At 45.6% G+C, this 135,671-nt stretch overlaps 1 protein-coding gene and 1 long non-coding RNA gene across 8 annotated transcripts; both read right to left on the reverse strand.

Moving 5' to 3' along the window:
- Positions 1-19,455: 19,455 nt before the first annotated feature.
- On the reverse strand, positions 19,456-101,497 carry sec31a (SEC31 homolog A, COPII coat complex component). 6 transcript variants are annotated; one of them, XM_073065014.1, is made up of 29 exons: positions 101,087-101,495; positions 88,170-88,259; positions 85,693-85,816; positions 83,748-83,946; positions 79,900-79,995; positions 73,271-73,411; positions 71,287-71,429; positions 70,333-70,432; positions 69,079-69,240; positions 68,145-68,297; positions 66,137-66,361; positions 62,058-62,132; positions 61,803-61,856; positions 57,912-57,986; positions 57,084-57,180; positions 55,381-55,559; positions 55,163-55,289; positions 53,245-53,390; positions 51,486-51,659; positions 51,068-51,250; positions 39,811-39,900; positions 37,409-37,544; positions 34,909-35,190; positions 30,801-30,839; positions 28,984-29,045; positions 27,057-27,308; positions 24,129-24,248; positions 22,809-22,880; positions 19,456-20,282 (listed from the first exon to the last, which is right to left on the reverse strand). In XM_073065014.1, exons 2-29 carry the CDS (start codon positions 88,246-88,248, stop codon positions 20,103-20,105), a joined length of 3,765 nt encoding a protein of 1,254 aa, XP_072921115.1. In that variant the 5' UTR covers positions 88,249-88,259; positions 101,087-101,495; the 3' UTR covers positions 19,456-20,102. The 6 variants fall into 6 exon arrangements, with proteins under 6 accessions (XP_072921115.1, XP_072921114.1, XP_072921116.1 ...); XM_073065013.1 differs by lacking the exon at positions 30,801-30,839 and having other exon boundaries at positions 34,864-35,190; positions 101,087-101,496; XM_073065015.1 differs by lacking the exon at positions 30,801-30,839 and having other exon boundaries at positions 101,087-101,494.
- A 23,813-nt stretch (positions 101,498-125,310) lies between these two features.
- LOC140738036 (uncharacterized) lies at positions 125,311-128,905 on the reverse strand. Of its 2 annotated transcripts, XR_012101287.1 has the most exons (7): positions 128,737-128,905; positions 128,326-128,432; positions 128,009-128,066; positions 127,392-127,489; positions 127,042-127,136; positions 126,487-126,590; positions 125,311-126,159 (listed from the first exon to the last, which is right to left on the reverse strand). It is a non-coding gene; the product is annotated as an uncharacterized lncRNA (long non-coding RNA). The 2 variants fall into 2 exon arrangements; XR_012101286.1 differs by lacking the exon at positions 127,392-127,489 and having other exon boundaries at positions 128,737-128,893.
- Positions 128,906-135,671: the final 6,766 nt, after the last annotated feature.

The following is a 135,671-nucleotide window of genomic DNA, read 5'->3' on the forward strand; positions in this document are numbered from 1 at the left end:
CAGACATACAGACACTGGAGCATGGGGGGGGCGTGCACCCAGACATACAGACACTGGAGCATGGGGGGGGCGTGCACCCAGACATACAGACACCGGAGCCCGGGGGGGGGGGGCGTGCACCCAGACATACAGACACCGGAGCCCGCTGGGGCGTGCACCCAGACATACAGACACCGGAGCATGGGGGGGGGGGGCGTGCACCCAGACATACAGACACTGGAGCATGGGGGGGGGGCGTGCACCCAGACATACAGACACTGGAGCATGGGGGGGGGCGTGCACCCAGACATACAGACACCGGAGCCCGGGGGGGGGGCGTGCACCCAGACATACAGACACCGGAGCCCGGGGGGGGGGCGTGCACCCAGACATACAGGACACCGGAGCCCGCTGGGGCGTGCACCCAGACATACAGACACCGGAGCATGGGGGGGGCGTGCACCCAGACATACAGACACTGGAGCATGGGGGGGGCGTGCACCCAGACATACAGACACTGTAGCCCGGGGGGGGGGCGTGCACCCTGACATACAGACACCGGAGCATGCGGGGGAGGGGCGTGCACCTAGACATACAGACACCGGAGCATGGGGGGGGCGTGCACCCAGACATACAGACACTGGAGCCCGGGGGGGGGGCGTGCACCCAGACATACAGACACCGGAGCATGGGGGGGGGGCGTGCACCCAGACATACAGACACTGGAGCCCGGGGGGGGGGCGTGCACCTAGACATCCAGACCCCGGAGCATTGGGGGGGGGCGTGCACCCAGACATACAGACACCGGAGCATGGGGGGGGGGGGCGTGCACCCAGACATACAGACACTGGAGCATGGGGGGGGCGTGCACCCAGACATACAGACACCGGAGCATGGGGGGGGGCGTGCACCCAGACATACAGACACTGGAGCATGGGGGGGGCGTGCACCCAGACATACAGACACTGGAGCATTGGGGGGGGGGCGTGCACCCAGACATACAGACACTGGAGCATTGGGGGGGGGGCGTGCACCCAGACATACAGACACTGGAGCATGGGGGGGGCGTGCACCCAGACATACAGACACTGGAGCATTGGGGGGGGGCGTGCACCCAGACATACAGACACCGGAGCATGGGGGGGGGGGGCGTGCACCCAGACATACAGACCCCGGAGCATTGGGGGGGGGGCGTGCACCCAGACATACAGACACCGGAGCATGGGGGGGGCGTGCACCCAGACATACAGACACTGGAGCCCGGGGGGGGGGGCGTGCACCCAGACATACAGACACCGGAGCCTGGGGGGGGGCGTGCACCCAGACATACAGACACTGGAGCCCGGGGGGGGGGGCGTGCACCTAGACATACAGACACCGAGCCCGGGGGGGGGGAGCGTGCACCCAGACATACAGACACCAGAGCATGGGGGGGGGGGTGCGTGCACCCAGACATACAGACACCGGAGCATGGGGGGGGGCGTGCACCCAGACATACAGACACCAGAGCATGGGGGGGGGGGGTGCGTGCACCCAGACATACAGACACCGGAGTATGGGGGGGGGGGGCGTGCACCCAGACATACAGACACCGGAGTATGGGGGGGGGGGGGCGTGCACCCAGACATACAGACACCGGAGCATGGGGGGGGGGGCGTGCACCCAGACATACAGACACCAGAGCATGGGGGGGGGGTGCGTGCACCCAGACATACAGACACCGGAGCATGGGGGGGGGGGCGTGCACCCAGACATACAGACACCAGAGCATGGGGGGGGGGGGTGCGTGCACCCAGACATACAGACACCGGAGCATGGGGGGGGGGGCGTGCACCCAGACATACAGACACCGGAGCATGGGGGGGGGGGGGAGCGTGCACCCAGACATACAGTCACCGGAGCCCGGGGGGGGGGGGGGCGTGCACCCAGACATACAGACCCCGAAGCATGGGGGGGGGGGCGTGCACCCAGACATACAGACACCGGAGGATGGGGGGGGGCGTGCACCCAGACATACAGACACCGGAGCCCGGGGGGGGGGGGCGTGCACCCAGACATACAGACCCCGAAGCATGGGGGGGGGGCGTGCACCCAGACATACAGACACCGGAGCCTGGGGGGGGGGCGTGCACCCCAGACATACAGACACCCGGAGCCTGGGGGGGGGGGCGTGTACCCAGACGTACAGACACCGGAGCATGGGGGGGGGGGCGTGCACCCAGACATACAGACACCGGAGCCTGGGGGGGGGGCGTGCACCCAGACATACAGACCCCGGAGCCCGGGGGGGGGCGTGCACCCAGTCATACAGACCCCGGAGCATGGGGGGGCGTGCATCCAGCCATACAGACACCCGGAGCCGGGTGGCGTGCACCCGGACCGCCCCGTGGGGGCGTTCACCCGGACCGACAATCACCGGAGCCTAGGGACGTGCACCCGGACATACAGACACCAGAACCGGGGGGGTGGGGGCGTGCACCCGGACTGACTGATAACGGAGCATGGGGTGGGGTGTTTACCCAGGGCGGCAGACACCGGAGCAACCGGAATTAACGATCAGACTGACAGAATGTGTGGTGAACTACATATACCTGTCTGGACACGCCCCCTGCTGACTGCTCCTGTGGCTCCTCCGACAGACCCCGGTATAAAGGCAATTGAGGCCTGAGCCCGGCCCTCATTCTCCAGGATGTAGTATGGTGGTCAATTACTGCTTGTTCTTTCTTCCAGTCAATAAAAGCCGATATCTCGACTTCTCGAGATATCTCGAGAGTTATTGATGGTGCATCAGAATGGAGACTGGAGCGTGCACCCAAAGTGACCGAAGTTGGAGGCCGGGGATGCGCATCAGGAGTAACGGAGGCAGAGCTCAAGCCAGAGAGCCCGGGACTATAGGGCTCCCCGGCCGGTGCCTGGGGATACTTGAGCCATCAAACTACTACCGAAACGATCAAAAGCACTGGTCCCGCTGAACTGTGCGGTGTCGCTGTAATTCTCCCCGCACCCCCCCCCCCCCCCATGCCATGCAGCCATTAATTCTAAATATTTATACAATGCCTGTCACAAACAAAACATTTGAAGTTCCCGCAATTTTCAGTCTGTGTAACAAATTCAATGATTGGTCCGCACAGCTGGTTAAAAAATATTAGAGCGAACGATGAAGCCATTAAAATATATTGCCCAGAACACACGAATTTGGAGACCCTTCTCTTTGGAGACCCTTTACATTGTCCTACCTCAATATACTGCATAATGATTTGATCTACATGAACAGCATGCAAGACAAGCATTTCACTGTACCCTGGTACTTGCAACAATAATAACCCCACTCCCAATTCCATCATGGAAGGCCGATCATCAGTGACACAACTGGAGACAGAAGAAATTCCATATGCTGGAATCCAGAGCAAATCAGCAGGCCGGGCAGCATTTGTAGGCGGAGAAATAGTCCAGGTGCTTCTTGATCTGAAACATCAACCGTTTAATTCTTTCTACAGATGCTGCCTGACACATGACTGGACTTGAGACACCACTGTGAGGAACTACTCTAGAATCATCTTGGGCCATGTATGGTTGATGTCAAGCAACCACTGTCATCTTCCTCCATATGAAGTAGGAGTCCAACCATTGGAGGGATTTCCTCTTAATATCCTTTACCTTCAGTTTTACCAGAGCTGCTGGATACAACACATAATCATCTGATGTCCATGACTCCTCTGTCAGTTCAAGAATTCGAAGTGGAGTTCCTCCATTCTTCCAAAAGAGAGGTCTGCTGCCAGGCACGGAATCATAGGTATGATTCCCTTTCTCCAATACTCTGTCACAACTAGTGTTCCCCTGATACCCCTGTCCAAATTAGAATTTACCACTTGGATGACCCTAACTGATTTTAAACTGAGTATATAATCCATAAGTGGTTGATCCTGATTCCCCCCCCCCCCCCCCCGCCCACCATAGCGTAGATTTTCCATTTGGATTACCGGTAGTTAGATTTTTTTGGCATAATTTGTTTGTAATGTGTAAAAGATTTCAGAATTTCAAGCAGGAACTAAAAGTCTGCAATTTTTTGTAGAAAAAAAACAATAACCATATAAAAAGGATGGACTGGGCCACAAAATTATATTCGTCTTTCATATTGAATGAATCATCGTTGGGAGTCTGTGTTCATGGCATTTGTTTGCTGATTTGGAGGAGGGACTAAACGTTAGGCTGCCCTTTTGAGTGGAATAACATGATTAGGTCTGACTCTAAATCTTTGCAATGTAATATTTAAATTTAAAATAGTACTCCAAAAATGGTTACTGTATCATAATACCATTAAGAATCATTTGCTAAAGTAATTTTAAGTTAAATTTATGCTTAATTTCTTCACATAAATGACTGATACCACATTTAAAAAGAGGTGTTGAAAATAAAATATCTTGTCAGGAATATAATCAAGTAGCACTATTATCATTCTTAAATCTAACAGGGAATGCTTTTGAAAGCAGTATGTTTTAACCTTTGATAACAGCAAGGGAAGCTACTAAATATCAAAAGAAAAACTAAAAACAGCATTTTCAACTTCCTTGAAGATAAATTTCTGAAAAAAGTTCAGATCACAACATTCAGGAGGGAGCTTACAGAACAATTTAAGTGAAGCTTTATAATGCCATATTTCAAAGGGATACTATTATTTTGCTAATGTATTCTAAATGCCTACAATAGCAGGTTTTAAACTTATGCTTTAATGAGCATAGAAAAGTAATTGTTTGTATAAACAAGGCTCAAGTTCTGGTGGTATAATGCCTTTGTGCAAGTTTAGACATTTCTCAGGGTTGCCCTTCCTAATGACACAGAATAACCGAATTCAGGAAATGCTGCCTGAGTCTCCAGAGTAAGCACAGCTAGACTAATGTCGCAACAGAACACATTATCCCAGTAACCCAACATCTTAGTTTGATAACCTGGATAATTTTTTTCCCTATATATCATCTGGAACAAATGACATTTATAAGTTGAGAAGCCCATAGATCTTCATCAAGAAGTTTCCTCAGTAAGTGGAAATGAGATTTTTTTTCCCTCAAAGCTCTTCCGCAACACAGCGGGTCAGAAGCATACTCAACTGGAGCCTCAATGATGAGGTTGGATTTTACTGCCGAATAAACCTTCCTCACCCAAACTCTGCAGTTAGGCTTGGCCCATGAACTATGAGTTTTGCCTATCTTGGCTGCTACCCTGTTCATCCTCAATGTTTGCCGAGCTTTTCCTGCATATTTCAGAGACCACCATGTAACCATGGAGGCATGGAGAGTGGAGCAGGAGGTTTGTGAGAATAAGGAGTGAAAAAAGTAAGTTGAAGTATGAGACACCAGAGAGACAAAAGCAACAATGAAGAGAAAGGGAAAAGAGTGGAGAGAGAAACAGAAATGTATCAGGAAAATGGAAAGTTCTGATTGGAGGAGAGAGAGAAAGATAATGTGCTGAAGTTGTTTCAATATCACAAGCTTTTTACAAGGGTGAGAGAGATGAAAATCAGAGAGATATTACTCTTCACTGATGAATCAGATGACACCGATAAAAAAACTATTGTCAAGGAGGAACGTGTTGTTGAGGTTGCGAATGAAGGTCATCATGTATGATCAGAACAAGATATCTTGTTTTCAGTGTTAGCTCCCCCACTCCTGGCTGATTTCATTAAACGTTCAGTCTACATTGGAACAATGCCTCTCTTCTTCCTTCAGCTCTGAATCAACCTTTAAAGTGGGACTTCTGCTTTCGTCCACACCATTATCAACAGGAAAACTCAGATGGTTCCTTCTGGGGAGAAAAGCTGCTTTCCTGGTGTCATGGGCATGACTCTAGTTCTGCGTAGTTGTGGTTGATTCTCAATTGCCCCAAACAGGGCCCACAAGATGATATCGAAGAGAAACAAAGCATGGGCAATAACTGACCATTTTGACCTCAGATAATATCCACTGACGTCTTTCACTAGCAACACATCTGTCTCAAGGGCTGTCTCAACCTTGTAACCAATCTGTATTGAGGATTATCTAGAATATGACCTTAGCCAGACTCCACAATCTCAAAGATCATTTCCATTTGGACTCAGGGCCCTCAAGGATCTGTGCCTATCCTGTCCCGAGTACTCTCTCTGGCCTGTTCCGACTGTTTCCGATTTCCTAAGAGGGTTTCAGGTATGCCTCCAGTCTATTCCCAAAGTATTTCAAAGCTGGTCTCCATTCTATTCAGTCTGATGAAGAATCTTTGGTTTGAAACATGGAATTGGTCTTTACTTTCTTCTCACAACTGGATCTAGTTGCACAAATCGTGCAACTGGATCTTCAACTTCCTCACTTGCTGACCCTGGTCAGTACAGTTTGGCACATCTCCTCCACGATCACCATCAGCGCAGGTGCACCACAAGTCCAGGTTTAATTATCATCCAACCATACATGGATACAGCCAAGCGAAACGGCGTTACTACAGGGCCAAGGTGCAAATCACAGTCCACGCAATTATCCAGAACACAAAGCACATACAAGTCAGCAGGATCTAACAAAAAATATATATTGCCTGTAGGGTTGCTCGCTGAGCCTGGGGGTTAGGTTGCAAAAGTTTTGTTGCCATTCAAGGTGACATCACCAGTGCCAAACTGAGTGTTGTTTCTACCGGGTGCTCATGTTTATGTACATGGGTCCAACTCAGTGCTCTGGTTGATTGGCTGTCACACTGGCCACCAGTCTCCACTGGGTCCTGGCCAACCGGATAGCTGAATGATCTCCGCTGGCCCACGTCCCTGGTCATTGGTGAATATGAGCATTGGTTCCTCAGGTGTCCCTTGGCCCCGATCCCACAGATACATAGGTTCAGAAATGGCGTCCAGTTCAATATGCTTGTTAATAGAGTCTTCCGTTGAGAACCAAGCCTCTAAGAATTCTCTTGATTTCTTGTCAGGAGTCTGGGAAGCTACAAAATTCCTGGTAGAAGCACAAAACTAGTAACCACCTGGACTGCTGCAACAGGCAAGCCCACAGCTTGAGGTCTAGTTCTCACAGCTCCTCTGCCTTCTGTCACACCAATGAACAAGGAGACGGACTCGCTGTTATCTATTCAAGATTCGTTAAACATTATCTATGTCCAACAGAGTCCTCTGATCATGGGAGAATTGTCCAAGTCAACCACTTGCTGTTAGACTGCACACCGACTCCGATACCCTTCTGTAGCAAGCAGTAACATGGTCCACGCCAAGGCCAGCTCCTCCACCAACGAGTAGCTCACGGCTGGGGTAGACCTGCAGTACTTGAAGTTCTTAATGTCCAGCATTGTCTTGCAATTGTAATAAAGATGTTTGAAAAAGACCTAGCACAAGGTTGTTTGCTTAGCCCTCTGCTCTACTTGTGAGGCTATGTTCAATGCCATAATTTATCTATTTATATTTGTTTGTATTTGCATTTTGTCTTCTTTTGCACCTTGGTTGTTAGCCCTTGTGTGTAGCTTTCCATTGATTTTATTGTATTTCTTTGTTCTGTTGTGAATGCCATCAAGAAAATAAATCTCAGCTGTCATATATGTACAGTACATGCGTAATAAATTTACTTTGAACAGAATCTACGTGACTTACTGTTTCCAGTATTTTGAAAGATGTCTGTCTACAATCCGACTCCAGTGCTTCCTCAATATATTCCAGTTTCTGAGGTGTGTCTCAACCCTTCTGGATTGGAAATATTCATAGCATCACAGAACACTACAGCACAGAAATAGGCCCTTTGGCCCACCTCACCTGTGCCAAACCATTAATCTGATTCATCCCATTGACATGGACCCAGACCACACCCCTCCCATCCATGTACCTATCCAAATTTTCTGTTGATATCGAACCTGCATCCACCACTTGCAGGTTCCACACCACTCTAAACGAAGTTCCCTCTCTCGTACCCCTTAAAAATTTCACCCTTCACCCTTAACCTGCGATCTCTAGCTGTGTCATCTATCTTGGTTGGAAGAACCTGCTTGCATTTACCTTGTCTAACCCCTCATAATTCTGTATACCTCTATCAAATCTCTTCTCAATCTTCTACATTCCAGGGAATAAAGTCCTAACCTATTCAACATTTCCCTATAACTCAGGCCCTCAAGTCCTGGCAACATCCTTGTGGATCTTCTCTGCACTCTTTCGATCTTCTATCCAAGCTGGTATCTTGCCTGTAATACCACTAGCTCTTATTAAACAGCCTCATGTGCGGCACCTTCTCAAAGGCCTTCTGAAATTCTAAATAAACATCCGCATGTTTCTTGGACTTATTTCCTCAAAGAGTTCCAACAGATTCATCAGGCAAGACTTTAGCCTATTTTATTGTGTTCCACAAAGTTGCCCAAAACATCATCCTTGGTAATGGACTCCAACATCTGTCCAACCACTGAAGCCAGGTTAACTGACCTATAATTTCCTTTCTTCTGCCTTCCTCCTTGCTTAAAGAGTGCAGTGACATTTGCAATTTTCCAGACCTCAGGAACTATTCTAGAACCTAGTGATTCTTGAACGACCATTTCTTATGCCTCCATGGTCTCTTCAGCCACCTCTTTCAGCTTCCTGGATGTAGTCCATATACCCACCTTCAGACCTTTCAGATTCTCAAGCACCTTCTCCCTAGTAAATGCACTCACTTCTGCCCCCTGGCACTCCCAAATTTCTGACATTCTGCTGGTGTCTTCCACAATGAAGACTGTTAGTGTGACTGAGTTGAATAGAAACATAGGAAACCTACAGCACAATACAGGCCCTTCGGCCCACAATGTTGTGCCGAACATGTCCCTTCCTTAGAAATTACTAGGCTTACCCTTAGGCCTCTATTTTTCTAAGCTCCATGTAGGTTTGTACCTATCTAAAAGCCTCTTAAAAGACCCTAATGTATTCGCCTCCACCACCATTTCCAGCAGCCCATTCCACGCACTCACCACTCTCTGAGTGAGAAACTTACCCCGACATCTCCTCTGTACCTACTCCCCAACATCTTAAACCTGTGTCCTCTTGTGGCAACCATTTCAGCCCTGGGAAAAAGCCTCTGACTATCCACACAATCAATGCCTCCCATCAACTTATACACATCTATCAGGTCACCCCTCATCCTCCATCGCTCCAAGGAGAAAAGGCCGAGTTCACTCAACCTATTCTCATAAGGCATGCTCCCCAATCCAGCAACATCTTTGTAAATCTCCTCTGCACCCTTTCTATGGTTTCCACATCCTTCCTGTAGTGAGGCGACCAGAACTGAGCACAGTACTCCAAGTGGGGTCTGACCAGGGTCCTATATAGCTGCAACATTACCTCTCGGCTCCTAAACTCAATTCCATGATTCATGAAAGCCAATACACCGTCTGCCTTCTTAATCACAGAGTCAACCTGCGCAGCTGCTTTGAGTGTCCTATGGACTCAGACCCCAAGATCCCTCTGATCCTCCACACTGCCGAGTGTCTTCCCATTAATACTATATTCTGCCATCATATTTGACCTACCAAAATGAACCACTTCACACTTATCTGGGTTGAACTCCATCTGCCACTTCTCAGCCCAGTTAATCATGCACAGTTGCTGATTTGTCCCTAGGCATGTGACGGTTGTTATATTAACACCAGTTTAACGGGCTCCTAGCTGGGCTCAAGTCCTTCCATGTTACATAGGAGGAACAACTCAAACTCCGATTTTCTGCCCCAGTTTGTAAAGGAAGAGATTTCTTCTGATCATGTTTTCATTCTGGTTTAGTGGCAGCATGCTCTGACACAACTGCTTCTGTGGAGGTCAACCAAAGGAGGTATTGCCTTTTTTTTAATGTATCTTTTACAATCACAAGACCCTGCTGGACATTAATTTAAACTACTGCAGATCTACCCCATCTGTGAGTTACTCGTTCGCGGATAAACTGAAGGAGCTGAACTTGGTGTGGACCATGATGCTGCCATAACAGAGGGGCAAAGGAGGTGTGCAGACCAACAGCCAGTGAATGCCTCAGACGCTTCTCTTGTGATCGCAAGACCCTTTTGGACATTAGTGATGTGGAGTGCTGCAAGTCCAATTCTTTGGCTTATTGTCGAGCCAAGGGGGGGGGGGTAGTGGATCATAGGGGGCTGCAGGGCTTTGACCAGAGCAAGAGCTGGGCGTCAAGCTGCAGCGTTGCCTGTTGGCAGGTGCCCACCCAGGGGGAGGCATCAGAGTTGGGCGTTGCACCAGAGTGCCAGAGGCAGTGTGGCACTGTGTCCATGCTGGAGTTGGTGCTGCCCCCTGGTATTCACTCGGCAGAAGACAAGCTGCATTGTGTTCGACTGCAGACTGCTACAATAGTCATGGACCCAGGGATCTGGACTGTATGTATTGTTTGTGTCACTGTAGTTTACTGCTGTCTTATGTGTGCTTTGTGCTGTGAATGACTTTTGATACTGCATTTTGCACCCTGGTCCTGGAGTAACATTGTTTCACTTGGCTGTATTCGTGGGTATTCATGTTTGGTTGAATGACAAATAAACTTCAAAACTTAAACCAGAAAAATGGCATAAGTGGTCAAAGGAAACCCTGTAGGAATATACCTCAGGGTGAGTCAACACTCAGAAAATGTTTCAGCAACATTTCCTCATCTTTGACTCTGAGTCAAACCAGAATTTCAGACATGTCTCTGAGGCGCTGCTGACTTGCAGAAATTATCTTGCCCCCAAAGACTTGGTTGGGAACTCCAAGGCTGGGTCATTTAGGCAGGAAGCTTCAATCACTGCCTGAGGCTCCACCTGCACCAAACAGAGCCGAGAGGCCTTAGGCTCAGAACATTTCAAAAGCTTGCCGGCATGCTCACCTGGATGCAGGTTCGATCCCAAGTCAAAAGGTTATGGGTTCACAACCCTCTCTCATGAAGCAAGCACAACTCTAGACCACTGTTCCAACGTAGGAATGAGGAAGTGTACACCTGTCCGTCCAATGGGAAGTTTAAACAACAGTGGGTGCAAGAGATCTCATGACTCTGCTTAGAGTAAGAGGAATTATCTCGGGGGGGGGGGTTGATTCCCCATATTTATCCCTCAATATTGTTAGAACAGTTTATAGCATTATTGCATTTGTGAATTAGATATTGACAAACTGTCTGCCACTGTGACTCATTCTCCCATACTACCAAGTGTACGGGGGTCTCATCACTCTTTCTACATTGCACCTGGAACACACGACCCAGCAATATGGTGACAGAAGGTTCACCAGAGGAATCACTCAACATTACCACCTTCCTCAGGATGGTTAAAATCAACAATTGCAGACTATAGTAGCAATGGCTGCATCCCATAACTGAAAGTTTAACCATGGTGGACAACTTTTGGTGAACAGAACAATAAAAAAAAAGAGAATGAAAGATTAGTAGAGAGGATAATTAAAGGAAATGAAACCTCGTGTTTACTTTGAATGGGGTTAAATATTATTGTTATAAACACAAGAGATTCCGCAGATGCTGCAAGTCCAGAGGAACAAACACGAAGTGCTGGAGGAACTCAGCAGGTCAGGCAACGTCTATGGAAATGAATGAACAGACAACGACTGGGGCAAAGACCCTTCATCAGGTCTGCAGAAGGGGAAGAAGCCAGAGTAAGGAAGTGGAAGCATGGGGTGGGGGGTTACAACCAGCTGAGGGGAGAGATAGGTGAGTGAGGAAGGGGATGAAGTGAGAAACTGGGAGGTGAGAGGTGGAAGAGGTAAAGGGCTGAAGGAGGAGGTATGTGACAGGAGAGCAGGGAGGAACATGGAAGATAGGGAAGGAGGGAGGTGATGGGCAAGTGAATAAGAGAGGAGCCAGAATGGGAAATGGAAAAAGAGAGAGGGGGAAGGGGAGGAATCACTGTAGGTTAGAGAAATTGATGTTCATACCATCACGTTGTAGACTAGCCAGACAGAATACGGGGTAAATATTATGCCATTAGGAAATGCAGTGTGTTATGATATTAAGGTCTTCTCATCTGTCATGTATGTTGAATTTTATAGAAATTCCACTATATATCATTTATAGAGTTATGACATTAATGAAGATTTATCTATGTCAAGAAACGATATTACAGTACAGTAGGCTAACACAAACCATGCGTTTGTATTTGGTAAAATCTATAATGTCTGCTTTTCTATTTTCTAGCTTCCTAATCATTCACCAGATTTTCATGAGCTATTTTGTGGCAGATCAGAATCAGTAAAACGAAAGAGTTGATTGTGGTCTTCAGGAAGGGTAAGATGAAGGAGCACATACCAATCCTCATAGAGGGATCAGAAGTGGAGAGAGTGAGCAGTTTCAAGTTTCTGGGTGTCAAGATCTCTGAGGATCTAATCCAGTCCCATCATATCGATGTAGTTATAAAGAAGGCAAGACAGCAGATATCCTTTATTAGGAGTTTGAAGAGATTTGCCATGTCAACAAATATACTCAAAAACTTCTGAAGTTGTACCGTAGAGAGCATTCTGACAGGCTGCATCAATGTCTGGTATGGAGGGGCTACTGCACAGGACTGAAAGAAGCTGCAGAAGGTTGTAAATCTAGTCAGCTCCACCTTGGGCACGAGCCTACGAAGTATCCAGGACATCTTTAGGGAGCTGTGTCTCAGAAAGGCAGCATCTATTATTATCCAGCACCCTGCGCATGTCCTTTTCTCATTGTTACCATCAGGTAGGAGGTACAGAAGCCTGAAGGCACACACTCAGTGATTCAGGAACAGCTTCTTCCCTTCTGCCATCCGATTCCTAAATGGACATTGAACCCATGAACACTACCTCACTTTTTTTTTAATACACAGTATTTCTGTTTTTGTACTTTTTAAAATCTATTCAATATACATAATTGATTCACTTGTTCATTTATTTATTTTAAAAAACCTTTTATTATGTATGGGCTTGAACTGCTGCTGCTGCTAAGTTAACAAATTTCATGTTACGTGCTGGTGATAATAAACCTGATTCCAATTCCCTAAATTATGTTAAACACAAATGAAATATTCAATTACATAATATATTCACAGGATAGTCTGTATTAAAATAATCTGATAAATCTTTTCACCATGCCTCCACGATGTTCTTGCTGCTGCATGTTTTTGAATCACGATGAATATTCACTCGCTGATTTATCTCATTTTCAGATATATTATTAGTGCACTTCAACAAAATAATTTACACACATTAAATTCCAACCCATTATATAAATTATCTCACTGAGTATCTATTAACACCAGATACTGTCTAAGAGGAAAGTTGAAATCCCAGCCACGCATAACAGAAATTTTTTAAAAATCAGTAAGGTAGATTAACATCACAACAAAAGGAAAATCTATGAAATGACTCCACAAAGAACCTCCACAAAATTTATGCAAATACAAAATGCAACAGTTGTACAGTTGTTGTAAAAAATTACAGCTCAGTCATATATATTAAATACGAGACATAACTAAAGTTATTAGATTAGATTAGATTCAACTTTATTGTCGTGCCGAGTACAGATACAAAGCTAAATGAAACGTAGTTAACATCTAACCAGAAGTGCAAAGAATAGTGTTATTTACAAAATAACTGCGAATAAAAAGTAAGTGCTACAGCACACAAATATAAAAGTACTGAGACAGTACAATATGGGTGCAATACTGTTTAGTACTGTGATGTGAGGTTCAACAGGGTCACAGCCTCAGGGAAGAAGCTCTTCCTGTGCCTGCTGGTGCAGGAGCAGAGGCTCCTGTAGCGCCTACCGGATGGGAGGAGAGTAGAAAGTCCATGGTTAGAGTGAGATGCATCCTTGATAATGCTATTCGCCCTGCCCAGGCAGCGTTTATGATAGATGTTCTCAATGGTTGGCAATTGGGTGCCGATAATCCGCTGGGCATTTTTTACCACACGCTGAAGGGCTTTGCGGTCCGATACGGGACAATTGCCATGAGATGCAGTTGGTGAGTATGCTCTCAATAGCACAGCTGTAAAAGTCCATCAGTATCCTGGGACAGAGGTGAGCTTTCTTGATGCTCCGCAGGAAATAAAGGTGCTGTTGCGCCTTTTAGATCAGGATGAAGGAGTTCAGGGACCAGGTGAGACCATCAGAAATGCAGACACCAAGGAATTTGAAGCTTGACACATGCTCCACTACAGTTCTATTGATGTAGATGGGGAAGTGAGTGTGGCTCCTAGCATGCCTGAAGTCCACAATGATCACCTTGGTCTTCTGGGTGTTAAGGGCCACGTTGTTGACGGCACACCACGTGGCCAGGTGCTGGACCTCGTCCCTGTAGGCCATCTCGTCATCCCCTCTGATCAGGCCAACCACCGTGGTGTCATCTGTGAGCCTGATTATGGAGTTAGAACCATGTACAGGAACACAGTCATAGGTGAAAAGGGAATACAGAAGAGGGCTCAGCACACAGCCTTGAGGCACGCCGGTGTTCAGGGTGAGAATGGAGGAGGAGAGGTTGTCTAACTTAACAGATTGGGGTCTGTTAGTCAGAAAGTCCAAGGTCCAATTGCAGAGGGATGAGCTGATACCAAACTGGCAAAGTTTGGTGATCAGCTTGGAGGGGATCACAGTATTGAATGCCGAACTAAAGTCAATGAACAGCATTCTGACGTAAGAGTTGGGGCTGTCCAGGTGGGTCAGGGCAGAGTGAAGTGCCATGGAGATGGCGTCCTCTGTTGACCTGTTGGTGCGATAGGCAAATTGATGGGGGTCCAGGGTAGTGGGCAGACAGGATTTCAGCTGTGATGGAACCAGTCTCTATGATGGGGGTGAGTGCAACTGGGCAGAAGTCATTCAGGCCTGTGGCAATGGAATGCTTCGGCACTGGCATGATGGTGGTGATCTTGAAGCTTGTGGGGACAACTGCCTGGGCCAGGGACAGATTGAAAATGTCCACAAAGACTCCGCTAACTGCCCTGCACAGACTCTGAGCATACAGCCAACTATTCCATCCTGACCAGCTGCCTTCCGTACATTCACCCTGCTCAAGGTGGCGCTAACATCGGAGGTGGGAAGTGAGAGAGGCAGTTCACCAGGTGGGAGATCCGCTTTGAGGGTGACCTCCTTGTTCCCTCGGTCAAAGTGAGTGTAGAACTAATTGAGCTCATCAGGGAGGGAAGCAGAGCTGGTAGGGGGCACAGTACTAGGTGGTTTGAAGTCTGTAATAAGCTGTATGCATGCCAGATGCGTCAGGGGTCTGAGGAGTTGAAATGCTCCTCGATCCTATGTTTGTATGTATGTTTAGCCTGAGAGATTCCCCTCCTCAGGTTGGCCCTGGCTGAGCTGTAAGCCTCCCGGTCTCCAGACCTGAAGGCTGAATCTCTGGCTTTGAGCAGGAGGCGAACCTCTCTGTTCATCCATGGTTTCTGATTGGGGAAAACTTTTATTTGTGTTTGTGATGTCACTCTATCTACACACTTGTTGATGCACTCAAGGACAGAGTTGGTATCTAAGTCAATGTTAATCTGAGAGTCTGTGGTGCCATGGGCAGCAAACGTGCTCCAGTCTGAGCTGGAATTGGTGCTGAAGAACAGAGCCAGCACCCGCCAGCCAGATCTAATAGTCTTCATTGTGGTTTCACATGTTTAATGACCGGGCTATACTTTATCACTTTACACTTGCATTTTTACAGTTCCATTAGAAGTTTGCTTGAGATCCTAGAGAAAGGAAAATCAGATGTTTATAAAAATTCATGGGATGTTATGTCAAGTCAAGTCGTCACTTTTGTCATTTCAACCATAACTGCTGGCACAGTACGTAGTAAAAATGAGACAACGTTTTTCAGGACCATGGTGTTACATGACACAGTACAAAAAACTAGACCGAACTACGTAAAAAACACAGAAAAAAAAACTAGACTACAGACCTACCCAGGACTGCATAAAGTGCACAAAACAGTGCAGGCATTACAATAAATAATAAACAGGACAGTAGGGCAAGGTGTCAGTCCAGGCTCCAGGTATTGAGGAGTCTGATGGCTTGGGGGAAGAAACTGTTACATAGTCTGGTCGTGAGAGCCCGAATGCTTCGGTGCCTTTTCCCAGATGGCAGGAGGGAGCAGAGATTGTATGAGGGGTGCATGGGGTCCTTCATAATGCTGTTTCCTTTGTGGGTACAGCGTGTGCTGTAAGTGTCTGTAATAGTGGGAAGAGAGACCCTGATGATCTTCTCAACTGACCTCACTATCCACTGCAGGGTCTTGCGATCCGAGATGGTGCAATTTCTGAACCAGGCAGTGATGCAGCTGCTCAGGATGCTCTCAATACAACCCCTGTAGAATGTGATGAGGATGGGGGGTGGGAGATGGACTCTCCTCAGCCTTCACAGAAAGTAGACGATGCCTGCATTTATCTCCGTAATAGCCCCGTCTCCCCCAAATTGATGTGGCAGCTGGGAGCCAACCCCACTGGAGGCACAGCTTTGAATTTGTCTGTGTAGAGCTCTGCCAATGTATTTCTGAATATGACTGGCCTCTGTTTTTCATCTGAAACTAAATGATCTATCTCTTTTCGTGTGTGATGTGTCATGAAACATGCCTCTCAAATGCTTTCTCTGGAGATGAAAGTGCCTCATGGCTTAAGTGCTGGAATCTCTCGTGAAGCACTCAACGAGGCATCGGTGACGTTTTATAAGAGTGAAACCTTTGGCTTTCCATATACTGGGGCGAGGACTCCAGTTATTGCAGTATTGGTATTTGAATTTCAGAAACAGAGGCTTGGGCTAGTTATCAATGAGCCCAGATAGCTACCAAGAATTTGATAACAATGCCTTGAGCCTTCTCTGCAGAGTAAATGGGTGATGCTGTAGTATAAGCATCCAAAGGTTGAAGAATGGTTATAAAAGAGTTCAAATTATTTCCTAAATGAAATGACCTAGTAGTTTTAGGATTAATTGTTCCATTAATACCCCTCATTTTGGCTTTCAAAATTTCCAATACACTCCAATGTGCATATGACTGTTTGGAGATGTGACCTGACCATCCTGTTGGACAACTCCATATTGACCGAGTCTCCCGTCTAAACTTAGACCCACATAAACTTAGATCACTTTCAACCTGGTCTTCAGAATTTACAAAACCAGTAATCAGTACATTAATCAACTTTTTTTTCCATCAATACATTCATGCAACATTTTACCTATAGTTCTCAGAATCAAAATCAAGTTTATTATCACTGGGAATAATCTAGCAGAGAGAGAAAATAATAATAATAATGATAAATAAAATAAAACATAATAATGAATAAAGAAGTAAACAAATTATCATCAATATCTTCAATATTTTTGTTCTGTTTTTTTTCCAGTTGACAGCAGGTACCAGTTTTTGTTATTTACAATGTATGGATACCCTTTTTCTCTTAAGTATTTTTGACTTGTGATCCTTTTTGTGAAGTTATTCCATTTGTGCAAAATCCCTTTTATTATATTAATGTTGGGTTTCAGTCAAATACCCGTGACACACTCAAGACACATGAAACATCGAAATCAGTATACTGATCAAAGGGACTCCCTTGATGTTGATTTTTTAAAATACAATTACAGCATTTTCATTAGTTCAGTCTGTGGCGTGATCTGTGTTAAAAGAGTTTGATATCACTGAACTAAAGGTATTCAAGAGTGCTGGGGTGGGGGAGGGGGACACACAAACCCATTCTAAACAAAATGATACATACTTTGACCAACAGATGAGGCATGGCATTACAATATAAAGTGTTGGAAGTAGGTGGCAGACAGTGGAGAAATAAACAGAATTCACTGTTTGAATGAAGGAAGTTGGAATGCTGCTCTCTGTGAAACATGACCCCGGTCATATCTGTGAAATCTCTCATCCCATCAGTGTTTAATTTCATTTGTTTTGAGATATGGCAGTGTAACAGGCCCCACCACCCAATCACCCTCATGTGACTAACCCTTTGGTAGGTAGGAGGAAACTGGATCACCCGGACGAAACCTACGTGGTCATGGGGACAATGTATAAACTGGTTATAAACAGCGGCAGAATTATACCCGGGTTACTGGTGCAGTAATTGTGCTAACCGCTACCATGGCATCCTTAATGTGGCATCTTAACTACATAAACCATGTCTGGTTACACTGGAGTACCAGACACTTTGTCTAATACATGTCGCAGCGAAGTACACCATCTAAAGTTTCTATTTCTTGTCAGTGATGATTGTTTTTGCTCTTAAATACAAGTCAAAATTTGGTTGCTATGATATGGTCTGAAGGTCCCCATTTCTGAGTGTTTGAAGTCTCCAGGTTACACCGAGGGAACCTAGTTTGGAGAAGCGATCACGTTCATTAGCTAAAGATACACAATCCTGCAGGTTCATTGGAACTTGGATTTGTTGACATATTAATAAATTTATATCTACTCTCAGGATACTGAAATCAAAATTTTAAAAAGCATTTTCACAAAACCCGATCTACATTATCGGTGGATTGTTGGAATAACCTCAGATTTCATGATTGTTACGTGCCAGAAAGGAGTACCGGTAAGTGTTCATGAGCATTTGCTTTAACTGAAGCCAGAGCGATTATCTCCAATCGTTCCATTTATTGCGAGGGCGAGTAGAAATACACATTTTCCATTTCATGGGAACTGTGATTTTTAATTACAGGAAAAACACCTGACTTTGTTTGATGTAACAACAATCAGAATATCACTTTCCCACAGATATTTTAAGTGTATTGAATATCAGCATTACTCTACAGCACTGCTCCAGTAAGTTAGTAACAGTGAAATTCTCAACTGTTCAAGAGCTTCAATCCATGTTTAAACTATTTGCTTTAGACTTTTCCCACTCAGCAAAAAGTTCTGGTAAGTAACAAAAAGGAGGATTATACTGAATTGAACAGATACTTTATAATACCATCTGCCAAAAATACAGTGGCCACATTATTAGGTACAGGAGTGGGACCCGGTGTGGTCTTCTGATGCTGTAGCCCATCTGCTTTAAGGTTTGATGTGTTGTGCGTTCAAAGATGCTCTTCTGCACAGCACTGTTCTAACACATGATTATTTGACTTACTGTCACCTTCCTGACAGTCTGAATCAGTCTGGCCATTCTCCTCTGACACTCTCATTAAAAAGCCATTTTTACCAACAGAACTGCTGCTCACTGGATTTTTTTTGTTTTTTTGCACCATTCTCTATAAAATCTAGAGACTGCTGTGCGTTAAAATCCCAGAAGGTCAGCAGTTTCTGAGGTACTCAAACCACCCTGTCTGGCACCAGCAATCATTTCACAGTCAAAGTTACTTAGATCATAGTTCTTCCCTATTTAAATGTTTGGTTTGAACAATATCTGAGCCTCATGACCATGTCTGCATGCTTTTATGCATTGAGCTGCTGCCACATGATTGATGGATAAGATATTTGCATTAACAAGCAGGTGTACAGGTGTACCTAATAAAGTGGACACTGAAATGTACTTCTCTGATAATCAGCTATCTTAACAGCTATGAAGGATTAAAAGAATACTAAAAGGCAATATACTTAAATAAATTAATGTTTATTTAAAATAAGATGAATTTTTAGGTGTGTTTCCAATTCATAAAATTGAGCACAGAGCAGACAAGCTTGTTGGAGTTCTTGTACAGGTTACACTGCATTGCAAGCAGCTATTTCAACTTTTCCCAGAGCCTTGGTTGTTAACTGAGTATCATCAAGTCCTCATAATATACTCTTCCACTCTATGTAAATGCACTGTGCTAATCACAGACTTGTGATCTAAAAGTACACTCTGCCACCAAAGTCAGTGGGATAAACCTGTATTATCTCATATTTTGATCAGTCATGCATGTAGTTCGATTAAAACAATACTGTGTGGATTCCATTTGTCCTATGTAGGTCATATCATTTCATTGGTTCGTTTAAAAAAAAATATACAGGCAACATAGATTTAAAAGATCAAGGTGCATTCCCATTGACATAATTTTATCAGATTATATATTGGAATGTTTTGCCTTGTTACAGAAGGCGCTATGGTAAAATGCAACGTGGATTGAAGCAATTGTCCAATCTACATTTAACCACGAGTATTCAAATGGTCTTTGCTTAGATTTTCCCACCTAAGTCAGCATAGGTTTGGTCATCATTGATTTCGTAAAGTATATAGCTGTCTTTTCAAATACATTTTGATATCAAACACCTAGTTTATTAGCTTGGGTGAGGACCACCTTCAGAATCGGCATAAATGCTGAGATCTCACTGAAGTTGCTGGTGCTCACTATGTGTGTGTGTATGCTTAACCCTTCGGTGTAGTTCTGGCTTTCAATGCTCCTCGCTATGCTGTGCAAACCACCAATTATGACTGGCGAGAGCTGTAAGAAATGGAATAAATTATTAAAATTAACATCACATTTTCTCGACTACAAAACTTCTCTTGCAGCTAATACAATATTAATAACACCACTTTAAATAATGGTCTTCCAGCCCCTTCTAACAGAATTTATAGCAAGGTCAGCCTGATAAGACATGGATTCCTGATCAGAAACCGAGAATACTCCCAAACACAAGTCAACTTGTAGATTTAACTACTTATTTTCAAGAGTGAAATAAGTCACAGTTTTAAAGTGAGATTTATTAAAGTTCTGGCATCTTGGTATTAAAATGCACTACACACTTTGCCAGAAAGAATTAAAGATACACTCCAGCACTTGCATTGGACAGTGCAAACTCCCCTAGCAAAGAAAAGCCGGGATGGTGGACAGAGAGGTAGTGTGCACTGGGAAGAGGGTAAATAGAGAAAATATTTGATGGATTCCTGCAGTGGAAGGTAATATATGACTAAGCTTCCACCAGTTACAAGTCTTAACACAGCAGCTGTGGCTTTCTAGTACGGCTGTGGTGAATCAGCAAAACAAATTTCGCATCCAGCTGAAATGTTGCGCGCAGCTTTCCTACGCATCGTTAATATGGGCTGTATTTGCCACACAAATGCTAATGGTCCTTTGAAACAGGTCAGCTGGAATGAGCACATCAGGACTTGGTAACAAGCAGGAGACTTTGTTTCTGACTGGGAGCCACAACTGTTCTGGGCAGAAACGAGGACAGGTGAAGCAGTCTGAACATGCTGTTTATTTGACACTATTTTCATTCACATCATACAGTGAAAGGGCTGAAATACTTTTCCTAATGAACTTTAAAAAATATTTTTGGGAATACATTTTTTTCTTCCACTCACACAGCACTGGGAAGCAAATAGCAGAACAGTCTAATATCAGTGTCTGCCAGAACCACTACTTAAAGAGAGGACCAAGTTAAAGAAAAAATACTTCAAGAAGAATAAACTTGCAAACAGTATCAGCAAAACCTCTGCATATACTTATTCTGAGGAAGAAGAGATACCCCATATCCTCCACTCACTGATCACCCTGACCACACCAGGACTAGTTTTCAAGTCCAGTGCTTATAGGAATTGTACTTGTGTTTTGCCGAGCTGGGGGTGGCTGGACTCCAGTTCAGCATTCAACTTTGCCTTTTACCCAACACCAAGGAAATGCCTAATTTCTTCTAAGGTGTGGCCCTACTCACTACCCAGGGTGGGGCCACCGGGCACATTTGCAAGATGTCCCTGTTGATCAAATGGCTCGACAATACTCACCTCCAGGGCTTGTATGGAGGGAACAAGGGTGCTCTCAGCCGACAGCCTGTCCCACAGGAGTGGCACATGAGCAATTTAGAGCGGACTGCACACTCTCTTATGACTATTAATTTCTGAAATGGAGGTAGGAATCACTGTCCAGGGCCGGGGGCCTTTTTGCCCAGCTCAGCTTTCCAACACAGCAACTGAGTCTTCAGTGGTCAAAGAGATGCTTTCGAGAAAGTTAAACTTCCAACCGTTACTCTTGGCACAATCTCTTATTGTAAACAAGTGAACAATAGGATCCTCATCAGCCCATTATTTAATCAACAGAAAACAATGGGGTCCACGCCAGCTTAATTAAACAATACATTCACCTGGCCTGATGAATGTATTTGAAAAACATCACATGCAGGTGAAGTCACCAAGTAGCAAAAAAACAGTATAAATGTTACAGAGCAGTAAGGCTCGTTAGGAATGGTCAAGGAATGACAAGAGGAATGACGGAAAGACCAAGTGACTAGAATCCATTTCTCCTTCGTTTTCTGCAACACACAACTCGTTGGCATGGTTTTTTTAGCTTATAGGAATTGTACCTGTGTTTTGGAAAGCCCGTTTTAGAAATGGTTTGTAATTTAGAAATCTTTTCTGAGATAGAACTGCTCCGAGTTTTAAATGTGTCTTAAGAATCTTATCTAAATTCAAATGTAATGTTTAGTGTTTAAACTACTTCATCAGCTGGCAGTCTCTCCTCCGTGGTAGGGAGGAAGGACCCACTGCTCAAGTAGTGGGCACTGGCAGCTAAGCACGCTGTGGAGGATAAACAGGGAGGTGATCTTGCCTCTAAAGAGTAGGTGGCTACAGTATAACCTCCCTTTAGTGAAGGTACCCGTAGCTATCTATATTGAATGGGGCTTAAGATAATTGAGTTAAGAATTTTGCAAACAACAAACCTAACACTGTCACAGGAAAGCATTCCTGGAAGTTATATCTGCACAGAGTGGATTTTAAGCAAATTCCACATGGTGAGAGGGTTTATTGATATTTTTTGCAAAGTATCACTCTGCAGGATTTGGGGAAATATAAAAAATGAAGGTGGTTTTCAATATAGTAAAAATACAGAAAACATTAAAATATATATTTATTTCTTTAAATAGATGTTCATTGTCAAATCAGGATGATTAATGGTTACACAAAACCCGTAACAAGATGCAGCATGCCATAGAGTAGAACACAGAAAGGAAACTTGGTTTAAGTCACTCACCATTTGGTCCCGTAGCTTATCATACAGGGATTCTAGTCGCTTGTTAGCATCGTCCAGCTTTCTTTTGGTTTGCTGTACAAAAGTTTTTTTTAGAATAATCTAGTTAGCAAAAGATAGCAGCAGCAGAATCTTTAAATAAAGTTCACTGTAATCCTCTTGTTGCTATTAATGCACTTGAACACTCAGCAGCAGTTTCCCTTGCAGGTTGTGCAGCCCAGGATGCCTCAGAGTACTGGAAAGCCACTTTCCTTCCTGACTTGGGCTAATATCTGTATGAAGACCACAATTCTTCTTGTGACAAACAAGAGGAAATCTGCTGATGCTGGAAATCCAGGGCACACACACAAAATGCTGCAGGAACCCAGCAGGCCGGGCAGCATCTATGAAAAAGAGTACAGTCGACATTTCCGGCTGAGACCTGTCAAGAGACTGCACGCTCTTCTTGTAGCTGCATGGGTACGCCCCGCCCGACAGGCTAGGTGGTGAATAAAAATTATTGTAATTACAGATGAGTGGCAGTAGAATCAAGTTGGATGGGGAGGAGGGGGCACAAGAGGAAAAGTGAGATTGGTGCTTGATGACTGGCATAGACTCAATGGGCCAAATAGCCTGTTTCTATGCTGTGTGACTCTGCAACCCCACGTCTCTTCCTTCTAAACTAAAGTTTTCATCTGTTTAATTTTCATGACTTGTTGTCATGGGGTGATTGATTTGGAGTTTGGTTTAGAAAACCTTTCCTTCCCTTCCATCATCATTCTGTAATAATTCTTACTCAATGGGAGACTGCAGAACTGACTGAGTGACTGTCTACACCTGCCTTTCTTTGTGGTTTAGTGGCAATCTGGTATCTACATTGAAGAGGTGGTCACAGGACACCAAGAGGTCTTGTTGACCTCCCTTCTCCATCAGGATACGGAGACAGTTGCAACACGGGTATCGTGGTTCTAGCTCAGTTTAGCAACATAGGTTTGGGCTGCAGTTGGAGGAAGCCCACAGTCTCGGGCAGACCATGCGGAGTCTACAGAGGTCAGCACTGGGCCCAGGTCACTCTGGATGCAAATCAGCAGCTCCTTCACCTGCACCTCTGTGCTACCCAAGACTGTCATAATTCACTGCTTCACCTTGAGTGTCAAATGCTTTCAAAACCAATTCAACTTTGGCAGTGGAGCCCTACGATTGTGAATGCCAGACATGTCTAACTGGTGGCTCAGAGCTCAATCAGAGCACGAACACATCACAGGATCGTGTAAGAATATTCACCAGCCCCCCCCCCCCCCTCCCCACAAGAGTATTTAACAAATTAGCACAGTCAGTATGTACCGGGTCAGTAGCTGCATTCATACATCGTTGAATCAGTCCTTCAAACGTGATCTTCAGGATCTCATGCTCTTCTGGAATGGGTTTCTTGGCAATTTTCTCTGTTGTTATCGGTTGCACTGGCTGAACAAGTTCAAACAACACACAATTTTCAGATAAATTCAACACCAACTCTGGTATTACCACTATACACCTCTCAAAGTTTCCAGCATGGTACATTAAGTCAAATGGAGCTTCAGCAAGTGAGTCCAGCTGATGCGACTACGTTATTCATTACAGAGCTACCATATGATGAGTTGTGTAGGGCAACTGTGGCCCCAACGTCTGGCACATTATGCCAAAGGTCAAATTTATTCAATAAGAATAGAAACGTTTGCCATGGTGTGGCTAAAACTGAGATGCCAACCTGTGGAAATTGTTACAAAAGAGGATTCTGAGAGTGCCAGATGTCAAAGACAGAAGTGATCCAACCACCTACAATCAGATCAAGGTGTTGCAGTCCTGTCATATCCAGTCTTGAAAAGTGGGGTGAACAATTCAGACAGCTAACAGGGACCGAGGCAGAAGGAGCCTTGTTCGAAACGATGGCGGGGCCGGATATGCAGGGTGTGGTGGGGTGGGGAGGGGAGAGGAGGAAGAAAGAGAAACTATGTTAAAATGTTCCCAGTAACCTTCAGCCTGGAGTGCCAGGTGGATGTCCCAGCCTGCTCTCCACCATTACAATTATCCAACTTTATCAGATGTAATCCATTTCAAGTGATATGAAGGAAGAGATAATATACTGGGCACAATGATAGCCAAGCTTTACTATGAAGATACACTCTGGAATTAGCTGTTTCTCAGCCAATCTGACCCAGTACAGCCAGCCACCTGACACAATGGGCAATCGCTCGAAATTGTGAATGGCAGGACAGACCCAAGGCAGCTACTGGCCATCCAGTAAGGAGAAAAGCCCAGTTCAGCTTCCACTGGAATGTACCACAGTTAACCACAATGTAGCCCTGATCCAACCAGTGCACAGCAGGATGGCGAGTGGTCACACCTTTGAAATCAAGGCAACACAGACTGCAACAGAGAGCAGAAACAGAGAGCCCATGGAAACTGGGGACAGGGAGATATCTCCACTTATCACAGATCTGATGGTATTAGTTTACAGTAAGCAATCCCTCATGCACACCAGTGTCCAGGGGTCAAATGCTATTTCATCAGACTACCTTAAGTTCAGTGGCAAGATTCTCTGTCGTAGGTTCATAGAGACCTGCAGCATGGAACAGACCTTCACTCAATCCCAGCTACAATTCCCATCTAAGCTACCCTCCTTTCCCCACATTTGCTGCATATCGCTCTGGAACAGGGCTTCCCAAACCATGCTCCAAAGCCCTTGTATCCATGTACCTTTGTTTCAGTACTCTGAAACATTATTGCAGTACCGGCCTCAGCCACTTCCTCTGCTATCTCATTCTACATACTTACTGAACACTCTCTGGGTGAATGCGTTGCCCCTCAGATTCCTACTAAATCTCTACCCCCTCACCCTAAACCTATGTTCTTGATTTCTCCAACGTGGCCTGGTGCATTCACTCGATCTATGACCATTAAGACACAAGTTATCAGACCTTTCATTCCTTCCAGTCTGCTCCGCAAAACCCTGACCCTCATGATTTTATACACCTCGAGAAGATTGCTCCTCGTTCTCCCACACTCTACTGAAAGAAAGTCCCAACCTGCAGGGCCTCTCTCCACAACTCAGTCCCGATGTCCTGAATCCCAAGTTGTGCAGTGTTTAGTCCCAATGGGAAAATACGTGCTCATACTTTCCAGACCCAGGCTGCAGAGCAAATGGTCAAATACACAGCATTCAAGAGCGAGGCTCCACCCCATCCTTACAGTTACAATCACCAGTCCCTCATCATCAACCTTCTGGAGATCAAAACGGATCCAGAACTTAACTGGACCAGCCATTACAAATACGGCTACAAATCAGAGGCTGGACTACCTGTGAGAAATCCTTCACCTCCAGATTCCCAACCCTTTCCACCATTAAAATGCATGTTACAAGCATGGGAGAATTCTCTTGACAGGTTTGGCATCAACCCCACAAATCCATCACCAATATCATCAGGGATTAGAATAATAACTGACAACCAACTCACACATTCCTGACCTGCCTTGTACCTCAGGGAATGCCTTGTACCTCTCCCAGTGCTTCTGAGCAACAGCTAGCAGCTCCCTGCTATCTTCTCAAGAGCAGCAAGGGCTGGATGTGGATGAAAATCGATGGTCCTGCCATCAACAACAACTGCCCGCTGAAATAGAAAACACTATAAAAATAGATACCTGCCACAGCCAAGAGTTTACGTGGAGAGGAGCAGTGGCATAATTGGGACAAGAAATTAAGTGAAGATACCAAATTTGGAGAAACCTTTCTGTCGTACGTAAAACAGAGCACACATAAAGCACTCACCTTATCCCAAAATAAATCACCACACAGCCTGAACCAGCTTTCCTTCTTTCTAAATCAATCTTCTGCATTAAAGTACTGTACAACTTTACCAGTGTTTATAAACTAAACAAACATTTGACAGCCAATTGTTTTGCCCCCCTCAGCCTGGATTGTCCGTGTAACTAAAACAGAGATATGAACTAATGTTTAGATTACAACTGGCCAAGTCACCCTTTAGTTTACTTACTCCATTCCAATTGAAAGGAGACACAAGGCTGGAAATGACTCGAAGATTCAGCAGGCTGAGCTCAATCCATTCGGAAGGTGAAAGAAGATGGTGGCATGTGTGAGATTATATAGCCTACTTATATTGTGCATGTTTACGTGGAAGTTTGCAGTACCTGAATAAGTTTACTGATTTTGACTCAGCCAAGCTGGCCCTGGGTTTAATACAGGAACAGGTATAAAACACGAGAAAGCGGTTATACCAGCATGATGTCACCAGTCGGAGCGCCGGGCGCTTCTTCCGTGCTATGCTTCGGCACCATCGTCGGTACGGCTGGTTGCAACATTCCCTGATACGGATTCTGAGCTCCTGGGTTTGGAAGCTGCTGGGAGGTCTGGAACGAAGTGTGCGGTGGAGGAACAGACTGCTGGCTCTGGATTGAGGTCTGAGAGTCTGCGACTGGGTTCATTATGGGAGCAGTGATGGGTGCAGGAGGGGTGAAGTTGCCAGAAAACTGCAAAATATTGTAAATGAAAACGAGGGATAATTGTTGAACATATATTAAAAAAAAACAGACTGGTTTAATGTCAAAATAAGGTACATGTAGTGGAAATCCATAACTTTGTGGGACTCAGAAATGTTAAACCAACGGTTCACACATGCAAACATGCGTGCATATACTTATGCAAATATACATGTAAATTAATTTACCAATGAATACATGCATATTTAATATTGTTACAAAAAACACTAATAATAGAAACACAGCAATCTGAATGCAAAATACAGAAGAGAGTAATATTCATCCTGCGATCTGATATCATTAACAGCAAATTCCTGACAACCACCAGAGGCAAAATTGCTAGAATCTATTATTAAGGAAATGACAACAATCCACTTTTAATACAAAAGGACAGGGGCAAAGCAAAATAGATTTGCAAAAATGTAATCAAGTTTGACATTTTAAATTTAGCAGATAGGTCTGGAGGAACCCATTGGACGTCGAACATTTTGATTTTCAGTATACTTTCGATAAACTGCTATTAATTGTGGAACACCAAAAGAAACTTAAAGTGCGAATTTATTTTTAGGTTGGGAAGGTACTGGGGTCCCAACTACATCGTAATCTATATCCAAGGAACCCGAGTATAATATATCCAAGTCAGGTGCCCAGTGCAAGTTACAGAAGGATGCGGAGGAGTTTCAAAGGGATATAGCCAGGCTTTTTGAAACAGGCAAGGCCCTAGTGCATGGATGAGAGGGGATTCTGCAGAGATCAAGCTGACTAGGCCTATATGCTTTGTACCTTAAAAAGGAAGGAAGGTGATCTCATTTGGGCACAGCAGCATAATCTTGCTGACTTCATGTGGGCTCAAGCAGCGAGTTGAACGTGATATATGGAAGCCCATCTCATTGTTACTGAATGGCTGTCACCTTCAACTAACAGAAGTCTGTGGCAGTGCTCCTAGCGTGGCAGATTTCACTTAGAGAGTCCAACTGGGTCATCAAAATTTGGGAAGGGGTTTTGGCTAGGTCAGAAGAACGGGAAGCAACTTCAATAGTAATTCTCACCTGTTATACATCCCCACAGTATCTTTAAATAACAATTTTGCATAAAGTCACATTAAGAGTTTACAATTTCCTGACAATGTGTCTTGTTTATTATAATGTCACTCTCCCAGTGCAGTAACTATGCATTTCTTTGCCGTCAGACCTATTCCAGCTCCACTAATCCCTTATCTTTTTTTCCCCCCATATGCCAGTCATCCCTTCTTTCTCAAATGCCCTGGTCCACCCTAACCACTTTGTACAGCAGCCATTTAATTGAACAACCCAAGCATCTGTGGTAAAAAGGAACACGTTGGGGCATTTGACATGTTGGGGGATGGAGCACGGAGCAGCAAGAGTGAACTTGACACGGACAGCACCAGAAATCAGGATTGGATCCACGTTACCTGCTGTGCTGCCCCAAAACAGAAAGGTATAATGGCTGGCTTACATAGATAACACCATTCTAATTATGGACAAATAAATCTGTAATGGAAACTTAAAATCAGAAATGCATAGAATAGCTCCGTCTATTGCCTGGCCTAATTATAGTTCGGCCACTAACACTGGCCCACCTCACATACAATATCTGGCTTGGATCCCATGTTCCAGTTAAAAATATTTAAGGATTTGAAAGTTACCATTTGCTTCTTCTTTGGCATCCTATTCAAAGCTGGAGGGTCGTTCCAACCATTTTGTGGTCCTTTGAAAAAGAAACAGCTTTTTAAAAAATTATTATTTGAGTTACAAGAGTGCTTGACAAAAACAAGAAACTGCCTGAATGTCGATCTAAAGAGCATGCATCACTATTAAGACGAGAGGTGTTTTGCAATCTTTTTCCTTGGTTTGATTTTTTTCCCTCAAATCCCAAAATGGAGAAACCAACACGGAGGAGTTACTGATCTTGAAGTCAGCAGAACTGAGAGTTGCTTGGTTAAGAGTATTCAGTTGCCAAATTTTACTTAGCTATTCCGAGTGATGGTGAAGACAATGCTTCTAACTATTTGTCAGCTCTCCATCAAAAGCCTTAAAATAATTCTACATCCACTGACTAAATACGCAAAATTTCAAGCAAAGCTGGATTCAAAAATGACTGAACAGAATTAGCAAGTCAAGTAATTTGATATTTAGCAGCAACGTAAGAGTTTACAAAAGTTTTCATGCCTGCTCACTGTTCAACTGCTACAACTTAACTTCTGATCTTTTAAATGTCACTGAAGCACACTGAAATGCATTATACATTTCCACATTACATAAACGACAGAGGCAATGCATAACAGCTCCTTTAGTACGTGGTTCTCAAATTTTGGTTTGGTCTTAACCATTCCTGTTAACTAAGGTGCTTCCCAGTCTCCTCTGAAAGTCCTCACACCTTGCTCCAGCAAAATTACAGTTTTGACGGTTAAACCTACTTCCCGATTCCTCACATCCATTCCTCTCCAATCATTACACGCTCTGAATCATAAATCAACAAGCACACTTGCTCAAATTTTATGCTGCAAGCTGCACTTTCTTTGAAAGCCTTTGCCCTCTTATTACAATTCACAAACAGAATTTTAGCAGGATGACAGGACCTAACCAATAATCGTAAAAGTTACAGAAATGGGCTTTGAATACTGAACTACATCACAGCCACCTCTGCTCCTCACCATAATCTGACCACCTTAACATGCAAGTAATGAGCACTTCGCATTGAAAAACGTGTTCCACTGGATGTAGCGGAAAAACTGATGTGGCCAGCATTTTACTAGTGCCAACGGACAACACTGTAATAACCACCATCACCCGCGACCCACGTGAAAAAAATTGCCATAGTTACAAATACTTGTGTCAATACAGCGTCAAAGGGAAAATGAAATTGCCGTGTAATCAATTAGATTAATCTCTTGAACCTTGTGATCACGGAATAAAATTATTACAGAAAAACTCTGCATTATGTGATAGATTTTAATTATTAACTCACGGTGTAAATGGAACGACTGAGGAAAATAAAAAAGTCAAACACTATTAGCTAATACTAAATATGACATGTTTCCAGCTATGCATTAACTGTAGGATTTGCAGCTGAACATGCAACAGCAGTTTTTGCTCTTTGACCTTGATTTAAAAAAACCCTCTTCACACCTCACTAAATGTGAAATGCTTGAATCGAAAAGCAGAAATATTGTTATTTTATGCAAAATCTCACTGGATTAAATTAAAATTGAACCCAAAGGTTTGCAATTAAAGTAACCCTTGCTACACAGAACAGTGCCAGCTGTTTTATTTTCCTCGAGTAGAAGCATATTTAAACATAACACGGAGGCGTGGATCATCATGGTGCTAATGAAATCATGCATATCAGTTTCATTTTAATTAAAAATTGGCATCATTGGGATTATGTTTGAATTTTTACAGATTATTCTCAAATCAAATCAACTGAGATTTCCCGAGTAACATTTCATTAACTCTAGTTCACCTTCTAAGAAAATAATTTGGTCCTGGGGATACGTATCTCCTGCAGACAAAAGCAAAGTCAATTCAGAACCAGAGACACACAAATGTGGCTTATCGTTTTGTTAATTGGGTGATGTCAGAGCGATTTTGGGGTTTGGGACATGTACATTTAGTATTTGGGTTTGGCGAACAGGCTTCACATCTGAATACGTATTGTACGTTTAATTTGGGGTGCAGCTCTGAACAATGGGTTCAGAAAAGCTGTGAATCCCAGTCCAGACAATGCTGATTAAAATTCATTTGGATGTTTGTGGTGTGGATGTGAATCAGGAGGTGGTAAAGTTTGCACATTGTCTTAAAGAAAGCATTGTCCATACATTGTAAATCTGGAGTTGTCCTTTGATGTTTGGCACATAAAGTATCGAGCCCCACGTTGGCCCAGCGAGACCTTGCCACTGAAAGCATCTCTGTATGATACCTGCTGTAGCTGGTTTTTCTTGTATAAAGAAGCTGCTTTCTATCTACCAGTAATTTCTCCAGTGACTTCGTTCTCCCAGCAATAGATGATCTCAAATAATTTAGTAGTAGGTTGACATTTACCGGGCACATAAACCTCTCAGAGATCTGTTTGTGTCTCCTACGTTCTAGTAAAGCATGAATAAGAAGGTTAGTGTTTCAATGGTCAATCAGTCTGCAAAATATTCTGCCTACCCTGGAGTAATATGTACAAACAGTAACAAACTGGAAGCATTACTGAACAAAGAGCACAGGCTCCTGACTCCCAGCTTATAGGCTGGTGCTGTTTACAGACTACATGGTGACTCTGGCAATGTTTTCATTGAAAATACACATCCGTTAAGAGCTCCAGCCACATCACAAAAATCTGGAAACTACACTTCTGAGGATTACTTCTAAATTGAGCAGGAAATAAACTCTTCTCGGGCTTCCAGCCCAGTATGGGTGTCCACTATAATCGACGTTTCAATGGCAAATTCTGCCATCTTCTTCAGCGAGCAATACCACCTTGTAAAAAACCCAGAGCTGGAGAAACAGCAACAATAGCTCCAAAGCCCTCATCCCTGGGAGATGACAGATATACAAGGAAGATGGTCTACACCCGGAAAGAGGTGGAGGACTCTGGCGAGCTACTGTTAGCAGCCTATGCCCCAGAAGGGGAGATGGGCAATTTCATCCAATGGTGTGGAGGAAAGTTTAAGGAAAAGCATGAATGCTTTCTCATAGCCATTGAGTACAATTAGCCCATAACCTTCTATGCCTTGGCGACTCAAGTGCTTTTACACAGATTGATGTTAGATCTTCTGAGAAACACCAGCCAATCAGGCATACTACTGAACTTCACTAGTACTTCACATACTAGTGTCTGGGGTCTGCATCCAACATGAACTCAGTTAATGCACCCAGCAGGTTGGCAGCAGCTTGTTCAACTTCTCTGTCCCCATCAACTGAAAACCTTCTCCTGTGTGGGGAGCACAGAATATTAGACCCGTGGTTACCTGCATCGTTCATCCCCCCCCCCCAGTTCTACAACAGTGGAGTAATGCGAGACAGAGCTTTTACTCTCAAACTTCAAAGAAGAAAAAAGAATCTCTCTGCACACTTAATTTCTTCTCATGTAACACTCTTCAATGAATACTTCATCTACCAGCAGCTCCAAGAACTGTTACTACCCCTCAACCAACACAAGGGGATCACTACACTCACTGCCACAACATCCGATCTCACTTTAAGGACTCTTATCCTCTCGTTATTTATTTACATTTGCAATTGCACAATTTGTTGTCTTCTGCACTCTGGTTGAGCTTCCATTGACACTGTTATAGCTACTATTCCATAGATTTGTTGAGTATGCCCGCAGGAAAATGACTCTCACAACATTACATATTTAAGCAAAACACCTTGACATTGAAGCAAATTGCTGGGAAATGATATTAGTGTAGATTAGTACTTGTGGTGGGCCAAGAGTCTCTTTATCCTAAAACTCCAAGACTAATTCATGTCAAGTTTTCCTCCAATTCATTAAAGAGTGAGGAACTGGTTAAAGATGTCTTGATGGATCCATTCTGAGGTATACTCCTGACTCTAAGTTGCCTTTGATCAAGTGGAAGGCCTGGATTCCAATGCCTTCCGTTCCATTCCAGCCATCTAATGCCACGACAAACTGAGCTTTAGTTCACCACATCTTCTAACATTGTCTGAAACTATTAACTCCTGATTAGCAAGAGTTAATAATTCAGTTGCCTTTGACTGAAATAAACCATATATTTCCTTACGGCAAATTATACACAAATAAAGAATGGTATAATTCCTCTACGTGAACAGGGGAAGAGCAAATCTAATAAAATTAATGTCCCAGGACTCAAAATAACTTCATTGTAGTACTTTTAAATTAATTTGACTGATTTTAAGTTACCTGATGAGCTGAGATAAGAAACTGGAAAGATGTTTGCCGACTAGACTGGGCTAGTGTGCTTTACATATGGCTGGTTCATACCTAACTCAGCCAGCCACGTTCTCAGAGTCGCACATGAAGTACAGAAGAGGGTTTATGTGATGTGAGAAACACAAACTTCAGAAGACATTTCAAAATGTTCCACAAAAGAGACTGTTGGCTAAAACCAAGGCTCAGAGAGTTACACAAAGATTAACGAACGGGGAAGAAAATTGTGCAGAATAATAACAAAGAAATAAAGGTTCCAGAGTATTAAACCTTCTGCTGCAAATGTGCTGTGTCTGCCTGACTGCCTCCAGAGTACTTGCTGGTGCCTCAGCCTTTGTGATTCTTGCTTACTCTTGAGGTAAGAACATTCCCTTATTACTCTAGATGAAATGATGCATTCAAGCCAGAGTAGCCCTACAACCTCCAAAACGGAATTCAACGTATCTAAGTATTTACGGGAAACTTTTGGACCTGTTCTCCAACAGACATGGATTGTCCAAACTCTGAGATGGTTGAGCAATACAGTACAGAGGAAAGTTCCACAGTCTGGGTATAGGTGCCCATGTCCAAACACAGTTAAAATCTCGTTCAGACAATAAAGATGGTGAGCAATTTATTTTAAAAAAAGCCTTACAGTTAGGCTCCACTTGGAATAGCATTGTATTTCAAAAAGATATGGCCTCACAAATAATTCAGATTTAGCGGGTGGCTTGAGAAACAATTGGTTATGATGAACAACTGAGTAAATGTGTCACATTCATCAGAACTAGCGGAATTTACGGATGACGGGAAATATCCACCTCAGGGCTTCCGGGGGGAAGAGAGGGTGGGGAGAGAGGCAACAATCTGGAGTTGGGGCAATTCCAGACAAATCCAGGAAAACACTTTCATAGAACGGCATATGAAAATGTGGAATGTGTTTGGCAGAAAGCCAGTGACTTCAAACTGATTTAAAATGCAGTTGGAAGCAGAAGCAGAAAGGAAAATAGAGAAACAGTAAGAAATTATAATTCAAAAGATTCCGCTGTTGTGGAGGACAAAGTGAATGACATGGATTTGATGGACCAAGTATTTGCCATTTTGGTGAAAATCCAATCAAGTTTGTGTCTTTGCTGGCGAAGTGGAAATGCAGGAGTTAAAATAAATTAGGAATTAGTTGATGGAATTATAACTTGGACTCATCGCTCACGGTGCAGAGGGCAACTACCAGACCTGCAAGTTTTTCCAGAGTCAAAGTGCAACACAAAAATGTTCTATTTCACTTACTCTTCAACAATCACACAAATTGTGATCATGCTCCATGCATGGTTTAAACAAGCACTACCTTCATGAAAAAGCAGAAGTAACTAAAACTAAAGTCATGCCTCATTTTTGCTTTGCATATATCATGCAAGGATGTGTCTCGATGCAATACGCTTTTGCTTGTTAATGAATAGTTAAGCCAAATATTTTTCATGAAGGGGGACATTTTGAACAGGTCCTGGACAATGCACAGTAAGCTGTTATGGAGGACATGCTTCACCTCCCCCCTGCATATCAACCACAATGCCACTAATCATACAACGTTAAGTGCAATTCCTGTTGAAAGGAGAGAATGAAAGCCAACGACAAGCCAACGACAGCAGACCTGTTCTTTGTGAGGCAGGCAGTCCGATACTTGCAGCTGGTATACCTGGTGGTCCTGTTGAGGGTGGATAGGCCACAGAGGACGCCGGAGCTCCTGGTCCGCCATGCTGGTAGGATGCTCCAGAGAGAGTCGGAAAAGCAGAGGCGGGGCTGGAGGCTGGAGAGGAAACCTGCGGCTGCCCTTGGAACCGAGGGGCCATAGCCGAGGGCAAAGAGTGAGAAGAAGCAGGGGGGAAATATGTAGATGGGGCTGAAGGTGCAGAGTGTTGATGAGGTTGATAGTAAGCTGGGCCTCCAGCTCCGTGAGAGTACTGCTGTGGCTGATGAGCTATGAAACAAAATTACTCCATTAACAAGCAAGAAAAAATAATCGATTATATTATCATCCCATGTAAACACTAGACCACAGTGAAACTGAGAATAAACCCCACAACCTGACTGCTTTACAAATTTTGTATTGAAGTGAGCTTATTGGCACACAGTGTTGGCGGCAGCTGCTGCTCTTTCCAAGATAAACTGCAGCAAACGCAACACTGCAAACTGTGTTAGCTTCCACGTTCAGTGGATACGGAGCTCAAAGCTTCAGCCGAGATCCTTTGGTAACTCTACACAGCAGCAAGGAAGAGAACCTTCCACCCTGATTTTAAAGGGATCAGGCACTTGTTACAGGTGAGCACTATTCTTCTAAAAATGTTCGATGTTTTCTCCAATCACTACAATTTACTAGCTTGGAGGAGGCAGATTTGGAGGGGTTTTTGTTAGCTTTGAATTTCTGCCCTCTGAGACACCTGTAGGCACCTTCCTTGGCACAGGGCACAGTTAGGAGAATGAGCAGAGGGCAGATACAACTGTTCGAGCTGCTGGAAGAGAGAAGGGGACTCTGACCACAATATCTCCTTCAGCAATGTTATTAAAGGCGAAATTCTCCTGCACAATCCACAACGCCACTATGCTTCAGTAAGAACTATTAGACTGGAGCTTTTCACTTCATGCGGCCACAACTTCAGGCAGCTCACTGTCAATATCCATCAAGGTATTTGTGCAGATTAATTAAACTAGATGAGTTTGGCTTCTTGGAGCTGAATTCATCACAATATTATTGAGGGTGCCATCTAGTGTTTGTGTAAGGGAATTGCAATTGAAAAGGAGCGAACTGCATTCTTTTTCATGCAAATGGTGCTGGCTTTGGCTACCTTACACTTAATCCACCTGCCGTCCAACACCACATTTCCCTCTGTGCTATAACTGGCCACCTCCTCCCCTCTCCCAATCCAGTTTCAGGCTCTCGGTTTGAAACGTCGACAGTCCCATTTCCCTCCACTGATACTGACTGATTTGCCGAGAGCTTCCAGCAGCTTGCGGTTTCCTTTCCGCTTGCCAGAGAACAGCTTGAGTAAAACTTAGTTACACTGTTTTGCATTTATTATTGACCTCCATGTTCTGGCCTTGGGAGCTTAAAGAGAGCATGGGAAATGGGGTCCTGGCCAGTTTATAGGGAACTCAGAAAACAACACATCCAGTCAGATGCCAAACATTTGAACAGGAGGTTAACAGAGAATTTCTTTTTCTCCTTATAACATTGCTGAAGGCACAAAATGTAGAAGCAAGAAGAGTGGTGGAGGGAGTCAGGCAGCATGGTTCCCACAAAATATATTTCAACCAACTTGTGATCCTAATACCCACTTTATACCTACCACCCAGTCCCGATTTAAATAGTGATTCAGTGAAAAACAGAGCTCAATCCAACAGGCTTATGACAGAGTTTACAGTTCACACATGCCTCCTATTTCAGCTCATTACTTTTGGGCAAACTTCTAATCATGCTTCCCTCAATTAACTTAACCACCTCAACTGTGGATTGTGTGGCAAGCTCTGCACTCCCACTTGTCTGAAAAAATGAAGTTCCTATTGAATTTTATATTGACAGCACTGATCACCTGCAATTCCCCAAGAGTGGAAAACTCTTCTCAAATTCTAGGCCCGTTTGAAGATTTGAGGTTAAAGGTGTACTGTGGGTACCTGTCACCATTTGCTTAACCCAAATACCCAGGGAATTTACATGAATGTATCGAAACAGAATTTACAAGATGTAGCTAAAGGTAAAATGTAGAGTGCCAAACATTTATCACACTTTTTCCTGTCAGTAAAAATGCTTCATAATAAACTGGACAGCAAAAACAAAATGGGAGCATGAAAGGATATCACCAAAATAAAGATTCTACGCTTTAAGTTAGAGAATATTTTCTTAAGTAAAACTCGTCTGTTAAAACCTTAAACATGCATGAACATTAACTTACTGGACAGTTAATCAGAACTCGACCCATAGGAATTTTATTTCCCACATTTATTGCTGGTTTAGGATCACAATTCTTCCTGTTACCACATTACTATCTTGACTTCTGTGGGTAACAGACATATTCAGGGATCCCAGGTTGCTCAAAGACGCAAACTTTCTTCATTGCTACCATCTGGCCTGACTAAGCTTCAATTATTCACCGGATAATTTCCGTGACTCATAGCAGAGAGGGTGCTCCAACTAAACTTACTTGGGGGGAGGGTCTGACGGGATCCAATCGGGGAATAGAAGTTGTATGCAGCGGATGTCGAGTTCGGTGCCTGGACCTGCCCAACAGGATTTGGAATCACCTGCGGTGCGAATCCTGGTGGTGGGGGGGCTTCACCCTGAGGAATGAACAAAACAGCCTGTGAATATATGGAACCAAACTTTGATAAAATATGTATTTATTAGAAGGATAAACAAGATGTAAACAGCATCAATCTTTTAGAAAGCTGGATGGATTTCAGATACCGTTGAATCATGGGCTAGCCCTGTGAGCAATTTCATTCAAACACTGACACTGTGACTTTCTTCTATCAAGTACCAACTTTAAAATAAACTACATTTGTACTGCTTCTCTTGTTTAATATTGGTCTCAGAGCAGCTTTGACTGATGCAGGCACTGAGTAGGAAAAGGAAGATTTTGGAGAAGAGCCAAGGAAAAAGTTCTATTTTTATTTTAGAATGATATGTATTTATTGAAGTGTGCACGGTAACAACTCCAAGGATTCGTGGAGAAGAACTGCTGGGGATTTGGAAGCACTAATGGAAACTGAGGGACAGAAGTCCCATCAGAAAATCAAAGTGGAAAGTACTTTGCAAGTTTGGGTCCAGACAAGCAGCCATACAAAATGTATTTTCAAGTTTCTTACAGAGAGCTGAACTGCCGTTCCACTCACACCACTGCCATAATGCTATTTCATTTTACTTTTATGACTCAATACAAAATGGAAACCAAAGTCTTTATGTAAAGGAACTACAGTTCTTGGTCTACCATCATGTGAAGAGCAAGTTACAACAGCAAAAAAACCAAATTTACTGACAAACCATTATTTTTACTTAAAGTCTAGCCACATTACTTGAGCAGAGAAATGCAAAATATGTTCAACTTGCAACACTTGTCAAAGATCATGTCTAAAACATGACTTATTAAATATGATGGTAATCTCCCTTTTCACAAATCTAACACATTAAATTTTAAGATATGGTCCAATTTGGAAGTTGAAATCAAATTCAGACATTTGTGCATTAGGGGTGATATCTGTGAGTTTCAATCTGTGCATCAAATTTCATTCTTAAGTGTAGGAATGTTCAAGCCAGCATCTTACTTCCCTTTTGCACATCCATTTTCTCTATTTTTTTCTAGATAGCAATTAAAACTGATGGTAATTGGTTTAACAGTTTGACAAGGTAGTCCCTGAAAAGAAAAGATTTCTAAAATTGAAAAAGGAATAGAACTAAACTCCAGTGGCTTTTTAAAAAAATCTTATCTGTGACATCATCTAAAACAAACTTGGAAAATATGAATATTAGAAACAGGATGTCTTTCTGTGTGCTTCAGAATGACTGACAAAAGACTAGTTTGTTGCTCCATCTCTTCACTGCTGTGTAGATTTATTTTTGCATTCAACAAAAGTGTGCCAATGTGCTCAAGCGTGACCTATATATTTTTTGAGCTCTGCAAAAATAAAATCGTCACTAATAGGCTCTTCAGTACAACAACTAACAGCTTCTCTAGTAATCAAGTTTAGTAATCTAGTTAATGAGACCTGCGCATTGCAGCAGCAACTGAATTTTTCAAGTACCCTCGGCATGTCACTTCTTCACTTCCCTCAGTCAAACGTTTGCTAAATACTTGTCATGACAAACTATGCAGGTGTCAAATTCTCACCTTAAATTACAGTTAAATTCAATTAAAACCAACTTAAGTACAATTAAATTCTCATCCTAAACACAATCTCCTGCCTGTCCCCGTGAAGTAAGTTACTATAATGAAAAGTCACAACAGTAAGAACAACTGGTCTTAAATAATCTTATTTTAATATTTTTTTATATTTTTCCCTTGTTGGTGTTTGGTGCACTCCAGGAACAGCTGGTGCAGGGAATCAAATCATCAGCTAACTCCCCAGATGTGATCATTTATGCAAAGTCAGATGGCTGGATATTACCCCCCCCACCACCAAATTTAAACAAAATAAAACTGAGGCATCACTAAACCAGGAATAGAGCTCAGTCAGTGGGCGGAGCAAGTCAAATTGCTAGGACAGAACTGTTTCTTGGTTGGCAGCACTAAACACAGGATATTGGATCTCATGCCAGGCCTTCAAGTTAACAAATTTCACAACATATGCTGGTGATCATAAATCGGATTCTGATTCTGAAGTTGCAAAGTCTCTGTTTCTCCTTCCAAGAAACTGATATATTTGAGGCCCACAATTTTACTTCACTTTGGAAAATGAAATTTACTTTTGGAAAATGTGTTGCATTTATAGAACGTGCAACTATTTGACAATGTTTAGTGCTACCGGCCAAGGATTAAATTCTACCCCTGGTTTCTGCTGTGAAAACAAGGCTGCAAAGTGAGAGAGCAGGAGATTAACACCGTTGTACCTGTGTGTTAGATGCAGAGAGTGGAATAAAGCTGGGAAGGGCAGTGGATGTTTGATTACTCCATGATGTGACTGTGCGGGCTGCTCTAACCTGGAGCAAACAGAGACAGACACCAATAATGGAAAAAAAATAAGGAATCACACAACACGCATACAAAAAATAAAGGATGGCATAAAAGCTCCCATCAGTAACACACAAACAAAAGTAAATAAAGACCAACGTTATTTAAGACACTTGCATTTTGAAGATGAACAATTTCACTCAGCCACACACACAAAATGCTGGAGGAACTCAGCAGGCCCAAGAGCATCTATGGAAAAGAGTACGGTTGATGTTTTGAGCATGCTGAAGAGTCTAGGCTGGAAACGTCAACTGTACAGTATCCCTTTCCATAGATGCTGCCTGGCCTGCTGAGTTCCTCCAGCACTTTGTGTGTGTTGCTCGGATTTCCAGCATCTGCAGACTTTCTCTTGTTAACGATATTACTGACCACATTTGAAAGATGTTTTAAAATATTGTACTGCATGCATTCTATTCAAATCACCACTGTTTTTCTCCTGAAGATGCACACCATCAATTGCATTACAGTGTCCCATAAAGTAGGTTTGGCACCGAGCATCTTCAAATACTCACACAAGACTCACCTAGGGTAAACTGTCGTAACCTTTTCCCTCACAACAGGGCATCAGAAGCAAGGCGCCTCAGGTCTAAGGCGAGACGGGAGATTTAAAGGGGAATAGAGGAAAGAGAATTTGTTTTTACTCACTGAGAGCCGTTTATATCTGGAAGGAACTGCCAGAGGAGATGGCGTACTCAGATATAACCATCACAATTAATAGCTATTTTGTTAGGCACGTCCTCCAAGAGATCACAGCTTTGCCGTACAGGTTAGAGGCTTGCGTGCCTCAATGACCCGGAGATCTCAGTTGGCTGGAGTCAGGGCTTTATGGTAGGGTCACCCATGCCAAACAGGTCAAAGGGTAGAGGTCAGATTAAAAGTGGACAATTAGTCCTCCAGGGTCGGGGGTTCAGCTCAGGGCCAACAACCCTAACCGGTAAAACAAAACTGTTATGGAAACAGCAATGAAGAATCCTTCTACAGAATCCTCCTCTTGGACAGGCAAGTGGATGAAAGAAAAACAGAGGGTTATGGGGTAGTGTGTGTTTAGTACTTTTTTTTTAAGGATTATATGGGTCGGCACAACATGGAGGGCTAAAGGGCCTGTACTATGCTATAGTGTTCTATGATTCTATGGTGCATCTGAGTGTGACGGTATTCCCGAGTCTCCACCCGGCTGACAGTAGTGAAAAACGAGGAGTAGCTACTGGCACGATGAAGGAAGCCTTAATCCCGCCAACACCAAGCTGCCAGTGTAGAAATTCAGTGGACTCTTCCCAAGGTTTGAGACTTACGAGTTAAACAAGATGCATTACTGTTCACCGTGCCCATGAGAAAACGGGGCACAATCTAATCCTGGATAAGGAATGTATGGGCATTATCCGAGTATTCTGTCAACAGAGAGATGAGACGATCAGAGAAGGGGGAAATTGCTGCACCAGATTCAACCTGGCTGGTGCCCAGTTGGTTGATCAGCAGGGCAGTGCTGAGGTTACAGTAAGGCAAACTTCCCACATCTCTAGTCCAGACAACATCTGCCGGAGCTGAGGACAGGATTGGATCCAGCAGACCTGCATGCTCTCAGGCTAAACAACCTCCCAGGGTTTGCCGACAAGGGCTGGACAGGAATTACAGCTATTTCGCAAGGCTTCCCAGACTCTGGCAAACAGTAGCCTACAAAAACAAGTTTTACTTTATTTCAACAGGGTGCAGACTTCTCCTGTCAGACACTTCAGCTGTGTGCAGAGATCAAAGCAGTAATGCAATATAAACATACTGTATTTTGAACAAGCACCATCCAGCAGCCAAGGAGATGGAACCAATTCAACACATATTACCAATTGCTTCTCATCTCAAAGCAAAGGCACTACTATGTGGCTGTGGAAGTGATCAATCAGAGTGTTTTTAAAGCTGACCACAGAAGTTCACCCTCTGTTACAACTGCTCAGCCTGTGATAAGAGCACCATACAGGTTTTGAACTTTGCTCCCGAAACTCAGCTCAAGTTCCAAAGGGGACCAAGTTATGGAAGCATACCGTCATTCCACAGTACTTTCAGGATCGACACTCTCATCTTGCGACTGTAGATGCGAATGCCTTCTCCCACGGGTTTAGCTTGTCCCCAAACGGTATCAGGAGAAAGGATATAGTAGAAAGGCTATTTTGGTTTTCCCCACCTCGGCAGGATATTTAGAAAGTAAGAGCAGTAAAAAAGGTTGCAGGCCCAGTAAACCTGCTGGAAACATGCTTCTAGTCCAGACAGCATATACTGGGAAACTTGGAACACTGTGGCTGCACCTTTGAATCAAGCAGGGGGAGCATCTCTTTCTCTCTTTTAAACATGATAGTGCTTGAATCTGCTAAATGATTCCACCAGTTTCAGATTGGTGTGTTGCCAAGCATCGCTGACGGAAATAAAGCCAGGAAATGGACTAAGGCGGACCTGTGGCTGCAGAAAAATGTAAAAATTAAGAAACAAATTCAATCATCACAGATGGGGACATCTGGGCAAAGAGGTGGCAGACTGAACACAGTGCCAGGAAGCGTACAGTCATGCACTTTGGTAGATGAAATGAAAGGGTTGACTGTTTTCTAAATGGACAGAAAACACAAAAAACTGAGGTAGAAAGGGATTTGGGAGCCCTTGCGCAGGATTCACTGAAGGTTAATTCGCAGGTTGAGTCTGTGGTGAGAAAAGCAAATGTGATATTAGTATTTATTTCAAGAGGACTAGAATATGAAAGCAAGGATGTAATGTTGAGACTTTATAAAACACTGGTGAAGCCTCACATGGAGAATTGTGAGCAGTTTTGTGCCCTTATCTTAGAAAGGATGTGCTGAAACTGGAGAGGGTTCAAAGGAGGTTCACGAAAATAATTCCAGGATTGAACTGTTTATCATTATGAAGAGTGCTTGATGGCTTTGGACCTCATTTAAACCTATCAAATGGTGAAAGGCCTCGATAGAGTGGATGTTTCCTACAGTGAGGGAGTCTAAGACCAGAGGACACAGCCTCAGAATACAGGGGTGTCCTTTTAGACCGGATATGAGGAGGATTTCCTTTTGCCAGAGCGTGGTGAATGTGGAATTCTTTGCCACAGGCAGCTGTGGAGGCCAAGTTATTGGGTATATTTAAGTCAGAGTTTGATGGATCCTTGATTAGTCAGGACATGAAGGGATATGGGAGAAGGCAGGAGATTGGACCTGAGAGGGAAAATGGATCAGCCTTGATGAAATGGCAGAGCAGATTCAATGGGCCAAATAGCCTTATTCTGCTCCTATATTTTAAGGTCTTATGGGACATGCAATCACTGGGGAAAGAGGTAAATTTCCCTTAGATAAAATGAAAGTGTAAACACAATTCTAGAAACATCTTAGCAGTGTGTTACCAGCAATGCATATAAATGACCCTTTACCCATGAGACAAATGCAGCAAAACGAGCTGTATTCTTCAATCAGACCCACTCGTTAATCCTGTCGGAGTTTACACAGCCAGAACAACAGGACCTTAGCACACATCAGTCATCATCTGAATGTTCTGCCTCAGGTTAAAAACCCAACTGGTGATACATCCAATCAGGAATTGTGACCCATCGCCAAGGAAAGCTCTGGCCATGGGGCAGGGAAGCAAAAATCGAGGTAGGAAAAACTGGCCAGGAAAGAAAAATCTGCAAATTCTTTGAGTTCCTGGGTGAATCTAATAATCCAGAAAAAGACTGACCCAGATGGAATAATCCAGAGCAACACACACAAGATGCTGGAGGAACTCAGCGGGCCAGGCAGCATCTAGGGAAAAAAGTTTCGGACTGAGTCACTTGTGTCTTTTTACATAAAACTTCTGAAGATACTTAGCCCTATAGAAAATTGTAACTTTTCACTACAAGGTCTGACATCTGAATATTTTACCATCAAGAAGGATGCCAAATTTATGGAAACGTGGATACTGTCATCACATCGTTTTGATGGTGAAGGTTTAAAAGATCAGCAAGTCCTATTATTATGCAATTGTCAGAAAGAACGGCTGGGCTGGGGTCTTGCAGCTGTGAGGAAACCACTGTAGTTGCACAAAAAGGGGAGTCAAGTTCACAGCGAGGAAAACAAAACAGTGACAGAACTGTCAGAGTCTGAAATAAATAAATCTGGAGGACATGATGAGACGTCATTAACGTTCCACATAAACGGCCCCATGTTCTCAAATCTCCAGTAGTCACTCCCAAATACAGGGTATTCACTATTGTTGCTACGAAATGGTGCTGCTCAGTTGGTGGAAATGAACATTATACACTATGCATCTACGCCATGTTGTCTCCGCTCTGTGATAAGCTCAGGCTGAGGCTGTGGGCCTGCGCCAGGCTCCATGTCTGACGACTCACTTTCATTCTCAATACTACCTGCTTACTTTTACTGTTTGCACCATTTGTGTTTTCCCCCTCCATGCACATTGGGTGTTTGCTGTTTTTTAATGGATTCTTTTGAGTTTCTTGTTCTGTGGCTGTGTGTGAGGAGACGAATCTCAAGGTTGTATAATGTTTACATAGTTTGATAATAAATGTTCTTTGAACTATACAGTAGTTATTCTTGATTCAATACTCTCAAATCTGAATATATTGAAATACAGTACTTCATCATAATCAACTCCTGAAAAGATTTGCTAACAGTGCACAAATGGTGTTATTCAAACAGGTGATCTATGCGTGTGCTGGTAATGCACCAAGATGGGAAATAAAAGAAATATTGGCAATTACATACAAACTCATCACAAAATAAGAAGGGCTTCAGATAATGATTGGCTGTGAATCTCGGGTAGCTCTGAGATTGAAAAGGGAAACCTGGACCAGGACCAGGGCCAGATACTTGTACTTTCCAGAATATGATGCTTTGAAAGTGAAGGATATCAAACAACAAACTCAGATGAGCAGAACACATGACTGGAAAAGAATCTTAAAAAGAAATGTAAAACAAGAGAAAATCTGCAGATGCTGGAATTCCAAGTAACACACGCAAAATGCTGGAGGAACTCAGCAGGCCAGGCAGCATCTATGGAAAAGAGTAAATGGTTGATGTTTCAGGCTGAGCCCTGCTGAAGGGTCTCAGCCCGAAATGTCGACTGTACTCAATGCTGCCTGGCCTGCTGAGTTCCTCCAGCATTGTATGTGTTAAGAGGAATGTATTTTGTTTATAATCTTGTGAAGGCAAAAATTATCGTAGTGAAAATATTGAAAATACTGGAGTTGTGTAAGTAATTTTGATTTGTTAACTTTGATTCACAATCATCCAGCTCTTCATTTAATGAGAACAAATCAGTTGCACAGCGGACTTCAAAGTGAATGGTCCCGGGTTCGAATCTAGCTGGCCCCTCGCACACTTCCCTTCCGTGTCAGTGTCGAGCTAGCAACTCAGCCTCGTAAAAAACAGATTAACGCTAAGGGAACGGCAAAGTTGCTGCCCAATGTGCCACAAAGGCACAGAGGGGAACAATGAGGAATCAGGAAGGAAAACGAAACGGGGGATAATACAGTGCGTTTCATTGCGATCACAATGGATGGTCCAGCTGCCAATCTACATACCTATCAGACTCAGTCAGCACCCCTGAGGCTTTTATTACAGCACCAAAAACAAGGGATTTAAAAAAAAAACAAAGTTATCATCAATAATGAAGAATCAAGGCAATGATAGAAAAACAAAACGACAGCATTTTCCCTGGGGGAGAGAGAAATGGCCTTATTGCTTCACAAACAAGTGCAGCCCGAGGAAGTCCCCGTGTCTATTCACTCACATCTGTACAGACCAGGTGGACCACTTACACAAGAAACTCTGCAGATGCTGGAATTCCAAAGTAACACACACAAAATGCTGGAGGAGCTCAGCAGGTCAGGCAGCATCTATGGCAATGAATAAACAGTCGATGTTTCGGCCCGAAACCCTTCTTCAGGACTGAGAAGGAAGGGGGAAGATGTCAGAATAAAAAGGCAGAGGCAGAGGAAGGTGGATAGCAGGACTGGGATAGGTGAAGGTCAAGGGCTGGAGAAGGGGGGATCTGACAGGAGAGGAGAGTGGACCATAGGAGAAAGGGAGGGAGGAAGGGATCGAGGGGGAAGTAACAGGGAGTAATAATTCATCTCACCTGTCTATTACTTCCCCTTAGGTCCCATCCTCCTTCCCTTTCTCCTATGATCCACTCTCCTCTCCTATCAGATTCCCTCTTCTCCTGCCCTTGACCTTTCCCACCTGCCTGGCTTCACCTATCACCTTCCAGCTAGCCTCCTTCCCCTCCCCCTACCTTTTTATTCTGACCTCTTTCCCCTTCCTTTCCAGTCCTGAAGAAGGGCCTTAACCCAAAACATCGACAGTTTATTCATTTCCAAAGACGCTGCCTGGCCTGCTGAGTTCCTCCAGCATTTTGGTGTGTGTTGCTTACAGTGAACCATTTTCCTGTTAACGAATGTCACTTACACTACTTTTTTTTGCCATTTATGTCTTTGCACAGTATGTCAGCACAAATCAACCCATTTCTTATCATCACCTCAGTCTGATTCTGATTCCAAATTCTCACAGATGCTATATAACAACTCTCTAACTGAATTTACTACTCCAGAATTTTATGTCATGCTCACAATAGTATCGTTCTACAGGAAAATCCAAGCCAACATTTACTAGAGCAACACACACAAAATGCTAGAGGAACTCAGCAGGTCAGGCGGCATCTATGGAAAAGAGTGAATAGTTGATGTTTGAGGCTGAAACTCTTCTTCAGGACAATTTGCTACAGCTTTTCAACTTCCTGACTGGCTTGACAACTCTCGTCCCATTTATCAAACATTTCCATGTCTCTTTGTAAGATGCTGTTATGCACTGTGTCAAAGGTGATTTGTTCATTCCTGTTGCCCCATAAATCTCCCTACAACCGAGCTGCTGGTAGATACTAAATAACTAACTTTAATACTACTGCGGGGGGGGGAAAAAATCCATTTCAAATTATGTTCCTAGGTTGAATTACGTCTTCAACACGCAATAAAAACAGAAAATTCAGGTCAAGCAGAATCTTTGCAAAGAGAAACTTAGTCATCAGAATGAAATGTTTAGTTCCTCTTTCCATAAATACGGCTAACTCGCCAAGTGTTTCAAGCATCTGCTGTTTATTTTTTCTCTCTATACGTAGTTGACCTGCTATATATACATTTATCTATACACTCTATACATTTATCTAATGATTATTAGATAAATGATTGAACTAAACAAGAGATGAAAAGACTACTTGGCTCTTTGTTCCAGCTCTTAAAAAGAGTGGCCCAATTAGTTTCAGTCCCCTTTCCTTTCATTACAGCATGGCAGAATGTCCCCCTTCAATTACTTATCCCCTTCTCTTTTGGAAGTTAGTAATCAATCTATTCCCGGCACCACTGACGGCAACGTTGAGGCATGCTCAGAAAAGAGTGAAAGCAGCTGGAGACGCACATGCTCTGCTGAGCTCCAGCTGTTAAGGTGCGAGTTAGCGGGACGAATCCAACTAGTAAAACATCTTACAATCGCTCGAGGTGTTCAGTAAGAATCAGAGCTTGGTTGTTGAAATAATCAGACGATGAATAAGGATGCTGAGTTCCTTGCGAAGACAAAAGACCCTGCAGCAGATTGCAGCAAGATCTGCGTCAAAAACAGAAATAAAAATACTTCAAATAATAACCAGTTTTCATATGGGAGAATAAATCATCACCCTCCAGGCAACAGTAATTTCACAATCCTCTCGGGTAGCCGGTCTGCCTGTTCTGCATCTAGATATGATTTAATTAAAGTGCATCAACCTTTTTGCACAAATCCAGTGCGAGATAAACTTCTGCACAAAATGAAGCAATCACTGTATGACTGAGCATCTCATGTTTGCGATAGGGGCTTTAGGGAAAGCACATCAACATTGGACTTGGGTTGCTGAAGGTTGAGAAAGGGGAGGGCAGAGGTCACCCCCACCTCCAGGCCCCTCTCTAACTACCGGGCAGGAGCCTACAAATTGGTTTCCTTGACGCCTGCCTGATCTTGCTTCCACCTCCAAAACCAAATGGCACGAGTAACTGAGGGCAAAAAGAAAAATCTTTAGAATTTTGAGATGATGTTGAAAATGATGCAAGCAGCATTTTCAAGAGAAAAAGGAGGTTAGCAACCTTCCTCAGATCCTTCATGCAAATTGTTCTGGGCTGGATAGTCCTAGCCATCTGACTCACTCAACTGTACAGGGTCTCAACTGGTCTGAATAGCAAAAGGCTCCTGGTGGCAGAGAAGAGGTTCTTCCCCCAAACTGCCCGCTTAATGGTGGGAATGTTGTAATTGTTATTGACTTTAATAAACAACTCCAGCATTCAGATACATAAAAATCAGAATTAACGCAAAGATATAAAGCATTTAAAATATAAAAAGCACATGGATTAAAACTTTAAAGATAAAGAAGCAAGTTATTGTCCTCCCTTTGCTTTCTACCTCAAGCCCCCAGTGAAACTGAACCCCATGGCAATGCCTGGGGATCTCAGTGAGACCAGGCCCCGGGGCTGGTGTCCTTACAGCAGAGCAAACAGGCTGGCTCAATCCTGGAAGCCCAGTAGTCAGCTCTATGCTCCAAAGTCAGTGACTTGCTTCAGCTTCAATGGCTGAATGCTGGTAGTTCCAAGTGGAACCCATACTAACGTCAGTATAATGTGGCCTTCTAACATTTACCCTTTTGATGTGATCAGTAATCCACAATGCACTGATGAAACAGACCGTTTCAATGTAATACAAGCTTGGTTTCTTTCTTTAAGAACAAGCTACTGCTGAGAATAAGCTTCATTGACTTCAGCAGGTGCTTTCTGTGACCTTCCATCTAAAGAACAGCAACTTACAATCTCCTTTCACTGAGTTTGTCTTCACACTCATATTCTATGAAGCTTTCACTCCAGCAGATTATTAATAAATATTACTGTAGAAAATATGTAAAAACTTAAAGAGAAAGTGATGTCAATGTGGACTACCCCTATTAATAACATTATTTATTACTTAGTTACACAAGATCAACATTTTTATAACAGAGGAACATATCCGAATCCTTTTTGACTGCCTACTTTTCTGTCATTTGGGATTGTTTAAAAACTCTATACAAGTTGTCATTGCATTACTTCAGTAATTTTCCTTTGCATCCTTTCCATGGGCCTGACATCTTTTCTAAACTAGGGGACACAAATGTGCACAATATTCTGTGGTTGAATAGATGGTTCACTGAGAGTTAGGATTACCATTGTAACGTCAGGGGCCCATGTTTAAATACGTTCATATTTATCCTTCATTTCTCTCTGGCTCTTCGGGTTTAACAATGTCATATAAAATTTTTATTCTCCTTTCCAACATGTTTCTGTTGAATTTCATCTGCTTATCCAGCATATTAAAAAAAAAACAAGCTTAAGGCTCTTGCGACAAATTCTCTTCAAACTTCATACAAGCAGCAGTCACTGTTTTTTCCCCCCTATCAAGCCACAATTTTCTCAAAACAAGCCAATCTATCCTTAATTAATCCACATCTTCCAATATGAATGATCCTCCTACTTTGTATTACGTCCTCCAGAACTTAAACACTCACATTCACTTTGTTGATCTGATCACCATTTCTATTTTTTTTGAACAAAGCTGAAAAAACAGCCCTCGTTCTGTGCAGTCTGTCTACATTTCTTGTTGCTTGGTAAAGCAACCAATGTAATGAAAGACCTCGCTCATCTAAGGTCCCATTGTTATAAGATGACTGGTTGATAAGATGAGCTCTTGACCACACAGTCTACCTCGTCGTGGCCTTGCATCTCATTGCCTGCCTACACTACACTTTCCTTGTAACACTTTATTTTGCATTCTGCCTTTCCCCTTGTCCTACCTCGATGTAAATTATGGTGATATAATATGGACGGCGTGCAAAACAAAGTTTTTCCCCACTTTACCACAGTACATGTGACAATAATAAAACCATTCACCAGCTCAAAGTAACCTTCCAGTCTTCAGGCAATACTTTTAAATCCAAAGGCAGCTTTGAGATTGCAGTCCAAAGCCGCCTGTTCGCATTATTACTTTAAGAAGCGTACTATTAGTCCCATCTTGACCAGGTCTTAATGCATAATAACTCTCTTATCCAACAGCGCCCATGTCCTTCCAGTTTTGTAAATGTATTTGTACAATGTCCTGTGTATGTTACTAAAAAGGGGTTCTTTGGTTTGTTACGAGAAGGGATGTTTCTTTGTCTGTTAAATGTTTCTCTCGCCGTTGTTTCGCTTTAGAATGGCTGATATGGTAATTGTATTCATTTGTTAATCAATGGGGAATGTTATTGTGTTTTGTGAGGCTGGGAACTTGGGGGAGGGGTTGCGCGGGCTTGGAGTGTGAGGAGAGTCGGGAGGAGAGACGGACGAGGAAGGTGGACGGGCGCTGGACGGCTCGTAGGACCACCGCGACGGGCGCTGGACGGCTCGTAAGACCACTGGGTGGTCCTAGGGGTGACGACGTGGCTGTCGGATGATTCGTTGATTGAGCTCCTACGATGTGCACTACACTGACTGAACTTTGATAAGTTGGCGCCTTTTGTTTTTTTCTTTCCTTGTATATATATATTGTATTGCCTAATACTTCTTTAGTTAATGTTAGTAAATTCTATAAAGTGTATTTCATAACGGTATTTGGTGTGAAGTTGATACGGTGAGCGGCGCGAGGCATAAACTCGATTCTCACAGCACCTGCGTGTACGGGAGGTGGGTTGGTGTGTGGCTGGATCTCCTTTTCCCCTAGACATATACCAGCCTGTTGGGTAAGTGTTACATATTCTTCTGTGAAAACTGGGAATATCAGACAACTACAGACAGAAGTGACTTAAACAGGGGCATTAGCAAACAAACAGATTGGGACCTGGATTTATAATATCACATAACTGGAGCTGGCAGAGCCCAGACATTAAGCTTGGCTCTTTCAGCGTAACTGGATATGACACTTCACCTTATTCAAATATCACCTCGAATGAGCACACGCCTGATTCTCACAAGGAATTTCCACCAACAGAAGACAGACATTTTTCCATTTCACTTACATCTTGAGGAACATAAAAAGTTCTATATAGGTTGCCCTAGCCTCGGGTGAAAGAGAGCCTTACCTGTGGGTAGTACTGTTGGGTGAGGGCTGAAGGTTGCGGCTGTCCCTGGCTGAGTGAGTGACCGGAACCGGCCCTGACTCTCGGCCCTTGATGCTTCACGTAAGAGGACGGAGCCGATTCCTGCCCTGCTGCTTGTTCACCCTGGGCACGGAACAGTCTGTCACGTAAATGTAGGATTGTCATCTTTAAAAAAAAAGAGAAAGACTCACGTTATCAAAACTACACAGACCACCTAAAGGTAGCGGTGTTTTCTTTTCGTGCTAGCAAGCTTGTTACTCGAAAACAGTAAACAAAAGCTTCACAGCAATAATCTAATAGACGATCAATAAAAAGATTATTCATTGTATTTCTGGTAGCAAAATTATTCTATATTGAGCGGCAGACCAAAGTCTACGAATGTAGTAACACGTCGACTTGCCTGATTTGCGTCAGTAGGCAGGTAAGATAAAGCAGCGGCCAAACTCCCCTGGGCTGCCAGCAAACTAGCATACTGACTCATCTTCTCCGCTAGGACGGCCCCTACTCCGTTACTCTGTGCTCCTTGGGTAAGTTCGATGGCTTTACGCAAAATCACTACTTTCTCAATGAGATCCTGAAAACACAGAACAAAATAAAAATGCACAACATCAAGTTCCTGGCAATGGAGAACTCTCCTCTTGTTAGATCATCGGTTGGAATGATGCACTGGGTAAGGCATCATGTCGACATTAAATAGGGTATAGTATAGGAAAGCTTGACCCATTTTTATTACATGCCCTTGCAGAGTTCCTGATGCACAGGGCTGCACCCTTTCATAATGTTAACCCTGCAGTGTTATTAACTGCTGAGGTGATCTGGCCAATATACAACGCAACTATGACCTGCTGAGGCAGCTAGTCTAAGAAACTTAGCTCCCATTCCACGTGCAGGCTCTCAGTCTCAAGAGTGCTTCTTATCCACACATCAGTGGTGAAGAGTAGCCCAGACCATTGGCATCAACCCCTCCAAGTAAACAGAAAAGTCCACATTAAGACTGGCGAGATCGTAGCCACGTTATGTCCACACCAACCTTTTCCATTTGAATAGGAAAATACATTCTTCTACGACTTAGCATAATACAGTTTCTCAAATACAGAAACTTTTTAAGAGACCCTCCATACTTGGAACTTAACACACTAGTAGTCAACTCTGTAAACCGTTTAACATTCCAACAAACGCTTTCTTAATATTGAAGCCCAATTCAAAACAACAGAAGAGAGCTACTAACATCTTGCTCAATTGCAAACGTTATGTTGTAGTGTGAAGGGTGTTGTCTTTCAGAAAGCCTATTTTTTTAAAAAAAGTCTCCCATTACCTAGCAGCTTGGGGGAATTTTAAATAAGTCATGGCATAATTGAAAGAGAAGTGAATTCTCCCAGCAAACCAATTATCTTTACTCTCTGAACCAGACCAACACCAACACATGAATTTGTCACTCACACCTCAACCTTTGTAGGTTTCTTGCTAAGTGCAAAATATTATTATTACATTCTAACACAAGATCAGAGCTAAGAGTAAGTAATCAGGGATGTTGGAGAGATAACTGATCAGATATTGTGTAAATACTTAACAAAGAGCTGTTTTCAACACTGCAAGAGGCCAATGCACAGTGCCGTGCAGTGAAGGAGTAACTCGAGCTTTCAATTCTAGCTGCCCTGCTGTTAGAAAAAGCGAGGAGTGAAACCCCACAATCTTCCCGAGGAAAAGATTAAAGAGTGGGACTGGAATACGAGACAACAAAAGGTGTTGAAATCTTCCTGTCTGGATTTGCACTAAGGCTCAACTTAGATGCTAATATTATGTCATCCAGTCTGTCTTTAGCCAGATGTTGTAACTAAATCTTTTCTGGGAAGATGGAGCTGAAAATTACAGCAATTTCATGGCATTTAAATAAATGATCATTGAACTGAACTAATAAGGATGAGCAGCCATGTGTGAAACCAGTTTGGAAGGATATTTTTCAGCTTAGCAAGTCAAAGGTAGTGCCATCTGGGACTTGTACTGAGATTTTTTTAAAAATTTAAAAAAAAACACACTAGGGAAGAAGCCCCACTGCAATGAAGTACGTCAAAACATTACTTAAAAGAAAATATCACCGTCTCCTCTTGGAAAATTAAAAACAGAACTGCATTGCCCAAAGGAATTTCAGCCAGACTAACCTGGAGAGCGTGGGGAGAGTTGCCGTTCTGAGCTCTATCCCAGCAGGCAACCAGCTTCTCCACGTTCCCGGCACAGATGTAGCACAGGCAAGCTTGAGCTTGAAGGCTGTTGTCCCCTTCACTTTCCAAACGTGCGCCCAAATAATCTTAGGTGAAACAAACAACAACATTTTTTAAAATACCTGCTTTTTGTTTAATTTACTTTCAATCTGCATATCTATCTGAGAGAGCCATTCCCAGATCCGTGGCTAAGAGCGTGACCACACGGGTCCCCGGCAGACTAGGCCATTTTCCAAACGCACCCCCCGCCCTTCAGCTTCAGCAGTGCATTCCCCGAGTGAGTGGCCGACCAACACTCATTGCGTACCGAGATTTAGAGAGTTCCAACAGACCTCATGACTGAAGTCTGCACTCCGAGGAGCAGTGCTAGTGAGAAGAGGCATGCTGATCCAAATCTCTGTTGGTGTTCTTAAGAGAGTTATACAATATATCTTTTAACTGCACTCAGCTGAAGAACTTTTACTTTTAACTCAAAAGGCAAATTTTACGTCAAGTGAAGTGACCTCTCCCAATTGTACAGAGGTACAGCTTGGAAAGAGGCCTTCAAGTCCAAACACACTCATCCCACACTAATCCCTTTCTTTTATTTTTCTCACCTTCTCGTCATCCTCTACAGATACACACCCCCCCCCCCCCCACAATTAACCAGCTAACCTGCATGTCTTTAGCAAGCAGGAGCAAACTGAAACCCGTGTCACCAGGAGAACACGCCAACAGGACCCAAGGCAGGGATTGAACCAGAGTCACTACCATTGTGAGGCAGTGACATCACCACGTGGCCACATCTAACTGACTCGCAAATAGGGAGCTCGCACCTTGGAATCTAGAGTACATGATCAGATCGGCAGATTCATAAAGTGTCTGGGGGATATTCCCATTTGACCTGTGTCCTGCCTCAGACAAGCCCCTTGCAATCCACAAACTATCACTCTTTGTGTCATCTGCCTACTGTACCTCCTACTCCCACAACCAAGTCATTAACGTACATCGGAACAGCAGGGGCCACCACTAGACACAGACACTCCGCCCATTACTAATCCAAACCTGGATCCAATTAGCCACCTCACCTGTGCCTTAAGCTCTGAGACCAAACTACCACGTGGAATCTAGTCAAATGCCTTACATAGATCACGCGTACAGACCAGCCCTCTTTGATCTCCTTAGCCATCTCCTCTATGCTTCTGGCAAATTGTGACATGGCGTTTAGGGCAGCAATGAAGGTTCTCCATCTCTGGCGGTGTTCAGGGCTTCCTCTCGGTTTTCACTACTGTCAGCCGGGAGGAGATTCAGGAATGCCGTCACACTCAGATGTATAAGGATTCTTCATTGCTGTTTCCGTAACGATTTTGTTTGACCAGTCAGGGTTGCTAGCCCTGAGATGAACCCCCAAATCTGGAGGACTGATGGACCACTCTTAGTCTGTCTACTACCCTTTGACCTGTTTGGCATGGGTGACCCTACCAAGAGCCAAAGCATAAAGCCCTGACTCCAGCCAACATACTCTCTGGGTTATTGAGGCACGCAAGCCTCCAAACCATGATAAGGTTGTGATCCTCCTGGAGGACCTCCTCAATAAACTCACAGATTTCCCTGACAAAAAGCAATGCTGGCCATCCTTGTTGCTGCCACAAGCTAAATTACACAGGGGCAATCTGTCTTCCGCAAGCTACTGTCATCCACACAGACATCGGAAATAGCGATACCAGAAATTCTGAAATAAAAACAGAAAATGCTGGAAATACTCAGCAAGTCAGTCAGCATCTGTGGAGCGGGAAACATTAATATTCCAGTTGCAAAGAATGGAACTTTATAATTGTTTACAGTCAGTCATAACGCAGGGTAAAGTGACTCTACTCACCACAAAGTGCAGCAAATTCATCAGGCCCAGCATACGTCAACAAGGCAGCCAAAGCTTCTTTCCAATTTTGAAGATCACATGACTGCAGAATTTCTTCCCAATCCCGTGTCACCACAGCATCTATCAACTAAGTTTTATATTGAAAATTTAAGAACAGAATTCTGCAATATGTATTACAATAAAGATGACATCAGTGGTCAAAAAGAGAGCCACCTCACCCTGGTGATCTTGCTATTTGTCTTGGCGAAGTATTTTTTCTGTGTCTTGGCCAGAAGTTCCTGTCCTCCGGCTATTGCTAAAATGATGGCGTCTGCCATTCGGTTATCGTGCAAGCAAAGATCCACGGCTCCTTCAAAGTTTCCCATCAACAAAGCCTGCGTGATCAACCCATCAACATCTGAGGAATGGAAAGCATTTGTCAAAATACATTCTTCTCACCAAAATGCCTTAATCCAAGCACTGGTACAGTTTAACATAAAACTGAATGACTACTCTGGGTGTACTTTAAAAGAGGCACTGGGCTCGGTCACCTATCTGTTCAGGAGGATATAAAAGACCTTGAGGCACGATTCTCACGGCAACTTCTGCTGGTGACCTGGTCAATGCTGGTCCCTCAAGCATTACCGTCAAAAGCAATCCAGTGGACAATTACTGTGTGAAGCTCATAATCTGCATTAATTAACAGCTACATTGATTCATGGTGAAGTGCCGAGTTTTAGAAGCAATCCATTTGGTGCACAGCGCCTGTGACATTCCAAAATCCTGATATGCAAATTCATTCCTCCCTTTCCTACACCAACATTTACACAGATTTGAATCCGTACCACTTGCACTATTAAGCTTCAAAACAATGGCAATCTTGTGACACAAAACCCAAGACAGATGCTCCTCAGCACATAACTGATGAGGGAAGCTTGGAGTAACTTGGAAATCTGCCACCTCTGTGGCTGTCAGAGCATCTTGACTTTTCCTTCTAGCTCACCCCCAGATTTCACCAAGTCCTCAAAAGCCTCACAAGATGTCTGCGCTGAAGCTGCAGGAAAACTCCTGCTGATAATCCAACTCAAGCTGTTCATTCAGGGAAGAGAGACCCAAGACAAGTCCTCTAAGCCACCTAGTAACTAAACCGTCATTCACCGGGCTGAAGTCAGCGCGCAAGGTTAAAGGAAATAGTCGCATTCACAGAATTTAACCTTATATTGCCTGCATGGGAGAATTTTTTTTAAATTAAATGCAATGAAAGGCTCAATTAAATCGGTACATTACAAATTTTAGAAACTGATGTTCTGAGAAATTGGTACTCTAGGAGCAAAGCAACAGGAAATAACCTCTGTCAAGAACATCCACATAGAGCCAGTAACTAGCAATGAATAGAGAAAAAAACAAAACCACATGCATTTTGTTCAAATAATATTGCACCTATTTTATCTGCAGATAAGCAGTTTGTCACTCATAGAGCTTGTACACAGACCGAGTGGATTTCCCTTAAAAAGAAACTTTACTAATTTAATGATCATTAATGATGGGGGTTGAATTCTCTGGATTTCATTGTATGGATTTAAAGCCTGAATAATTTTTGGGAAAGATATCATCTGTTTATTATTCCAAGAAAAATATTTTACGGAGCAGAGGCAAATATTCATTCTAGCAAGAGCTAATGCAGACCCAATGGGTCAAAACGACCTTTCTCCTTGCATGCTATAAATCTGAAATAATTACAGGCTTTTCTTGGAGAATCTAACAATTATATCAACCAATTTTAGGGATGCGGTTTGCTGGGTTAATTATTGAGCAAAAATGTTAATTATGCAATAAAGCATTAATTTTTGTCCTGACTTATTCACTCTATTCAATGAGAGAAAGTTTATTCTGCCATTACAACTCATCTGAACACAAATCAAACTTTGTACAAACTAATTACCTCCACTAATAGAGATACTGAATTTTGTTTCTTTCTCAACTTGCTTCTTAGATGTTGCCTTATCCAAGTCCTCGTCCTCTTCATGCTCATTTTCCACCTGTGGGCATCAAATATGAAAACACTCACAAGCGCGTTATCATTGGTACTCACATTTAAAACACAACCCATCCTATTCCATTCTCTAAAGTTTTGAAGGGCATGACTGCCGAGAGTTGTAACTCTTGAGCTGAAAATGGGTAACTGTTACACTGCACTTAGAATACAAGGTTGTCAAACACAACCCAACTCCAAATAATAATGTGCAGACCTAAATTTACAGCCCAGGCAGATTATCCTTTTCCCCGATGGTCAGGCAGTGAGTGTTGGAATCATCGGAACGTCTCAATTTACAGTTTAGTTCCATTAAGGGCTCAAAGGTTTAACTGAGTCAGCTGAGTAACAGCAAAACTGGCCTCAGTTAGTAACAGGAAAAATCAGCCATGGTTCCCAAACTGGATCACGTCAAGCAAGTCTACCGTTTCCTGCTTCCTGGAAACGTATACAGCAGCAGGAAAAGATACACTTGCCCTAAATGGCCCCTCACCACGACTTGGCGCAAGTGTCATTTACTTGAGGTACTGGAGGACAAAGTAGCCCATCAAAGTGTCAGCATCTTCGTGGAAGGAGGGAAATCCCATTTGACAACAAAATATTAAGAAAACATATTCAGATCTTAGGTCAATACTTCACATTTCCAATACCAAGCTCACGTTTCTGAATACTAGTACAACCAGCACACAATATTATCATATTCAGATTGACAAATGACAATAGGGATTAATGTGATACCTCCCCCAGGCACTGATCTTCTAAAGCAGGGCTGTCTTCAGCATTCTCTGCTGTCGGCTCAGAGTCCCTGGGAGCCTTAAAGAGGAAGGGTTAGATGACAACATCAGAAGGAAGAGTAGAAAGCACAAGCCAAGCTAGATATAACAACGTCTGGGATCAAAATGGGATAAGAAGATTATTCCACAAGTGATACAGATCATAATACCAGAGTCTGTCAGTAAAGCATGAAACTCAAACCACTGAGATACTGACATTCGTTCAGATCATCAACTGTAATGATTCTAAAGATTTACTTAAAAACATTAGTATATTACAATGCATTAGCGGTCCACAATATGATGGGGCATTGTCTTTCCCCTCCAGTCTCAGCTCCATCCCTAGGGGATGTAGGTCAATGGAAAACTATTACTTAACCCAGAACTGCACTGGTATTGATCTTGGAAGGACCACAGATGGCTGATGTGACAAACATTCAAACCCTAACCGGAGTAGTGTCACCACCCTGAAAATGAAACATAGCACCCAGTTTGTTCTGGATCTTCTCCTGTTGGAGAGAAATCGCTGCTGATACATCATTCCTCAACAATAGCTTCCCTCATATCACTGCACAAAATAATCAACCAAAAAATAAAACTATGTACTTAAAAATAAAATAGTAAGATGCTTAAATAGTGATAGTATAGTTTCAGACTCAATGCAAAGTTGAATGAGTCAGAAATGCTTAATAGACTCATATTTTGCTCCATCTATCTCGCTTCTGAGCTTTTAACATTGATGGCACTACCTAGCCTGTTGGGTTTTTATGGAGATGACTTGCTCCATACTGGAGAAGTTTTAATATTCAGTTCAAGTACACCTGATGATCAGCTGCCTCTATTTGGATAGGCCAATCAGAAAACAAAATGACTTAATTGTCCACTGTTAACATTGCCATTTTGACCCACTTGCCCTGTTTGCAACAGCCATTTAGATACCAGGATGCTGTACCAGCCACCTTTCACCTCCAAGCTTAAGACCTCCTTTGGTACAGCAGAATATTACGCCCTTGACTCTGCCTTACTATTTACTCCCCCAGAATTCAGGAGAATATTCTTAACTGCACTAATGTACTTTGCCCCGTTTACCACATCAGCCACCTTGGTATGAAACAACCCCAACTCTGTATCATCCAACCTGGATTTAAGTTCATAACACAAAGATGAAAACCATGCCCAATGAAACACCGCAACTGTTTAATCTTTAAGAAATATATTCGCTGGTTTAAATAAAGGTTTTCAACTTGTGGAATAATATTCACCCCTTGATCTGTTTAATGATGCTAATATTCAATACAAATCAGACAGATATAAATTAACCACTTTTTCAGATTACACAATTATTTGATTTAGTAATTGGTACAATTTTTAAAAAGCTACTTCATCAAATCAAAATTATGAACTGAAAAGTAGAGTGCTGCGATTGGAGAAAGAAAGTAAAGAGAAATAAAAGGTGTTCAAAATCACACATGGTTGGATATTTAAATAGGGAGAAACTATTTTCAAAAATCAGTGATTTGGTAACCAGAAAGCAAATTTAAGTTAGGTTAGAAATGAGATTTAGATTGGAAGAAGTTCAGTAGAATGCTTCATTGAGGAAGAGTGTTGAAATCACGATCCATAATGGATTTTAAAAAGAAAATTAGGAGCACATCTGAAATCAAGAATTTTAAAGAAAATAAGAAATTTATAGTCTAATTGCTTGAAGAAGGAAATTCATTCAGGGGTTAGGGACAGATTACACTATCACTCCCCAACCTGCAAAATTATACTATGAACTTTCCAACTACCCAAACTAAAACACTGCAAAAGTTAAACAGTACCAACATGTCTTCCCTAGAAATAATTAGGAAACTTTATTTCTTATAATAGTGTTAATTCCGGGAAATCAATCTTTATTTTAGTTCAAACCAAGTTGAAAGACTATAGTATAGGGTTTATCATTACTAGAGGACACGAGGAGATTAACAAATACATTGAGATGTAGAGTCATAGAAATATATCGTACCGAATCAAACCCATTGCCACCAATCCTACATTAATCTATCTTTAACCGTCATCACAACACAGCATAACTGTGACCAGTAACCAACACAAACAATGCCTTGCCAAAGGGTTTCGGCCTGAAACATCGACGGTACTGTTTTCCATAGATGCTGCCTGCCCTGCTGAGTTGCTCCAGTATTTTGTGTGTGTTGCCTGGACTTCCAGCATCTGCAGATTTTCTCTTGTCAATGACTAATCTATCTTCCTGGTTCTTACTAGTCACGACTCCTTCCAATGCCGACACCTTGTGCACCCCCTTCCCTTTGTCTCACCATTGGGAGGTAAACTACCTTCTCCACCAAGTGCTTAATTATCCCATCTTGTTAACCAATCATCAACCGATCTAACTTCTACAAATCACCACACAGCTCTTAATTGATCAAAGCTCGCACTTCATTGTCCCTGCACAAACTTCAACATAACTACAAACGTTTGTATGTTGATACAGGCCAACAACTTAAAACACAAATTCTACTTTTCCCTCTGTACCAATACTCACTCAGACCACTTCTCCAATTTATAACACCGAAATAGAGAATCTCCCATTCGCCAAACGATTGATCCTTTTTATCCCAGCCCTTGGCTTGGGGGTTCTTCCTTGCGAGTCTCCGGAGTTCCTGCTGCTTTGCATTCGAAGCCCTTTGTTCTTATAATCTTTCCTATCAGTTCAAATGCTGTGCTTCAATCTCATTGGCTCGAGGTCACCTGACTGACCTGTGTCAGGCTCCCATTGGACGTTGTCCAAGCCAGTAGCAATTTATTGCCCTTCTGCAACCGACAACTTGTACGTGCTGCCGAAGTGTTTCGGCCCAAAACATCGACTGCTTACTCTCTTCCACAGATGCTGCCTGGCCTGCTGAGTTCCTCCAGCATGTTGCGTGTGTTGCCTGGATTTCCAACATCTGCAGATTTTCTCTTGTTTGGAACTTGTAATTAATGTCTCTTTGTTCTGAATCAGCCAGTTACCAGGCTCGAGATACTCAGATCAGGCACAGTCTCCCCTGTTCATAAACCTGCAAGTTCTATCGTAGCAAAGAACCCCCTCACAAATAACTTCTTATTTGGAAATTATCTCTAGTTCTGCAGATTATCAGGAGCATCACTGTATCAACTTTATTTGCACCTTGATAGAACTATTCCTGAGTTCACAAGACAGCTCACAAAATAGAGTTTACAGAACAGCTTCACAAAACGGCAGCCCCATTCCTTCAAGCACATGGCAAGAACAAAGGCAATTGGTTTTCTACTTCCACTGTCCTTGACTCATCTGAGTTCAATGTTTTCTTCCATATTTTAAGAGCTCCATGACCAACAATCTAATTCCTCCTACTTTGGCTCACTCAGTATTTCTTGAATGTCTGTGAAAACTCTTGGAGGTGCTGGTTCAGTTTCTGATTGGACAGTTTACCTAATTTAATCCCCATTGAGACCAATGGTGAAGACTACCTGCAGAGCACAGAATGAGGCTGACCCAACGCAATCTATTTTACAATCACAGCAAAGTCATCGGTTTAACATAACAACACAGAATACTCAGGTTGAGTGGTGGGGACAGGAATCATTCAAAAGAAACTCCCGTCTGAGAAAGTTGTTAATAAACAGCAAAGAATGTTGCAACTCTAAAGGGACAGGGGTACATATTTCAGAGGACTGAGGGATTAACTTTATAATTTTTATGAAGAGCTGATACAGTTATAATGAGATGGAGGACCTCTTCAATGCAAGTTGGAAATAAGCACAGAACAGGACAATACTTTTCCCTGTTTCACAGCCAGCACTGGCAGGAATGTGTGCTTTACCCCCTCTGTACCTGATCTGATGGAAGCCCGATCTTGCCTGCCCCACTTTGCAGTGCTGACGCAATCTAGAGTAGAAATTTTAAAAAAACATCAGGGTTAAATGGTGCCAACACAAGAGAAACTTGCTCAATTTAACTAGTACTTATCATCTGGCTCTCCAAGTACATTGTTAGCAATTAATCCTTTCACAAATAGACCCAATAATTACCACAATTTTCATCCAGCCTGTCTTTTTAATCTCAGCTATTATCAAGAAATATTCTTACCTTTTCTGCAAGCTCTTCTTTTTTGTATCCGAGAAGTTCCAGGTACTTATTGCGATGATCTTTCTCAAAGTTCACCTGTGTTAAAGACCGAGAAGTCAATATGAGCACCTGTGTGTTCTACATTCTGAGCTGACCCCGGTAACCATGTTGTGTTACACAATGCAGTTAACCAGAAAATTTTAAATAATGGAGCTCAACCGATTGCAAATGTTGGATTCATTATAAATAGAAACAGGAGTCGGCCATCTGGCCCATCGAGCCTGCTCCACCATTCAATAAGATCACGGCTGATCTGGCCATGGACTCATCTCCATCTACCTGCCTTTTCCCCATAACCCTTAATTCCCCTACTGTGCAAAACTGTGTCTTAAACACATTTAATGAGGCAACTTCTACTGCTTCCTTGGACATAGAATTCCACATATTCACCACTCTCTAGGAAAAGCAGTTCCTCCTCATCTCCGTCCTAAATCTACTCCCCTGAATCTTGAGGCTATGTTCCCTAATTCCAGTCTCACCTACCAGTACAACTTTCCTGCCTCCATCTCATATATCCCTTTCATAATTTGACATGTTTCTAAGATGTCTTTATTTCTTCGACCAAAGTTCCCTGCACTGTATTCTATCTGCTGCTTCTATGCCCATTGCTCCTAATGTGCCCAAAGTCCCTCTGCAGACTCCCTGTTTCTTGCCCTTCCACCTATTTTTTGTATCATCCACAAGCTTCACTACAAAGCCATCAATTCCACCATCTAGACAATTGACATATGACGGGAAAAGCAGTCCCAACTTTGACAGAACATCTCTAGTCACCCACTGGCAGCTAACCAGAAAAGGCCCCCTTTATTCCTGCTCGTTGTCTCCTGTCAGTCAGTCAATCTTCTATCCATGCCAGTATTGTTCCTGTAATACCACGGGCTCTTACCATGTTTAACAGAGTTGTGTGCAGCACCTTGTCAAAGACCTTCTGAAGAACCAAGTAAACAACTGACACTCCATTGTCTAACCTGCTTGTTAGTTCCATAAAGAACTCCAACAGACTGTCAGGCAAGATTTCCCCTTAAGGAAACCTTGCTGACTTTGGTCTACTTTTCCACGTGCCTCCAAGTACCCCAAAAACTCATCCTTCACAATGGAAGCTAACATCCTCCCAACCACTGAAGTCAGGCTAACTGGCCCATAATTTCTTGTTTTTTCTCCTCTCCCTTCTTAAAGAGTGGAGTGACATTTGCAATTTTCCAGTCCTTCGGAGCAATACCAGAATCTAATGTCTCTTGAAAGATCGCTACTGATGCCTCCACAAATTCTTCAGCTACCTCTTTCAGATCTTTAGTGTAAATTCATCTGGTCCAGGTGACTTATCTACCTTCTGACCTTTCAGCTTCCTAAACACCTTCTCTTTAGTAATAGCAACAACTCACTTCAGCCCCTGATACTCTCCAATTACTGCCATACTGCTGGTGTCTTCTGCAGTGAAGACTGATGCAAAATACTGACGTTAGGTTCATCTGCCATTACTCTGTTCCCCCATTTCAACCTCTCCAGTAGTCCAATGTCCTCTCTTTTACTCTTTATATATCTGAAGAACTCTTTGGTATCCACTTTCATATTACTGGCTAGCTTCTCCTCATATTTCAGCTTTTCTCTCCTTTTTGCTTTTTAGTTGCCTTCTATTGCTTTTTAAAAGCTTGCCAATCCTCTAATTTCCCACTAATCTTTGCTATAATATATGCCCTCTCCTTTCCTTTTCTGCTGCCCTTGACTTCCTTCGCCTCATCCCCCCATTTAGAATACTACTACTACTTCTTCAGGACATCTCTATCCTGTACCTTCCTAATTGCCCCGCGAAATTCAGCCATCCCTGCTCATGTCCCCTTCCAGTCAACTTTGGCCAGCTCTTCTCACATGTCTCTGTAATCCTCATCACTCCACTGTAATACTGATATGTCTGATTTTAGCTTCTCCCTCTCAAACTACAGTGTGAATTCTAATATTTTAAGAACAGTGACTCCTAAGGTTTCCTTTACCTTAAGCTCCCTTATCAAATCTGGCTCATTTCACAACACCACATCAAATACCAAAGTCCCACTAACCTTTCCCACACTGAGGTCAACCACAAGCTGCTCTAAAAAAACATCTTTCAGGCATTCCAAAAATTCTCTCATTCAGGATCCATCATGAACCTGATTTTCCCAATCTACTTGCATATTGAAATCCCCTGTGCCTATTGTAATATTGCCCATATTACACACCTTTTCTATCTCCCTTTATGATTTGTACCTCACACTCTGTTCAGAGGCCTGTATACAACTCCCATTAAGGGTTTTTTTCACACTTGCAGTTTCTTTAACTCTACCAATGAGGATCCTACATCTTCTAATTCTACGTTATCTCTTAAGGATTTGATTTCATTTTTTAACCAACAGTCACCTCAGCCTCTCTGCCTTCCTGCCTGTCCTTTCAATACAGTGCATATCTCTGGATTCTAAGCTCCCAACTATGACTCCCTTCAGCCACGATTTAATGATGTCCACAACATCATACGTGCCAATCTGTAACTGTGCTACAAGTTCATCTACCTTATTCTGTATACCGGGTGCTTTCAAATGTAACACCTTCAGTCCTGTATTCATCGCCCTTTTCGATTTTGGCTCCTTGTTACACTTTAACTCACCCCATTGACTGCAGTTTTGCCCTATCATCTGCCTGTCCTTCCTGACAGTCTCACTACACACTGCCTCTGCTCGTATACCAACTGCCCCAACCCCAGCCCGATCACTCAGTTTCCCATCCCCCTGCCAAGTTAGCTTAATCGGTCCCCAACAGCTCTTGCAAACCTGCCCTCAAGGATATTGGTTCCCCTCGAATTTCTGTACAGATCATACCTTCCCCAGAAGAAATCCCAATGATCCAGATCATCTGAAACCCTGCCCCCTGCACCAATTCCTCAGCCATGCATTCATCTGTCAAATTATCCAATTCTTACCCTCACTGGCACATGGTACAGGCAGCAATCCAGAGATTGCTACTCTGGAGGTCTTGGTTTTCAGCTTCCTTCCCAACTCTCGATACTTCCTCTTCAGGGCCCTCTCCTTTTTTCTTATTTATGTTGTTAGTACCAACATGTACCAAGACTGCTCCCCCTCCCCCTTTAGAATGCTGTGGACCTGATCTGAGACGTCCCTGACCCTGGCACCTGAGAGGCAACATACCACCTGAGTGTCTCTGTAACGTCCACAGGATCTCCTGCTGTGGGATCCTTTGTCATTACTGCTGTCCTCATCTCCTCCTCCTGAGCACCAGACTTGGTGCCAGAGACTGGTTGCTGTGGCTTTCCCCAGTATCCAAGACGGTTACTTATTACTGAGGGGAATGGCCACAGGGGTACTCTGCACTGGCCGCCCGTTCCCTTTCCCTCTTCCGACACTCACCCAACTACCTGCCTCCTGCAACTTAGGGGTGACGACCTCCCTGTAGCAGGAATCTGTGCTAGGAGGGACGAGGTAAAGATTCGTCTGGTGGTAGGATCCCATGGAAGATAGCAGAAGTTGAGGAGTAACTTTAAATAATTACTCTTTATTTAAATATCCTGGCTCTTTTGCAGGGAGCAGTTACTTCATTCGGACGTCAAAATTATGGAAAGGACTTCCTTCCTCTTTTAAGATTACCTTGTAATTACTAGGGGAAGGAATGGAACATGGTTTAATCTGATAAAAGATCAAAGTGAGCAATGGATGATTCCTGACTTCCTGATTAGTTACCCTGTTGACATCCCAGTGGCCCAAGGGGATGGGGAATTCCAGACGATCCACTCTTATGATTTTCAGACAACCCCAGGGTTTTGATATTACTGGCACTATGTGTATATACCCGTTTCATTGCTCACAAATTCAAGGTATTCAAACAGGTACTGCACAACTTTCAGGTTTAAAAAGAACAATCCAGAGACTTGGTCTGGACTATAAAGTTGGAAACTGAAACCGTGTGTCTGCAGCCTTCCCCACAGCTACACAACTATATATCAGAGATCAAAAGTAATGCATCAAGAGTCTAGCAATTCCTTCTCCACTTGTTCTCACCTTTAAGAACCCCCAGACATTTCTCTCAAAGTCCGTCTGGGCAGCATTAATTTTCGACTGGCAGTACTCCACAAAACTTCCCGAGTGAATGGTGTTCTGCAGCTCATTGGAACGGTTCAGGACGTCCGACTCGGTCACCACCTGGCTGACGAACACTTGGAATGGAACCTGCTGTTGCTGAAGCTGGGGTTTTGTGTGCTGGAACGTGACCAGCTTTCCTCCAAACTGCTCCACAAGACCAGTGAAGCGTAAAATGAACGAGAGAAAACACACACTGGTTAAGTTCATTTTACAGCATTGGCAAGTGCAAAACTATAGGTCAAAAAATCAATCTAAACTACATACTATAGTATACAATTTGAACACAGCGACAGTTCCACAGCGGTAGAAACTGCGTGACCTTTGGTATTGTCTGTCCAGAGTTTGCCTGTTCTCCCTGTGACCACGTGGCTTTCCTCCAGGTGTCCTGGTTTCCTCCCAGTGGCCAAAGACAGGAGGGTTGGTAGGTCAATTGGCTACCATGTGCTGATGATGGCACAATCTGGACGGAGCTGATGGGAACGTGGCAATAACAGAGTAGATTAATAAATGGCACAAGGTCTTGTCAAGCAAACTCGCCCCATAAATGGAAGGGGAGTTCTGAAGTAAACTGAGGGAAATCTAAAATGGAAGGTTAGCACTGACTGAAATCAAATTGCATTAAAATGGTTGTTTCACTACTGCTCCAGTAACTGTTCAGTAGCTGAGTGTTCTGCATGAAGGTCCCAATTCAAGCTACAAAATGCCAAACTCGGTAGGTGGTGAAAACAGCTTATGTGGGCTCTGCTCATTAATTAGAAATCAGAGGGAGATACAGTACAGAAACAGGCCATTCAGCCCATTGAGGACACACTGACCATCACTCACTCATCTACACCATTCCTACATTAAGGTTTCAAAGGTACATTTAATGTCAGAAAAATGTGTACAATCCTGAAATTCTTTTTCTTCACAACCATCCACGATAACAGAGGCATGCCACAAAAAACTGAATGGCAGTTAGAACCCCAAAGCCCCCCAACTCCCCCTCCCACACTTAAGCAGCAGCAAAGCAACAATCCCTCCCCCCACCAACAAAAAAAAGCATCGGCGCCCCCACCGAGCACTCAAGCGTGCAGCAAAACATCAATAAAGACACAGACTTGCAGTTCCCTGAAGACTACTCATAATTCGACACACCACAGGCTCTCTCTCTCCCCAATAAGGGAAAAAGAGGTGTCCCCGTTTCACCCATTTATTATAGTTCCCACATTCTGGCCCGATTCTACACACCGAGAATTTCACACGGCAGCCAATTAACCTACCAAACTGCACATCTTTGGGCTGAGAGAGGAAATCAGAGCACCCAGAGGGGACCCACAGGGTCACAGAGCGAACGTGCAAACTCCAGACAGACAGCTCTCGAGGTCACGGGATCTCTGGCGTGGTGAGGCAGCGGCACTACCAGCTGCGCCCACTGTGTCGCCCTGGACAAGCGGAGCTGCTCGTTCCTGGCAGCCGATGAGGATCCCAGGAATCAGGTGAAGGGGGGAGCACCCTTAATGTGATGGCTCCGGCAGTCAGATTCTGCCAGCGTTTGCTGCCCCACATCACACACAAATCTTCTCCAGCAGAAGATTTTTATTTATTGAGATTATGGCTTATTGAGAACTGTGCCACCCAGAAATCCCCCGATTTAATTCGAGCCTAATCATGGGACAACTTACAATTAACCTGCCAACCGGAACGTCTTTGGACGATGTGAGGAACCCAGAGCGCCCAGAGGAACCCCACACCGTCGTGGGGAGAACATACCAACTCCTTCCCGGCAGCGGCGGGAATTGAACCCGGGTCGCCTGTATTGTAAAGTGTTGTGCTACGCTATCCGCTGGGGAACAACTAGAGACATTAGATTCATGGTCCAGAATGGAGCGAGGAGAGCTGGAAAGTTCTAAGTTACACACTCTGTCGTAGATTACACAGAACTTACAGCAAACGTAGCTCCCACGGGACGGCGGATCCACTTGGGTGGCTTCTTAAGAGGCAGCACAGTACTGGGCTGAGTGATGGACTGAGGGAGCTGCAAGGGAGGAAGAGCCTGTCCCGTACCAAATGGATCCAAATTCCCAAAGGAAGCAGAAATCTAACAAGAGAGGGAGAGCATAAATGAACAATTAAGAGACAAGGAGGGGTCAGGCAGGAATCCAGATAGATGCTTACACCCGGATCTTTGCTGAATCCTGTATTGATAATATTCTCACTGTGCCTACAGTGCCTCATCCATTCTAGATGCAAACAGACGACAGTTAGTAGCAGTGACGGGGTTTGCATGTCTTGCTTGGGCAAACCAAACAGCTCACTCACTGGTTTTCACCTGCAGAGTGTCTGTTACCTGTCAATTAAAAAAACAATCTCAATGCAGTTATGAAAGTCAGCACTGAGGTGCAACCCAGGTAGGCAGAAGATACGATGAAAGCTGAGACTAGTTTACCCACGTCCTCATTTGGGGAAATCTCAAAAAAAGATACCAACAGCAGCAAAAAAAATCCTGTCAACCTTATGGCAGATCTTCAAGAATCCAACCCAAAAGTTTTTACAGCAAGATATGAATGTTGCAAATGTAAGACTCATCACAGTATGGTGCAGGCTGAAATGAATAAATACAACCCACTGACAGAAGATTGCACATGAACATTGACGAGCTGCTGTTAAAAGGCCCTTGGCCCGACTGCTGGTGTTGAATGGCCTTACGGAAGCTCACAATTCTGCATCAGTCAGAAGACAGTATCTACATTTTAGCTCTTGGCTGAGTGCTGAAGAAGCTTCCACAAATGCTGATGCAGTATCTCCGTGATGGAGCAAGTGGCAAAGCACACATTAAATGGGAGAGGTGTCCCTGCTGGCTCTGCACAATATTTACTTACGCTGTCAACCTGCTTCTGCCTTTGTGCATCCAGGTTCCCGCCCATTAGCGAGTAGATGCTGATGTGGCCGTCAAAAGCTGCGGCGGAGAGGACAGCGGGATTCCTGGGGCACCACTGAATATCAAAGCACCACTGAGTCGCTGTGGGCAGTTCGTACACAACCTAATCACAGCCAGGAACAAGAAAAACAAGAGTAAATCACAGCAAACATTGTTCGTATTAAAATCATACAGTATACTTTTGATTTCTGATTTCACCATTGGTGTAAAAATAGAAAATAACTTGCAGGTGTGTCATCGCAATGCCCGAACATCTATAGCTTTGAATAGTGTGTGCACAATGATAAGAGAGGCTTGAATCAGGAGATTCCTCAGAACATACTGAAATGTGGATCCTGTGGTCTGTTTAAAATCATTTGGAGATGAGGAAATGTGAATTCAGGATGTTCTTAAGCAATTCAGCATGTTACATTATTCTGTAAAAAGACTGTCAATTGAATACATGATTCTAAGTTCTTATTTTTGGCACAGATTCCTATGCTGGGCTCCAAATAATTGCCTACGGGCCTTTTATGTGGAAATGCACTGTCAAAGAGAGAAAGTGAGATTTTTAAAAAATCTACATTGTTACCAAAGCTCTATCGGACACTACCTTAATACAGAAAAAAACAAAAAATAAGCTAGCATCTAATAGAGCTTTTGAGACTACATAGATTTTTTAAAAATCCATTACATTCTCGCTATGGCAATCAGTTTCCACTTAAGAGGCCTGCAGTCATTTTTTCAATTATTTATTCATTTACGGGATATGGATGTCGCCAGCCAAGCCAGCATTTATTGCCCATCCCTAGTTGCCCTTGAGAAGGCGGTGATGAGCTGCCTTCTTGAACCACTACAGTCCCTGAGGTGTAGGGACACGCACAGTGCTGTTAGGGAGGGAATTCCAATGACAATGAGGGAACAGCGATGTGTTTCCAAGTCAGTGACTTGGAGGGGGATTTCCGAGTGGTGGTGTTCCCAGGTATCTGACGTTCTCGTCCTTCTAGATGGTAGTGGTCGTTAGAATGAAAGAAAAGTTCTGTAAAGTGGACATTTTTCTGATTTGTGGGAAGGAAATTGGGACAGTTTGAGGTCAACCTCAGAATCTAATTTTCACCTTACTGACGTGAAAAGTTGTTTTTGACTGCATGCAGTGACCTAGCACTCAGAGACCCCACCCCACTGCGGAATCACCGAAGCGGCCAGCGTGACCGACCTCTGCAGTGTTGGGGTTCCAGCAGAGCATACGGTTGTCCTTGCCACAGCTCAGCAGCAGCTCGGGATCCGCCAGGCTCCAGGCAATGGCTAAAATTCCTCTGCAAAACAAAGTCAATTCACAACTGTCAGCAAGGGTGAAATGCTGCCACTTAAAGAGAGCCTCACGACTTTAGTTACATTGTGCAGTCTTCCTCTCTCGCGGATCATCCAAGTACACACTTACACCAGATTCGGGCATCTTCTCGGAGCTCGGCCCAAATTACCCTCCTGCGCACGACATCCCATCCAAAATACTTGAATGATTCTCCCAATACCACTGAAAATTCTGGCATGAATAGTGTGTCCAAGGTCTGAATGGGGCTCAAACATACTGGGGGGGAGGGGGGCAACTGCCTCAGAGTAATACCTGAGAACCCTGAGGACAACGAAAGAAAATCAGAAACAAGCCTCCCTCCATAGTGGAGAAGAGTCGCTGCCTTGGATGCTACTGCACTGACGACAACAGAGAACCGACAGCCCTTTGTGGCAGGCCCAGTGAAGGTAGTGTAGCCACATGTTGAGTGAGATGCCCACAGCTCCGAGAAACATAAGTGAGCACTGTATCAAAAACAGGGCCGCGAAGAGATAAATGCAAACTAGGCCGATGCATCACATCCACTGAATTCCAAAGAACGTGTGGGATTAACTGGCCTCTCCAAATTGCCCCTCGTGCATAAGTGAGCAGCAGAACCTGGAAGTTAATGAGAGTGTGGGGAGAACTGTGAAAATTAACAGTATTGCTGTGGTGTTCTGTAAGTGGGTGGCCAATGGTAGGGTTCTGACCTGTCTCCTTTCTGCCAAGTTAACCAGATATGCTGAAAATAAAAAGGACACCTTAAGTAATTAGATTTTTAAAAAAACAAATGGGATTGCTCAGCAGTATTCTCCGTGGGGCTCGGACACGAACACCTACCTGGTGTGGCTTTCCAGTGTCCGCAGAGGAGACGTCGCAAACCGCAGATCCCACATCTGAATCACTGGCATTCGGTCATCCTCCGAGGCCACAGCTATCTGCGTAGCGACGTCGGGATGCCAGGCCAGGCCTGAGCAGTGCATCTGCCGGCAGAGGACAGAACAGTCACACAAGATGGCACATCAATTGTGGCAGCACTGAGCACTGGTGACTTAAAATCCAGGCATTTCCAGGTTGGGGAGGTGGGGGGCAGTGTGCCAGGAAGGACGGCCAAAAGGAGAAAGCACAGCAAGCCATGGGTGAGAGGACAGTCAGGGGAGGGAGGCTGGGAGAAGAAAAGGCAGGAGTACTCTAGGGAGGGGAGGCAGGGAGAGCGTGAGGAAATGGAGGTTGTGTGATCAAATTGGAGGCCACGGAAGAGAAACAGAGGCGGCCAGGAAGGCAGGTTTGGGATGAAATGGGACGAAGACAGCTGGGGTGGTGAGGGTGTGGTGAAGAGTGACAGCACAGGGAAACCCAGCCAGATGGTGGAAGGGGAGAAGTTTGGAGCAATGGGCAGGGTAGGTACTATGGGAATTGTGCCAGCCCACAAGGGTTGCACAAATGCGAAATACTGTCAAGCACTGGTGGTTCAGTTTACTTTACTTTTTCAGCTGATAGAAAAAGCAGAGAACCAGAGAAATGCAGGAGAGGGAGAACCAGCAGCAGGAAGTATTGGGTACAGCTTAAGAAGGTGATCAGACTCCATTCTAACATGCACACTGTCAGAGGTGTCTACGGTCTGCGATTTCATCTAACAATAAAATCCACTGTCTTTCAGCAGTTATTTTAAAGACTGTCTCTCCTACTGATGTGTGTGTGATTTGTACACACTCAGTTGTGTACATTAGGCTGGAGGAACGTTGTTTCAGTTGGTGGTAGAATGCCAGAAACTGAACACAAACTTGAATTTCAACTTGGACTCTTTTAAGCGTGTGCCTGTCAGTGTAGAATCAGTTCAGGGTAGTGGTGAAGGAAGTCCAGCACGTCAGTTCAGGAGACTGATGGTTGTAAGGTAGTAGCTGGTGGTGAGGGGCCTGAGGCTTTTGCACCTCCTACCTGACTGTAACAGTGAGATTGTTATCTGTTACCTGACAGAAACTGCCCAAATGCTTTTAACAACTGTTTACATATGTTCTCATCTCTTAGAAAGGGAAAAATGAGTTGTCCCGTTTAAACTTAACTAGTTAGATGATTCGAGTGCAGGAGCAGACGCCTTGCTTTGGAAGATCCGATGGAGAAGAGTGTGTGCTGTTGCCTCCTTACCCCAGGAAGGGCAACAAATCCATCAACATACACATGAAAAAATGCCAGCCAACGTCATCAAAAATGACACGTGCAGTAGCTGCTGGCATAGCATTTAGCCCACAGATGAAGGGCTGCCTTTCCGTGTTCACAGGGAGCACTATTCACTGGTCCTTTTCAGTCGACCACTGTAAGCATACTCTCTGAATTCCCTGGACCCGAGATACTCAGACTGAAGTACCTCATGAGAAGTGGAAAACTGTTCCAATCTACTCCTGCCAAAAAGAAATACATTGCTCACATCTGCTTGAGAACAAACCCCCAGCAGGCAGGGAACAAGATCAGATCGTGAAAACTGATTTTAACACAGAGCGCTGCTCAAAAAGGTCCTGCACCAGTAATCGTTTGCCCAAAAATGTTAAAATGCATTCATCTTTAATGCATTTTGATTAAGACCGACTTTCTGCGTCTGTTAATTGAACTGTGCTGAGTGGCACAGTAGCACAGTGCACTTGGAGGCAAGAGGAAGAGTGACAGACACAGTACGTTGAGAACTGTTCGATTTTATCCCAGAGAGCACCCTGGGGAGATGCGCCACTGGATCACAGCATCGTTCTCACCAACACAACACTTAATATTCTTTGCTGCAATTAAGTCACCACAAGAGCTGGCCTAATGCTTCGCCCGGAAACCCACTTACGCGGTTAGTGTGGTCGCTGACTTTCAATATGGGCTCATTCTTCCGCAGGTCCCAAACAACAGTGCGGCCGCTGGGAGTCGCGGAAGCCAGAATATGCTGCACCTGTCTGTTCCATGCAACGCAACTGACGTCCTCAAGTGGCTGAGAATAAACATTGATTACGGGTAAGTACACGACACACATCACCAGTTTGAATATCATCTAGAATTCTACATTAGCTTATTAATCAGAAAAGGAACTTCACTCAATAAAACTGTACTCCTTTGCAATTCAGGTGCACAATGAAAGCACGATGAAATCACCCAGGAGAGATTTGTTTTGATTATTTAATAACATCGGTATCACCCCAGCCACCCCGACTTCAGTCACCGAGCAGCCGAGATCACCCCGACTTCAGTCACCGAGCAGCCGAGATCACCCCGACATCAGTCACCGAGCAGCCGAGATCACCCCGACTTCATTCAACGAGCAGCCGAGATCACCCCGGCTTCAGTCACCGAGCACCCGAGATCACCCCGACATCAGTCACCGAGCAGCCGAGATCACCCCGACTTCAGTCAACGAGCAGCCGAGATCACCCCGACTTCAGTCAACGAGCAGCCGAGATCACCCCGACTTCAGTCACCGAGCAGCCGAGATCACCCCGACATCAGTCACCGAGCAGCCGAGATCACCCCGACATCAGTCACCGAGCAGCCGAGATCACCCCGACATCAGTCACCGAGCAGCCGAGATCACCCCGAATTCAGTCACCGAGCAGCCGAGATCACCCCGACTTCAGTCACCGAGCAGCCGAGATCACCCCGACATCAGTCACCGAGCAGCCGAGATCACCCCGACTTCAGTCACCGAGCAGCCGAGATCACCCCGACATCAGTCACCGAGCAGCCGAGATCACCCCGACTTCAGTCACCGAGCAGCCGAGATCACCCCGACATCAGTCACCGAGCAGCCGAGATCACCCCGACATCAGTCACCGAGCACCCGAGATCACCCCGACTTCAGTCACCGAGCACCCGAGATCACCCCGACTTCAGTCACCGAGCAGCCGAGATCACCCCGACATCAGTCACCGAGCAGCCGAGATCACCCCGACTTCAGTTACCGAGCAGCCGAGATCACCCCGACATCAGTCACCGAGCAGCCGAGATCACCCCGACATCAGTCACCGAGCAGCCGAGATCACCCCGACATCAGTCACCGAGCAGCCGAGATCACCCCGACTTCAGTCAACGAGCAGCCGAGATCACCCCGACTTCAGTCACCGAGCAGCCGAGATCACCTCGACATCAGTCACCGAGCACCCGAGATCACCCCGACTTCAGTCACCGAGCAGCCGAGATCACCCCGACATCAGTCACCGAGCAGCCGAGATCACCCCGACTTCAGTCACCGAGCAGCCGAGATCACCCCGGCTTCAGTCACCGAGCACCCGAGATCACCCCGACTTCAGTCACCGAGCAGCCGAGATCACCCCGGCTTCAGTCACCGAGCAGCCGAGATCACCCCGACATCAGTCACCGAGCAGCCGAGATCACCCCGACTTCAGTCACCGAGCAGCCGAGATCACCCCGACATCAGTCACCGAGCAGCCGAGATCACCCCGACTTCAGTCACCGAGCAGCCGAGATCACCCCGACTTCAGTCACCGAGCACCCGAGATCACCCCGACATCAGTCACCGAGCACCCGAGATCACCCCGACTTCAGTCACCGAGCAGCCGAGATCACCCCGACTTCAGTCACCGAGCAGCCGAGATCACCCCGACTTCAGTCAACGAGCAGCCGAGATCACCCCGGCTTCAGTCACCGAGCACCCGAGATCACCCCGACTTCAGTCACCGAGCAGCCGAGATCACCCCGACTTCAGTCACCGAGCACCCGAGATCACCCCGACATCAGTCACCGAGTAGCTGAGATCACCCCGACTTCAGTCACCGAGTAGCTGAGATCACCCCGACATCAGTCACCGAGCAGCCGAGATCACCCCGACATCAGTCACCGAGCAGCCGAGATCACCCCGACTTCAGTCACCGAGTAGCTGAGATCACCCCGACTTCAGTCACCGAGCAGCCGAGATCACCCCGGCTTCAGTCACCGAGCACCCAAGATCACCCCGACTTCAGTCACCGAGCAGCCGAGATCACCCCGACTTCAGTCACCGAGCACCCGAGATCACCCCGACTTCAGTCACCGAGCAGCCGAGATCACCCCGACTTCAGTCACCGAGCAGCCGAGATCACCCCGGCTTCAGTCACCGAGCACCCGAGATCACCCCGACTTCAGTCACCGAGCAGCCGAGATAACCCCGACTTCAGTCACCGAGCACCCGAGATCACCCCGACATCAGTCACCGAGCAGCCGAGATCACCCCGACTTCAGTCACCGAGCACCCGAGATCACCCCGACATCAGTCACCGAGCACCCGAGATCACCCCGACTTCAGTCACCGAGCAGCCGAGATCACCCCGACTTCAGTCACCGAGCAGCCGAGATCACCCCGACTTCAGTCACCGAGCAGCCGAGATCACCCCGACATCAGTCACCGAGCAGCCGAGATCACCCCGACTTCAGTCACCGAGCAGCCGAGTTCACCCCGACTTCAGTCACCGAGCAGCCGAGATCACCCCGACATCAGTCACCGAGCACCCGAGATCACCCCGACTTCAGTCACCGAGCAGCCGAGATCACCCCGACTTCAGTCACCGAGCAGCCGAGATCACCCCGACTTCAGTCACCGAGCAGCCGAGATCACCCCGGCTTCAGTCACCGAGCAGCCGAGATCACCCCGACTTCAGTCACCGAGCAGCCGAGATCACCCCGACTTCAGTCACCGAGCAGCCGAGATCACCCCGACTTCAGTCAACGAGCAGCCGAGATCACCCCGGCTTCAGTCACCGAGCACCCGAGATCACCCCGACTTCAGTCACCGAGCAGCCGAGATCACCCCGACTTCAGTCACCGAGCACCCGAGATCACCCCGACATCAGTCACCGAGCAGCCGAGATCACCCCGACTTCAGTCAACGAGAAGCCGAGATCACCCCGGCTTCAGTCACCGAGCAGCCGAGATCACCTCGACATCAGTCACCGAGCAGCCGAGATCACCCCGACTTCAGTCACCGAGCAGCCGAGATCACCCCGACTTCAGTCACCGAGCAGCCGAGATCACCCCGACTTCAGTCAACGAGCAGCCGAGATCACCCCGGCTTCAGTCACCGAGCACCCGAGATCACCCCGACTTCAGTCACCGAGCAGCCGAGATCACCCCGACTTCAGTCACCGAGCACCCGAGATCACCCCGACATCAGTCACCGAGCAGCCGAGATCACCCCGACTTCAGTCAACGAGAAGCCGAGATCACCCCGGCTTCAGTCACCGAGCAGCCGAGATCACCTCGACATCAGTCACCGAGCAGCCGAGATCACCTCGACATCAGTCACCGAGCAGCCGAGATCACCCCGACTTCAGTCAACGAGAAGCCGAGATCACCCCGGCTTCAGTCACCGAGCAGCCGAGATCACCTCGACATCAGTCACCGAGCAGCCGAGATCACCCCGGCTTCAGTCAACGAGAAGCCGAGATAACCCCAACTTCAATCAACGAGCAGCCGAGATCACCCCGACTTCATTCAACGAGCAGCCGAGATCACCCCGACTTCAGTCAACGAGCAGCCGAGATCACCCCGACTTCAGTCACCGAGCAGCCGAGATCACCCCGACATCAGTCACCGAGCAGCCGAGATCACCCCGACTTCAGTCAACGAGCACCCGAGATCACCCCGGCTTCAGTCACCGAGCACCCGAGATCACCCCGACTTCAGTCACCGAGCACCCGAGATCACCCCGACATCAGTCACCGAGCACCCGAGATCACCCCGACTTCAGTCACCGAGCAGCCGAGATCACCCCGACATCAGTCACCGAGCAGCCGAGATCACCCCGACATCAGTCACCGAGTAGCTGAGATCACCCCGACTTCAGTCAACGAGAAGCCGAGATCACCCCGACTTCATTCAACGAGCAGCCGAGATCACCCCGACTTCAGTCACCGAGCAGCCGAGATCACCCCGACATCAGTCACCGAGCAGCTGAGATCACCCCGGCTTCAGTCAACGAGCAGCCGAGATCACCCCGGCTTCAGTCAACGAGAAGCCGAGATAACCCCAACTTCAATCAACGAGCAGCCGAGATCACCCCGACTTCAGTCAACGAGCAGCCGAGATCACCCCGACTTCAGTCAACGAGCAGCCGAGATCACCCCGACTTCAGTCAACGAGCAGCAGTATGCAGATGCCACTTATTTATACAGGTGGTCAGGTGCCAAGCTCCAAATCATCACTGACACATTTATTTACACCTACAAGAAGTTGGCATTTTACCAACATACCAATTAGGAGAAGGAGTAAGACATGGCCCTGTTCAGCCTTTCAACATGATCACAGTTGATCCCCGAAGCAAAGGTCACCTACCAATCTGCTCCAGCTTAATCCCACTCCTCAGTAATCAAATTCCATTATGAGACACTGAACTACTTCCCACATCTCAGGAACTACCTCTCAACAAAGGCAGGCATCAACAGTAAAAAGTTACCATTGGTCTTTGTGCACCCGTACAAACTTTGGAAATTCAAAGCAAAAAGTGTTTGAAGATCAAGACTGACATAAAGCCATACCGGGGCTGACTGCTTCCCTCCAGTGTGCTCTGAGGCACAGAAGAGATACCACCAATACCACAAAACCTTCCACATCAATTGGCAGAATACACAACATGGAATTCTCCGGAATTCATGCCGGAGAGGTGTTTGAGCTAGTGCATGGCACTGCACTGCAATCTTCAGAAACATTGCCAGACAATTGGAGGAAGTGTCATTAGAAGAACATTTTGCAGATAGTGACTGTAATTCCAAGCTTTAAGGAGGACAAGGACAGACTGGAAATTAAGGTCCTGAATTGAGGGAATGCTTAATGAAATATGTTTACACTTCATTTAAGTCCAATGAACCAGGGTTTACCATCTGCAGGTAAATCTGCAAGAGACCAATGAGACGCACTCTAAACTAGAGTGTTTCCATTTGAGTGGAAGGTAAGTTTAGCAAGCAAATTCAAGGGTTGGATTGGACCAAGTGTGTAAGAGAGGGGGGTGAAGATGGACTTTTGTAAAGCTTTTAACAAGAGTGTATGAGATCAGTGGAAGGAGAAATCGATGTTCATGCCATCAGATTGGAGACAACCTAGACGGAATACAAGGTGTTGCTCCTCCACCCTGAGAGGGGCCTCATCGTGGCAGAAGAGAAAGCCGTGGACCAACATGTTGGAATGGGAATTGGGGATTGGAATTAAAATGGTTGGCTTTTGAAATTCTGTTTTTGGCAGATGGGGGCGAGATGCTCGACAAAACTGTCTCCAATTTACATTGGGTCTCACCAAAGTGGAGGAGGCAGCATCGGGAGCACTGGACAGAATGGGCGATCCCAACAGATTCACGGGTGAAGTGTTGCCTCATCTGGAAGAACCGTTTGGGGCCTTGAATGGAGGTGAGGGAAGAGGTGAATGGGCAGGTATAGCACTTAGACTGCCTGCAGGGTTAAGTACCGGGAGGGAGATTAGTGGAGAGGGACGAATGGACAAGAGAATCACGGACTGAGGGATCCCTATGGAAGGTGGGGGGGGGGGGGGGGGGGGGAGTTAAAGATGTGTTTGGTGGTAGGATCCTTTTGGAGATGGCAGAGATTGCAGAGGATGATGTGTTGGATTTAGAGACTCATGGGGTGGTCGGTGAGGGCAAGAGGAACTCGATCCTTGTTAAGGCAGCAGGAAGATGGGGTGAGCAGAGATGGGCGGGAAATGGAGGAGATGCAGATGAGGATAGCATCAATGGTAGAAGAATGGAAATCCTGTTCTTTAAAGGAGGAGGACATCTTTGATGTTCTCAAAAAGAAAACCCTCATCCTGGGAACAGATATGACGCAGATGAAGGAAATGCGAAAAGGGATGGCATTTTCACAGGAGACAGGGTGGGCAGAGGTATAGTCAAGATAACCGTGGGAACTGGTAGGTTTATAAAAGATGTTGGTTGACAGTTTGTCTCCAGAGATGGAAAGAGAGAGATTGAGAAAGGGGAGGGAGGTGTCAGAAATGGACCAAGTGAATTTAAGGGCAGGGTGGAAGTTGGAGACAAAGTTGGTGAAATTGACGACCTCGGCATGAAGCAGCACCAATGCAGTTGTCAATGTAGTGCAGGAAGAGTTGGGGAGCTCTTGTGTTGAGTATTCAATAATTTAGTACAGTGGGGCAGGCAACACCAAAGTCAATTCAAGCATTACATTAATACTGGGGAAGGGACGGTAACAATAGCTGCACCTCATAGTTAACAAGGCAACTGTAAGGCAAGCTGGATAAACCATCGTCCACAGTATGTGTCCTTGCTGACAGTGAACCAAACAAAGGGAATAACTTTGATGGGATGCATTCCATTTGAACTGATTAGATACTGCTGCTTTGAAAAATACACTATCACAAGTAAATTACCTTCGGTTTCCGAGAGAAGAAATATTTTTATGTCCATTTTAAGATAAAACCAGCAAATGAAAAGTTGCTCAAATATAAGGAAATGTTATTTAATAAACAAACCTGACATTTTGGTCCTGGTGTCATCGGTGTATCAAAATTATTCAAATCCCAGATGTAGATCTCAGACTCATTGGCTCCTGAGGCAACAAGGTTATTCTGGTCAAAATGAGAGATTAAAATATTAAGTGTTCAGGAAACAAAATGTTCACAAATACTTAGGAAAAAGATGTAAGACAATGATTTTGTTTAAAATTGGGAAATATCTGAAATGACAGCAAAGTTGAAACAAAAGATAAACATGTTCAGACCCACTGGTGGTTCTTGTTTGGATTACAGTTATCAAGTATTACACTGGACAGCCAGCCCATGCTGTTCCTTTTATTTCGGATTTAACAGCTTTTCTCGTGTGTGTGCAACTTGGCGTAAATACATCTTACTCACTCTTTCCTGCTACAGACCCAGCTAGATGAATTGCAGATGTGGACAGGAGGTGCAATTCTACAAATTAATTAGGTCAGAACTACGGGAGATTTATTTTCAGAAGCAAAGAAAACAAGAAACTTTGCTTAAGATTAACAGTGGAGGAAACAAATGATATAGTAAGAAGCATCTGAGAAAACAGGTTTAGGGTTAAGGTTTCACAAACTAGAGAAAATCTGCAGATGCTGGAAACCCAAGCAACACGCACACAAAAAGCAGCTGACCAGGCAGCATCTATAGAAAAGAGTACAATACATCTTAGATTATTTTTTAAGCCAGCAGCCTAGTTTTGAAATTTCCAACTTCTTACTCGTTTCTTCATGGCCTCACCCTAAGTCTAGACTTGTGTCAATGACCATTTTTTTCACTCTGCCTTTGACGAATATACCTTTAATTCCTGGATCTCGGCAATGGAAATCCAAATGATCTTGCACTTCATTGTTCACCTTCTCTGTAGCTTTCTGTTTCACCCTGTTCTACCTCTGTGTAATGATTTGATCTGCATGAACAGTGTGCAAGACAAGCCTGGTACATGTTACAACAATCTACCGTTACCTTTCATCTCGCTCTCTCTTTGCTTGTAAAGCCACCTCAGGGACCAAGCCTTCAGTGACCTGTTCTTGTGTCCTCTTTGACTCAATACAAGTTTCTGGCTATACAGTGCTTTGATATGCTTTACCACATTAAAGACGTTACGTAAACCTCACGTCATTGTCCACACAATGATCATCGTATAATATCCTACAGCAACCAGTGTTTACTCATCTATTGTAGATTTGGTTTCTTTCAAACCAACACAATGGAAATACTCCAATACCTGTAAGGTACTTTGTTAAAGTCTGGAGCTTATGAAAATTGCCACAAATCCATCGACCTTTCTTCCTTTCTTGCTTCCTGTGCCAGCAGGAGACTAAGTTCACACATTGTCTCCTCTCCACTTAAAGTCTTACCTCCCCATTTCAAATCCAACAAAATCATTTTTCTCAATTTTTAAAAATCTTTTTCCCCACTTGCAGTGTATTCCTAAGGATTTTTTTTCTATTTTGTTTTAACAGTATTTGTTAAGAACATTCTGACAGGCTGCATCACTGTCTGGTATGGGGGAGGGGGTGTTACTGTACAGGACCAAAAGAAGCTGCAGAAGGTTGTAAATCTAGTCAGCTCCATCTTGGGTACTAGCCTACAGAGTACCCAGGACATCTTCGGGGAGCGGTGTCTCAGAAAGGCAGCATCTATTATTAAGGACCCCCAGCACCCAGGGCATGCCCCTTTCTCACTGTTACCATCAGGTAGGAGGTACAGAAGCCTGAAGGCACACACTCAGCGATTCAGGAACAGCTTCTTCCCCTCTGCCATCCAGTTCCTGAATGGGCACTGAACCCATGAATGCTTTTTTAATCTATATTATTACTGTTCTTTGCACGATTTTTAAACTATTCAATATGCCTATACTGTAATTGATTTACTTATTTAATTTTATTATTTTCTTCTTTTTCTATATTATTATTATTATTATTATTATTTCTATTGCATTGAACTGCTCTGCTAAGTTAACAAGTTCCACGACACACGCCGGGGATAATAAACCTGATTCTGATTCTGACTCTGAAATGCAGTCATTATCCATACAGATACGAAAGCAGGTTACATCTTTCTGTGCTGGAAGCTTTTGACAGAACGATGTACAAGAGTGACAGATTTTTCTCCAAACTCAAAAGCGAGGTGAATGAAAGGCCAGGTGGTGAAAACAAACAGACCCAACAATAGAACCAAAGGGGGCAAAGAGTTTAATGATCTGTAAACTGTTCAGTATAAAGTGATTTGAGAAATCTGTGAGTTAATGCAGATATAGAGAAAGAATAAAGAGCACTTTGGGATTAAAAGGTAAAGGAGAAATCTATCTAAAGATTAAGTTTGCACCAACTTCCACTGGACAAGTGCAGCAGGAGTAAGTGCTGAAGGGCAGAACTACAGGTATAACCACGGGAAAGCCCTTCAACCCAACTCACTCATGCCCTCTGATGGCATTTCAGCCATATCACTCTCACTCATTTCCATCCTTGTGCCTGTCCAAATGTCATAGTTGTACCTGCCTCTCTCACATCCCTGGCAGCTTGTTCCATATATCCATTACCTTCTTGGTGAAAAAGCCCCTCAGGACCCTTGCAAATCTTTACCCTCATACCCTAAACCTTTTCCATGCCATGGACCCCTACCTTTGACCGATGGGTCCACAGACCCCAGGCTGGGAACCCCTGCTTTAAACACTATGCCCTCTAGTTTTAGTTTCCTCTACCCTGGGGAAGACTGCGACTACCTACCCTATTTATGGTCCTCATGAGTATCAATAGAAGAGATTGCCTAACATCAGAGCTCTGCTGAAAGTGTCCACCTTGGGAACAAGGGCATGACCTTTAACCCAAAGAAAATTTCAACTTTAGAGAAGTTTATTTGGAGAATTATGGGCAAACTCCCCTGACCCTCCATATATCATCAAACACCAAACTTCCTGTGCAGGTGGGCAACAAAGACAAATCGTGTAAATGTGGCCGAGACACCAGGATACACTGCTCAATGAGGCCTATTGCGGGCTATTGACCCATCTCATTGAAAAGGTAAATATGAATCGCAGATAAAGCATACGTGTTTCTACTGGGGGCACCACCTTCCAGCCACATTCCGAAGGCCCATAGTTTGGTAGCTTTTTATTTTGAGTTACCGCACGGTAATAGGCCTCTCGCTGGGCTGCCCCATTACACCCACACTAACCTATACGTCTTACGGGAGGAAAACGGAGCCTTCACACGGTCACAAGGAGAACATACAGACGGTGGCAGGAATTGAACCCAGGTCACCAACACTGAAGTGGCCTTACGCTAATCGCTAGGCTATTACTGTTGCGTGTACCGAGGGGAACAGTGAAAAACTTTGTCGCGCACGCAATTCACTTCCTCGCACCCTCCTTCGGAAATCAATGCACACTGCTGTAACCAGGTTTCTGTTGAGCAGATCTAAAGCCCAAAGTGAGACCTGAATCTAGCACCAATGATTCAGGAGTCACACATCGAAGCCTGTGCAACTAAAGATGCCCAAGAGGTTAAAGTTCAGCCACATCCTGGAACTTGGCACAGGCACTGCTGCACTTAGTAAAGGAAGAGGAGGTGGATAAAGAAGAGTGACCAGACAGTAACCAGCAGATTGTATCTGTAGTGGAGCTGATTATAACTGTAATCAGTTTAATCAATTTATCTGCAACGGGTTAAGCACAAGTAGGGGAAAGCTTAGAGAACAAACTTGTTCTTCCCAAAGGTGATTTCCCCAGTTAATGCCATTCCTCATTTTCAGAATAAAAAAAACACTCCTTCACCCCAGGTTTGTTGAAGTAACAAGTAGAAAAGATGACATTTTTAATTTTTTTACCGAATTACCTGAAAAGGATTAAAATCGAGAGCTCTGACTGGGCCGCTGTGACTATCGTTCTGGCCGATCACAACTCCCTCTCCTCCTGCAATAATTTCAGATGGATTATACAGAATGATGTTCCCATTTTCTCCACCAGCCACGAGGACACTGGACACCAGACCCTCAGATGCATCTCCATGGGTGCCCCAAATCAGCTTGTGGTACCTGAAGAACAGACAAGGGCAAGTATACATTTTAGCACATCGCAGACTAGCTCTGGAAAAAGATTAAATCACAGAATGCTGGAGGAGCTCAGCAGGTCAGGCAGCACCTACGGAGGGGAATAAACAGTCGATGTTTCAGGCCGAGACCCTTCATCGGGACTGAAAAGGAAGGGAGAAGCCTGAAAGAACATGGATTCTCATTCTGGCTTCTTCCCTGTTCCTTTCCAGCCCTGATGAAGGGTCTCGGCCTGAAACATCGACTGCCTATTCCCCTCCATAGACGCTGTCCCACCTGCTAAGCTCCTCCAGCATTCCGTGTGTTGCTCTGGATTTCCGGCATCTGCAGAATCTCTTGTATTCCGGAAAAGGTCATTAACCTGAAACAGTAACTCTTCTTCTCCTGCCACAGGTGCTACCCAACCTGACCAGGTAGGTCGGAAAGGGATTTGGGCAGTGAGAGAGCAGGATGGTAAAGTGAACAGACAAATGTGAGGGGAAAGGACAGGTGAGAACAGGGGGTGGGGAGGGGGGGAGGAGGTTGGAATCCACTGTTTTTTAAAATACATTTTATAAGATATTAAATGAATTAATGTAGGACTAAAATTGTAGCTTAATCATAATTTGTAGTATTTTAAACTCATACATTTGTCACCGTGCGTGGTGGTTTGCCCCACTCACTGGCAGAAAGCGGTATAGCAGCTACACTAACAGTATATCACCCTGCTCGTTTTTCATTGGCTAAGTGTTGGCACATTACCCATGTGATGTAACTGTGCAGCCGTTGATTGGTTTACTCTTATCTAAGGAATTTCTGTTATCTGGATTTTAAAGGTGATGGGATTTTCAGAGGCGCCATTGTTTCTTTCATTGAATCTATTAAATCACTGCCTTGCCTCTCAGCTCTTCGATTAGTTTGAAATGTCTATATCTTTGTTAAAACTTTAAAATAAAATATCATTAAGAATGAAAACTCCTTGCTATTGTTCATCCCCAGAAGGCAGGGTGCAGAGGTTCAGAGGTACACAAGGGGTAGACAGGGTGCAGAGGTTGAGAGGTAGGCCAGGGGTAGACAGGGTGCAGAGGTTGAAAGGTAAAGGGGTAGACAGGGTGCAGAGGTTGAAAGGTAAAGGGGTAAACAGGGTGCAGAGGTTGAGAGGTAAATGGGTAGACAGGGTGCAGAGGTTGAGAGGTAGGCCAGGGGTAGACAGGGTGCAGAGGTTGAGAGGTAAAGGGGTAGACAGGGTACAGAGGTTGAGAGGTAAAGGGGTAGACAGGGTGCAGAGGTTGAGAGGTAAAGGGGTAGACAGGGTGCAGAGGTTGAGGGGTAAAGGGGTAGACAGGGTGCAGAGGTTGAGAGGTAAAGGGGTAGACAGGGTGCAGAGGTTGAGGGGTAAAGGGGTAGACAGGGTGCAGAGGTTGAGAGGTAAAGGGGTAGACAGGGTGCAGAGGTTGAGAGGTAAAGGGGTAGACAGGGTGCAGAGGTTGAGGGGTAAAGGGGTAAATAGGGTGCAGAGGTTGAGAGGTACACAATGGGAGTAGAATCCAAAGGGTCAATATTAAAAAAAAGTAAAATGTAAAACCCATGCCCATTGGAGTCAGCTCTCCAAAACATAATTTCACAGATGACTTGTTGAACCACTGATTTCCATGCAGGGCAATACTGATTGGAAAAGGACTCCTCCTTCCCTGGTCGAAAAGTCATTCAGTCTACCTTGACAAACAAAACACATTCATGATTTTTATTTACCTGTGACTGGACGAGAAAGTACCACAGGATTTCATGTCCAGGGTCGCATCGGCTAGGTCCAGCTCAAAGATCTCCAGGGAAGCGTTGGTGCTGAATGTCGCATCCAGCTGCTGGGCTGAGGTACCTGATGTCAACAGTAATCCACAACGGAACAGCTGAGCATTCAACTGAGTGATCTCAACAACACTACCAACACACAGTAACACACCCAACACCGTAAATATTGCTTTAAAGTTGCTGGACATGAACCATTTCTGACATTGACAAACATCAATTGTTGTCAGCAAATATACGTACACATCTATGCAACCAACTGAAAACTATTTCCTCCAGTAACTCTGCCCTAAAAAATCCTACATTTCAAATTCTCACTCCTCACTCTTTGCTCGGGCTCACTGCAACCAGAAAATAGCCAGAGGTCCTCTCAGAAATCTTAAAATATTAGTCCTCTCTACAAAGAATGTCACTTGATTATTAAGCTTCAAGTTATTTCATAACAGATATGATAGAGAATATATGCATTTATGCCCAAATCACATGCAATAAAAATATTATTTTCTAGGGAAAGGTAACTCGAGTTATTCTAGAGTTTGAAGCACGTTAACACACAAGTAAAACCAAATGCCAAGGGGCAATCGTTTTGTTACAGACAATTGTTTGTACATGGAACAGACCTTCAATTTATTTGCATGTAGATGTAATTCAAAAATATGTTGTTCATAGAGAAAGATGGCATCTTGGGGGAAAATTAATCTAAGGAAATTAGGCTTGAAGCGAAATCTAAAAGACTCCAGATTGTGAGACCATTAATTTCATCAAAACTGTCCTGTATACAAATGGAATCACAGGAAAAGCTGGTGTAGCTGGCAAATAGTGAAAAAATTCAGATCCTTAGAACAGACTTATGCTCTAAACGTGAGTAGGACTCCTACATACACCGTATATGACCATTACATTAGACCACAAGATATCAGACACATTTGTCAGAGATATTAAGATGATAAGACTGTTGAAGTTTCTGTCCCATTCTAAAAAAAAGTTAAAAATGTGAAACTATTATGTACTTAAAGCAAAGATTCTTTTGCTCAAGTTATTTCTGCTAACTTTAATGTGAAATTCCCACTCAAAATGATTCAGTTTGGACAATGCTACAGTAAATATTTCACTAGGGGCCTCTTTTTCTACAATGATCAGGTGAGGGGTGCAGAGAACAGTGGGTGGAAATGATAATTAAATTGACTGAACTACTTTGACTGATTAAAGCAAATCATTTCTCATTCTGTAATTTCAATGGCCAAGGTCAGAGAGATATAAATTCATATCGACACTGATCAGAACACGGCCAATCAGTGTTTGCCTTTCTCGAGGGTGTGCCAAGTCTAACGACAACTGTACTATGCTCCATTTAGGAACACTTAGAGAAGCTGAGTCACATCAATTAACACACACATATTAGGGTTTGCTTGATCACTCTACATTCAAAAGCATTTGCCAGCAGGATGGTGAGAAGAAATGAAAACAAGGGCTCTACCCCCAAACATTCCAAGATCGATATCGTAATGCAGTAATTATAATAACCCCCTCTTCACAATTACAAATTTTTCAAGGAAGAAAAACTTTAATCCCTCCCTAAACTGTTCAAACTGCATGGTCGACCCCGAAATGGAACAGAAACCATTCTTGTACAAAGGGTGAAAACAAGGCAGCACAAAATAGAAAAAGACTGTGAGGGGGTGGAGAGGGGGAGAGAGGAGAGAGAACACAGACACGGGCCCCCCTTCAGCCCATTTAATCCACATTGAACACCGGCTATACGTCTTACACTTATCCCAACATTAATCTCACTTTTTATTCTTTCGAGTCTTGGCTGAAATGTCAACTCCATAGACGTAGCTTCACCTGCAGAGTCCTTTCAGAAGTGTGTGTGTGTGTGTGTGTGTGTGTGTGTGTGTGTGTGTGTGTGTGTGTGTGTGTGTGTGTGTGTGTGTGTGTGTGTGTGTGTGTGTGTGTGTGTGTGTGTGTGTGTGTGTGTGTGGGCGCACGCGCGCGTGGATCTGTATTTCCAATAACTGCGAAATCTCTTGTGTTTTACTCTCCCATTCTCTTTGACCACACACCCACCAGCCCACCCAGATTTACCCACCCACCTGGGTGCAAATTCACCTCCCAAACCACACATTTTTGGAACGACGGAAGAAACCTGTACAAGGTCAGGATTGAACCCAGGTTTCTGAAAATTTGCGACACTGTGCCTCCCCCCCCCCACCCCCAACCAGGTGCCAGCAATAATACTTGCAAACAACTTTTTCTTAATTTAATTTGATTTTCACATTTTCAATTCCCACTAGCACTGATTTAGCTGAAGTCAGTGAATCAATATCATTCAGGTAATTCTATGTGCATAACCAGCTTTTTGTGAAATGCACGGAAGACTTGCGCAAATGAACTGTTTTCCATTCAACGTGCAACTCTCTTACCTGCAGCCAGGTAGATAGGGTGATGTTGGGACGGACTCCATGCCTGGATGGCGGTCCGGTTGATAACCTTCAGCTTCATTCTTGTTCAAACTGGGAAGGAAAGAGAACGTAGGGGTGGTGAGCGGGGTGAGGAAAGTCAGTTCTGGAATAAACAAAAAGGTAATACTAAAAGTATGCACTGATCCACAGAAACATTCAGTTCAGCACAAAATGAGCATCAGGGATGGAGCGTAGACTAGCACGGTTAACACTGCTGGGACTTAATAACTTACCAAGCATGCAAGGAGGACCAGGCAGAAAAATAAAACTTGGAAAACATTTTAAACTGCCTTTACTTCCACAGGTGAGTACAGCCTCCTCGGAGATTGTCTGGATGATTGCATAAATACAACGAATGACAGCAAAATACTTCCCTCTAAGAATGGACATCACAGCCAAGTTGGATTCTTTCCCTCACAAGATCAATATCCAAAAAGATCCTTGCAGGAATCAGAGTACATTTTTCAAATATTTGGTTACAGTAGTGAGTTGATGTGGCAGTCGAGTGGCAGTCAAAGAAATCAAAGATCTTTTTCGTGTATTCAGCACCATCACGTGATACTCATCAAAATCTGTTTATTTCGCAAGATGCTTTAGATCACACGTGGTTAGAATCAGATTCATTATCACTGTCCTGTGTCTTGAAATTCGACGTTTTGTGACAGCAGTACACTGCAGGCATAAAAATACTATCAATCACATTAGAGCAGGCAAATTGAGAGCAAAGTAGTGAGGTGGTTTTTGTGGGCCATTCAGAAATCTGATGGCGACGGGCAAAGAAGCTGCTCAGTGTGGGCATTTTCCAGCTCCGTTGATGAGGAGAACCGAGGAGAAGATGTCCTGGAACATGAGGGGTCTTTATGATGCCGCCTCTAACAGTTCAAGTACAAAGAGTTATCTTACCAGAATAAGGACCTGATAGATATCTTTAGGACCATGTGAAAGTCTGATACTGTAGATGCAGGACGAAAGGTCCAATTGCTGCCAGAGTAAGGGTGTGAAACCATGTGTTTAAGATTATCATAAATTTAAACAAGAGGGAATGCAAGAGAAGCTTATACTTGGCCCGTTGTTGCTCAGAATGTCAAAGTTGCTAAGGAATGGCATAGATTATATATGTCAAACTCAAGGCCCGCGGGCCAAATCCGGCCCGCGGTGGAATTATCTTTGGCCCGCAAGATAATATCTAATGACTATTAAAGCTGGCCCCAGTAATTGAAGCGCCTATGGCGTATGATATGGCTAATGCTGAGTTTATTCAGGTACCAGGTTTTCAGGGTTTTTAGTGTTTATTCGGCAGTCTTCTTCATAAGAAACGGAATTTGTAAAGTGAAACACTTTGTAGTTATAGCAGAGACTGAGACACATGAGAGCAGGCTGAAAAAACGGAGGCAACGAAAGCTGCGTTCGCACGCGTCCGATTGATCCGGCCCGCATGAAGCTGCATTTTGCTCAATCCGGCCCGTGACCTAAAATGAGTTTGACACCCCTGGATCATTTGGAGAGAGAGAAAGACGTTTTTCAAATCAGGTCAGCTCAAAGAAGGGGCTTTAGTACATGCATGAGCTCAAGACTGGGCTGAACATTCTTCACAAATGTTTTCACAAAAAAAATTTCAAATGACTTTGGATCAAAGTATTTTTAACAAGATATGCATTTAATAACTTTGAGAGAGGTTGAGAACCAAAATCTTTGGAAAAGGAACAATTTTTTTTAAAATCCAGATGGCTATTGCTTATATAACAGCAACAGGTCATTTGCAACTCAGAACTATTACAAAATGGGAGAGAAATTCTTTAAATGTAAACAATGCTGAGGAGTTATAGTAAATGGAAGAACGATGCTGAAATGCCACAGAAAGTACTTCTATTGTTTATTTCTTTAACTACGCAAAATATCAAACTACCTCCAAAACGGACATCAGAATTCCAATGTCTACTGTTTACGAAGTTTCATAATACTCTGACATTATACTCAAAAGTGATTCAAAGTCAGTAGTCATCACCAAATTGCTCTTCCCAGAAACTAAGGAAAATAAAAGTTTAGCCAGGAAAAGATGATCGTCTTCTTTCCAAATCAATCTCATAAAAAATCATTGCAAGAGTGTAATTTACTGTGAAGGAAAACCTTGCCAGATCCCCTCTTTTCAATATTTTAGCTGCTTCCAACAAAGCCTAGCGCATCCTTCAAGGACAAGGCCAGATTTGTTCTCCGCCTTGGAAGACGAAGAGCTGTAAGGTATAAAATTCTTACAGACACCACTGATTCATCACTGGAAGAATATTTCCCCTGGCCCATTCCTGAACTCGGAATCTTTTCCTGTACCGCAGGCGATCAGCAATTTAAGACTTGGATAAAGGAAAATTGAGATACTGGAGGTTTGTAAATTTTGGAAATTCTATACACTGAGACATTCCGCAGTTGATGTTGGATAGATACCCGGATGGTAATGTTGTCGAAAGATATAAGATCAGGATGGGGAAAAGACACTGATCTAGAAGTTCAGCCTCTCCCCTCCAATTATTGAGTGATGACAAAGCATCACCTAAGATTACCAAGGTCATTTCACAGCATTCACTTCCATAAATTCATGTTTCTTTACTATTTAGGAGGCTATTCAGTCCATCAAGGTGATACTAACTCACAGAATGATATCGTTACAGTTGATTTTCCCTGTTTTCTAGTCTCCCCACTTTCCTATCAGCGCTCCTCAGATTCCTCCGTTCACTTACACTAGGAAAACTTGCAGTGACCAATTTATCAACCAAACGAAGAGCAGGTACTGGAGTACTTGGAAAGAGCCCACAGAGCCACAAATAGAATGCACAAACTCCACAGAGTACGGTGGGCTAGCGTTGAACTTCAAGGCACCAGTGTCAGACCATTGAAAGAACCATATGACAGCTTTTAAACTAGCCCTCTATCTCAACCGGGTGCATTATAGGCCAAAGGTAGATCCAATCACAAATTCATTCCTAGAATTCAATCAATTCTACGAAGTATGATTCTAAGAGAATAACCAGAGGCATCTAGCAATTGTAATTTAGTTGCCTCACGTTGGAAGATCAATGTGGAAAATCAGCACTGGGAACTATGGATTGGTAACAACATCTCCTCACTGATCATCAGCACGGGTTTAGTTCAAGGCTGCTCTGCTCTATATTCAAACATGACTGTGTGGCTAAGCACATCTTCACATTCTGACACCACTGTTGCTGGACAAATCTGAGGTGGCGAGGAGTCAGTGTACAAGGGCAGACTAGAACACCGGGAGACTCGAAAGACCGCAGGTGCTGGAACTCCAGGTGTTCGAGCAGCATCTGCGGGCGGGAAGAAAGGATCGAAGTTTCAGGTCGGAACCTTGCATCAGGACTCCATCAGGATTGGACACCTGGTTGATCGTTGCTGCATGAACATCCTCTTGCTCAACGTCAGAGGCAGTCGTGGGAGGCCGCAGGGTTGCTTCGGTTGGTGAACTCAGCCGGGTTCAAGGATCAGAGGCTGAACAAATGCACCATGGTTATCACAGAGTTCATAAAAACAAGTGTGTCCCCACAAAATCCCTGGATAAACCATGAGATCCACAATCTACTGAGGGCCAGATCAGCAGCTCCTGGTCTGGTGACCAGACGAAATACACCAAGTCCAGGTACGATCTCCGGAAAGCCATTTCACGTGCAAATTGGCAATTCTGGACCAAACGAAACACTGAAGGAAGCTCGACAGCTGAGTCAGGGCTTGAGTACTGTCACCTCCTACAAAGTGAAACCAAGCGACATCGGTGACAACAAGGCTTTGCTCCCAGATGAGTTCAATGCCTTCTATTCTCACTTTGTGGAGGCACCTTCACAAACTCCCACAGCCCCCAGTGACCCTGTGATCTGAGGCCGATGTGAGAGCATCCTTCAGGAGGGTGAACCCACGGGAAGTATCCGGCCCAGACAGGGTACCTGGCCCAGTACTAATGACCTGTGCTGATCAACTGAGATCTTTAAAATCTCGCTTTGGCAGTCTGAGATACCTACCAGCTTCAATTATACCGGTGCCCAAGAACATGGTAACCTGCCTCAATGATTATCGTCCACTGTGATGAAGTGCTTCGGGAGTTTGGTGATGAAACATATCAAGTCCTGCCTGAGAAACGAATTAGATCCACTCCAATTTGCCTACCGTCACAAGAGGTCCACAGCAGATGCCATTTCATTGGCTCTTCACTCAACCCTGGAACATCTAGACAGACATCAGGATGCTCTTCATTGATCATAGCTCAGAATTCAATACTATCATCTCCTCAACACAAATCAATAAGCTCCAAGACCTGGGCCTCAATGCCCCCTTGTGCAACTGGATCTGAATTTCCTGATTTGTGGACCCCAGTCAGTTCAGATTGGCAACAACATCTCCTCCATGATCTTTATCAGCACAGGTACACCACAAGGCTGTGTGCTTCGCCCCCTGCTCGACTCACTTTACACAAATGACTGTGTGGCTGAGCACAGCTCTGATGCCACGTTCAGATTTGCTGGTGATATCACTGCCATGAACAGAATCAAAGGTGGTGATGACTCATCATGCAGGAGAGAAACTGAAAATCTGGCTGAGTGGTGCCACAACAACAACCTCTCACTCAATGTCCCCAAGACCAAGGAGCTGATTATTGACTTCAGGAGGAGGAAACCAGAGATCCATGAGCCAGTCCTCATCGGAGGATCGGAGGTGGAGAACTTTAAATTCCTCAGCGATGTGATTTCAGAGGACCTGTCCTGGGCCCAGCATGTAAGCGCCATTACAAAGAAAGCACGGGAGTGCCTCTACTTCCTTAGAAGTTTGCGAAGATTCGGCATGTCACCTAAAACTTTGACAATCTTCTATAGATGTGTAGTGGAGAGTGTATTCTCCAACTGCGTCACGGCCTGGTATGGTAACACCAATGCCCTTGAATGGAAAACCCTGCAAAATCAAGTGGATACACCACGATTAAAGTCCTCCCCACCACTGAGCACATCATCATCAGGAAAACCCACCATCCAGACCATGCACTCTTCTTGCTAATACCATCAGGAAGGAGGAACAGGGGCATCAGGACCCACACCATCACATTCAGGGACAGTTATTACCCCTCAACCATCACTGAACTGTTCCCACAACCTATGGTCTCACTTTCAAGAAATCTTCATCTCATATTCTCGATATTTACTTATTATTATTACTTCTTTCTTTTTTTTTGTATTTGCACAGTTTGTTGTCTTTTACACCACTGGTTGTCTGTCCTGTTGAGTGCAGTCGCTCACCGATTCCATTGTTTCTTGTATTTACTGTGACTGTCCACCAGAAAATGAATCTCAGGGTTGTGTATCGTGACAAACAAAGTAAATTTACTTTGAACTAAAGAGCTGATTGCTGACTTCAGGGGGGTGTATGTGGGGGGGATTGGTGGTGGAGAGAGTCAGCAGCTTTAAATAACGGGGCATTAACCTGTGTCCTGCAGGCAGACGTAATAGTGAGGAAAGCGCGCCAGTGTCTTTACTCTTCGGAGGTTAAGGAGATTCAGCTTGTCACCGAACACTCTCACGAGCTCTTACCAACAGTTGGAAGAACTCCGACTGGCCCCATCGTGGCCCGAATGCACGGAAACTGAAGAAGCTGCAAAGACTGATGGAATCTGTCCAAAAAGCCAACACCGGTGGCTTGTACAGGAGCTGCTGCTTCCAGGAGGAAACATCCCCGGTGTCTGAGCCACCTTTTCACAGCTACCAGGTCCCACACACCAGACTCAAGTACAGCACGCAGTCTTCCCTCAACCATTCCGTTCCTGAAGCAACCAGCAAAACCACTGACACCACAGAGACTTTGATCAACTTGCTCTAAAATGAAATTAGTGCTGTTTTGTTCTGATTTTGCAGTCACGTAGGATTCACGTTTAATCTGCTTTTCTCTTGCGAAGGCTGCTTGCGCGTTGCTGCCATGCTGCTGTAAGCTTGTTTCCCATTTCGCACCTGCGCGCACGTGTGTGCACAAATATAAAGTCAACCATGTCTTTGACAACGTAAACGATCGTCAAAAAGGAGGAATGCTAAAACGTGAATGAATGGGCAGATGAGGACAGAAACAGCATTTCTGTGACGTCCACTAGCAGCTGGGTTTGACACTGAATGTCAAACTCCAATAGGGGGGCTCAACTCCAACAGGAACATTATAGCCACGATACTAATCAAATCTGAGCTACCATACATGTAAATGTTTGAGACCTACAAAATCCTAAAGTCAATGGGTCAGTGAAAGAGTGGGTTTCTGTTGACACATATTCACATACTCATCACAACTGGGATAAGGTCCCCCTTGTCTCTGCCTACATTCCCACCAGCCTCCATATTCAACATGTCATTCTCCACAACTTCCGCCATCTCCAATGGGATCCTCACACTAAGCACAACTTTCACTCCACCCCCCCCCCCCGTAGGGGGCTCGTTCTCCATGTGGCTCTCTTCCCCACTGATCTTTCCCGAGATTATCTAAAGGAGTGGCTCAGTAGAGTAGCGGTTTGCGTGACCCTATCACAACGCCAGCAACCAGGGCTCAATTCCACCACAGTTTGTACATTCCCCTGCGACCACTGCTGCTGGTTTCCTCCACATTCCAAAGATGCGGAATTCGTAGACTAATTACTCACATGAGTGTTACTGGGTAGCAAGAGCTGATTGGGCCAGCAGGACCCTTTCTGTACTGTATATCAGAATAAAAAATTAAATTAAATACATTGTCCAAGTATGACTTTTCTCCTGGTCAAAAAGAAAACAAAAAGTGAGATGCATGTTAAAAGTCACATAAAAGTAGGATGAAGTAGATCTATTATGTAAATCGATAGCTGATGGTCAGAACAGACTTGGACCATTTACGATGGGCAATATCAGAGTAACTACTTATGAAGAGAGTCAATATATTGATAAGAATCACAGGATTCCACTCAGAATAAAACAATTTCTACTTTATTTATAAACTAAGGAAGAAATTCTTAACAAAATTAACAGAAGGGATAAAGGAGAGGCCATTTAGATTAGTAGCAGGATAGTGGCACTGGTAGGAGAAAGAGAGGGAGGGAGAGGGGAGAGGGGACAGTGGGAGAGGGCAAGGATGGGGGGAGAGGGGAAGGACGGGGGAGAGAGAGAGAAGGGACGGAGGGGGGAGAGAGAGAGAAGGGACGGAGGGGGGAGAGAGAGAGAAGGGACGGAGGGGGGAGAGAGAGAAGGGACGGAGGGGGAGAGAGAGAGAAGGGACGGAGGGGGAGAGAGAGAGAAGGGACGGAGGGGGAGAGAGAGAGGGGACAGTGGGAGAGAGAGAGAGAGGGGACAGAGTGGGAGAGAGAGAGAGGGGACAGAGTGGGAGAGAGAGAGAGGGGACAGAGTGGGAGAGAGAGAGAGAGAGGACAGAGTGGGAGAGAGAGAGAGAGAGGACAGAGTGGGAGAGAGAGAGAGGACAGAGTGGGAGAGAGAGAGAGGACAGAGTGGGAGGGGGAAGGACGGGGGGGAGAGGGGAAGGACGGAGGGGGAGAGAGAGAGGGGACAGAGTTGGGGAGAGAGTGAGAGGGGACAGAGTGGGGGAGAGAGAGGGGGGACAGAGTGAGAGAGAGAGAGAGAGAGAGAGGACAGAGTGGGAGATGGGAAGGATGGGGGGAGAGGGGAAGGACGGAGGGGGAGAGAGAGAGGGGACAGAGTTGGGGAGAGAGAGAGAGGGAACAGAGTGGGAGAGGGGAAGGATGGAGGGGGAGAGAGAGTGGGGACAGAGTGGGGGAGAGAGAGGGGGGACAGAGGGAGAGAGAGAGAGAGGACAGAGTAGGAGAGGGGAAGGACGGGGAGAGTGAGAGGACAGAGTTGGGGAGAGAGAGAAGGGACAGAGTTGGGGAGAGAGAGGGGACAGAGTTGGGGAGAGAGAGGGGACAGAGTTGGGGAGAGAGAGGGGACAGAGTTGGGGAGAGAGAGAAGGGACAGAGTTGGGGAGAGAGAGAGAGGGGACAGAGTTGGGGAGAGAGAGAGGGGACAGAGGGGGAGAGGGGAAGGACAGAAGGGGAGAGAGAGAAGGGACAGAGGGGGAGAGGGGGAGAGAGAGAGGGAGAGGAGGTTTTAAAAATATAATTTAATCTGAAAAATCAATTTCTAAGATTAAGAGCACTAAGCTATTACCAAAGGATCAACCTTTGTTCAAAACCATTTACCCAAATGAAACTCGACTAAATTGAGTTGCCCTACAAATTACAGCACTCCTGAATAGAAGCTGACCTCGAAATTGTACCCAAGAGGGTCTTGTGGATCTTTCTTATACCCAGGTTATCACGTGCCTGTCTGTCCCATCGTGCTAGTCACATTCTGAGAGTCGCTGGAGTAACCCTGATGCTGAACCCTCCCCACTTCATACACAGGTCCAGAACACAAGTACAGTCAATCATCGCAGGGGAGAGCTTGGACCAAGCACGATCTCACTTGTACACGCACATTGAACAATTGATAATGGCCAATAAGCCAGAGTACACCAAGAGTACTGCTCACTCCCTAATCCACAGTATCAATCCTTTTGCTCGTGTATTTAAGAATGACACTGAACTATCTGGATCTTCAATGGTTGCACCAAATGCTGTGGTCTGCCCCTCACTGAGCACACACTACGATCAAAACTGCGAGCAGGGACTGGATAATTTCATTCTGCTGAGGGACCAAACGTAATGTTCCATTATGAATTATTATCTCGTTTCAGACACATCGACTTTGAATGTTCCATTATTAAATTATCTTTTGTTTCAAACACATCGACTTTGTAGTCAGACGGCACAGTGTCGATGTGAGTAAGGTTGGGTTCAAACCAAAGTCCCTATCTGCTCCATCGGACTGTTTTGGCTTTCCCACACGGAGGGTGCTCCCATTCCAGAAGCATGGATCTAGACGTAAACCTCTGCCAAAACCCTACCACTGGCCAGTGTGATGCTGGTTCCCGCTGTGCATGTGACAGAGAAACCGTCACCATCGCTGACTGACCACAACTCCTTCCTGATGTCTGCCTGCAGTGCCAAATGTAATCATTTACAGTTTACCACACAGCAGACCAGCTTTCTCATTTTTGTGCATCAACCAACATTTTTTCAGTACTCAGTAAACCATTCGATCTTTGAGAAAGCATTCCTGACTCTGAAAGAGGTACAGCGCTGTTCATTAGACACAGACCCACACAGTCAACTCCTTGCGATCACCAAGGTACATGATTTCACTTTGCAGCTACCGGGGTCATCCAGGAAACCCTGTAATGCAACAGAAGTACAACTCCGATAATCCAATGCCCTTTGACAGTTTGATCGCAGACCTTCTGCACGCTACTGCTATTAAAGCCCAAACACACGTTCGCTTCACTTTTATTTTTACCTATTAGCCTGTCATACCATAAAGTTTCCAGTGAACCTGAAAGACCTGAGATGATTACTGACTTCGGGAGGAGGAAACCGCAGGTCCATGAGCCAGGCCTCATTGGGGAATTGGAAGTGGAGAGGGTCAGCAGCCTTAAATTCCCTGGTGTTACCATTCCAGAGGACCTGTCCTGGGTCCAGCTCGTAACTGCCTTTACAAAGAAAGCACGACAGTGCCTCTGCCTCCTTAGAAGTTTGCACAGATTCAGCATGTCATCTAAAACTCTGACAAACTTCTATAAGGAGTGTGGCGGACGGTACACTGACTGGCTGTATCACGGCCTGGTACGGACGGTACACTGACTGGCTGTATCACGGCCTGGTACGGACGGTACACCGACTGGCTGTATCACGGCCTGGTACGGACGGTACACTGACTGGCTGTATCACGGCCTGGTACGGACGGTACACTGACTGGCTGTATCACGGCCTGGTACGGAAGGTACACTGACTGGCTGTATCACGGCCTGGTACGGACGGTACACTGACTGGCTGTATCACGGCCTGGTACGGAAGGTACACTGACTGGCTGTATCACGGCCTGGTATGGACGGTACACTGACTGGCTGTATCATGGCCTGGTACGGACGGTACACTGACTGGCTGTATCATGGCCTGGTACGGACGGTACACTGACTGGCTGTATCATGGCCTGGTACGGATGGTACACTGACTGGCTGTATCATGGCCTGGTACGGACGGTACACTGACTGGCTGTATCACGGCCTGGTACGGACGGTACACTGACTGGCTGTATCATGGCCTGGTACGGACGGTACACTGACTGGCTGTATCACGGCCTGGTACGGACGGTACACTGACTGGCTGTATCACGGCCTGGTACGGACGGTACACTGACTGGCTGTACCACGGCCTGGTACGGAAGGTACACTGACTGGCTGTATCATGGCCTGGTACGGACGGTACACTGACTGGCTGTACCATGGCCTGGTACGGAAGGTACACTGACTGGCTGTATCATGGCCTGGTACGGACGGTACACTGACTGGCTGTATCACGGCCTGGTACGGACGGTACACTGACTGGCTGTATCACGGCCTGGTACGGACGGTACACTGACTGGCTGTATCACGGCCTGGTACGGACGGTACACTGACTGGCTGTATCACGGCCTGGTACGGACGGTACACTGACTGGCTGTATCACGGCCTGGTACGGAAAATCCTACAAAAGGTAGCGGATGGTGGCCCAGTCCATCACAGAGAAGCTCTCCCTGTACAGCACACCTATGCAGGAAAGCAGCACACACCACAAAGGACCCCCACCATTCACGACACGCTCACTTCTTTTCTCCGATTCTTGTGTTCCCTTGTTGAGAGGAATTTCCCCTGACACAGTTTGTCCAGGAATTAAGACATTTCACACCAGGTCTCTCCAGCATTGCAAAAAGTGATTTTTAAAAAACTTAAGAAATATTCTAACAACAACACACACAAAATGCTGGTAGAACACAGCAGGCCAGGCAGCATCTATGAGGAGAAGCACTGTCGACGTTTCGGGCCGAGACCCTTCGTCAGGACTAACTGAAAGGAGAGATAGTAAGAGATTTTCTCTTTTGTTCCTCTTTTCCTATTTTACTGTAGTAAATTACTTCCAACTACAGGAAAAGTGAAAAAGCAACTAACAGTACGACAGCACTCCAGTGTAACCCACTCTGTATCACTCCAGAGCGCACTGTACTCTAACATAACCTCATCCTGACCTCCCACCCCCATCCCAGACTCACACATTTTGACATGATAGGAAAAATCATTAGCTAAGACTTCACAAGGCCCTTTAACTCGTTTTACACTGCCTCCTGCCCCAGGGTCTATTCTTACAAACATCCATAAATTAATTCAGTCCATAATCCAGAAAAGTCACAAACAATATTCAACACAGAAACCACATTGTTACATCTGTGTCTTAAGTGGGATCAAAACAGAAATAACTCGTAAGAAGCAACAATCATTAAAAGTGAAGAGAAGAGGAATGATTTCTGACATGCCTACAAATGTCTGTAAACATATCAGCTATTTAAATTTAATATTATGGGGCCTTGATCATGTACAGATGGTTTTGTAATTCAGGGACAGTCTATGCACTAATTAGTCAGGTGAGGCACCAGAAATAAAGTAAAATCAGTTAATTTATTCATGCGGGTACCGAGTAGATCCCCAACATAACCAGGGGATTACCTCACAAACAAGAGAAAATCTGCAGATGCTGGAACTCCGAGCCTCACACACAAAACGCTGCAGGAACACAGCTAACGATCTGATGTTTAACAATGCCTGTTCAGGAATATATTTTGGCCTGGAAATCATTGAAGAATTTCCTGGAGTGCCACAGGATCTCTTGGATTCAGCCGAGAACCCATTCCAACGTCTCAGCCGGAAAAACGGCACGTTAAAAAGGATACCGAGACAGTTCAGTGCCAGTCTACATGTTGTGTTTTGTTGATCCAAAACTAATTGAAAGAAAAACACAGGGAGCCCAGGGATAAACACTTCATTGTTACTTTAGTACGACTCACATATGATGTGGCGATGTGTTGACGTATGCCATTTACATACTTTTACATACAATCCATAAAGAATTATGTAAACAAAGAATGCTTGATGAAACAGTATATTTCTAAAATTACTGAAATATTGAATACACATTAGATACTGTGTCAGCGTCGCCAGAGGAGGGATGAAACTGCAAACCGTTTGCATCAACTGGAAGTGGAGCTACCACTGCTGATCCCCAACAAGGCAATACCACAACTTGCCCCAGTGAAGAAATATACTGGCATCACGATTAAGATGAGGTGCATAGTTCCACCTTTGTCGGTGCAGACAACAATAGTGATGCTTTCATTGAGTTACTCCAGTGCAAATTCCACCCTTAATCCACCAATTCATCACATTTTCATTTGTCAAGCGGATGGAAGTCATTTTAAACCCTTGCTTCCAAAAGAGACTGTCTTTCACATCAGAGATTAAAAGGAGGCCCAAGGTGCCTGCCCGGACAGAAATAAACAGCACCATTCAGAAGCAGGAGAGGTCTGGCCAGCATACACCCCAAAACCGAGGGAAGAGGAATAAACCGGGCTCCTGAGCCCCGGAACACGGCAGACAAGCGTACCGTAACAGTGAGAGTAACCCGCTGGTAACAGCGCACAGCGGGGAGGATCGCCTGAAGTTGCACTCCGTGCGAGCAAGTGCACTAATTAAGAACTTAAAGCGTAGAAAAGGCCGGACCGAGCAGAACTGGTCCATGAAGCTGAAATAAATGCAATGCCCTCACGGCCCGGCAACCCGGCTCACTTCCCTCGATCTCAGCCCGATGCGATCCGAAGCGGCTGCCGAGGCCCAGACTGGAGAGGAGGGACTCGGCAGGAGCTCACCCCTTCCCCCCGGCCCCCGGCCCCCGGCCCCCGGCTCACCTCGGGCTCCTGTCCGCGAGTGCGCGTCGGTGCCGCGGCACGGCCAGCCTACGCTCCGGTGCCGGTCTCGCAAGTCCACGTCGCCACCGACGTGGCAGCCAAAGCAGATTGGACCCAGGCAGCAACACTTCCGCTTCCTCAGCTGCCAGAGTCCGCCCAGGAACCGGCAGCCTAGCAGTAACGTGCCGCCGTCTGGAACCTGTGACCACTCAGGGGTAACGCGGTGGGTGCACTCCGACAATCTGATAGAGTCAAAACGCTGCTGGAACAATCAACTGAGCAATAATCAAAAGCAGTATTACAGCCTTTATCAATTTATGTTATGCATTTCCATAGGCTTGATGGAATGGTTACATAAGATGATAATCCTGTGCTGCCATTGCCCAGAGCATTTGAAGATCCTATGAAAACGTGTTGTTATGAATCCCCCCCCCCCACTTCAGCTCCGCCCTCCAGGGGATAAGGACAGAGATAATGAAAAATGGCTTCATCAGCAGAGCCGAGGCACAACTCCCGATAATCCTTAGACCAACTACAGTGGTCAGAAATTCCAACGTGGGTGTTGTTTTTACCCGTGTGGCTCAGCAGATGACGTCTCCTGCAGAACTCACCAGGGCTCGAGGCTGACTGGAAAAATTATGATGATACCATGTACTATCCAAAATAGAAGTGAAGTGTATTTGGGTTTTGATAACACCCAGTAGTTTGGAAAATCTGTCAGAATATTTGATCTGCTGAATCTGGTAGATGGTGTTTCCTTTGCATCTCTGCAAAGTCTGACATCACCTGAGTATGGAGCAATGTTCAAATTGGGCATGATGTTCTCCTGGGGTTTCTGGGATGTTAGCCTGGCTTCCCTTCGTGGAGAACGCCGGTGCGTCACTTCGTTTAACGCGGAGAGACTGATGCACGGGCAACCACCACACAGTCCCTGTCAGGGTCTGGTGGTATGGAGAGAAAGATGACTAGGTACCCCTCACTGCCGCAGTCTTCCTCCACCTTCATTGCCGTTGTGATGCGTCGTCAGGAGTTTTAATTGTAGAGTAAAACAATACAGAAACAGACCCTTCGGCCCAACTGGTCAATGCCGACCACCCCAACCTCCTTGCTAGTCCTAGTTACCTGCGTACAAACCTTCAACCTACAAGGCTTTCCTTCCGTGTGCCTATCCAAATATATCTCAATGTTTCAATTATTGTATACCTCCACTCGACTCCTTCCTCTGGCAGCTCATTCCAAGAGCTCACTGCTTTCTCAGTAAAGAAGTTGCCTCTCGGGTCTCTCCCGTAACTTATATCTGTGCCAACACGAATGAATCTGCAGATGCTGGAAATAAATAAAAACACAAAATGCTGGCAGAATTCAGCAGGCCAGACAGCATCTATGGGAGGACCTTATATCTGTGCCTTCTAGTTTGACTTTCCAACCCTGGGGAAAAGACTACCTTCTCCACACCTCTCATGATTTTATAAAATCCTTTGAGGTGGCTCCTCATCCTCCTCTGCTCCAAAGAATGAAGGTCCAGTTTGGACAACCTCTCCCAATAACTGAGCCCCTCTAATCCCACACAAATCTCTTCTGCACACTCCCCTGCCTGACAATGTCTTTCCTTTAACAATGACCACAACTGTACATAATACTCCAAGTGCAGTCTCACCTTTGACACATATATATATCCCACTCTTAAACTTGACGCCATGACTGATGAAGGTCAGCATGCTAAACCTTCCTCACCACTTTGTCTACTTGTGCAGCCTCTTCCAGCGGACTCTCACATCCCTCTGTCCCACAACACTCACCAGCAGACTCTCACATCCCTCTGTCCCACAACACTCACCAGCAGACTCTCACATCCCTCTGTCCCACAACACTCGCCAGTGGAGTCTCACATCCCTCTGTCCCACAACACTCGCCAGCCGACCAGTGGAGTCTCACATCCCTCTGTCCCACAACACTCGCCAGTGGACTTTCACATTCCTCTGTCCCACAGCACTCGCCAGTGCCCGAACATTCACTGTGGTTTAAATGTTGACAATGCATTACCTCACACTTAACTACATTGAAATTAACTCGCATTCCTCAACCCTTCTCTCTAACCGATCAATATCATTCTGTAATTCATTGTAACCTGCTGCACTGTCAACATGACCCCTGGTATGTGGTTATGTGGATTATCAGAGATTTCCAATGCATTGTTTAAAGTGCAACTGCTGAATCTTGAGTATTGCACTCAGTGTTGGAGTATATTGATAATAGGACAAATTTCACTTTCCTCACTGAAGTTTTCCTGTATGTTTTGTGTATTTTGTATTTTATATATCTTAATAATATAAAATTATGTAAGATATTCTATATCATTTAAACTACTGTAATATAACATTAAATATAGATATTATTTAATATCTTATACGTACATCCCAGTATTTTGTGTTGTTTAGTATTGATGCATTACCATCATGTACCCAGCATAAACATTACAACCAGGCATGCACTATATTATGTCTGACTCCACAGCCATAATCACATAAGAACCAAAGAGACTGGTCACTTTCACTTGTGTTGGACAACATCAAACCCAGCAACAGAATCAAGAGATCTCTGTTCATTGTTTTGGAAACTTGACTTCATCACTTTCATTGTCCACCCTCGTCTCCTCCCGAGAAGGGAGTTTTGAGCCACAATCTTGAACTGCCGCAGTCCTAGTGAGGTTACGTCTGCAGCAGTGTCAGGGTAGATTTAGATGTTGCAAGGAGTGGTGGTATTTTTCCAAGCGAGGACAGTGTGCAATCTGGTGTGCAACCAGCAGGTGGCGGTGTTCCCATGTACCTGTTGACCTTGTCACTGGTGGTGGAGGTCACGGGAGCGGTTGTTCCAGTATCTGCGGTGAATTTTGTTAGTCCGATGGTGTAAGGAATGAATGTTCAGTTGATGAATGGGCTGCTTTTTCCCTGATGGTGTCAAACTTCTCGAGAGTCATTAAAGCTGCATTCATGCAGAGAAGTAGAGAATATCCTATCACATTTCTGGCTAATTCCTTGTAAATGATGGAAAGACTTCGGGATGTGAGGAACTAGGTCATCTGCCAGCTTTTGTTTCTAGTCCAGTTGAGTTTCTGATCAATGGTGACCCCTTCTCCGCCGGATAGAGTTAGGGGAGGACTTGAGGATGGTGACTTCCTTGAAGGATTGTGAATAGCTAGACTCTCTTGATGCAGAAGGTCTTTACCTTGCATGTGATGTGAAACTGTTACTTAACGCTTATCAGCAATGCTGCAGTGGGGATACGAGAGGCTGCGGATACTGGAATCTGGAACAACAAAAAACCGGAGCTGGAGGAACTGAGCAGGCAGTAGAATGGAGCAGTGTTGTTTGGGTCTTACTGCAGGCAGATTTGGGCTGCTTCATTTGAGAGAAATTGTGAAAGGAGTTACAATTATCAGTGAACACCTTCAATTCTGAACTTGTGATGAAGCAGCCCCTGAGAGGCTTCCATAGGAAGTCCCAGCACTGGAATAATGTATCTTCAAAAAACAATAATCATTTTACTTTGTGTGAGGAGTGACAATAACCACAGGAATGGTTTCCTCTTTACAACTTTGGACTTCAGTTTTATCAGGATTCCTTAATACCGCGTTTAGTCAATTTCAATCTTCCCTCTGGAATCCAGATGTTTAGTTCACATTTGAACCAAACTATGTTGAAATCTGGAGTCTAGGGATCTTCACAAAACCTAAACAGGGCATCAGGTTATTGGTGAGCAAGTCTGACTAGGTAGCACTGTCTGTGACAGCACTCATCGTGGGCTAATGACTTAGAGAAGAATGAGTGGGCACCATTTAGATTTCTCCGGGACTTTGTGATCACGGCCACATTTCACATTGTCATATAGATGCCGGTGTTGGACCGCACAGCTCAGCTACAATGGCAGCAGGTTCTGAGCATTGGTCTTCAGATCAACATCTGGGGTGCTGTCTGGACCCTTAGCTCAGCTGTGACCTAACTCAACACATCTGCTTTTGTTCCTCAATGTCACAGGAAATCTGCCCTCAAATGACATCATAGCCATTACTGAAACTTGGTTACAGGAGGGGCAGGACTGGCAGCTCGATGTTCCAGGGTTCCGATGTTTCAGACGTGATAGAGGCAGAGGGATGAAGGGTGGGGGGGTGGCTTTGCTAGTCAGGGAAAATATTACAGCAGTGCTTCGGCAGGAAAGATTAGAGGGCTTGTCTACTGAGGCCATATGAGTGGAGCTGAGAAACAGGAAAGGTATGACCAAATTAATAGGGTTGTATTATAGACCACCCAATAGTCAGCGAGAATTGGAGGAGCAAATCTGCAGAGAGATAATAGACAACTGCAGGAGATAGAAAGTTGTGATTGTAGGGGATTTTAATTTTCCACACATTGATTGGGACTCCCATACTGTTAAAGGTCTAGATGGGTTAGAGTTTGTAAAATGTGTTCAGGAAAGTTTTCTAGATCAATATATAGATGTACCAACTAGGGAGGATGCAATATTAGATCTCCTATTAGGAAATCAGTTAGGGCAGGTGACGGAAGTGTGTGTAGGGGTACACTTTGGTTCCAGTGATCATAACGCCATTAGTTTCAACTTGATCATGGATAAAGATAGATCTGGTCCTCGGGTTGAAGTTCTAAACTGGAAAAAGGCCAAATTTGAAGAAATGAGAAAGGATCTACAAAGCGTAGTTTGAGACAGGTTGTTCTCTGGCAAGGATGTGATTGGTAAGTGGGAGGCCTTCAAAGGAGAAATTTTGAGAGTGCAGAGTTCGTATGTTCCTGTCAGGGTTAAAGGCAAAATGAATAAGAATAAGGAACCTTGGTTCTCGAGGGATATTGGAACTCTGATAAAGAAGAAGAGAGAGATGTATGACATTATTAGGCAACAGGGAGGAAATAAGATGGCTGAGGAGTATAAAAAGAGTAAGAAAATACTTAAGAAAGAAATCAGGAGGGCTAAAAGAAGACATGAGGTTGCTTTGGCGGTCAGGGTGAAGGATAATCCTAAGAGCTTCTACAGGTATGTTAAGAGCAAAAGGATAGTAAGGGATAAAACTGGTCCTCTTGAAGATCAGAGTGATCGGCTACGTATGGAACCAAAAGAAATGGGAGAGATATTAAATGGGCTTTTTGCATCTGTATTTTCTAAGGAAACTGGAATGGAGTCTATGGAAACAAGGCAAACAAGTAGGGTGGTCATGGAACTTATACAGATTAAAGAGGAGGAGGTGCTTGCTCTCTTGAGGCAAATCAGAGTAGATAAATCCCCAGGACCTGACAGGGTATTCCCTCGGACCTTGAAGGAGACTAGTGTTGAAATTGCAGGGGCCCTGGCAGAAATATTTAAAATGTCGATATCCACGGGTCAGGTGCCGGAGGATTGGAGGGTAGCTCATGTAGTTCCATTGTTTAAAAAAGGCTCAAAAAGAAAGCCGGGGAATTATAGGCCGGTAAGTTTGACATCGGTAGTAGGTCAATTACTGGAAGGAATACTAAGAGATAGGATCTACAAGTATTTGGATAGACAGGGACTAATTAGAAAAAGTCAGCATGGCTTTGTGTGTGGTAGGTCATGTTTAGCAAATCTATTAGAGTTTTCGAGGAAGTTGCCAGGAAAGTGGATGAAGGGAAGGCAGTGGATGTTGTATACATGGACTTCAGTAAGGCCTTTGACAAGGTCCCGCATGGGAGGTTAGTTAGGAAGATTCAGTCGTTAGGTATACATGGAGAGGTAGTAAATTGGATTAGACGTTGGCTCAATGGAAGAAGTCAGAGAATGGTAGTGGAGGATTGCTACTCTGAGTGGAGGACTGTGACTAGTGGTGTGCAGCAGGGATCAGTGCTGGGTCCATTGTTATTTGTCATCTATATCAATGATCTGGATTATAACGTGGTAAATTGGATCAGCAAATTTGCTGATGATACAAAGATTGGAGGTGTAGTGGACAGTGAGGAAGGTTTTCAAAGCTTGCAGAGGGATTTGGACCAGTTGGAGGAATGGGCTGAAAAATGGCAGATGGAGTTTAATGCGGACAAGTGTGAGGTATTGCACTTCAGAAGGTCAAACCAAGGTAGAACATACAAGGTAAATGGTAGGACACTGAGGAGTGCAGTAGAGCAGAGGGACCTGGGAGTACAGATACATAATTCCCTAAAAGTGGCATCACAAGCAGATAGGGGCGTAAAGAGAGCTTTTGGTACATTGTCCTTTATAAATCAAAATATTGAGTATAAGAGTTGGAATGTAATGGTGAGGTAGTATAAGACATTGGTGAGACCAAATTTGGAGTATTGTGTGCAGTTTTGGTCACCTAATTACAGGAAGGATATTAATAAGGTTGGAAGAGTGCAGAGAAGGTTTACAAGGATGTTGCTGGGACTTGAGAAATTGAGTTACAGAGAAAGGTTGAATAGGCTAGGACTTTATTCCGTGGAGTGTAGGAGAATGAGGGGTGATTTCATAGAGGTGTATAAAATTATGATGGGTATAGATAGAGTGAATGCAAGCAGGCCTTTTCCACTGAGGCTAGGGGAGAAAAAAAACCAGAGGTCATGGGTTAAGGGTGAAGGGGGAAAAGTTTAAAGGGAACATTGGGGGGCTTCTTCACGCAGAGAGTGGTGGGAGTGTGGAATGAGCTGCCAGATGAAGTGGTGAATGTGGGCTCACTTTTGACATTTAAGAAAAACTTGGACAGGTACATGGATGAGAGGTGTATGGAGGGATATGGTCCAGGTGCAGGTCAGTGGGACTAGGCAGAAAAATGGTTCAGCACAGACAAGAAGGGCCAAAAGGCCTGTTTCTGAGCTGTAATGTTCTATGGTTCTGTGGTTCTAAATATAACAGAGCGGGCACCCACAGCAGCGTAGCAATAAACACCACACTGTTACAGCTCAGTTCAATTCCGATGCTGCCTGTAAGGAGTTTGCACGTCCTCTCCATGAACATAGAAATCTACAGTACATTACAGTACAATGTTGTGCCGACCATGTAACCCGCTCTAGAAACTGCCGAGAATTCCCCTACCGTATATTTCTGCATTTTTGTAAGCTCTTGGCTTTCCTCCCTCTTTCCTAAGACATAGTGGTTAGAAGGTTAATTGGCCCTGTGATTAGGCAAGGGTTAAACAGGTAGGCTGCTGGGCGGTGCAGCTTGTTGGGTCAGAAGGACCTTTTCTGTGCAGTTTCAATCCAAAGGAACTGACCCAAAATGCTAAAGGTCTACAAACTTCTCACTGACTTCCTTTAATATCCTAGAATGAAAGAAAAATGATTCTGGGATCAATCATCCTTCAGGGCCATTAAATGTAGATTTAATTGATGATGGCAGGGCTTTGGCCCAATTCAGTTTTAGTTTCATGAGGGTACCTGGCATGGTATTCCTTTCTTGATAGTCAGATTGAAACAAAGTAATTATTTATGACAAGCACCATTTCCTCATTTCTATGTGTAAGAGCATCAATATCTATTTTTAAGGGGCCTTATTAGATTAGATTAGATTCAACTTTATTGTCATTGTGCCGAGTACAGATACAAAGCCAATGAAATGCAATTGCCCTCATTATACTGCTCATTACCCTCATGTCCCTGATCGAGTTGGAAGGTCTGGTATAGATACTCGTTGCATGTTTTTTCCATACTTTTTGATTCTTAGTGTTCCGTCAGTTTTCACTGTTCTCATTTTCTCCCCCAGCATGATCACAGGTAAAGCCCTTCCCACCACTGAGCACATCTTCATGAAGCGTTGTCACAGGAAAGCAGCATTCATCATCAGGGACCCCCAGCACCCAGGACACGCTCTCTTCTCACTGCTGTCATCAGGAAGAAGGTACAAGAGCCTCAGATCTCACACCACCAGGTACTCCTCAACCATCAGGCTCTTGAACCAAAGGGTCACTCAACTTCACTTGCCCCATCATTGAAATGTTCCCACAACCTATAGACCCACTTTCAAGGACTCTTCATCTCATGTTCTAATATCTATTGCTTATTTACTTATTATAATTATTTCTTTCTTTTTGTATTTGCAATTTGATGTCTTTGGTGCACTGGTTGAATGCCCAAATTGGCGTGATTCTATTATGAATTATTAAGTATGCTTGCAAGAGAATGACTCTCAGAGTTGTGTATGGTGACATATATGTACTTTGATAATAAATTTACTCTAAGCTTTGAACAAGAAATTCTGCAGATGCTGGAAGTCCAGAGCACCACACACAAAATGGTGGAGGAACCCAGAGATCAGGCCGCATCTATGGAAAAGAATAAACAGTTGATGTTTTGGGCTGAGAAGCTTCTTCAGGACTGCAAAGTAAAGGGGAAGATGCCAGAATAAAAAGTGTGGGGGGGGGGGGGGGGGGGGGAGGGTGAAAGAGGCCTAGCTAAAAGGTGATAGGTGAAGCCAGGTGGATGGGAAAGACAAAGGGCTGGAGAGGAAGGAATCTGATAGGGAAGGAGAATGGACCATAGGAAAAAGGGAAGGAGGAGGGGACCCAGGGGGTCATAATAGGCAGATGAGAAGAGATAAGAGGCCAGTGTGAAGTAGAAGAAGGAGGGAGGGGGAGGGAAAAAACTACTGGAAAGAGAAATCGATGTTCATGCCATCAAGTTGGAGGCTACCCTGACAGAATATAATGTGTTGTCCCTCCACCCTGTGTGTGGCCTCATGATGGCACAAGAGGAGGCCATGGACTGACATGTTGGACAGAAATGGGAATTGGAATTATAATGTGTGCCCATGGGGAAGTTCTGCTTTTGGGGGACAGGGCGAAGGTGCTTAACAAGGTGGCCCCCCAGTTTACAGCAGGACTCACCCATGCAGAGGTGAGCACTTCGGGAGCACGGGATACAATAGCAGATACGCAGGTGAAGTGTTGCCTCACCTGGAAGGAGTGTTTGAGGCCCTGAATGGAGCTGAGGGAGGAGGTGTCAACATGATCTTTAGTTTTCGTCGTTTTGTTTGCTTTATTCTTACCTTGATGGTCTCCCTCATCTTTTTGATCATAGTCGTAAAGTCATGGGGAACTACACCATGAAAGCAGGCCCAACGAGTCTGTTTACACCAATCCCATCTTATCTTCCTCTCGTTCTCATCACTCCTCCCTCTAGATTTACTACTCAAACACACAGTAATACACTAGGGGCAAGTTACAGGGGCCACTTAACCCCCCAGCCCCTGGGAGGTGGCTGAAACATGCTCCAGGTCACAGAGAGAGTGTACAAACGTCGGAGATCTGGATCGAAACTGGTGCCATTGTAAGTCATCTCTGGTTGTTTTTATTTTTGTTTGGAGGCAGGATATTATTCTTTAGCTGTATGACCTGGTCTGCATCATATTAAAGTTGTTTTATTAAAGGCATTCATTGATCTGTCATCAGTTTTCCCTGCAGCCTATGACAGAAATACAAGATTGGGGTTAGAGTGTTTAATGTTCATTTGGAGAGCCTGGATCTGTGCTTATAGGACTCAGTGACAGAACTATCACTTACATTACATGGAAATCAACTTGATCCAATCCTGCAATTCTCCCATGCATTGAATAATTATATTAAAATTGCCATTAGATACGATTGGTTAGGTTGTTAGATAAATTTAGTTCATTATTAATTATGATGTTACTTAGTTTTGGTTTGATTCCAGAGCATATTGTTTCTGAACACTATCCTGAAACAATCCAGAAATTCTCTACCATTCAGGCATGAATGAATATGCCTATCCAAATCTAGATAAACATTTAAAATGCCCCAAATCCCCTGGCCTGTTGCATATACTTGTCTAATTCACACACTCTGCCACTTCACAGCTGCTCATAAGCAACTCCCAACAGAGTCAAAAATCCTTTATGAACTTTAGCCTCAGGCCTCCACTGCCAGCAGGCCTATCAGAATATTCTCTCCTGTTATTAAAGAGTTATCACCTCTGATCTGTCAGGCTCCTTAACCCCTTCTAGTACTTCCACTATCTTTCACTCTGACTTCATAATCACATGTGAGTTGTTCCCTGTCCTTGTAAGACATATCTCATTTTTACCTCAGCAATGATAACTACCAGGATGAGTTTACACCTGAAAATTGTTCAATTGCTTTGTGCCTTTGGACATATAACACTGACGTAGGTCAAAGACTCTTCTTGCTCTGGTGTTTTACTCAGATTTCTCATTTCTTTTCTCATAAAGTCATAGAAAACTACAGCACAGAAACAGACCCTTCTGCCCATCGAGTCTGTGCTGAACCATTTAAACTGCCTACTCCCATTGACCTGCTCTGGGACCTCAGCCTTCCATATCCCAACCTTCCATGTATCTATCCAAACTTCTCTCAAACGTTGAAATCGAGCTCGCATGCACCACTTGTGCTGGCTGCTCGTTCCACATTCTCAGGACCCTCAGAGTGAAGAAGTTTGCCCTCATGTTCTCCTTAAAACTTTTCATCTTTCACCCTTAACCCATGACCTCTGGTTGTAGTCGCACCCAATCTCAGTGGAAAGAGCTTGCTTGTATTTCCCCTATCTATACCCCTCATAATCTTGCATACCTTTATCAAATCTGCCTTCAATCTTCTACATTCCAAGGAATAAAGTCCCAACCTATTCAATCCTTCCTTATAACTCAGGTACTCCAGCCCTGGCAATATCCTTGTAGATTTTCTCTGTACTCTTTCAACTTTATTTCCATCTTTCTTTCTTGTAAGTAGATTTAGTTATTTACATCATTTAGTTTTCCTTTGTGATACATCCACTAACTTTATTTCCATTTTCTTTAAAACAATGAATACTCTCAGTTCTCTACAAGTCTTTGCAAATCTGGACCACCATGTCTGCATCCTCCCCCTCACTTCTTGACATCCCTTCAAGCCAGTGTAACATATAAAACTATCGACCCTGCTTACAAAAACTTAATTTCTTTCCCCTCCAACCTCAACATCTCACTTCCCAAACTCTGAAATCCAGCACACAGACTCCGAGTCAATAACGGGGAGGGATAGAGGGAGAAAGAGAGTGAGGGAGAGAGAGAGGGGGGGGGGGAGAAGGGAGAGGGAGGGGGAGAGGGAGGGGTGCAGGAGGGGGGAGGGAGAGGGATATTGGTAGATAGATATATTATGAGATGTATAAGTAACACCCAGGGGATGCAAGTGGCCAGCTTAGGCAAGGAAACAATATTGCATTGGGAGATTTCTGACAGCACAATTGTTTGGAGATGGGGTGTGGGAAGAGGTAAAATGTATAATTTACTGTAGGTGCATAAGTATGCTCCTTATTCCTACGACCTGTAACCAGGGCCCAGTGTTTGCAAGTCCAAGGCCATGGTCTGGAGGTGGCCATCCTGGGTGCGTGCGCGTGTGTGTGCATGAGTGTGTACGCATGTGTGTGTGTCTGTGTGTGTGCAACTGCATGCGTGTATGCACGTGCATGCGCATGTGTGTATGCGTGTGTGTGTATGTGTGAGTGTGTCTGTGTGTGTGCAGCTGCATTTGTGTATGCATGAGCATGCGCATGTGTGTGCATGTGTGTGTATGCGTGTGTGTGTGTGTATGTGTGAGTGAGTGTGTCTGTGTGTGTGCAGCTGCATGCGTGTATGCATGTGCGTGCGCGTATGTGTGAGTGTGTGTCTGTGTGCATGTGAATGTGTGTGAGTGTGTGTGCGTGCGTGAGTGTGTGTGGGGGTGTGACAGGGTAGGAAAGGGGATTGTTTTGTTGCTTGCTGTATGTTGTTCTACTGAATGTTGTGGGTGGGCTATGTCTGTGCCAGACACTTGCAGGCTGCCCCCAGCAAATCCTGAGGTTCTGCCGGTTGCTAATGTTAACAATATTTTACTGCGCGTTGCGTTTCAATGTACGGGTGATTAATAAATAAATCAAATGATGGATGGGTGAGCAACACACTGAACCTGCTCTCAAACAGCAAAGAAAAACAACACTCAACAAAATATAAAATATGCTTTAAAGGCAAATCAAGAAAATAGGAGGTCATTTAAAAAATAATTATTTTTTTAACTTTCTTTTCACAACACAGAAGGAAGCCAGTTGGCACATTGTCTCCAACAGGTTCCAGGACAGCTTCTTCCACCAGGCCATCAGACTGATTATTTTGTGCTGATACAATTGTATTTCTATGCTATATTGACTGTCCTATTGTACATACTATTTATTACAAATTACTATAAATTGCACATTGTACATTTAGACAGAGACGTAACAAAGATTTTTACACCTCATGTATATGAAGGATGTAAGTAATAAGGTCAATTCAATTCATGTTGACTCCTATTGAAGCAATCCCATCAATACTATTAATCCCATCAATACCATTAATCCCATCAATTCCATCAATTCCATCAATACCATTAATCCCATCAATTCCATCAATCCCATCAATTCCATCAATACCATTAATCCCATCAATTCCATCAATACTATCAATCCATTCAATACCATTAATCCCATCAATACCATCGATACCATCAATCCCATCAATACCATTAATCCCATCAATCCAATCAATACTATCAATCCCATTAAGCCCATCAATTCCATCAATACCATCAATTCCATCAATCCCATCGATACCATTAATTCCATCAATACTATCAATCCCATCAATACTATCAATCCCATCAATTCCATCAATACTATCAATCCCATCAATACCATTAATCCCATCAATTCCATCAATACCATCAATTCCATCAATACTATCAATCCCATCAATACCATTAATCCCATCAATCCCATTAATACTATTTCCTCCTCTTTATGCAATTCACTCTCTCATACATGCCAATCAATGACCCTTTAATTAACTTGCCACAAAATACACTACAGGGTTAATGCTTCAACTTTTGACACCCTTTCATTGGATCTGGGAGCAATCAGAAATCAAACGTAATTTAAATTGCATTCAAGCTAGTGGGGTGGCGCGCGGAGAGAAGAACCTGTGGCAGAGTTGAAAACAGAGTGGAATGACACAGGAAGTGTTGGTGCCGGCTGAGAAAGGATGGTTAATGCTTCAGCCTCCTGGAGAAGATATAAGTAGAACTGACAAAGGAACAATTGAAAAGAACGAGACTCGATCTGGCATGTAGAACATTAAAATTATTGGAAATATAAACTTAAAAAGAATGCTGGAAATGCCCAGGAGGTTAGAACTGCACTAAAAAAGAAACAAAATTAGTTAATTTTATGCATAGTTGAGATTGACAGGCCAGCTCCGACTAAGAACTCAGGCTGGAAAAAAAATCCAGTGGAAATGACATCTGTAACAGTGAAATACAAGAAGCAACAAGCCACATTGGACACGTATGTAGTAAAAACAGGAGGACCAGCACTGTGGGGCTGTGATTGGCTGAGACAACTATAATTTGATTGGAGATCCATCCACAATTTGAATGCCACACCCCCTGCATTGAAGCCAACTGAAAGTGAATGAAGAAAGATACTGGATGATGCCAAAACAGTCTCCATGCTGAACACTATGAACTGCTGCCCAATAGAGGGCAAATGGGTGTTGGTGCCAAACATATTGACCATGGAACGACCATGCTGCTCTGACTACAACAGTTTTTATAGGCAACATATCCAAGAACACTTCTGATATGTTAATCAGTTACTTGAGAAATGTGGCTTGGGTTTAAGCTAGAAGAGAGTTCCAGGAGATTCAGGAAAGATGCAAGCATGCAACTTCTGTGAGAAACTCTGCGTGCATTAAGGCTATTGCATGAACTTCAAGTGGAGGACAAAAAGTTGCTAGTAAAAGTAGATGCAAAGACCAAAGCCCGGCTGGATGAATGGAAGATCAAAAAGAGAGGAGTCAATGGAGATATGAACACAGAGGATTCATCAGGTGATATTGTGGATGAGGAATCCAAGAGGAGAGATCAGATCGTAAAGCGAGCAAAAGAAGGATTAATAAGAGAATACTCCAGTGAACTAAATACACGTTCCCAAGATCAGAATATACAAACTAGAAGAAAAAAGATGAAGAAAGGTGACCAGAGCTGTCAGGACCACTTCCTGAAGTCTCAGAGTTAAGACAACCACCATGGAGGAGGCCTCAGAACCCGAGTTTCAAGCCTCACCTGCCAGGCAGAGTGACCTCCCTTGTTAGGAAAGACATTGTCTCACAAGAGTAAGAAATCCTCCACAGTGATTAAATCTTTAGACTAGAATGGGACAATTTAAAATTCACTATGCTATGGATGTCTATATATAGTAGCTGTTTTATATAGTGTACTGTGTACGTAGTTGAGATGCATTCACTGTTGAGTTGGAGTTTATAGCTAAGCAAGGAGGAGTGTTTTGTATGTAATATTTCAGTAATATTTGAATAATATTTTAAATACATTGATCAAGCATTCTTGTTCATTTAAATAAAATCATGTTATACATGAATTGCATATGTTATGACACTGCTATGTGATATGTAAGCGCTTTGCTTAAAGTAAAGCATGAAGTTAGAATCACATATTGACCTCCCATCTTTTCCTTTTAATGAGTTTAATGTTTTGAAGTTACAAAACACAACAGGCTAGTTTGGAAAAATTGCGAATAATTTTGAACATGAATCATCCTGGCAATCACTCAGAGATCTCTGCTAGCTCTGGATTACCAGTTTTTCCTGATAACGGTCCTGAGCATGGATGTCCAGTCCTTGTACTCTTCTATCCCCCATCAAAAGCCTTAAAGCTTTCTACTTCTTTCTCGATAAAAGAACCAACCAGTTCCCTTCCACCACCACCCTCCTCCGTCTGGCAGAACTGTTCCTCACCCTCAACAATCTTTCCTTCAGCTCCTTCCACTTTCCCCAGACTCGAACGGCAGCCACGGGCACCCACATGGACCCCAGCTACACCTGCCTTTTCTTTGGCTACGTAGAACAGTCCATGTTCCAAGCCTTCCCCGGTAATACTCAGCAACTCTTTTCCACTACTTTGCCTTCAACTTCCGCCCTGCCCTTAAATTTACTCGGTCCATTTCTGACACCTCCCTCCCCTTTCTCTCCGTCTCCATCTCTGAAGGCACACTGTCGACCAACGTCTTTTAAAAAATCTGATTCCCATGGTTATCTTGGCTGTACTTATTCCCATCCTGTCTCCTGTGATATTCCCTTTTCTCAGTTCCTTCGTGTCCGCTGTATCTGTTTCCAGGACATCAGAGATGTCCTCCTCCTTCAGAGAATGGGGTTTCCCTTCCTCCACCATTGATGCTGCGCTCACCTGCATCTCCTTCATTTCCTGAACAGCTGTGATCACCCCATCTTCCTGCCACCTTAATATTGATAAGAGTTCCTCTTGTCCTTACCTATCACCCCATGAGCCTCTGAATCGAACACACCATTCTCAGCACTTCCACCATCTCCAACAGGATCCCTCCCTTTGTGAGTTCCTTCTCCATTCGTTCCTCCCCACAAATCTGCCTCCCAGCACTTAACCTTGCAAGTGTCCAACATGCTACACCTGCTCACTCACCTCCATTCAGAGCCCCAAACAGTCCTTCCAGCTGAGGCAACACTTCACCTGTGAATCTACTGGGTTGTCTGGTGCTCCCGATGCGGCCTCCTCTACATCGGTGAGACCCGTCGTAAACTGGGCGACCGCCTCATAAATTGAAGCATCTCCACTCCATCCGCCAAAAGCTGAACCTCCTGATGGCAAAACATTTTAATTCCGATTCCTGTACTGACATGTCAGTCCACGGCCTCCTCGTGTTCCAAGATGAAGCCACCCTCAGGGTGGAGGAGCAACACCTTATATTCCTAACGAAGGGTCTCAGCCTGAAACATTGACTGCTCATTTCCACAGATGCTGCCCAACCTGCTGAGTTCCTCCAGCTTGCTTGTACATGTTGCTTTGACCATAGCATCTGCAGTGTACTTTGTGCTTACCTTATATTCTGTCTGGGTAGCCTCCAACCTGATAGCAAGAATATTGATTTCTCCTTCTGGTAAAAAAAAGATTTCCATCTCCCTCCCCTCTTCTTCTATTCACCTGCCTTCCCTTTCTCCCACAGTCCACTCCCCCTCCTATCAGATTCCTTTTACTCCAGCCCTTTAATTTTCCAATCCACCTATCACTTTCTAGCTATCTTCCTCCCCCTCCCTCATCTTTTTATTCTGGTGACTTCCCTCTTCCTTTCCAGTCCTGAAGAAGGGTCTCAGCCCGTAACATCGACTGTTTACTCATTTCCATAGATGCTGCCGGACCTGCTGAGTTCCTCCAGCATCTGTGGAATCTGGGAGGAAACCAGAGCACCCAGAGAGTTGATGGGGAGAACATTCAAACCCCTTACAGATAGAAGCAGAAATTGAACCACTGGTTGGCGCTATAAAGGCATTTTGCTAACTGCTGTGCTACCATGTTGCCCCAGACTTGGCTAAGGGTGCTTTCTTTTAAACCAACTTTGCTACAAAATATTAAATATCGAAAGACATGCTTTTCAAAGTAGTGCTGTATTAACGTCTGCTTAAATAATGGCCTTGAGCATTGCCCCCTTAATTCTTCATTTTTCCTGAACAACAGTTTCATTTGCTGTTTTACAATCTATAGGAAACTTTCTAGCAGCCGGAGAGTTAAGGATAATCACTAGAATTCAGACTTATCAGCTGTTGCTCTCATCATTATTTCATTTGCTTCACTCCTCTGATAATATTTTGTTTCTCACATTCTGCTGCTTCTCAATAAATTGAAAGCAAGTGACTATCGTTAACCAGTTAAACAAAAACCGTAAACAGCAAATACATTGGGTTTAATAAATATTTAAACAACTTTGCAAATATTCAGTCTGATGCTACACATACAGAATTGGGATATATCGTCACATGGAAACAGTGAGTCTCAATGAGAGGCGGGTGGTGGATTCTTGATGTAAATTTATGGCAAAATACAAAAGATGGCAAATGGAATATTGGCCTTGTACCTTAGGGGCTGATATATAAATATACTTCAGCTGTCTGAGACTTGTTAGTTCATGTTTGTAGAACCAAGGACATTGCGTTCTATCATGCTAAAGGAAAAATTGAATGCAATATATACATACATTGGAAAGATACCTTTCCCCCATGGGTTTAATTATAAAGAGGGATTGCACAAAGGGTTGCACTTAATCAAACATGGTATAGAGCCAACACCCACTAGACGGCACAGGAACAGAACTGGGAGATCTTTGCACTTGTTTATGGACTAAGTACAGCTCTAACACCATTGGCCAAAGGTAAATAGGCATTTAGGTGGGAGGTTAAAAATCTGGTCGAATGGTGCCAAAACCTCCCACTCAACATCAGCAAAATCAAAGAGCTGATTATTGACTACAGGAGCCAGTTTTCATTAGGGGTTTGGAGGTGGAGAGGGTGTCCTGGAACCAAATTGTGCCATTTCAAAGGCATGGGCCACCTCTGTTTTAGAAGTTTGTGCAAATTCAGCAGCTTACAAAGATTTTCAAAGATTCTACAACTCACGTTCAGTATCATTTATTATTAATGATCTCACTTTAAGGACATTATCTTGTTATCTCATGCATCCGTTATTTATTTATATTTACATTTTGATATTGTTATCTTCTATGCTCTTGCTCTTTCATTGATCCTGTTTACAGCTACTGTTCTATAGATTTGCTGAGTATGCCCGCGGGAAAGAGAATCTCAGGGTTGTATGTGATGACATGTATGTACTCTGATATACATTTTACTTTGAACTTTTATTTGTTTTCATATTTGTGTTACACCTGCGCCCCAAATCTGAGGGGCCGAAGGGTAGAAAGTAGCCCCCTCCTTTTTGAGAATCGCAAGATCGCTATTAATTCAGGTCAGGAGACCCAGGAAATGAGAGAGAGACGCAGAATCCACAGAGGGTTTGGAATGTCCTGGCCCTCAGCGATTTCAAAGCCACGGGAACCGGCCATCGTCTCTTGGAGATGGAATTGTGTATTGAGCGCTGTGCTATTCATCGATACCCTCAAGGAATGACCAAAAGTGGGCTGGTTGAGGGGTGGCATCCTTCCAACCTGATTGACATTTGAGACCCCGTGAGTAAGGATAAAAGAGGGTCTGGGGAACAACCCCTTTAGACACACCAGGAGAAACGCTAGAAATCCTGTAACAGCGTAATAGCGAAAGCCGGTGGAAAGCCCACGTGCGTCCTTTTCCATTTGCCTCGGAATTGGTGGGCCTTACCACGGAAGAACGGCTTTAGCTAAAACAAAGGAGAAATCAGCCCCAACGACGCTCGAAGGATTGACATCATAAAAGGAATGGGCAAGTTTTAAACTCTCTCTCTTGACTTCAACCAAAGGCTGCAGCCTGCAGCTTGAATGAACTTGAGTGACTTTTATATTTCCATCGGACAATACATTATCCCCTAGACAACGATAGAGCTATTTCTTATTGATTATTATTATACCCGCACTTTTAGATTTAGTATTGACGACGTATATTATCTGTATGGTTGCATTGATATTATTCTTGTGTATTTTTACTAATAAATACTGTTAAAAAGAGTATCATCAGACTTCAACGGGCCTCTCTATCTTTGCTGGTAAGTGACCCAGTTATGGGGTACGTAACATTTGCAATTCGTCCTTTTGCATGTTGGTTGTTGTGAGACTTTTGTGTGTAGTTTTTCATTCATTCTATCGTATTTCTTTATTCTAACGTGAATGTCTGTAAAAAAACAAATGGCAGCATTTCAGATACAGGAGCAGCAATAAGCCATTTGGCCCATCGGGTCTGCTCTGCCATTTCATCACGGCTGATTCATTTTTCCTCTCAGCCCCAAACTCTTTCCTTCCCTCTGTATCCCTTCATGCACTGACCAATCAAAAGTCTGTCAATGTCTGCCTTAAATGTACATAAAGACTTGGCCTCCACAGCTGCCTGTGGCAACAAATTCCAGATTCACTACTCTCTGGCTAAAAAAATTCCTCTCATCTCCATTCCAAAAGGACACCCCTCTATTCCGAGGTTGTGAGCTCTGGTCTTAGATTCTCCACATTCACTCTTTCAAAACCTTTCACCATTTGACAGGTTACTCTAAGGTAACATTCTTCTAAACCCTAGCAAGTTCAGGCCCAGAGTCATACGACATGCCATGCAATCCTGGAATCATTTTGGTGAATGTTCTTTGAACTCTCTCCAGTTTCAGCACATCCTTTCTAAGTACAGGGAGGGGCCCAAAACTGCTCACAATACTCACCAGTGTTTTATAAAGTCTCAACATTACATCCTTGCTTTTATATTCTAGTCCTCTTGAAATTAATGGTAACATTGCATTTGCCTTCCTCACCACAGACTCAACCTGCAAATTTACCTTTAGAGAACCCTGCGTGCACAAGGACTCCCGAGTACCTTTGCACCTCTGTTTTTCATACAATTCCTGACACCGTATTCCATCGGCCGTTCCTCCCAATCTACGTCCTTCTGTAGCTTATTTCCTCAAAACTACCTGCCCCCCACCTATTTTCATATCGCCTGCAAACTTTATAACAAAATCATCAATTCTATCTTCCAAATCATTGACATATAATGTAAAAAGGATCACTCCCAACACAGACCCTTATGGAACACAACTAGTCACCAGCAGCCAAACAGAAAAGGCTCCCTTTATTCCCATTCTTTGCCTCCTGCCAATCAGTCACTGCATTATCCATGCTAGCATCTTTCCTGTAATATCATGGGCTTGGAGCTTGTTAAGCAGCCTCATGTGTGGCACCTTGTCAAAGGCCTTCTGAAAATCCAAGTACACAACATCAACCGGTTCTCCTTTGTCTATTCTGCTTGTTATTTTTTCAAAGAATTCCAACAGATTTGTCAGGCAAGATTTTCCCTTGAGCAAACCATGCTGACTACAGCCTATTTTATCATCTGCCTCCAAGTACCCTGAGACCTCATTCTTAATAATTGACTCCAACATCTTCCCAATGAATGTGACAGATGGAATCTGTTATAGAAACCTGGCATGTCATTCTCTTCAGCTCACATAACAGAAAAGCAGGTTCCTTTAATGGCCTCCATGAAACAACTATTTTCTAGATGGAATCCACTTACTCTTTCTTTAATAGGTTGTATCCATGCCATGAAAATGATGATTTTACCTAGATTTTTATATATTTTTCAAAATATACCTATCTTTTTAACTAAAATTTTTTTTGATCAAATTGATTCTATTATTTTGTCCTTTATTTGGAACGAGAAAAGACCAAGAATTAATAAGTATTATTTACAAAAATCTAAAAAAGATGGTGGACTTGCACTTCCTAATTTAAGACTATTATTGGGCTGTTAATATCCGACAATTACGTTTTGGGTTATATTGGCTTGATAAGAGCCAAAAACCAGTTTGGATTGATTTGGAATTAAAAGCTGTCAAACAGTTTTATTTAACCTCATTATTAGGAGCTCCATTACCTTTACAGCTCTCTAAAATTCCAAATTTAAATCTCTACCCTGTACAGTCCTCACAGATTTGGTTTCAGTTTCGCAATTTTTAAAATTTTAAACAACTTAAATTGTCTAGTTCTCTATATCGAAACTTTTTATTTAAACCTTCAATAACCGATCCCATTTTTCTCCTATGGAGAAATAAGTGGATCCGTTCTTTTACAGATTTATTTTGTGTTGGTCGATTGATGACTTTTGAAGAGTTAATTAGCAAATATTCCCTCTCTTATACACACTTTCTGCAATATTTTCAGATTAGACATTTCTTGCAACAATAGTTATCTAAGTTTCCATATATGCAATAATCTGATTTGTTGGATACTGTTTTGAATTTGAATCCTTTAGTAAGAGGTTCCATTGATAGAATTTATAATTTAATTTTTTACTACAAAAAGATAACCTCTCACTAAAGATTAAACAAGATTGGGAGAGAGAACTTAATATGACCTTTGTTAATGAAGATTGGTTGCGACTTCTGAAAATGGTAAATTTTTCTTCAATATGTGCCAATCACTGTTTAATTCAATTTAAAATTGTTCACCGTTATTATTTAACAAAGGAGAGACTATCCAAAATATTTCCTAGCATAGCAGAGACAATTATTGTGATAGGAGTAAAACTGAAGTAGCCACTTTGTCACACATGTTCTGGTCATGTTCTTCATTAAAATCTTTTTGGAAATCTTTATTTTCTACAATTTCTAAAGCTCTGAAAATTAATTTACAACCTGATACATTGACTGCTCTATTTGGAATAGTTCTGCATCATATTCAGGGTATTTCATCTTCAGATCAACATGTAATTGCATTTGTTACATTGTAGGCAAGAAGAGCTATTTTATTAAAATGGAAAGATACCTCTGTCCCTACATTAATCCAATGGTTTTCTCAAGTAATGTTATGTCTCAGTTTGGAAAAAATTAGAACTTTTGATCCTTGATTCGATTTTGAGAGAAGATGGGGCTCTTTTCCCAAATATTATCATTTAATTTGAATTATTTTATATGGTTTCCTTCCAATTTTATTCTATATAAACATGAATTGGCGGTTGATGATTCTTTTTCTTTACATATATAGATGATGGTAAGATGTATTGCTCTGGGGGTTGATTCCTAATGGTTTTTTCCCTTTTCTCTTTTTTTTGTGGCTAGTGGTTTTTAAAAAAAATTTAGTGGGGGTTCTCTTTTTTTCCTTCTTTTCCTTATAAAAATATTTTTTTTCCATTTTCATATATTACGATCAGCTTTTTTTTCAGCTTTATTGATTGTGTGTGTATATATATATCAATTTGTTGAAGTTTTGTATCATTTTGTGGCTGTGGAAGATTATATATCAATAAAAAGATTCTAAAAATGAAAATGGAAAAGCAGTTAATTTTGCAAATACTGCCAAGTTTGTTAAATGACATTCAAAGACATCACTTTATCCTTGTCTTGAAGTCACTGCAAACTAGCATGCAGAGGCACCAGCAATTTGGAAGGCAGTCACCTATATAACAGCAAAGCATACATCAGGTTGCTGTTTATCAATTATAGCTCTGCATTTCACATCATCATCCCCTCAGTATTAATTACCAAGCTTCAAAACCTGAGTCTCTGTACCTCCTCTGCAACTGGGTCCTCAACTTCCTTATGGAAGACCATTGGTAACATCTCTTCCACATTCCCACCGATGCCTGTAAGGAGTTTGTACGTTTTACCTATGACTGCGTAGGTAGGTTAATTGGTCATAGTAAATTGTCCAGTGATATCGCTAGGATTAAATTGGAGATTGCTGGGTGGCACAGCTTGAAGGGCCACACCTCAAGGGTACATACTTAATCCTCTTCCATGCTGTATCTCATATACAGATATATATATCTCATATATATATATAAAGAGGTCAGACTAACTGGCCCATAATTTCCTTTCTTCTGCCTCTCTCCCTTCCTTGCAATTTTCTTGTCTTCTGGAATCATTCCAGAATCTATTGATTCTTGACAGATCATTACAAATGCCTCCATGATCTCTTCAGCCACCTCTTTCAGAACACTGGGGTGTACACCATCTGGTCAAGTTGACTTATCTACCTTCAGACCTTTCAGTTTCCCAAGAACCTTCCCCTAGTAACAGTAACTTCACACATTTCATGACCCCTGACAACATCCACCATACTGCTAGTGTTTTCCACAGCGAAGATTGATGCAAAATACTTATTCAGTCTGGTCCACCATTTTGTTGTCCCCCATTACTACCTCTCCAGCATAGTTTTCCACTCTCATCTCTCTTTTACACTTTGTGTATCTGAAGAAACTTTTACATAAGAAATAGGAGTAGGCCATCTGGCCCGTCCAGACTGCCCCACCATTCAATTAAGATCATGGCTGATCTGCCTGTAAACTCACCTTATCTACCTGCCTTTCCCCCATAACTCTTAATTCCCTTACTATGTAAAAACCTATCTAACTGTATCTTCAATGTATTTAGTGAAGAAGCCTCAACTGCCTCCCTGGGCAGAGAATTCCAGATTCACCAGTTTCTCCTCATCTCCGTCCTAAATTTTGAGGCAATGTCCCCTAGTTCTAGTCTCACCTACCAATGGAAACAATTTTCCTATCTTATCTATCCCTTTCAAAATTTTGTATGTTTCTATAAGATCCCCTCATTCTTCTGTCCCAGGCGACTCAATCTCTCCTCACAGGTTAATCCCTTTATCCCTGGAATCAACCTGGTGAACCTCCTCTGCACCGCCTCCAAAGCCAGTATATCCTTCCTCACGTATGGAGACCAGAACGACCTCCCTGCTCTTGAATTCAATCCCTCTAGCAACGAAAGCCAACATTCAATGCTGAACTGAAATCCAGAAACAGCATTCTGGTATCTTTGTGTTACTAGTCTGTGCCATTCAAAGCACTTTGTGATAATTAGCGTCAATGCCACTGGGTGGTGGTGAAGTTCTGAATATGTGGAGTTCTTTGGTAAAAGGATGGTGGTGGCTGATTTGAACCCACTACTGTACAGTGCTCACACCCAAGTTATCAAATGGGCAAGTTCACTGTTGATAGCAGTGAGAATCATCACTGACAACAGAGACTACCTGCAGATGGGAGGTTGATAAGTGGGGGTAGGCAGGCAAATTACCTCTTCCTCAATGTTAACATTCAGGAGACGGTTTGGCAGGACTCAACCCTTCTACATTGGCCAAACAAGGGAAACTTTCAAATCCCAAGGAATAGTACAACATTTATGTCCACAGCCATTTACAGATAGAGTGTATCCTAAAACAGCAATGGTGGACAGAAAGACTCCCCAACAGGTAGTTACAACTACTCAATGTCCCACCAAGGCTCAAATACAGCCTTTTTTTCCCAAGCATTATGGCTGAGCAACACATTCTTTTCCAGTCTTTTGTGGTTTTTACATTACTTCAATACATACAATGGTCCCAGGAAGTTGTGTGAATGCACATCTTTTGATACCGGTGCACAGGAATGTTTGTCACCCTCTACTTCATTGGCATGTTAAGTACACTTCATGACCACACACAATCCCATTTCCTTTTCTGGTTTCTGATGCAAACGATGTCAACAACATGGAGTTTTTCTACAGATTTTAAAGCTGGTTTATACCACCTTTTATGAAAGGAATTATCGATTCACTATGTTGAATCCAAAGAAGGGTACACAATGCAAAAGAATTGCTAGATCTTTTGCAGTGGAATGGCTTAATGACCATTTCAAACAAATTTAATGTGAAAAGATTGATAGTATTATATGCTGTCAGAGAATGAGAAATAAAACTCATGGATGTGTATTATTTTATTTCTTTTAAACAATGAACAAAATGGACCTGGTAGCTTATTATCCTTAAAAAAAGCTTCAAGTTTACTTCCACTTTAAAAATGCCATGCACATATGCCACTAGGCAAAAAATTGGCAGTACAAGATTTCTGCACACACTGGTTGTTACAAATTCAAGGGAATGTTGCATACAAGTGATTTATGTACTATATACAAGCTACCTAGGTTTTTAAAAACTATTGTGTTTTTCTCTGCATTTGTGTTATTTTTTTCTTTTTCCATCTTTTTATCATTATTAATAACAAAATAAAATTGGTACATAGATAATGGGATTACAAACATACATATTTCAACTAACTATAAAAGATTACAAGAACAATGATTACAGTATAAATAAGCATTCCCACATCGTAAATGATACAATATACAGACAAGGCAAACCTAGGTGTATCATAATATAAAATAAAAAATAAGAAAAAGGAAAAAAGAAAAAAATCATTATGCAAAAAAACTAATATAAAAAGGGCTGTTTATAATATCTCACAAAAATACAAAATCATCAGTGTCGTCAACTCCAATCCTCTTGACATATATGAAATCAAAACTGGAAAATCAAATAGGCCTGGAACAGGGTCCTATTACATCATATGAAAATATTGAATAAATGGTCTCCATATCTTTTTGTGCATACTGAAAATGACAAACAATCTTGGATCAATTTATAAAAGTGTGACATCTGAGCATCTACAGTTCAATTTCGTAAGTTAACCTCAGTTCCAAGAACAGAAACAAGATGTCTTCATATGGTCCAGGATCCTTGCTACACTCAAACATCACTGAACTGCCAACAAGGTCTGTAAAGATGAAGAAAAATATTAATAAATGTTGTTTTGGCATTACACCATACAGATTCAGTTATATCTAATTCTCAGTAAGCTGAAAATTTCACACATCTATTCATTACCACAGACAGCAATTCAGATTAACCTCTTCAAAAATAGACACTAAAAGGTAGTGTAGCCACAGGTTACTATCTCCATTGCAGGACTGCACCCTCATTTCAAATATGTGTAATCTTGCCCCTTACAGGATCATATGGGTAGTTAGTGACATAGAATAATCACAGGGTCAGTCACTACTCAATCAAACATCACCCATCAAATCTACAAGATTCAAGTTACCTGATTAACAAGCCGAACACAGCTAGATCATAGTGGCCCAGTCTTGGAGATAGTGTTCATTTCACTTTCGTATATATTATCTTGTAAATTGTATTTTTCAAAACCTTTTGGGAAAAAAGCAGAGCTTCAGTGTGCCTGAAATCATACTTAAATTTGTGTATTAATAGTCCAGTCAGCAATGATAGTCACTGCTTCACCTGGGAAGTGAAATACAGTCTAGAAAATCCCCAATTCAGCCTCGCCTCCCCATTTCCATGCCCAGCTTTATTATGGCTGGCCCCAGTCTGTCTCAGGGGACAATGGGGGATGATCAGTATTATATTACTTATCACATATATATTTCTAGAGAAAAGTCCAAATATAAATACCACAAAACACCACTCATCCTTAAGTAAAAAATGTTGAAGTTAGCTCAGTAACAGCCTCTGATACTTCCGCAGATATGATCTCAGAAAGGCATATACGAGACTCATCACAGCCAAAGCTTCAAAATTGTTTGAAATAGTATGCAAATTTATATGTGCATCTTAACAAATATATATTTTTAAAAATCACCTAATTTGTGTTGTTGGGGTTCAGCCAGCAACTATTGGAGACAGCAGCCTCACCATTTGCGGTGTACATACACCCTCTTCCTTCTGATCGCCATCCTAAACATATTAGAAAAATCTATCAAAATACTAGCAGCCAAAAGCTATACTTTCAAATAGTGATTATTTTTTATATATAGTTAACCTACATCAAGAAATGCAAATCAAAACATACAATTTCATCTGGAACATCAGCATTTTTGACATTTAAGCAGAAATTTCTTAGCTGATGCTGCATGTACATACATTTTCAAAATACTTTGTTAAATTTAGCTGGCTGACAAAAGAACTTTCTAGGGCAGTAAAAGCACACACCTTTCCAACCAAACTGATACAAATGACTTCCATACAAATCAGGGTCTAAGAGTAGCTTGTGTTCAATGTGCATCTTAAGACTCTTCTAAGCCTAGTAACTGGGACACCAAAGACAAAAAAAAAGTGTGAACGAGATTGGTTGCAGGTCAACCCAATACAAAACTTAGCCCAGAATCCAAAAAATATAACAGCATGCTTATAACATAATATAACAGTGATCAATGAAGGTCCCTCTCAATTCTAAATATAGACCTAATCATGTGTTCTGAAACATGTCTTCAGCTTTACAACATAATCATAGAAAATCATGATGTGAACAGCAGTGATTGAAGTTCTAATCATCAGACATGTATATTCATCACAAAAATTCACTCCACGACACAAATACCTAGGTGGGATTTGCAGGGTTAAGAGAAGCCACGTAGAATTTCAGCAGGACCAGGCAGAACACTAACATCACAGCTAGTCCAATTGAGAACTTAAAGAACCAGATGTTAAGTGTTCTGGAGGGTAACCAATTTTGATGCTTATCACAGGATGTGAAGTAACCCATAATTTGCATTTTATCGCATACGTTTCAGGACTGAACAGAATAGCAAACCGGAATAGTTTGTTACCTTGCAAGTTGGCCCCAGCTACTGTCTTCGGAGGAAGACAAATCCACGCCATTTCCACCTTATTACATGGAGAAAGTACACAGAAGAGTTAGTGATTTCTACAGTACACGATAAAAGGATGTTGTTCTATTACTGTAAACAGACAGCCCTCATAATTGCAGGACATGTAGTCTTCTCCTTTATAAAAGGATAACTTCAAGTAAAGTGAAAGTTTGTAATCATCGGGCATTTATCTAAAGTCTGTTTTCTGTCAACTCCAGGGGCGATACATTTTCCACAAGTTAGTTGGAAATAATGATCCGAGTATCAGCATTCACCTGTGTATGCACTCGATTCCACTCTGCTCCATGGCTCAGCCACTGTCACAGAGAAAAACACTGGCGATTAGCCGCAATTCGAGCGGTTTTCCACCTCCCCCGCAGGCCTACGAATTATAAAGGTAAACCGCATTAGATTTTGGTTGCTAAGCCGATGGAGCCCCTCACACCCGCAGCGAGCGACACGTGGTGAGGCCGCGCCCAGGCCTACCTAGGCCTGCTAGCGCAGAGACCCACCCGGCCCCTGGGCCGCACAACCCTCGTCTCGACCAGGGCTCCGCACAACGCCATGCGGCCGCACTCGGGCCTGGGCTCCGAACGGCACTGCGTTCCGCTTCCATCGGCCAAAGAGCGCAGCGGTCCCCCTTCCCCCAGCCCCGGGCGGCCGAGGTATCCGGCGCTCTCTCATACCCGATATACGCGCTGATGGACACCCATTCCAACCCGGCCGCCAGCTCCGCGCAGAAAAGGCTGGCTGCCTCCGCGGCGCCGAATATAAGGCGGTCTCGGCCAAGGGGGCGGAACGAGAGGACAACCCGGGGCCTATTGCAGAGCAGCGGAGACATTGTGCACACCCACGTCCAGGAGACACGTCTGCCTCCCCCCCCCGTCACCGTCCGGGAGACACCTCCCCCACCTCCCCCCCCCCTCACCGTCCGGGAGACACCTCCCCCCCCCTCCCCCCCCCCTCACCGTCCGGGAGACACCTCCCCCACCTCCCCCCCCCCTCACCGTCCGGGAGACACCTCCCCCCCCTCCCCCCCCCTCACCGTCCGGGAGACACCTCCCCCACCTCCCCCCCCCCCTCACCGTCCGGGAGTCACCTCCCCCACCTCCCCCCCCCTCACCGTCCGGGAGACACCTCCCCCCCCTCCCCCCCCCCTCACCGTCCGGGAGACACCTCCCCCACCTCCCCCCCCCCCTCACCGTCCGGGAGACACGTCCCCCACCTCCCCCCCCCCCCTCACCGTCCGGGAGACACGTCCCCACCTCCCCCCCCCCCTCACCGTCCGGGAGACACCTCCCCCACCTCCCCCCCCCCTCACCGTCCGGGAGACACGTCCCCCACCTCCCCCCCCCCTCACCGTCCGGGAGACACGTCCCCCACCTCCCCCCCCCTCACCGTCCGGGAGACACGTCCCCCACCTCCCCCCCCCTCACCGTCCGGGAGACACGTCTGCCTCCCCCCCCCTCACCGTCCGGGAGACACGTCTGCCTCCCCCCCCGTCACCGTCCGGGAGACACGTCCCCCACCTCCCCCCCCTCACCGTCCGGGAGACACCTCCCCCCCCCTCCCCCCCCCTCACCGTCCGGGAGACACGTCCCCCCCTCACCGTCCGGGAGACACCTCCCCCCCCCTCACCGTCCGGGAGACACGTCCCCCACCTCCCCCCCCCCCCTCACCGTCCGGGAGACACCTCCCCCCCCTCACCGTCCGGGAGACACGTCCCCCCCTCACCGTCCGGGAGACACCTCCCCCCCCCCTCACCGTCCAGGAGACACGTCCCCCACCTCCCCCCCCCGTCACCGTCCGGGAGACACGTCCCCCACCTCCCCCCCCCCTCACCGTCCGGGAGACACGTCCCCCACCTCCCCCCCCCGTCACCGTCCGGGAGACACGTCCCCCACCTCCCCCCCCCCCTCACCGTCCGGGAGACACGTCCCCCACCTCCCCCCCCGTCACCGTCCGGGAGACACGTCCCCCCACCTCCCCCCCCCTCACCGTCCGGGAGACACCTCCCCCCCCTCACCGTCCGGGAGACACGTCCCCCCCCTCACCGTCCGGGAGACACGTCCCCCCCTCACCGTCCGGGAGACACCTCCCCCCCCTCACCGTCCGGGAGACACGTCCCCCCCCTCACCGTCCGGGAGACACCTCCCCCCCCCCTCACCGTCCGGGAGACACGTCCCCCCCCTCACCGTCCGGGAGACACCTCCCCCCCCCCTCACCGTCCGGGAGACACGTCCCCCACCTCCCCCCCCCCTCACCGTCCGGGAGACACGTCCCCCACCTCCCCCCCCCCCTCACCGTCCGGGAGACACGTCCCCCACCTCCCCCCCCCTCACCGTCCGGGAGACACCTCCCCCACCTCCCCCCCCCCCTCACCGTCCGGGAGACACGTCCCCCACCTCCCCCCCCCCCTCACCGTCCGGAGAGACACGTCCCCCACCTCCCCCCCCCCCTCACCGTCCGGGAGACACGTCCCCCACCTCCCCCCCCCCCTCACCGTCCGGGAGACACGTCCCCCACCTCCCCCCCCCCCTCACCGTCCGGGAGACACGTCCCCCACCTCCCCCCCCCCTCACCGTCCGGGAGACACGTCCCCCACCTCCCCCCCCCCCTCACCGTCCGGGAGACACGTCCCCCACCTCCCCCCCCCCCTCACCGTCCGGGAGACACGTCCCCCCACCTCCCCCCCCCCCCTCACCGTCCGGGAGACACGTCCCCCACCTCCCCCCCCCCCCTCACCGTCCGGGAGACACGTCCCCCACCTCCCCCCCCCCTCACCGTCCGGGAGACACGTCCCCCACCTCCCCCCCCCTCACCGTCCGGGAGACACGTCCCCCACCTCCCCCCCCCCTCACCGTCCGGGAGACACCTCCCCCCCCCCCCCTCACCGTCCGGGAGACACGTCCCCCACCTCCCCCCCCCCCTCACCGTCCGGGAGACACGTCCCCCACCTCCCCCCCCCCTCACCGTCCGGGAGACACGTCCCCCACCTCCCCCCCCCCCCCTCACCGTCCGGGAGACACGTCCCCCACCTCCCCCCCCCCTCACCGTCCGGGAGACACGTCCCCCACCTCCCCCCCCCTCACCGTCCGGGAGACACGTCCCCCACCTCCCCCCCCCCTCACCGTCCGGGAGACACCTCCCCCCCCTCACCGTCCGGGAGACACCTCCCCCCCCCCCTCACCGTCCGGGAGACCACCCCCCCCACCTCCCCCCCCCCTCACCGTCCGGGAGACACCCCCCCCACCTCCCCCCCCCCTCACCGTCCGGGAGACACCTCCCCCCACCCCCCCCCTCACCGTCCGGGAGACACGTCCCCCACCTCCCCCCCCCTCACCGTCCGGGAGACACCTCCCCCCCCCTCACCGTCCGGGAGACACGTCCCCCACCCTCACCGTCCGGGAGACACGTCCCCCACCTCCCCCCCCCCCTCACCGTCCGGGAGACACCTCCCCCCCCCTCACCGTCCGGGAGACACGTCCCCCACCTCCCCCCCCCTCACCGTCCGGGAGACACCTCCCCCACCTCCCCCCCCCTCACCGTCCGGGAGACACGTCCCCCACCTCCCCCCCCTCACCGTCCGGGAGACACGTCCCCCACCTCCCCCCCCTCACCGTCCGGGAGACACGTCCCCCACCTCCCCCCCCCCTCACCGTCCGGGAGACACGTCCCCCACCTCCCCCCCCCCTCCGTCCGGGAGACACCTCCCCCACCTCCCCCCCCCCTCACCGTCCGGGAGACACCTCCCCCACCTCCCCCCCCCCTCACCGTCCGGGAGACACGTCCCCCACCTCCCCCCCCCTCACCGTCCGGGAGACACGTCCCCCACCTCCCCCCCCCTCACCGTCCGGGAGACACCTCCCCCCCTCACCGTCCGGGAGACACGTCCCCCACCTCCCCCCCCCTCACCGTCCGGGAGACACGTCCCCCACCTCCCCCCCCCCTCACCGTCCAGGAGGACACGTCCCCCACCTCCCCCCCCAAACCGTCCGGGAGACACCTCCCCCACCTCCCTCCCCCTCACCGTCCGGGAGACACGCCCCACACCTCCCCCCCCTCACCGTCCGGGAGACACGTCCCCCACCTCCCCCCCCTCACCGTCCGGGAGACACCTCCCCCCCCCTCACCGTCCGGGAGACACGTCCCCCACCTCCCCCCCCCTCACCGTCCGGGAGGACACGTCCCCCACCTCCCCCCCCCTCACCGTCCGGGAGACACCTCCCCACCTCCCCCCCCCGTCACCGTCCGGGAGACACGTCCCCCACCTCCCCCACCCTCACCGTCCGGGAGACACGTCCCCCACCTCCCCACCCCTCACCGTCCGGGAGACACCTCCCCCACCCCCCCCCCCTCACCGTCCGGGAGACACGTCCCCCACCTCCCCCCCCTCACCGTCCGGAGACACCTCCCCCCCCCTCACCGTCCGGGAGACACGTCCCCCACCCTCACCGTCCGGGAGACACGTCCCCCACCTCCCCCCCCCCCTCACCGTCCGGGAGACACCTCCCCCCCCCTCACCGTCCGGGAGACACGTCCCCCACCTCCCCCCCCCTCACCGTCCGGGAGACACCTCCCCCCCCGTCACCGTCCGGGAGACACGTCCCCCACCTCCCCCCACCCTCACCGTCCGGGAGACACCTCCCCCCACCTCCCTCCCCCCTCACCGTCCGGGAGACACGTCCCACACCTCCCCCCCCTCACCGTCCGGGAGACACGTCCCCCACCTCCCCCCCTCACCGTCCGGGAGACACGTCCCCCCCCCTCACCGTCCGGGAGACACGTCCCACACCTCCCCCCCCTCACCGTCCGGGAGACACGTCCCACACCTCCCCCCCTCACCGTCCGGGAGACACGTCCCACACCTCCCCCCCCCCAACGTCCGGGAGACACGTCCCCCACCTCCCCCCCCCTCACCGTCCGGGAGACACCTCCCCCCCCCTCACCGTCCGGGAGACACGTCCCCCACCTCCCCCCCCCTCACCGTCCGGGAGACACCTCCCCCACCTCCCCCCCCCCTCACCCGTCCGGGAGACACCTCCCCCACCTCCCCCCCCCCCCTCACCGTCCGGGAGACACCTCCCCCCCCTCACCGTCCGGGAGACACGTCCCCCACCTCCCCCCCCCTCACCGTCCGGGAGACACCTCCCCCACCTCCCCCCCCCCCCTCACCGTCCGGGAGACACCTCCCCCACCTCCCCCCCCCTCACCGTCCGGGAGACACGTCCCCCACCTCCGCCCCCTCACCGTCCGGAGAGACACGTCCCCCACCTCCCCCCCCCCTCACCGTCCGGGAGACACCTCCCCCACCTCCCCCCCCCTCACCGTCCGGGAGACACGTCCCCCACCTCCCCCCCCCTCACCGTCCGGGAGACCTCCCCCCCCTCACCGTCCGGGAGACACGTCCCCCACCTCCCCCCCCCTCACCGTCCGGGAGACACGTCCCCCCACCTCCCCCCCCCCTCACCGTCCGGGAGACCTCCCCCCTCCTCACCGTCCGGGAGACACGTCCCCCACCTCCCCCCCCTCACCGTCCGGGAGACACGTCCCCCACCTCCCCCCTCACCGTCCGGGAGACACCTCCCCCCCTCACCGTCCGGGAGACACGTCCCCCACCTCCCCCCCTCCCTCACCGTCCGGGAGACACGTCCCCCACCTCCCCCCCCCCTCACCGTCCGGGAGACACGTCCCCCACCTCCCCCCCCCTCACCGTCCGGGAGACACCTCCCCCACCTCCCCCCCCCTCACCGTCCGGGAGACACGTCCCCCCCTCCCCCCCCTCACCGTCCGGGAGACACGTCCCCCACCTCCCCCCCCCCCTCACCGTCCGGGAGACACGTCCCCCACCTCCCCCCCCCTCACCGTCCGGGAGACACGTCCCCCACCTCCCCCCCCTCACCGTCCGGAGACACGTCCCCCACCTCCCCCCCCCTCACCGTCCGGGAGACACGTCCCCCACCTCCCCCCTCACCGTCCGGGAGACACGTCCCCCACCTCCCCCCCCCCTCACCGTCCGGGAGACACGTCCCCCCACCTCCCCCCCCTCACCGTCCGGGAGACACGTCCCCCACCTCCCCCCCCCCTCACCGTCCGGGAGACACGTCCCCCACCTCCCCCCCCCCTCACCGTCCGGGAGACACCCTCCCCCCCCTCACCGTCCGGGAGACACGTCCCCCACCTCCCCCCCCTCACCGTCCGGGAGACACGTCCCCCACCTCCCCCCCCCTCACCGTCCGGGAGACACCTCCCCCCCCCTCACACGTCCGGGAGACACGTCCCCCACCTCCCCCCTCACCGTCCGGGAGACCTCCCCCCCCTCACCGTCCGGGAGACACGTCCCCCACCTCCCCCCTCACCGTCCGGGAGACACCTCCCCCCACCTCCCCCCCCCTCACCGTCCGGGAGACACCTCCCCCACCTCCCCCCCCTCACCGTCCGGGAGACACGTCCCCCACCTCCCCCCCCCCTCCGTCCGGGAGACACCTCCCCCCCCCCCTCCGTCCGGGAGACACGTCCCCCCACCTCCCCCCCCCCTCACCGTCCGGGAGACACGTCCCCCACCTCCCCCCCCCTCACCGTCCGGGAGACACCTCCCCCACCTCCCCCCCTCCTCACCGTCCGGGAGACACGTCCCCCACCTCCCCCCCCCTCACCGTCCGGGAGACACGTCCCCCACCTCCCCCCCCCTCACCGTCCGGGAGACACCTCCCCCACCTCCCCCCTCCTCACCGTCCGGGAGACACGTCCCCCACCTCCCCCCTCACCGTCCGGGAGACACGTCCCCCACCTCCCCCCCCCTCACCGTCCGGGAGACCTCCCCCCCCCTCACCGTCCGGGAGACACGTCCCCCACCTCCCCCCCCTCACCGTCCGGGAGACACGTCCCCCCACCTCCCCCCCCCTCACCGTCCGGGAGACCTCCCCCCTCCTCACCGTCCGGGAGACACGTCCCCCACCTCCCCCCCCCTCACCCGTCCGGGAGACACGTCCCCCACCTCCCCCCTCACCGTCCGGGAGACACCTCCCCCCCCTCACCGTCCGGGAGACACGTCCCCCACCTCCCCCCTCCCTCACCGTCCGGGAGACACGTCCCCCACCTCCCCCCCCCTCACCGTCCGGGAGACACGTCCCCCCACCTCCCCCCCCTCACCGTCCGGGAGACACCTCCCCCACCTCCCCCCCCCTCACCGTCCGGGAGACACGTCCCCCCCCTCCCCCCCCCTCACCGTCCGGGAGACACGTCCCCCACCTCCCCCCCCCTCACCGTCCGGGAGACACGTCCCCCCACCTCCCCCCCCCTCACCGTCCGGGAGACACCTCCCCCCCCCTCACCGTCCGGGAGACACCCCCCCCACCTCCCCCCCCCCTCACCGTCCGGGAGACACCCCCCCCACCTCCCCCCCCCTCACCGTCCGGGAGACACCTCCCCCACCCCCCCCCCCTCACCGTCCGGGAGACACGTCCCCCACCTCCCCCCCCTCACCGTCCGGGAGACACCTCCCCCCCCCCTCACCGTCCGGGAGACACGTCCCCCACCCTCACCGTCCGGGAGGACACGTCCCCCACCTCCCCCCCCCCTCACCGTCCGGGAGACACCTCCCCCCCCCTCACCGTCCGGG

This window comes from Hemitrygon akajei, chromosome 13 (assembly GCF_048418815.1).
Source record: "Hemitrygon akajei chromosome 13, sHemAka1.3, whole genome shotgun sequence".
Classification (NCBI taxonomy): Eukaryota; Metazoa; Chordata; class Chondrichthyes; order Myliobatiformes; family Dasyatidae; genus Hemitrygon; species Hemitrygon akajei.

What these genes read in the sequence shown, in the direction of transcription:
- sec31a (XM_073065013.1), bottom strand. Translation starts at nt 88,248, where the DNA reads ATGAAGCTGAAGGTTATCAACCGGACCGCCATCCAGGCATGGAGTCCG. An exon ending in CCCTATCTACCTGGCTGCAG is followed by an intron (nt 85,817 to 88,169) that starts GTAAGAGAGTTG and finishes TGTTGACATCAG; the next exon opens with GTACCTCAGCCCAGCAGCTG. An exon ending in TCGGGCTTCCATCAGATCAG is followed by an intron (nt 57,987 to 61,802) that starts GTACAGAGGGGG and finishes TTCCTCTTTAAG; the next exon opens with GCTCCCAGGGACTCTGAGCC.